Below are 144,179 nucleotides of genomic sequence, written 5' to 3' on the forward strand. Positions count from 1 at the left end.
ATTAAGTCAAATCTCTTCTAAGTGATTACTTTCTTGTGCTTACAAAACTTTAAAAGAAACGATCTGGATCGAAATGGTAGATCATTTGCACTGCATCGTTGAACTTTGTTGGAACTTGTCAAGTTGAGGTAGGCCTACTCTTAGTCTTCTTCTCAGTTTACGTAGTGTACAGCATCAGAATCAATCTGGGCGGAAGAAGGGTGCTGCGCAATCACAGACTACCAAACCGAACAGTTTTGCAAGTTGCAAAGAAAAATTATAATCCGAATTGGTAGGCTACCGTCTTGCGGTCATGTTGCCACCATGACTGACAAAGTGGGAATCCCTCAATGACGTCTAACAAGATGGCTGTTACCATAAATATTGGTCAATGGCGTTTAATTGTCGTTCTTTAGCTGTCCTCTTGTCTCAGCGTGTACTGTTGGTGTACAGCGAGCGGCACTGAAAATGTGTGTTTTCGCCGTGAATACCGAGGGGATGTTTTATCGATGATGAAAATAACGCTGTATCTTTTTTATAAATAGCTTTTTAGGTATTTTGTTTTGGTTCTTAGCGATCCAGTAGCATCTGAGCGTTAACTCTTCTGCATGATTCCATTCTGTAATAGCTGCATGTCTGTTCTAATTGTTGTCTTGAAGAGTAGAGACAGTTAGATGTGTGGGGTAGCTTGGGAAGAAAACCTCACCTTAAATCAGTTAGTTTTCTACAGAAGAACAGTGATGTTCCACTGTCTCTCAGGGGTAGTCACATAGTGGGCAGGCAGCAGACTGCTATACTCCAATTCGGTTGAGATGTTGATTGAGGCGCACATGTTGTGTTCTAAGTTGGAAGATTATGGATTGATCTCCCCTCCTCAACTCATTGATTGGATCTTTGACCAGGGGTATATTTTTGTGGCCATACATGGCTTCTTTCCTGTCATACCTGTGGCCCATTCGTTCATCCAGTCTTCCTTGAGGTTTGACTTGATCATTGCTTTCTATTCTAGGTATAAAGTGTTAAGACACATGAATGATCTGGGGTTCGAAAGGGAGTAATAATATAAGGTCAATTTCCGAATGTTTTGCTCTCAAATTGTTTTTTTTACCAGCACACTGGTATTCAAAACTGTCAAACAAGCTTATTTTTTATCAGTTAGTATCATTTTATATACAAAATTAAGCTCATTTGAAAGATTTTGTATAGAAAAATGGAAGTCTTGTTTCCTGACTATCCTTTCGGGCACCTCATGTCTAAGTGGGTCAATTTGTTCTAATTTCATTAGACGAACATCTAGAGCTACCAACTTTTGGCGTGTTTTGAATGAGACGTATGCCTCGATTACGGACCAACGCAGGCGGTTCTAGAAGTAGGCCACAAACACATACAAACTCTAGCAGACTGACGCACAAACACTTGAGATGTGGGAATACGAGACCTGGTCATCACACGAATGATGCTTGGCGTGTGTGCACTGAGTCAGGGCCAGACTGACACGAGACCGGAACGAAGGCGAGGTGCCGAAATAGGCTTATTGGGGAACATAAACCCGGATCCCGCCGGACCAGAGTTAATATTCAGATTGATAATGATGTGAAGATAGTGAGACTGATAAGTAGTGATAGATGTATAGATTCTCTAGCCTTTCACTAGCCTACACAGAACTTACAGTCTGCTGATGCACTGCTTTTGTGGGCTGAACTTCTGTATTTTTGGCTACAGAACACAACATGACCACAATGAATAATGTATTGACTCCGTATTGCAGATCAATTGTTTTCAAGCTTTACTGCTTTTAATTGCAAAAGATCAAGTTATGATTAAGATCATGATAATGAATTAATACACTTTTAACCCTTAAACCTCCCCTACAAAGAAGAGGTTGTAAGTATAGTTGTGTGGCTGTGTTGTGCAGTGTCATGTCTTTACTTTCCTTGACCACTTTCCCCTGCTTGATGACATTTTTATTTTTGGTTTACTTTGGTTGCCCCAAAGGTTGGCAAATTATTAGGTCATGAATTTCTTCATGCATGACACGAGTATGGCCATTTTGCTTTATTGAGTGGTTTTGGTTTTTTTAGAATACATTTTCATTGCTTTTGATTTGTAAACTTTTTTTTTTCCAGTGGAGGAGATTCAATTTTTTTGACAAGGAGCCTGTGAAGGATCCTTCTACTGATCAAATTTTTGATCAGCTCAAGGTAGGTCTGTTTGTCAGTTGTTGCAATTTTCAGCAACTTGAATAGTGTATGTCCCAAGTAGCACTTTCAATCAGTTGACTTACAAACTACATGCATCATATTTCAAACCTGTTGTCATAAAATGAAATTGTAAAAATTGCAGTTTTGTTTCTTTTAAGCAATCATTTTTCCTCCAGTTTAGCAATTTTTATTGAAATTTTATTTTTTGGCTAAGCACCTTCTATGTTCATATGAAAATACATTTCCATATAGATTTTACTGAAAAACCTTGTTTAAAAGACACAAAGTATGTAATTTTCAGTTTTTAAGGACTCTTAAGCTTTTGAAGTTACCAAACTTTGGAGGCCATTTTCTCATTAATTTAGCCACTGAAACCAGGCTACCCCACCTTCTTCAATCGCAAATATCTCAACTTCTATTTGAGCTAGATGGATTATTTTTTTTACTGAAAGCAAGGGTAATGAATAAGCTTTCAGATAATATCAATAACTCCTCTTGCTCGAAATTTAACGAGCGCCTGATTCCACCACACCATAACACATATATGTTTCCAAATGGCTGCAGAAAAGAAAGTGAATATTTTTTATTTTTGACAGGATGTCAACGTTTCTGCTTGCACCAGTGGTCGTGGGCAGCTGGTGGTGGCAGACTTTGAGGGCAACCTGTACTTCATCAACAGGCAGATGGAGCTCACTTCATTCAGGGCGTATGAAATAAGAGTGACTCATTTACTTCAAATGAAACAGCACAGCATCATTATAACAATTGGGGTAAGCACATTCTACGCATAGATAATGTAATAGGCCTTTGTGATGTTGCAAGTAAAGCATTGTGCTTTGCATTTTTCTCCCACCATGTAATATGTAATATGGAAATTCAGCCTTTATATAATGTGCTTGATTGTTTTTTTATGTAATACATAATCCCCCCCCCGAATCTCGCAATATTCAACAAAATAGGTTCTTGCAGACTTCACCAGAAGCCCGGTGACTTTGCTGACTGTGTTGTTCAAATGGTCCTTCCTCTTGAATTCCTGATGATCTCTTTATGTCCTTTTTATGTGACTCTCACTATTAACATCTCTAATCTCTGGCACTTGTTTTATGACCTACTTGTTTTGAAAGTGCTGTAAAACGCTTACTAAAACTAAAACTGAGCTACAAAGACTTGTATCTCAAAATGTCTTTCCCTCCTTTGTGTCCATCAACAGGAGGATGAACAGGGCATCAATCCTCTGATCAAAGTATGGAATCTTGAGAAGGTAAGTTCAGTTCATGTAGCTGTACATAGTATCGTCATTCTTAATGATGTACAAAGCGGTGGTAGGTTTTTTTTCCTTTTATTTGATCAAGAAATTTGATTTGAATAAATACGACAGCACTTAAAACTAACTTACCATCCATCTCACCATAAGCTTATAAAAAATAGAGTCAAATCTGTCCAAGATGACCTTCCATTGTCAAGGAGAAACGGGAAATGTTAGACAGGTGGGCCTCTCAGGTAGAATCATTATAAATATATATATAAAAACGCAAGGGAACAAGTGACAAGGGGGAAATAGTTATTTATACAGGTGTTTGTCTTGGATGGGTGAACATTACAACAGGTTTGAATGTATGTTGAAGGTAAAGGTTAACTTTCTTTGCTTTGCTGAGGAAAATGTATATAATATGATAAAAGAAGTAGTTGTGAATATGTACTTTCTGTCTTCGAGAAGTATGATAACCACCAATGCGAATTTACAAATAATATTTACAGATGGAAAGGGGGATTCCAGCTTGCACCAGATTGACTAGAGCCATTCCTGGAAACAAGCCGACACCGGTAAATATGTTTTGCTATTGAACTGAGTAGATGTTCTTGGATTATTTTGCCTTTTGTAATTTCAGTGAATATTTTTAAACTAATGAGTTTTACTGGCTTTGTAGTTCGTTATTATTTCACACAGTATTAAATTAAGTTTATGTTTCTGCTTCAGATTTGAAACATTTTAGCTTATTTGAAAGTGCTAAGTTGTATCATTGCTCCAGTGTGTAAGAACATTCTAGTATTGCGGTTGTTTGTTGTTTTTTTCGGTCCTAGGCCACTTGATGGTCTATCACGATATTGCAGTGTACGGAAAGTCCCGGCTGACTGACCAAGGCCTGCGCCAAGTTGATTTATATGGTCATTCTCACACCCTGATGTATTACTTTCAAGAAAACAGGGGAAGCGGGAGACACTGCGGACAAACCAACTACAAGTTTCTGGACCGATGGCAGTTCCAAGCTTGTATGAACAAGAAGAAAAATATTTAAATTTGTAGATTGTAGCAGACTGGTAGTAGACCGTCAAGTGGAACAGTCATCAGAATCAGACTGGTCTGATGGTTGCCATCAAGTACAACAGAAACATAAGGATCATCTAGTATCCATGATGACTGTGGATCTAGTGGACCAACACCATATTTTCCATCTGAAAAATTCAGTCCCTTCACCACGAAGAAAGAATAAAAAGAGATGAAAACAGCTATTCTAGCTAAACAGTAGACAAGTTTGTTTAGCTGTATAGACTGTCAGATGATTATTTTATCTTTCCTTAGTTTTCAGTTTGGTAAAAGTTTTACGGCGCTTGCAACTGCAATCTTTCTTTAGTATTCAGATAGTTCCACCACTTATCATTTTCAACGTCTTGAATTTGTTGTCAAAAGTACTTTGGTTATGTGTTCTTTATTTACTGGTTTCCTTTATCGTACCATTGCCATAATTGTTTTAAATTGGGTTGTGGTTGAATTTTACATTATGTTCCTTTTTTTACTAGATTTTGTATTTTCAAATGTCTTTACAAGAAAGTTTAAACACCTTAAGAAAAGGGTGTACAATTTGACATCTGCTGAATAAAAAGACTTGAATTTTATCTACTTTTCACTTGAAAGATTGAACCCGTGCACAATTTGATGATGATGTACAGATTTTTCTGCTTTCACCATTATGCGTGTGTCTGTCATAATCTTTACACCATTTACTTGATGGTACTATAATTTGAACTGTAAATGTGCTATATTTTGATGGTACTTGTTAAGCCAAGACTGTGTTCCTCAGGTCTCCTGCTTTACTGTCCATGAAAATTTGAACTTCCTGGCTGTTGGATTTGAAAATGGAGTAGTGCTGCTGTTTAAAGGGGATGTGACCAGGGACAGGTAATGACGAAAAACAATGGACTCCCAGTGAACTAAGTTTTTGTTTTTCTGTTTGTGCATGGTCAGTGCTTCTACATTGTAAGAGTATTTGTCTTTAAATACAAAACATGTATTGGTGAGCCTGAACCATAGCCCAAAATTTGTAGGCAAGCTTAATGTAAATCTGTAAAAGATTATTTGTTTTATACTTTTCAGTATTTTTTTTTCTTTACTGTTGGCTTACTTCTTCTCCGCTGTGGAAAATTATCATTACTGTGGACATTGTTTGGCTCTGGCAATCTCAGTTGCAGTCTGCTGTTGATGATGTCTTTGTGATAATACATGTTAAGTTGTTATTTTGTGAAGGGGGGGGGTTGCTGCCAGTTTAGAATTAGTTCTGCTTGATACATCCTTCTTTACTGTCTCATGTTATTTGTGTCTGTCTTGTTTTTTTTGTTTTTTCTGCGACAATGACCATTATAGTGTCGTGCTTCTCAATTTCATATATACTTTTTTGCATAGCCCTGCAGCCTCATTACTACTTTGTCATTGTCCATAACCATTATTAACTGTTTAGTAGGATGATTACACTGCAAGTAAGACAGTTAATCTTGTGAGATGTCTAGTAAATCTGCTCTGCAAAATGTTCTTGAAATGAGATCACTGTGTTTGCTCCACAGGCACAGCAAACCACGGACTGTGTATGAAGGAACAAAACGTGTGACAGGACTTGCCTTCAAGACTCAGGGTAAAGATGTGTTCCTGTTTGTTGTGACAGACAACTCAACCTTGTCTATCAACCTGACAGCCAAGGATCAGCAGGTAAAAACTCATATGTCAATATGTACTCGTATGAGTGAGAAAGTGTGTGAAGAAAGTCAGGGGAGATTTTGAAAATGTTCTTTTAAGTGCTACATATATAAATGAATATTTTCATAAATTCTTTACTCTCCCAGAATAGCTTGGTTGATGGGCTCTTTCATGTGTTTGGCATCTTCTTCTTCTTTTCACAACCACTTTTATGCTGGCTTATTATTGGCAGAGCATGGTTGTTAGTGTACCACCTCAGCATAAACTGCAACAGCTTGCTGTTTTTAACCCTGAACAGACTGAGTAGCCGTCACTGTCTTTGTTTGCTTCAGCTCATTAACTCAAGGAAACCAAAGTGCCTTTTGCTAATGTTTCTTTCTGTTTGTCTCAAATTCTTTTGTTTGCCTTGCTTTATCTCGCCATTAGTTGATCCATACTTAGTGTAGCTGACAATTGTTTTTATGCTATCTGCTCAGTCTACCTCTTCTCTCAGTTTCACCATTGTCTTTATCTCTTTCCCTGAGAAATGTGAGCACCATTGTACTGGCTTGCCGTATGTTTCGACTTGACAGCTCATTGACTATTGTTGTGTCTGTAAAAACAAACAGACAGGACTTGATGGTATTGCTTTCCTATCTCTTTTTTTCTCAAAGGCTGAGCTGGAGAACAAAGGGGCCACCCCTGGGACTATTGTGATGAGTGATGCCAGTCAGGACAATCAGCTGGTTATTGGCAGGCAAGATGTGAGTTCATTCAGCTTTTTTAGTTCGGTTACAATAGGAACTTTTGTTCTGAACATGTCGCGGTATTTATGTAAACAGGAAAGAACTAATGGTGCCCCAAAGTGCTTGCTTATTTGAGCAGTCGTTTCTCTTGACACAACCCCTGACCAATAAGGCCCTGCTTGATTCCAAACAAAAGTATGTTTTTCTCTTTGCTGCTATACCAAACATATCCTAAACTTTTTTGTATTTCAGGCTGTGTATTTCTATCAACCTGATGGACGTGGACCATGCTTAGCCTTTGAAGGGATAAAGCTACAGCTGCATTGGTTCAGAGGCTACTTGATTATCGTTGGGAAAGAAAGCAAAACTTTACCCAGGGCTCCAGTGTTGTAAGTTGTCCACTCTAATGTTAACATTGAAGTGTTTAGCTTCATTATTAATTACTCTGTTCTGTTTTTAAAGATTAATGGGAATTTTAATTGCATTGTAACCGATTCCTTTGTAATACAGTACAGAGTGAGTGGTTGACATCATGTATGGTTTTTTTTAAACACCTGTTGTTTATAGATATTCTTGCTGTAATTCATGTCTTGGTCTTGGTGCTCTCATGGCATGCTGTCTTTCAAGAAAAGACCATCAAGCAGTTGCTATTTTAGTTAATATAGGAAAAGACTGTCTTTGACCCTCATCTTTTCTGTTAAGAAACAAATAAGACTGCATTGCAGTGATACTGATTTTTAATGGGAGTTTCATTTCATCTTGTTGCTCAAATGTCAGCCACCCATAAACAGGTGCTCAAAGTTTGACTGCTCTCTTCAACATAATGGATCTATGTCTTTATATCTGTGAAACATAAAGTGAAAAACTTGTTCACCTGATCTGAGTAAATGGGTTTCAGATGCTTGCATCCTCTGCCAAACATTTACATTTCTGTACTGAGATATCAATAGCTCAGTGTAAAATTCTGAAGAGATCCGATATTGACTCTATGATTCTTGTTATCCTCAGAGGTCCACATGGTATGGAAATGAACACAGTGACTGTTTATGACATTCAGAACAAGTTTATTGCGTATTCTGCTCCTTATCCAGAGGTCATTGATGTCATGTGTGAATCAGGGTCCATCTTCATTTTCACAGGAGACAGAAAGGTGCCTTATTTAATCTTTTTAAAATGCTTTTTCCTTTATTACGATCTACATGACGCCTGCAAGGCACTTTGCAGTAAGAGTGAGATATAAGCACATTTCTTTTGAAACAATGGAAACATTGCTTTTTCGTTTGGTTGTGTTACATGTTACATGGGAAAGATTGCAGTGAATCTGCTGAAAAGTGAAAGTGGGGAATAGAAAAGATGTACTGAAATAGTGAGTGCTTCGGCTGAGTGAGTACTCTCTACCACTACCACTGTTTGAAGTGTTCCTCCTTTAATAAAGTGACTGTTTTGTCTTGAAGAATAAGTCGCGAGAAATTTGTTTCATCATTTAGAGTGCCCTTTGCTGTACGAATGGTAAGTTTTAGAATATTATTCTCATGACATGTGAAGAAAGACAGGATTTATTTTTTTGACTTTTTAAATTGAAGGTATTACAATTTTTTCCCCCTCTTTTATAGTTTTATCAACTGCAAGAGAAGGACACACAGAGCAAACTGGAAATGTTGTTCAAGAAAAACAACTATGCCTTAGCTATAAGGTAAGAAAACTTTATCGTTGAGTTTTGCAAAGAATTTCCTTTCTTATTCTGAGTTATGTGCTAACCTTCGTGATGAAACCATGTTTATGCTACTTGTCAATGTATCTTTTCATATATCTCTAAATTATCTGTATTTTTATTATTTTCCCAAAGTTGAATTCAGGATCAAATGTTGGTTATTGAAATGTCTTATTCCAGCAGCGTTTTTAACGTGGTACGCTTATTTAATATTCATCAAATTTCAGGTCTTGTTGTCCATTTATTTGTCCTGTTAGTTTTTGCTATCCCAGATTTTTTAGCTCCTTTTCTGGTCAATAAAAGACATGTTTTTTAAAGGCTGTACGGGGGGCTCTCGTGGCCTAGAGGTTAAGGTGTTCACCTCTCATTCAGAGGTCCCAGGTTCAAGTCCGAGTAGTAACTAAAAAATTTTCTTTTCTAAAATTGTCTCCTTTCACCACCTTTCCTGCTCTCTAGCTATGTTCTGTCGTCTGTTTTCGTCTCCTCTTTCTGCCCCCCACCCCCTCACCTCCTTTGCCCCCTACTCTGGGCTCCTGACTCTTTCTGCAGCCTTTCTACTGCTACTCCTTGACTCCTTACTGCTGTCTTTCTGCCACACCCCTGATCTTCTGGTAAGAAAGGTCTACACCTAGCAAAAAATCTCAGAGATCCCGTGTGCAAGTTGAGTTGCCAACGTTAAAGATCCCTTGGTGGTCTTTAATCGTTGAGAGTAGGCTTCAGCCGCCACCAGGCAAAAATCCAAATTTCCTACCGACTGAAAATGTTTAATGTGTCCTGCACACTCGTATGACCTTATGCTGTTGCGAGTGCCGTAAAACTCCTTCCAAATATATAAAAAAAGGGGGGGGGGGCATACACAATTCTGCATTTTAGGGACTGTCTAACTGTTAAGGGATGCCACTGGCAAATCCTTCATCTTTATCATTCATTAGCTGTTTCTGTCTGAGTTCCTTTCATCTTTTTTTCCTTATCATTGCTCTAAATGGCTGTTGTAGAGGTGATATACTTCACTTTAACTGAAACAGAAAACGAAGTTAACTATTTTAACTGTTTCTTCTTTTGTGTAGCCTTGCCAAAAGCCAGCAGTTGGACCAGGACGGTTTAATCGACATTTTCACTCAGTACGGTGACCACCTCTATAGCAAAGGGGATCATGATGGGGCTATTGACCAATACATCAAAACCATCGGAAAACTTGAAGCCTCCTACGTCATTCGCAAGGTTTGTGAATATTTTGTTGCAAAATGTAGTTCTCTCCGAGGTCAAAATTATAGTGGAGAACCCTTATGCTTACTCTTCTTTTTTCTTGGAGACTAATCTCAGGACTGTCTTCTATTTAAAATGTGCATGATTTTGTTTGGAATCATTTTTTTTATCTGTTTTTGTTTTCACCTGTTTTTCATTTTTCATTTTAGGTTCTTTGCTGTGGTGGGCACTACCTGTATATCTTTTAAACATCATCATCCTTTTTTGCTTCTGGGCTTGAGAGAATGGTTAGAGAGCAGCATCCCTTTTCTTTCCTTCTGTTGTTTCTGGCTTACTGATTTTATGGATTAGTTCTTTAATACCTTATTTTTTTACAACAGCTGGCAAAAAATCAACTTCTCTCTCTGTAATGAGATTGTTATATATCTTTATGAGTTTTGAAAGTTCTTCTAATGGTGGGGGGGGGGGGGGGGAGGTTTGTTTCAAGGGAAACTTGATGTAAAAGATTTTTTTTGATTAAAGGGGAATCTCGGAACTTTCCCACTCTGTGTCTTAAATCATTAATAAAGGATATTGTTGGATATTTCCTAACCATGTTTTTAGACAAAATTTTCATCCTTGACGTTCTCAGCAAGTTTCAACAACAAAGTAACTTTCTGTCTTTACCCTTTTCATGTTGCCAATGTTTCTGATTAATCCAGACTGGTGTGCCATTTTGTTTGCGTCTCTAGTTTTTAGACGCCCAGCGTATACACAACCTGACCAAGTACCTCCAAGCCTTGCACAAATCACAAACTGCCACGGAGGAGCACACTACTCTATTGCTCAACTGTTACACTAAACTGAAGGATGTCTCCAAGTTGGATGAGTTTATCATGGTAAGCTGTACCCACATGTCTGCCGTAAGCTGACAAAATACCTTTTTTAGAATTCCCAGCAGTTTTGAGATAAAGAGGCTTTTATCAACGTAACCATTTAAAAAAGGCGTTCCTCTGAGATGTCAGCGTTGGGCAGCTTTTTGGCCAAGAAAATGAACCCTGTTGGAGCAATCTTTTCAAGGGGGCCTTTTTTCTTGCATGTTTTAGCAGATGCAGGAACCAGTATCACTGTTTGCTGATGTCGTGATACTGGAATTAGTCATTGGGTTATTTAGTGTGTCATGATTGTCATTCCAACAGTAAGAATAATTTTTTATGAAGTATACACACAAGACAGGAGCTTAATACTGTAAAGTCTGAAAATGTGGGTTTGTGTTGTTTCACAAGAATATTTTGTATAAAACTTGTACACAGCAGCAGCTTGATTCTGATAGACCTTTTTCAGACTTCTTTGCTTAGTTCAGGCTCTAAGTAGTCTTGGCTTCTTTCCAATTCCTGTGACATGTTGAATGTTTTGTTTTATGACATTTCAGACAAAAGACAGAGAGGTAGACTTTGATGTGGAAACGGCCATCAACGTTTGCCGTCAGTCCGGTTACTCTGAGCATGCTCTGTCCTTGGCAGAGAAGCACAAGAAACACGAGAGCTACCTCAAGATCCAGCTGGAGGACATCAAAGACTATCAGCGAGCCCTCGAGTATATTGGAAAGCTTGACTTCGAGGCTGTAAGTGTCTGTTACAAAAGGGGAATATTTTTGGATTTAAACATCTTTGAGTAATAGTAAAGAATAAAAGTTATTCATTAGTAGATTTGTGTCTTCAAAAAAATGTAGTCTTTGTTTTTTGCAGTATGCACAAATGTTAATTTGTATTCAGTTTGTTGAGATAAGGCAGATAATCTTCTGTACTTTTCTTTGTAGTTCACCTATTGTTATTGCAAAAGGGGAATCCTGAAAGTTTTCAAGACTGGTTTAAATCAAAGTCATGCATATTGTTCAAAGATATAGTTTTGTCAAATTGTTTACATATGAATCTCCATCATAGTGTGTAACTTTTTTCAAAGGACAGCATAAACAGTGGTGTCTAAAGACTTTCGACAAGACTTTTGATTTGATAGATCTGTTGGCAGATGAGCTCTTTCAACAAGCTCCGTATTAGGTGCCTTAATCATAAATTTTTAATTATGACCTCCTATAATAGCTAAATGTCTAACTTATTGCACATCCTTGCTCTGCTTTTTTAAAAATTGTAATATTGGGCTTGACTCAGAATGACTTAAAATTGCTGTCTTTGCCATATTTTATCCAGAAATCTGTTGGTAATGTGCTTTGGAAATATTGTCCAACAGTGCATTAAGCTACACATCTTTAGATACTGTGTTGCTTCTCTACTTTTTAAATGACTTATTCATGTTTCAGGTAAAAAAAAATTTGAGATTGCTGCACTATTCTGTTATAGGTTAGAACAAAAAAAGTCATCTTTATAATCATGTCCGAGAGATGTCTTTCTTTTAAAAACTTGAAGTTTTCAAGCAGATTTTTCTTACGTTTTGTTCTTTAGTAAAAGTTTAATGGACTTTTTTTGTGTGTTTGATACGTTCAGGCTGAAAGCAATTTAAAGCAGTATGGCAAAATCCTGATGAGTCAGGTCCCACAGCAAACCACAGAACTGCTCAAGAGACTTTGTACAGACTACAAACCAACTGACAGTAAGTTCATTCATTTAGAATTCCTCTGCTGGGTGAGGGTTTGCTTATTTCACACTCCTTATGCATTCTAATTGCATATACACTAATATATATATTCATTATATTTGGTTAGTTCCATGCCTATAACGAATTTAGTATATACCTGTACAACCATGTCTCAGTTTTTAAAGCAGTTTTGTATAACATGAGATAATAATTTTTGAGGTAATAGTGTGACCTCCAGCTACAACTTTTTGCTTCTCATCCCGAAATTAGTCATCATCTTGTCCAGTACAAAGGAACAAATTGAAATAATGTTCACCCTTTACATCCTGACATCTTGCCAACATGCACATTACATAGGCTATTGAACTGATAACTGCATAATCAATATATAATTTCTAAATCTCATAGATGCACCTTACATACTTCGAATTGTATTTTTGATTTAGCATGGAACTGCCCAGATACAAGTTAATCTTTTCTTGGTTTTTCTTTTTCTTATATTCATATAATGGTGTGTGGTATTGCCTTTGCATAACAAATGAGTCTTTCAGCCTTGTCTTCCATAACATTGTGTGGACCTGAATTAACTCTTTGAAGACGCATCAACAGGGGAACCTACCGTTGTCCCAGTGTTAGCAGATAATCCGCTGATGATTTTAAACGTGTTTATTTGCTAAACTAGTGGTCTAAGGTGGACAACCCCTATATATGTATAAAGCTCTTCCAAAGCCCTATAGTTTGGTTGATTACTTTTATTTGCTTTCGAAATAGGATTGCTTTGCATGGTGTTTGCTTTAGGCCCATTGTTGCGCACGAAATGTTGCAGATTCTAGCCAAAATGGCATACCCATGTGGGAACCCCATTGCAGACACTGTGACTACCACGAGGAGACCGTTGAACATCTTTTCCTTCACTGCCCGAACCTGGCAGTTCTTGGACATAGGCTTCTACACACACCTACAGACTTACAAAGCCTGCTCTGCTCTGGCATTGACCAGATGACAAGGACATGTAGTTACTTGAGGGAGGTATTGCTCTGCCAAGAGCTAAATGCTCGCAGCTAAAGGGATTTGAAAACAAACAACAACAACATCCAAAATTGCGAGCTCCTGGCGGCATGGTTAGATGCGGAGTGAAGAAGCTTTGGAGTTGTTTATGAATGATGGCAGGGATGAGGAGTTAGATTTAAAGTTACAAGAATAAAGTTCAGATAATAATGATGATGAATCTGTTCCATGGGTTGGTAGATCTATGACATACTGGACCCCTTAGTCTCATTTAATCAATTTTTTTTCTTTTAAGGACAAGACTGGTAATGTGAATGTATAATTGATTGGTATCGAAGAAAAATAGAGAAATTTTAATTTTAGTGGTGTAAATGTCATTTTTGTACTGTTGATTGGAAAAAAATAGTGACCTGGTAAAAAAGGGCAAAAAAGGTGTGTCACAAGGTATCGACAGACAACTAAAACTCTTTCAGGTAGGTTCAGCAAGCTCTCTCTACCAGTGAAAGACAAAGAGGGAAAGACTATTTTCAACCCAGAGGGGCAACTTAACCGATGGAGAGAACACTTTGATCAACTCTTGAACAGACCACCTCCCGAAAACCAACCAGAAATTCTTCCAGCCAGAAATGACCTCCCAATAGTTACTGAACCACCTTCAAGAGAGGAAATCGCAGCAGCTATAAAAGCACTGAAGTCCCACAAGGCAGCTGGTTCCGACCATATACCACCGGAAGCCCTTAAGGCACATGAGGATACGTTGGTGGAAATTCTCTATGCTCTATTTGAAAAGGTTTGGCAAAAGGAGGAAATACCATCAGACTGGAAGGAAGGCCACCTAGTCAAGCTGCCAAAGAAAGGAGACCTCAGCAATTGTAACAACTACAGAGGCATTACACTCCTGTCCATATCTGGGAAAGTCTTTAACAGGATACTCCTGGAGAGAATCAAGCTGGCAACAGATGAGAAGCTCTGAGGAAACCAGGCAGGATTCCACAAAAACCGATCATGTGTGGACCAGATAGCTACCCTGCGCATTATTGTTGAGCAATCGCTTGAATGGAATTCACCACTCATGGTCAACTTCATTTATTATGAAAAGGCGTTTGACAGCATGGACAGGGAAACTCTGTGGAAACTCATGCGGCATTTTGGAATACCTGACAAAATCGTCAATCTTGTGAAGTCCACCTATAATGGAACAAACTGCAGAGTCTTCCACGAAGGACAACTCTCAGAACCATTCCAGGTACAGACAGGAGTACGACAAGGGTGCTTGGTCTCACCTTTTTTATTCATTCTGGCAATTGACTGGGTCATGAAAGAAGCCACCAGAGGCAAGTGTAATGGAATACAGTGGATCCCTTGGCAGCAGCTGGACAACTTGGACTTCACTAATGACCTTGCACTGCTCTCTCACACTCATGCTCAGATGCAAGAAAAGACCAAGGAACTCAACAGCCTATCAAGGAGTGTTGGCCTACGTATACATCCAGGCAAGTCAAAAGTAGTGAAGCTAGAAAAAGTTTCAAGCCCTGTCGTGACAGTGGAAGACACTCCCCTGGAAGAAGTGGACTCCTTTACCTACCTTGGAAGTGTCATCGATAGTAAAGGTGGACCCGAGGCAGATGTTAAAGCAAGAACCGCCTAGGCAAGGTCAGCATTCAATCAGTTATCATGTCTGGAACATGTAACGACGCTTAAACATTAAAGATGTATCTTATCTTATCTTATTAGTTATCTAGTTTTAAAGTGCCCAACAATTCAAACATTTTCACAGGTAGCATGCAGGGTTGTACTGGGGAGGGCTGTACTTTTAGGAAGTCTAGGGGGGCTTCCCCCAGCTAAAGTGGATTCATTGTATTGTGATGACTCCACTCACCCCAGGACGGTGAGTCGTCCAACAGGTCAATCCACAAGCCGTGGTACTTATAATTTTCGATAAGCAATCCGGTTGAAAACCATCCGTGAGATAAAAGTATACTAAACAGGGTATGTCCAACAACAATCAATGTAAGTGCACACATATTAAGAAAAGACTAAACATACAGATGCAAACACTTAAGAACACAACCCCTCTATTCAAGCAAAATTTGTATCTCTTTCTGTTCCCTCCTACCAACTTGTCTTGGCTCAGTAGGTTAGATACTAATACTAACAAAATCACCACATTAGTATGAGACTTCATGCAAACTTTCGGAACCTTTGGTGACACGGTAAAGATGACTCCACTAGGGAGCGATACAGAGGGTGCCCACCTCGTGACTCGAAAGAGCTGAGGAATGTAGGACTAACATGATCTAAACAAACTACTAACCAGTTGATGTAACCATCTCCAGTTGGGGCTATGGCAACACTTAGACTAGTAACTTACTAAAATAACCCTATAAGAGTGATGAAACCTATTTTGTTTTACTTATTTACTCATGTATTTATTTATATGTAAAACAATTTCCTGTGTGTTTACTTTAAGACTAACAGCTAAGTCCAAAACTCAAAATGCTGCACAGTTGATTGTTATTACTAAACACAAAAGCGCCAGATGATAGAATTGGGCGGGGTACAAACAACAAAAAAAGTCTGGAAGGCAAGCAACATCTCACTGCGCCCCAAGATTCGACTCTTTAACTCCTACGTCAAGTCTGTGCTCCTCTATGGCTGCGAAACTTGGAAGACAACAAAGACTGTACTGAATAAAGTCCAGACTTTCATAAACAGATGTATGAGGAGTATTCTAAGAATTAAGTGGCAGGATAGAATAAGAAATGGAGAGCTGTGGGAAAGGACAAGACGAAAGGACGTAAAAGTAGAAATAGGACTAAGAAAGTGGCGATGGATGGGACACACCTTAAGAAAGCCCAGCGGAAACATCACAAGACAATCACTACAGTGGAACCCATGAGGAGCACGAGGCAGGGATAGGCCACGGGAAACATGGAGGAGATGCGTGGAAAGGGACATGAGAGAGAAGAAGCTCACTTGGAACGAGCTTGGAAGGGTGGCCTAGGACAGAGATAAATGGAAGGAGCTTGCAGGTGGCCTATACCCTGCCAGGGGTGAAAGGCATTGATGATTGATGATGACAGGGACTCGAGAAAGGAAAAGTGGGTGCGTCTTCAAAGAGTTAATTAGAAAATACTAATAGTGTTTCTCATACTTACATACTTTTTTTTTTCGCGATATTTAACTCCATTTAAGCTTCAGATGTTTCTTTCTCTTTTGCCACTTACTTCTAGTTTCTTTCTCCGTTGCCACTTGTATCAATACATTGGCAGCCTTGGCACAGCTATTTTCTTGCTTGCCCAAGTCCCACAAATAAATGGTTGGGCAAATTCAAGTGGGCTCTAAATTTTCCATATCCTTCCTGGAATATTTTTCTCACAGCACTCTGACCTGACTGGTTACCTTGTGCTCCATCGCAAAAATGACGGGAGCTCATGCACAACTGGACACCAAACATCTCCATTTTTCATTTGTTGAACTTTCTCTTTTTGTTTTCAGAGCCTTTGATTGACCAAAGTAGTCTTGATGGTAAGATTCTGCCCCCTTTAACAAAAAGTGTTTGAAAAAAAATAAATTATGTGAATAATTATGGCGTAGTTGATTTTTCAGTTCTTCTTAGTTCACAAATCTCTTTGCTGGCCTTTTCACTTTTGTTCAACCAGTTTCATATGCTTAATATAAATTTGATGGAATTATGTTGTACTCAGTCTTTTCCGAATGTGTTATCATTTGTATATTATTATATGTCTTTTGATTTTGTGTACACCTTTTTTTGTGTGTGTGTTGACTATAAACATGCTCTGGATTTTAATTCTTGTATGAAACCAGTAAAATGCTTTCATCTTTACTGTTTAAAAAATATGTATTATTTAAATGCAAACATTAATGAGCAGTAAGATGATGTAGTTTTGGCATGCCAGTGCCCTAGAACAGAAAGACAGCAATATTAATTAGCTGATGTTGTTTTTATGAAACTTTAAAGACTCCACATAAGTGCACAAAGAATTGAGGTTGGACAAACTCCCATCAATGACTACAGTTTACCATTATGTAGACATGAAACAGAGCAATAAATTATGCATAAATGTGTCAGGGATTAGTAAGAGTAGATCTCAAAGTTCCACACTCCCGCTCAGTGTTGTTTTTGTTTTTATTAATCTTCATTTATGATAGTGGGAGCTTTTGTGTTTTTGGTTGTTGTCATGGCTGTTTTTAACCTCACAGTAAACCTCATGAATTGGTGTTTCTGCATGAACTATTTCAGGAGTGCTCCCTCTATTTGCATCAATTTTACTTGACTCTAGTGAGTACAGGCTTTGAGATTTTGGAAAAAAAAGAAGGTTCAAGTTCAATCAACAATGACGATGCATTCTGCTTTCTCACAGAAACATTATGTGAATTTACATGCGTGAAAAGGGAAGAATTATGCCAGTGTCTTCATATCAGAATGATCTTTTAAAAATTAGAAGAGTGATATTTATCATCAAATATGATTCATTCAAGTACAAATTAGCTATTGTGTCTTCAGAGAACAATTGTTCTGCTCACTAGAAATTGTTCCTATGCCTGCAAACATTAAAACTTTTCTTTTTTTGCTTTGAAAGCATAAACACTGGTAGTGGGATAGAATACCAGTCTTGGTACTTAAAGCAACAATTTTATTACACAAACTAAACCAAACTAAAAGTTTGCCTTTTTAAAACTAGAGAATTATGAAACTGATGCTTTACATATTTTCAGTACACTGTATTGACCGTAATGGAGCTTAATATTTACTTTCCACGCATGTGCAGATGGCTTGAATATGTTCAGATTTATTTTAGTTTTTCTTTTTCACCCCAGCATACACATTCAGTTCATATTTTATTATTAGCTCAATCCAATTATTTTTTTTGCTGCGAAATACTGCATTTGTTTTTTGTTTTTTTCAGTTGCTTGCCTTTCTTTTTATTTGCTAGGGTGAATTAATTGTTTTTACCCATTCTATATATGTGAATACATACTTCAAACAGTCCCTTGGATTTTACTTATTGTGTCCTTTTTCATTTGCAAGAAAGTCATAGCAATTCCCCTGATTTGGATGTCATGTATCTTTATTCTTTATTTGACAATGGGTTGTTTTGTAGAAGTGGTACATTCTGAAGGTTCTGTTTATTGTTATCTATGTAAGATACAGTAGGGTTGGATGTTCGAGTTTTGTAGTATTATGTATCAGGGGAGTCACTTCATTTCTTACTCTCCCATGCTCCCTCTATTAAATGCAGTAATTATATGTAATAGTTCCGGAATACTGAAAATGAATAGCCAGGTACCTATAACTATGTTTACTTACTTCATATCTTTTTTTAAAAAGTTGACTTTTGGTTTTCAAAATTTTAAGATTTTTCCTAAGCATTATATAATTTCAGTATGGTTGCCAGTGAAATTTAAAAGACAAACATTTTTTTATGGAGGGTACTGCATAGGCACTATTTTGGGAAAGTGTTTCGAAGATGTCTTGAACTGGATTTGATGATAGATGGTCATTTGGGTTTTTTTGTCCTTTTGATTGGGCAGAAAGCTGGGTTTATTTCAGGCAGGAGTTGGAAACAGATCTCTGGGGGTGTGTTGCGACTCAGTTGGAACACTGACAAATTTGGACCACCCTACCCTATAGCTTGTGGGAATATTTGTCTGATGCTTATATGTAGAATGAAATAAAAACGTTTGTATGAAAATTACATTTTTCTTAGAATAGTAAAGCCTGTTATATTGACTTAATCCACAAAATGCAATACTGCATGCTGATTTTTTAATCCTATTGAGCTACTTAGATGAAATGTCTGATTTTGGTATGAATACTATAGGAACCTATTATCTGAAAGTGCAAAGTGGGGAAAGGGATGTGTAAAAAACTCCATGCATATATATATATATGAATCTTTGTTTATCATTCTAAGCAACTGTCTATATTCCTCAAGCTTATGAATTTTAAACAATGTACAATTCTTTCACTTAAGAAAATGATCGTTCAATAGATATCAAGAATAATGTAAAGAGTTTTGTTTTGTTAGCCGTATGTTAAAGGTCATTAATACATTCATTCATTTGACTATTCCTGGATCATTTTCTGCTTATGAGTCTTTTTGCAATGGCTTATGGAGGGGGCTGTTTTGATTTTTAATGGGTTCACATTCATTGATGTGGAGAACCAGGAATTAATTCATAAAGATAAGGCATAGTCTTTAAAGGGATTTCTTGTCAAATGAATGCTAGAGGGCAGTGTAAAGCTTTTATTAAAAATGCCTATTCTCTCAAATTACTTTTTCAGGCGGCATTGGCAGAATCCAGAAAGCAAATGCTGAAGAGTTCATTCACATTTTTGTGAACAACTCTGCAAGACTGACAGAATTCTTGGAACATATGATTGAGGTGGGTTATACAAGTGGAAGTAAATGTAATTTATCATGGAAATCCCTTTTTACCATGTTCCAACCTTAACATGTTTTAGGTGAATTGATGATTGTGCACAAAAATTCACCATATTAACACTTTTTTATAGTCTGGTAAGCTTAGGTTAGTTTACAAAGGAAGACTGGCTTTTGTGTCTTAAGTCTTAAGCATTTGCTCGTGCTGCTTTCTCCTGATTTAGTGAAGACAAGGTATTGTTAATATAGTGTCGAAAAAGCAATGCTAATTCCGCACAGAAAATACACTGCTAATACAATGGATAGGAAAAGTGCGCCCTGGCATTCGAACCTGTTGAAATGTGTTTGATTATTTGTTGTTATTTTCTGTTTACTACTGATGTCATTTTATTTCCAGGTGCAGCCAAACTCATCCAACTTGGTGTACAACACGCTGCTGGAGCTCTACCTCCATGATATGGTTCATGAGAAAGGGATTTCGGTGAGTGTGCTTATCTACCACCTATATAATACTTTAGGATCTGGAAAGGAAGGGAAAAGAAATAAAGGGACATGTGTTTTATTTATGTTCTTATTATGCACAAGAGCCCTGCTTTTGCTTGACATTCTGTTGTGAAAAGGAGCTTTCATTAACACCTCGAGCCCTCAAAGTGACAGGGTTCCAACTCCTTATATACTGCACATTACAGACACAAATGTCATGCACACTGTATGAAAGGTCGAGACAATCTGACCTGTATTTTTTCAGTTTTACGCTTTAACGAGTAAGGTGGTAAAAAGTACTTTAGCTAAAAGAATGGGAATCTTTGAGTTCTGTTTTCTCAAAGCTATGTGTCGTGTAGGCTAGTTACAACCCTGTCATTCTATAGGCATGACCTACTTATGCATATATAGGAATGTTTTGGAGAAATCCTGAAATTGAAACACAGGGGCTTGTACTGATGTGTACCTATGAGATATTTTCTTTGTTTCAAAGGCTCGTGTGGAAAGAGAGAGAAAGACCTTGGAGCTGCTGAAAAACCCTGATGTAAGTAGCGTAAAATCTATGACCTATACATTTTGGTTCTTTTGCCAGTTTGTAATCATCATGAAGCTAAGATGATCACTTTCTTCAACAGAAGAGTTAAATCCAAACTGCAACTGAATTATTGACTATTCCGTTTTGCTAGCTCTGTATTTGGATTGACTTCAATTTTATTACTAATCCGAGGTAAACTTATTCAGATTTTCTGAGCATTGAAACATTTCGATTTGGATTTTTTAAATTTCTTAAGAAGAAATCTAAGTGTTGGTGAAGATAACTTTGCTCATGTCTTTGGAGCATTCCCCTCCATAAATAACTACCTCACTTTGTTTGCAGGGTCTACTTATAAATTTGGTAAAGTTTAGAGGCTATATGTTGGTGAAGAATTCTTCCAACTATATTGTCATATATTATGCTCTAAAAAATAATTAGTTGTGATCATAAATGCTCTCGTTCGATTTTCAGGCCAACTATGACATAGACCAAGCCCTCATTCTTTGTCAAATGAACAACTTCAAAGCTGGAATCTTGTTCCTCTACGAAAAGGCACATTTGTGAGTAATGTTCTGATTGCTTTTCCTCTGTCAATGTCATTTCATCAAACTTATGCTTACTCTCTGTGTCGGTACTTGACTCATAAGCAGGGTCTCTAATTCCTTACTATCCCTCTATTTCTGTCTGTCGTAATTTGAAACAGTACTAAGGCATTGCTGTCAACTATGCAGGGGCTTTTTGTTTCAGTATCTCTCTACAATGATATTCGTCAGTCAACCAAAACAGTTTCTATTGCTTGAAAAAAATGAGACCATAAACTTTCCCTCTAAAAGTAACAATGCTTTTTTTTCAATTATACTTTGAGTGTGCCTTTTTTTAAAGGAAACGGTCATTATAGATCATGTGCATACAGTACAGATGTAAAACACAAAAAAAGAAATGAAACATGACTGCTGACACTACTATGCTTTATGTTGGTCTTTTTATTTTCTGTGACTGCTTGTCATTTTTTTCTGAAGTTTCAATATAGATCTGTCTTATCTGTACAGTAGGAGGGGGGTTCAATAAGTGTTTGGTCTGGGTATGAAGGAATCAGGGTACAGTAATGAAATTTCGCCAGCCTTTAGATAATTTTTTTTAAAAGCACCATGGTAATTTTCGGGAAAATCCGACAATAATAAGGCACTAGTCAGCGTGTTAAATGAAACCATGCACAAAAACATTTGCTTTTTCTTTGCTGAAGCTGTGCCATGAAGCCTGTTGAATATCGCTCATTTATCAAGTTTTTACACTTGCAAGGAAAATCCTCTTCAGACATTTTTCAGGAAATGGTCCAAGTTTATGATGACAAATCTGGATTCCTGTCAGTGATGGGTGAAGATAGTAAAGGGCGCCCATCTTTTTTGGCAACTGAAGAGAATGTATCCATAATGAAGAAACTGGTTTTACAAGACCGACGTATAACTGTTAAACGGCTCTCAAGTGAAACGGGAATCAGTGTAGGGTCCTTTGAAATGATTCTCCATGACTGTCATTGCATGAATAAGGTGTCTGCGCGGTGGGTACCCCGCCCTTTGACAAGTGAGCAACAGAAGCAGAGGGTTGAGTCCTGCAAAACTCTCCTTCGAATTAAGTCCAATGACACAAATTTCTTTAAAAACATCGTGACTATGGATGAAACATGGATTTATCATTTTGATCCAGAACAAAAAATGTCCTCCATGCAATGTCCTTCTTCTCCCTCACCAAAGAAGGCAAAGGTAACACCGTCAAGTGGAAAGGTCATGCTGTCGTGTTTCTGGGATTGTGAAGGAAAATGGAAAAACAGTCACAGGGGACTACTATTCAGGTTTGCAGATTAAAATTGCTGTCTACATGACAATGCCCCTGCACACAGGGCAAATAAACAGTCCAGACAGCAGAACAGTGCGGCTTTGAAATCTTGCCACACCCAGCTTATTCACCAGACCTAGCCCCTTCAGACTTTTTTCAGTTTCCTAATCTAAAAAAATCACTGACTGAAAGGACGTCATTTCCATGACAATGAGGACGCCATTGAAGCTGTGGAAGATTAGTTAGGGGCGCATTCTGGGTCATTTTTTCTCAAGGACTTTTGAAGGTCAAAGAGAAGTGGCAAAAATGTGTTACTCTGCATGGTGAGAAATGAAAGTATGTGTGCCAAGTTACAAAGCTCTATCTTTATTTCTTCATATTTAGACCAAAGACTTCTTGAACCCCGCTCGTATGTCCGTTTGAGTTTGCATGTATGCACCTGTTATATTCAAATTAGTAAATTCCTATCAGGAAAGACAATTGTTTTGATGATCTGTGTAAGGCACTTTAGGCCCACCTGATGGCCAGTGGGCAGAACAAGTGTTTTGTTGTTGTTGTTGTTGTTGCTGTTGTTGTTGTTCATGTTCTTTGTATGTATTGTTACCTGTCATGTTTATCCTTTATTACTCTCTGTTGGCTCTCCTGTTGGTCTGTGTCTTTGTTACTACAGTTTCATTCTTTTTCTTTTTCAACATTAAGGTGGACAAAAGTACTTGCTTGTTACTGTTTGACTCCTTTGTAGACTCAATATAGTCTTTCAACCACACCCCTGATCTTCTGATAGGAAAGATCTACACCTGGCCTTCTCGGACAAGGGTGAAAAATCTCGGAGGGCCCGTGTGCAAGTTGCACACGTTAAAGATCCCTTGGTGGTCTAAAATCGATAAGAGTAGGCTTCGGCCGCCACCCGGGCAAAATTCAAAATTTCCTACCAACTGAAAATATTAGGTGTGTCCAGCGCGCTCATAATATGACCGTATGCAGTTGCGAGCGCCGTAAAACACTTTACAAAAACAAACAAACAAAGACTCAATATAAGTCTTTTCTGAAGCAGACTTTTTGGTCTCCTGTGGGAAGACTAGGTTGAGAGGCAGTATTCTAGGCAGGAAAATAATATAAATTGGACCATACTTGGATGCGCATCTTGAAAATTGTAAATTGCGATACAAGTTTGTAATCTACTGTGCCGTCGTGTCCCGCGAAAGACAGCCGACTGTAAGTCAAAGTTTCACATGTTTTATATCAAGTCAAGCATTTGTTCCTGGATGGGTCATTGTGTGTGGTCACGTTCATTTCTTTTTTGCGTCACTGTTTAATATTGTTTTTAGTTTTTTGACAGTTTTTGATATTCCATAACTACTGTGTTCCATACAGGTATCAGCAGATTCTCCGTTATCACATGGAGCACAGGGAATATGTGCATGTTATTGAGGCATGCAAAAAATTTGGGTAAGTAGGAAACTGGGAATGTGAACAGCTTTCCAGGGTAGGTAAAAAATGTTTGTGCTTCAATCTGCTAGTTTTGTATGCCCCTTTTTCTTCTTGTTGATGTTACTGTAGTCGTCCTCTTCTGGATCCTGAGAAAATATTGCTTTGTTGTGCCAGCCCTTTTATTGTTTCATTTTAATTCTTGAGGTTTGAAAATATCTAGAAAGGCTATATTGTGGTGCTTGTTTTGGATGCCTTCAAATAATTGGGGGGGTTTTTAAGTACAGAAGTATACCCGACATTTGCAGCAGTTAATGAGTCTCAAATTTAAACTTGTTGTATTTACTTATTTTGACAGAAGTTACTAATTGTCTTATGCTATGTGCTTTATTATTGCAACGAAAGATCTGAGTTGCTGAATTTCGCGCGCTCATATGACCTTATGCAGTTGCAAGCACCGTAAAACTCCTACAAAAAAAACAATGAGTTGCTGAATTGAGACGACAAACGTTTGTGATAGTGATGGAAAATTGTTGAGACTGTAGAGCATTGTTATAAACTGGTCCAAATTGATCGGACTCTTCTTCATTTTTCCTTTACAAAAGTCCTTCTAAACAAGGGCTGAAATATGAGATATACTGTTTCTTATCTCTTTTAACTTTTTCAGCCAACAGGATCCCCAACTGTGGGTGCAGGCTTTGTCTTACTTCGCAAGCAAAGAGGAGAACTGCAAGTCACAGCTCATGGAAACCTTGTCTCGTATCCTTTTTCCTGGTCTAGATAGTACCGTTACCTATCAGTGAATTATATCAGTATTAAAAAAGCACTAGATACTTTCAAATAATTATGCTGACATGGAAAATTATTGTGTATCTGTGTCTGAGGCAGAGTGGCTTTGTGTTTTGACCTGACTCTACTTGTTTGGTGAGTGAGACACAGTTTTCTCTTTGAATGACTGATTCTTTGTCTCTTCAGGTATTAGTGGTGGCCCCACATTCTGTTGTGACAAAGTTTTTAGTCTTAGCATGGTCATTTTAAATGTGGATAATAATCATTGTTTTACTATAAATTTAAGATTATTAGATTATGATTTTTAAAAATCCCAATGATGTTTTGCAGAGAGTAAAAATGTACAGATTTATTGTAGTGTTGAGTAATAAGGCAAATTTTTAACTATTTAGGGAAGATTGTAAAATGAGCAGGGTGTTAGTGAGTGCCATAGTAAGTCTTTGATATTATTTTTTTTGTTGTTGTTTCTTTCGTTCTGTCTTTCTTTTACTTATCACAAAATGACTATCATCACGTTAATGTACTTCACTTGAGTCCAGCTGTAAAATGAAGGACTGCAGTGAGTTTTTATAAAACATGACAGGCTCAAATCAAAGAGCTTTCTATTTTCACTGTGCCAACATAATTTTCCTTGATGAAAAAAAAATAGATATTGACAAGAAAAACCTGCTTCCGCCGCTAATGGTCATTCAGATTTTGGCTCACAATTCTACTGCAACGTTGTCAGTTGTCAAGGTAATGACCAGTGCTGTACTTTTTATGAACGGTCGTACTTGCCTTCGTCCATTTGGTTCCCCACAGCGTGGCACCGTTTGAGAAGAGGCTGTGCGGGAGGGGAGTCTGCTGACAGTGGTACTGTCTTAACTGGCACATTTCAGTTTGCGCAGAAATACTAAAATTGGCTTTGTTATGGAGTTCCCTGCAGTGCCTGTTTAGCCATATCAGATTTCCAATTTTGCTCTTCAGACTGTTTGTACTTAACACATTACAGTAATTACACCCTAAGGGTGTGGACGAGAAGTCCATTGTTAGATCCTAAGCAAGGGGAAGGAACCCACCTCCGGTGAATACAAGCCTTTAAAAACACATTTTAAAAATACTAAATGAATTCCGAAATTCCTGAAAAAATTGACGTTAAAACGAAAAATTAATGTAGTTTCAGAAAAATATAACTTATGTATGCGCAAACTGTTGGAAATGTTCTAACTTTAGTTCAATCGGGGTGTCCGACCCATCACTCTCACTCTCAGCCTCGCGGTCAGGCCCAAGATCTAAATTCTAGATTTTCTACATTTGATCAATCTGAATCACCCCAAACTCTTGCTACAACGTTTTCATCAAAATATGAGTCATCTGATTTGTCATAAGCTTGTTTTTGCTGAAATCCATCCTTATTTCCTTTTTCGAACTCAATTGTGTCGCCCGAAAAATTTCGTTTCAGTATCAAACGAAAGAAGAAACTTTTTGCAATAACTATGCAAATCAGAATCTCGGCGCCAGAGTCTCGTCAAGGCGAGACTTCGTTTCTAAAGATGCTAGGTCGGCGCGGGCAGTTCCGCGCGAGTCAGGGTGGAGCGCATAAGGGAATTCTCGGGCGAGTTTGGGTGTAATCTGTTAAACATTATTTTCTTGAGTGTCTCCGATTTCCTTCCCCCCCCCCCCCCCCCCCCCCCGAAAAAAAATAAAAAAATACATAGTTACAGATGTAGTTGGGAAGAAAATAGGGGTGGGTCTGGCTCGTTTAAAGAAGATTCTCATTGCAAGGGGGGTTGATGAATTCTCATTTGAGAAAAAAAATCACCGGGGGAACATTCCAATTATTTGCATTAAAAAAAAGCGGAGCTTTTTTTTTAAAAGATTTGGTTGGGGGGGGCCATTTCCCCGCGGTCCAGGGGGGGGCCCATAGGGGATTTTTGGGGGGGGTTGGGGGTTATTTTTTTAAACTTTTTTTTCTGGGGGTTCCCCGTTTTCCTCCCCCCCCCCCCCCCCCCCCCCCGAATAAGATTAAATAAGTACATAGTTACAGATGTAGTTGGGAAGTAGATAGTGTTGGGTCTGGCTCGTTTAAAGAAGTTTCTCATTGCAATGGTGTTTGATGAATTCTCATTTGAGTAAGAAAATCACAGTGTGAACATTCAGATTATTTGCATTAGAAAAAAGGGCAAATGTCTTTGAAAGGTTTCAAAATTGCCATCACAGTATTTGTTCTTCTACATGCTCAGAAAGATAATTTGGAAAAAAGTATTTACTGTCTATGTCATATAGTTGTTATTCACACAAAAAAATCACAGGTCCCCCCCCCCCCCCCCCCCCTCCCAGCTATGACACATGCATGATTGATGGGTAAAGTAGTTTTGATGCAATATACATTTAGGTAACCAAATTCTTTAATCCCTCAAAAATAGTTTACTGCAGGGTAGAGGTTGTATGTTTATGAAACTTCTTTTTCTCTATTCTTAAGGACTACATTGTCAGAAGACTTCAGATGGAGAACGATCAAATAGCAGAGGACGAGCGACTCATCAAACAGTATCGAGAGGACACTGAGAAAAAACGCAGCAAGATTGAAGAGCTGAAAACTTCGTAAGAGGATTTTTATGTCCGTGTCATTACTGTTTCAATGTTTCTTTATTCACATTTACCTCATCCTCTACTTTGCAGAGCATCATAAATATGGCTCTATACTCTATGTATTGTGTTGCACAGACCGGATGGAAGAAAATATTTGGTAATCACATTATAAAGTTTGATTTCAGTTTGTGTTTTAAGAGACCTCTTCATATAAACTAATGTATGTATGTTTGTTTCTCATATTTTTCTATGTTAGAAGTTATTAACTGAGCTAACTTTAGTGTTTGCTTTTTTTCCACAGTGCAAAAGTCTTTCAAGCATCAAAGTGCAATATTTGTAGCCATTCACTGGAGCTTCCATCAGTTCATTTCCTGTGTGAACCACATTCATACCATCAACAGTAAGTATCTAGGGCCATCTTCCGTAATGACCTGACTAGCTCTGATATAATAACAGTGAATTTCACTTCCCTAGTATACCTACTTCACTTAAGAGCATAAGTAGATTTGTCAGGTCATGTTGCTTTATTAAAAGATCTTTATATTGTGATTATGGCATTTGTTACCCCCCTCGTCAAAATACCTCTTTTTTAATTTTTAGTAAAAATAAGTGTCAAATCTGGTGCTCAAACAGAGAGTCTGTCAAGAGTGAATGAGCTGAATATCTTTTTAATTTGTCCTGTTGTCGATAAATGTAATCAATCCTTAGAGTTCCCTGTTGCCTGCTCCTACTCACCAGTCGTAAACATTGAGCCTATTTGATATAAACTTCTGTGATCAATATATTGAAGAACAGTATCAGCGTAAATAGTTAGTATGATTTTTTTTCCTCTGTTGTCCATTCTTTATTTCTATCTCTGTCCTTACTTTATTTCTGTCTGTATGAAGATATACATGCACATAATTAGTATGATTTTTTTCCCTCTGTTGTCTATACTTTATTTCTATCTCTGTCCTTACTTTATTTCTGTCTGTATGAAGATATAAATATCTTCTTGTGATTCTCTTAACAGTTGTTTTGAAAGCTATGCAGAGAATGACTTGGAATGTCCAGTCTGTGCACCAGAGAACAGGTTAGTACCAATATAACCATAGCACATTCTGCTTAGTGTCTTTGTGTAAGCTTTTCTGTCTTTATCTGAACATTTCTTTAATCTGTTTTTTTTTTAAGTTTTAGTAAGAGTTTTACAGCTTTTGCAATACAATTAAGTTATATAAGCACCAGAGTTTAAAGGTGTTACAAGAGAGTAACATAACAAAGAATAGGAGGAGGAGAGATAAGGACGATACATGTTTGATAGAAAAGAAGGAGCAAATCACTCCACAGCACCCTCAAACCATACACCTTTAATCTGTCACGTCTTACTGACTGTCAGTGTCTTTATCAAGTTTAGAAAAACAGTTTTGTTGTTCCATTTTTGGGTTTTTTTAAGTTTTAGGGACACATAATGAGTTTTCTGACGGAGTGTTCATGCATGCACATACACTTCAGATGCACACATGCAGGCACATATACACATGAGCATGCACACACTCTCACACACACACACACACACGCACTTGCACTCATACACACGCACATGCTCATACACACACATGTATATTTATATATATTATATACTTTTGTATTTTTATCAATTTATTGGCTGCCTCAAAATCTGATTTTGTAAGATTTTTGTTGTATTTGCTCATTTACTATTGTACTTTGTAATCTGATTCATAAGATTTGGTATTTGAGTCTGATGATAATAAATAAGTATGCTTTAAGATTTCATTCTTTTTTCTTTTTCCACCCTCAGGAAAATTATGGACATTATCAGAGCACAAGAACAATCAAAGGATATCCATGAATTTTTCCATAACCAGGTAAACAAGAAAATGGATTTTAAAAAAAAACTAAAGTAGCTAGAAGCATTTTCTTTTAAACATTTTTTAAAATAAATGATTTTCATGGCCATTCTTACTTTTTGAAAACATTTTTAAAGTTTTACACTGTATTTCATATTTGCCGTTCAAGCACATTCTTTGAACCTGACAAACAGGTCAATGAATTTTGTTGTTTTCTAGAATATGAAAACTGTTGTAAGGACCAGCTATCTAGGCTGTTGGCATTATTTCATGAGTGTTAAAAAGTCTTGTCTGTGCCATGTCTTTATTCTGTTGAGTCAAATTTATTGTGCAATTTAAATTTTAATCCTCAGTTCTATGAGCACATTCCTGTGACCCTGTTTTTAAGAGACTGTAAGGGAGAGCTCTATTAACTTTTGTATGCATGCTTTATGCAGAGTTTGAAATGATGGCTACCATTTTGTTTGGTCTTTCCTCTTCAGCTTGAAAGAGCCCCTGATGGTTTTTCTGTTGTAGCTGACTATTTTGGAAGAGGTGTCTTCAATAAGGTGAACTGAATTATGCGTTGGTAATCATCAACAGTCTGTTCAAGTGTTCTGAGCCCAGAAAGAAAAATTATTTATATTTCTTGAGCACACGCTACCTATAGCACAGATTAAGAAACTGAATAAGAATTATTTTTTAAATTTTGGGCTTAGTACATCTGAACAGCTGGATGACAAATATTTTCTTTCTTTCGGGAATGAACTAATATGTTTATTCAGTTTCAGGTTTAAGCTGAAAAATTAATTCTATACAACCCAAAATTTTTTTTGCAAAAAATAGGTCTTATTATAAAGTCTTACTCTAAATATATGTTGATAACGAAAGAAACTGGTTCATTTACAGGACGCAGTAAATAGTAACTGTAAGCTGTGACACAGTTATCACACACATAAGATGGGGCAGGGGAGTGGGGTGTTATTAGGGCTTGAAACCTGGAATTTTTTCCAGATTTCACCCTGTTTGATGATCCTTTTGCACTGAACTGCAATCTTTGTTATAGTTTTGTAGTCTTGGCTGATGTGGTCTTCTACTTCTTTTTGTGCGCTACTGTAGAAATGTCCTTTGTCAAGTTCCTTGTTGAATGTGGCCATCATTGTCCTGATTTGCTATTTGGTGGCTTTTATGGACAAGCGATTAACCCAGATTTCGGGGGTTGCCAGAAATCTTTACCTACACCAAAAGTGGGCATTGCCCTACCTATAGGAGAAGTTTGGTTTCATTGGTGTGTATATTAATTTGTTTGGTTATAGAGAAAACTCTCCTTGTCTTTTAAAGAAACTGAACGAGGGGCAAAAACTTTACCTTCGATTTTCTCAAAAGGGCATTTTTCGGGATAGCCCCCTTGTGCTTAGAAGCGACCCTTTACTACAAATTGTCTCCCATCCTTAGGTGACCCTCATCACCGACCAGGGAGGAAAGCCCAGCAGCTCCACGACCAGGTGAAGGGAGAACACCCTGTAGTGTAGAACACAAGCTCACCGAAACGTCTCTGCCAAAAGTCTGGAGGTCAACCAAGTGCACATTTCCCAAATTCTGAGTCTAAGTAACGTTCCTGACTGTATTTTCTTTTTCTATGTAAGGCTGTTTATCACACTACACCTCCCGCCCTGCCCACCCCACCCCCTCAATCCCGTTTTGTATGTGATGTGAGCAATTGCGTTTTGTTTACAGCCCTGTATTTTTGAAGATAGTGCAATATCTAGATAGATCTCTTCGCGGACTGACCTGTGGCAGAGCAGGACTGGGCTTGTGTTTCTTCAAAAGAAATTTTGATTCATGTACAGAGAAAATTCTTTCTATATTTGTGGTGGCAAAGAATGCTTGAGATTATCAGCATTCCTTGATATAAGTGGATGTTATTACGCTCACTCTCATTTGAGTATAACCAATGATCATACATAACAAGATGGTCCACTCCTCTCTTTGAGCCAATTAAAAAGGTGTCCTCAAAATTCGGTGGCGCCCTCTTCACAAATGCGCACCTTTTGCGAACAGTTTTACCCTACTTGTGTGAAAAAAAATCGAAGTGAAAACTAACAAGTTTTTGAATAAATAAGAATTCAAATTTTGGAAGAACGCTATTTTAAAATGGTTACGCTGACAAAAAACCAGAAGAGGCAACTGTTTTCTTCGTTTAATTTGACTTTAGAATGAGAGGCGAGAGGTCATTAAAATTTTTTAAAAACCTAAAACTCCACACTGAACGAACCCGAACAGCTGAGGAGCAGCAGTCGATCTGCCCAGCAAGGAGGTGCTATTCCTATTCTTCTTCTGGAGAAATGAAAGAGAGCTTCAAAACAGACTGCAGCGCCATCTGAAGCAATGAGCGGACTTCTGACGGACACTTTTTTGGCTGAGTGGACCAACTTGTTATGTACGATCTTTGGTATTACTCATCTTGTTCCACTATGTTTGGGCTTTTTTTACATTATAATTTCTAATATGTTTTCAAAATGTATGTTTTCTTCAATAGATTAAAAAGTGGAATTTTGAAAGAAATGGGAGGAGGTTTAGAATTTTGACATTTAAAAAAATGTTGCTGTAATTATGTAAGTGCAAACTTGAGGTGCTATTGGAATGCAAAGTCATAGGGACTCATGCTGCACTGCATTTATTATCAGCAAGTTCAGGATCTTGACTATCTTCAAACTGTATACAAATGGTATGTTGACATGCTTCGTCATACTTGATTGAACGTTTCCTGTTTTTTAGACTGGGGCAAAAATGAAATGTCAAGCTTAATTTTTTAATTGACCATGTTGTATTATGTGAAATACCTTCACCTCACCTCTTAAAAGTAGCTATTGATTAAACTAGAAAGATGGTGATATACTATCTGTGTCTCCTACAAGTATGGTTAAGGGACACTGTGATCCTCCTCTCCTTCCTGATGAGCCACCAGGTACATGATTTGTGTGTTGTACATGAAGGTGCTGTGACTGCCGCACTGTGTGGGAGTATAAGGGTCAATCAAATTCACCTGTCGTGAGAAGTACAAAACAGGGTAGAGATACTTCCCTGGTGCTACTATAGAGGGGATAGTGTGTTCAGCATATTACTCCTACATTTATTTATATATAAAAAAGGGGTGTTTATCAGGTGTGGAATATTTATGTAAATGTCGATGATGTCCGACTCTAACTGTATATGTGCATGAACGTCGATTTTCAGAAAAGTGGAAAAAAAACATAGTTTCTTTTTTATTAACAACCAAAATTGCTCACAATTTTTAGTTAAGTTTAAAAAAAAAAAAATTCTATATATTATCACAAGTTGTAATTGTGGTTGTAAATGACATGATTTGAGACCAAAAAAAAGCATTTGGCCTAATTGTACGGATACACAGTTAGAGTCGGACACTGACGAGATAGTAATATTGATATTTAATGTTTTGACCCTGTGAACGCGAGTGGCACCCTGAGGGTGATAGTGCTCCGTGCAGGGGTTAGGCAGCCACAGGGCGCCAGGTGCTGGTGCTTGGATGCCACAGGGGGCCAGGGTTCAGAGGGTTAATGACATTCAAACATTCACACAATGTCTGGCAAATGACAGTATCTCTAAATATAAATGCAATATCTCTGAGAAGGAATCAAGGAAAGTTTTTATTTTATTTTAACCAATTTCCTATGTTATTGCTTGTGAAGAATTACCATTTAACTAACATAAACAGTAGGCCTACTTTTGAAAATATGTGCACCTGTATAAATTAGTTTCAAATACTTACATTGTCAAAGGGGGACTTGACCAAAATTTCAAAGTCTCTGGGAAGGTACTGTCTTTTTTTTTTAGTCGTAGCATGCACCACGCGGGTCATAGGCTCAAATCATGCATTATCCTGTAGTTACTGTAACAAGAATGTGACTAGTAAATTTTGAGATGTCCAAAATGACTTATTAGAACCACGTGTAATTAATAAAAACAAAACCGTGTGATATGTTATTGAGTCTTAGTTTAAGCACTGTCTTGTAATTGTTGGATTCTCAAAAGAGATTGTGATTACTCTGGTGGGTTGGGTTTTTTTTTCATAGAATTTGCTGCTTTGAATGCTGTAATCGTTCTTGTGATTTTAAATAGTCAGGCTTGTCTTAAGAGTACTGTGATGTCAGGTCATAGAAGAGGATTTGATTTTTATTATAACTATGATCAAAGCATTCCACAGTCATGAGAAATAAACTCTGTATGTCAAGCTTGGCTCATTGTTTCTTTTCTGGAGATGTTGATTCCTTGAATTGTTTGAGTTGATGAAAGGGGTGGATGTCGTGTATGTATCTGTCATATATATACATTTAAACCTGAGTAAGACAGCCATGCATTATCGACGAGAAAAGTGGTCAATGAGACAGGTGGCCGTCTTATGCAGGACTGATCAAAATGAAGAAAACATCATTTCCTTCTGAGGTCTCAACTGAAGGTTTATCAAGGCTTAAGACTTATTACGAAGGCTTAAGACTTATTATTATTATTAAGATTGCCGTAAGGCTAATTAAAATGTTGAGGGGGGGGGGGGTTCTTTTGTAAGGGGGAAGGGGATGGAAGGTTTTTGTGGAATTTTTCACTGTTAGTTCAATTTTCTTCTAATTATGATAACATGCAAGGTTGAAATTAAAAACTAAATGTGTCTGACAAAGGAGACCGACTGCCATCGTAAAAGAAATGGTTCGCCTCCACTCAGCGAATGAGCGACACTTTTGTCACAAGTTCATGTTGACGTCTATTGTTACTGACGACAGGGTAAACAAAGCGACTGCTCACTTATGATTAGTGTACGAGTTGTGGGCGGGGCTTAAAGTGCCTCCCCCACCAGCAGCTGAAAATCGATTGTTACCGACGGGTCATCATGGGTAAATTAAATAGTAGGAGCTCATTCATAAGAGAGACTAACAATAACGACAGAAGAATGGATTGGGACGGCTTGCCCACAGTGTCGGTACTGTCAGTGACCAATATGTAATTTTTGACAAAGCGTCGGACAATGAGAGATTTGTGCGGCTATCTTAGACCGTTTTTGGGGGTATTAGTTGATAGAATATAGTGGCTGTGGCAGGCAGATAATCGTTTAACAGTGTAATTATATAGAAAAAACACTATAGGGAAATGGCAAGTGGCCGTTTGTATTATACACGTGGCCGTCTCGGCAGGTTCACTGTATTTGTTATGAAAGTGATTGGCAGAAGATAATGTTAACTAACTAATGGTGTACCTGCTTTAAAGAGCAGACTTTCCTGGTTTAGCTTCCATTCCAAGATATTTCCAATTTAATAGGCTCTGATCCATGGTTGAATTTGAAATTCTGCTTATAGATTACTTCATGTGTAAGAAGGATTGTAGTTCTGTTCTCAGGACTCTTTGTCAAGTGTCTTTTGACTGGAGTTTTGCTTTTGCTTCTGAACTTTTTTCTTCTTCTCTTTCCATTTGTGTCTGTGACAGCTGAGACTTAGAGCGGCAAAATAAGTAATGTACACATATATATGCACACTTTATATTTACCTGCACTTGACAAGATAGATTTTGTGTTCAGCATTCATTTGGTAATTTGGTACGGTATGTTTTGGGTTTCAATGCCCCTTTAAAACACTGTGGTTGTTTAATAATTAATAGGGAGGGAATGAGGAGTTTGATAGGATTAAGCCATGAGCAGAAAGCCTCGAACACTCCTGGACAATTACAAAAAAAAGATAAGGGCAGTGCTAAACTGCATTCACAAGCCGTAGCTTAGCAATACCAGTGTGTCAACTGTCTCATGATGCAGGACTGCAAGACATAAGAGTAACAATCTTGAAAATCTGCAGTTTTCAAAAGACATCCTTACAACTTGACAGTAGTCATCTTACACCTGTGGTTGTTGCAAAGTCATGACAGCTTAAAAAGATGTAGAAAAATCTAGTAGGAGCTAAGAACTATCTAACCACAAGGACAGTAAATGAAACAATGAGGGTAACCACTACCATACACACATATGTATAACCAAGCTTTATTTATTCAGCTGTTACACGGTAAGAAAACAATCCAAAATAATTTATACAAGTATAATCAAACAACCATAGCAGTAGACTGAAATTTCCAGCCAAAACTGAGATGTTTACACAACACCATGCCAGACGCAACCTTTCTCAGGGAGGACTAGAAAGTGATAAATGTTCCGGTAAAACGAATATCATATTCAGCGAGCAGTTTGTTATACACTGTTCCAAGAACGATGTATAGGTTACCTACGCCTACATGTAAGTTGGAGCCATTTTAAACAAAGAGCCGATAAACAACAGAAGAGAATAACATGAGCCATAGAACTACACAATGTGTAATAACACATGTAATAAATTGGTTCAGTGCAAATCCACAGATAATACGTGTGTGTGTGTCTGAAGAAAGGCACGAAAAGTCAGATTTTAACATTTTTGGGGGGATTAGGGAGTTTTGTAATTTAAAAAATACAATGTTGAGTAGGCCTACAATGTTTTTGGCTGTATTTTTTTAAATATTGCATGTTTTGTGAGGTAGGGTATTACAAATATGATTTCAAGAAGAAGGGCTACACAGTACACTGTCAAAACAGCAAAGGGTAAGGATGTGTAATTAGTGCGGTTAGTTTGCAGATGTAGATATTCATGTGCATAGTGAAGGGAAAATTCATTGAATATTTTGGAACAAAATGTTCGATTCTACTGCACTGATAGTTCAGAGCTGGGAATAGAAGAAGACAAACCTCAAGCACCAATTTTTAAAGTCTGGTTTTAATATCTATTTAAATTTTTTTATAGAAAACCCTACCATCAAAGTAATTCCTGAGATACTTAGAAGTCAGGTAAAGTAAAATCCTTTCAAATTATGATTGAATTTTTACTTAATCAGTAGTAAGCCTGTAGTTCGAAACGATATGGGTCAACTTTCTCAAGCCACACACACATATAATATTTTAATTCAAAAGTTTGCACAATAAAAATTTTTTTTTTAAAGAAATCCAAACAAATGCCATGGATATTTTCAGTTTCCTGCAGAGGAGTTGCATGGCATTGGGTTTACATCACAACTCAAACTATTTTTACTAGTATTTGAAAATAACTATTTCAATCACTTTGAGCTTCAATTTATCCGCACCAAATACTCAAACATGACCATTTACTCAAAACAAAGTACAAAAATGGCATAGAAACTTATGGAAAATCCTTTTATCTTAAATTAATATCCAGAGGCCTATGAACTGCATTGGAAAATGTGAAAGGAACAGTTCAGCCACATACAACCCAATGGCCAGACATTTTGTGGTACATAAGTTACTAAATCTTGGACATTCACTTCAGTGGAGTCCGCTTAAAAAGAAATCTGTCAGACTGCCAGATTTTTTTTTGTTTAGCCACATTTTTGGCTTAGATAGGACACCGAAATAGATGGGAAAAAATGGGGATTTTATTTTCTTCAGTTTACTGCTGTTTTTGGATTAATAGTGTTTGAATTAAGAAGACTCTCCTGTACTTGATATTCCAGATGTTCACAGAACTGAGACCTCCGAAAAATCATAAAAACCTGAGTAGCACTATCCAAAAATCCAACAAAATAAAGAGGGAACAAGTAGAGGATTATTCTGGCATACTATTGCAATATAACTGATCATGTATTCATGTATGGTCAGATACATCACAAATGAAAGCAGAAGTGGCAGCATTTCAAAAAGACTTGCTCATAGAATAAAATACCAACTAACATTGTCATCTTCACCGAATCTGTCTGCCTTACAAACAATGGAAAACAGTGAAGCTGACAGCAAGGAAGACATCCACAGTCATAGCAGTTGACAGAACACTCGTCCTTTGCTGTCAGGCTTGCACTTCATTGGATATAAGGACAAATAGACATACCATGCAAAAAGAAAGCACACAGTTGTGCAAAAAAGCAGCTCTTACTCACACTCAGTTCAGCTAGCCAGAATCATTCACTTAAGTGACCAAAAAAATCTGTAAATAAATCTAGAGAGGAATGACTGAATATTGGGGCATGGCCAACTTTAAGGAGGTATGTTATGAACAGGACAAACCCCGAGCACAACATAACATCCTCAAACAGCACTACAATTTTCTATCTTTGATCCATCATGAGTACCCCAAAATCCAACCACCAGGTCTGATATGTGATCACCCTCATGAAACAGTCCACTATCTGTTCTTCCAACCTATAGGAGATGTAAATCAGTCACTTCTTACTCTCACTCAGCCCTTACCAAAACAAACACCCTATAATACAATAGATAGCAGCTTTACCAAGACTTCTATCATCTACAAGATGACAATTTCCCTATGACTGCTAAAATAACAAAACAAAAGCTACCTACTAGCCACCACATGGTATGAGCTCCGGTTCTTACCTTGTCTTTGTGAGTAAATAAAGGTTACGAATTCACTAGCCCAGAGTTGAGCAGTTCATTTACAACAATTAAAACAATAACTTATCAAACAATCAGACTTTTTAAATTCTGGACCAGAGACACTTATGGCTACTGAACAGGTTCCCATTTCAAATGACTGGGTACCTAGCTTATTTCAGACAATTTCAATCAACTTGTATAATTCACGGATCTGCTCATAAATAACTAATGCATGAACAGAATTCTGATTTTAGTAATGATGCTGCTTGTCGTACTCCCGTTGTTCAAGATATCAGCAAAAATCTTGATTTTCTCACGACTGTGATTTCCGACTCCTCAACTTCAAGTAGCTAGGAACCAAACAGCTAGACCAAACTAATACTGCTTTCACATCTTTATAGGGCTTGAACATTTCTTTAACTCCTTATCTCCGGGAAGCCGCTCCCAGTGTCAGTGCACATTCCTTTACGATGACTTTGACATCAAATTACTTTTCGGCGCCTCTTTTACCGGGAGTTCATTCATAAGATGAAGAACTATCAAAATAGGTTCACTTGTTTTGATTTGATGACCCATTTAGTGACATTTTTGTCATTTTCAGATTTAGTACCAAAAAAGGCCCCAGCATAGTGGGTTTATCCCCCTCAGAGATAAAGAGTTAATTTGATCATTTGAAATGTCAAAAAACGACATGTGCTTCATTTTGTCCCATTGCGACATATGTTGACAGACCTTTACTCATAACTCATATCACTATTTTTAAAATGATTATTTTTAAGTAAGCCTGTATAAATTTATACTGAACTAAAAAGAAAAAAACCCTTAGAAATAAACAATGCCCATTCAATAAACAAAGGAACATATGTATAGTATAAAGTTACATAATTCTTTCACTTAACCGATACTTTTCAAAAACAAAATGTATAAAAAAATTGACACTTGAAGGACATGGATGAACCGTGAAAGTCAGCTTAGTCAGGTGATTTTTACAATTTTCAGCTATACCACAGAGTGTTTTTGACAAGAGAAAATTATTCCAAACAAATCTCTTGTCATTTCCTGCTTCCTGTAAAAGCATGCTTTCACAAATAAAATGATTTTCTGATCAAAGCCTTACAACAGGTAAACAAAACATGCTGACAATGTCATTAAACACAAGCTGAGTAATTCCAAAGGGTACTCAAGAGTCTAACGGGCCATAAAATTAAATCCTGTTGACAATGAATTAATCAAAATGCAATGACAATGATTATACTAGCACACTAAGAATCCGAAATAATTTCATAATGTTCACCTTCTGCTAGAATCCTGACTCCAATTCTAAGATGATATTGCACAGAAACATCCCTATTTACAAATAACGTTCCTTCCCCTGATCAAAACAATGCACATATCTGAAAATCTACGGGTATCACCTCCATAAATTACTGGTGCTGCATGTAATCTGAATATCTTAAAAAATCCAGACCCACACAAATGTATTTTACTTTACAATATTGGTCCACCAGGAATTTTGCTAGATTGCGTCCGCTTTAAAGTTACTATTACATCTGTAGAAAAAAGGAGTGTTTTCAAAGGACAAATATTTTCTCACTCTATATTGAGAGTTTTCTGCAAAACTGGCCAGGAATAAATCAATATATACAAATTATTGGCAATACTAACAATATTTAATATCGACTTATGACTTTCCCCAAATAAAAACAGTCAGTGACACACTGCATAACTTTACACACACTTTCATAACTCACCCTACACTCTGAGTGAGAGACTAGATCATCAAAATTTCACCGAGATCATAACATCGAAAGTCACAAATTAATAATACCAAACAGTGTAGGCACCATTTTCAAAGCATCATTTTGCACAATCAAGGAAGACGTAGTGGAGGTGAGAGTTTGAATTTCTTCTTCCAGCTTTACTTGAAACTCCTGAATTGAGAAAAGGAAGAATAAGTTATCGACACTTCGCAATGATAAAAAAAACATACTTTTATAATGTAAAACTTTGATCTGTGATTTTACAGACATAGTCTCTCTGTGACACATGAACCATATTCTGAGATGTTCAAGACAGAGATCTAAACAACAGTTTTTAAAATCAGGGAACAAGGCCCTGTCATCTTGACATACACAAGGAAAGAATGGCTCTTGTCGGAGTTACATTATGCTACTCTGCCATAAGCTGACAAAACGCCTTTTTTCCTTTTTGATACCAGATTTTTTTACTTGCTAAATCGAAAGCCTGATCATTTACCCTACTTATGAGAGAAAAATTAAAGTGAAACTGCGACTAGTTTTTGAATAAGTTAGAATTCAAATTTCCGAAGAACAATTTTTTATAATAGTTACGTTGACAAAAAGGAAAAAGCCTCTTTACCTCGAAACTGCTGTGAATTTTAAAAAAGGCGTTTTGTCAGCGTACGACAGTATTGTAGTTTAATGATATAAACTTCATAATATGCAAGGCAGATATCAGCACCCAGGAGAGCAATGTCAGGAGATCTAGACTGCCAACACTCTCTGGCATACCAACAGCAGTGCCGCATCACTGACAGGTTAGCCCTATTCATTCACCATATCAAAACTAAGAATTTTAAACAACCTCAGAGACGATAGAAAAAAAGAGACGAAAAGTACACAAAAACATACAAAAAGCAAATTTGAATCTCACTACTTACTTGTAAAGTTTGAATCTCTTTGCACATGGCAACATTATCTTGCAATGACTTGTTCAAACATTTTTTGAGCACTGAGATTTCTTGTTCCCTCTCTGAAAAAAAAAGTACAACAAGTAGCCATCAGTTCAGCTGTGGTCTATACAATACTCTACAAAGTGATACAAAATGGGAAAAAAGAAATCTACCAAGAAACAGAAAAAGGCATAAAAAAATGAAAAATATCATAAACTTTATGACTCTTTATCATCTAGAATTTGGAAAGATTTTCTGAGCATGTGAAAAGTAAACTGCTTAGAATTAGGAATTAGCTAACCCCTTTGTTGCCAGGGGGCTATGAACTCCTTCTGATAGCACTGATTTTCAGCTAAGCTCGTTAATCAGGACAGCAGTCTCACATCTCAGAGTTGTGAACTCGCTGTCTAGATTGAGCTCACTTGTGACATATATTTGGACGCCGGGTCTTTGATGGTATCACTTTCCTCATTCCTTATAATCCCCATAATTTTTTTAAACTTGCAAATCTAAGACATAAGGTGAAATTTGCTTCAATTTTTAACCATTTAGGTGTTTACTATTTGCCACAGCACAAGTTCGACCACAATAATACACCTGTGTTAATCACTCCCTTGCAAGCCTTGCAGTAAATTAATACTTGCAAATTTGCTACCGATGTGCACATTTTCTTATATTCGAATAAGACCCACAGTGCTTGTAGCTAAATCTTTGTAAGAGGAATTAGAACCTGATGATTAGTGGGATGTACATATAAAGTCAAACAGGCAACCAGGCACAGCAAAGTTTGCCAACTTCCATGACACCCATGGTATGGCACAAAGCTAAAAATTTCACATTTTCTTGTCGTACTAGATACATCATAAGGCAATGCAGGGGTTAAGAATTAGGCCTAACAAAAATATTTACATTTTTGTAACAGTGACTCCCCCGATTCCTTCCCACATTCACATAACCTTCTCCATGTGTGCAGCCCTCGAAATAAGGAAAAGATGAATGTTCAAATTTTGAGAGCACATTTTTAACATGTTAACATGTGTCTCCTCTTTTTTATCTTTTTTTTTTGTTGAGAATGGTCTATTGGGACCAGACTGTAATTCGAAAGAAAATGTATTCAAAGACACATGAATATAACTCTCAACCATAGGAATTAGCTCACCATAATTCTTCTGGATAAATTCCATCATGAAACCATGGATATCCACTGGTCCGGAGCTGGTACTTGCAAAGCTGCCGTCATTACTATTGCTGGTCTGTAGCGCAGGGTGGAACTCGTCCTGAGTCTCCTCGGACACGACCAGAGCCCCGTCCATCATGGCCTGTTCCTCTTGCTGCTGCCTCAGGATTTCTTTCTCAACAGCACCTGTTTGTGGAAGTTGAATAAATGAGCTTTCAAGGGTAAGTATTATAAAAGCAAATGAGACTTTGGCAGGGAATGAAACAAAACAGCAACACTGCAGGACATGGTGGCTGCATCATTGTAGCACACAGAGGCATGTTTGAGCAGACACAAGTCCTACGTCGACAAAGCAGTGAAGGGGTTTACAGAAAAAATGATGAATTAAAATATATCGAATTCTCTGCTCTTCAGAAGTTAAGTCAAGGACTTTTCTGTCAAAGCAAAAAAAAAAAGAAAATGTGTAAAGCAGTACCGTAAGGTGAATCAAAAGAAGAAGAGAAATGAACTAAGTACCCTATTTCTTGTTATAACTGATATGGTTAAATAATACAAAAGAATAGTATACCTGTTACTGCTTGCAGATGGGTCCTTCCATACATGTGTTCCCGTTTATTGTGCAAGGAACTGAAGTACACATCACAGACTTTACAATGAAGCTCATCCGAGTTATCCTTTGGACAAGACAAAAATTATTTCCATTAATAAATTCCTCAGAAATTTATTTTGCAAATACAGCTTTAAGATCTCCCTAAACTGAAAAACAAAAGAAAACATTAAAAAGTGAATTTTGTTCAAGTCCTCCCCTCTTCTCCTTTCATTATGGTTCCCTCTGAACTCCTTCATAGAAACAAAAGAATCACTCAGTACAGTTGCTGAAAGGGCACTAGTTACCACATGCTCATCATTTTATCACATAATACATCTTTCAAGTACACTGCTATATCTTAAGCTTTGTTTCCATTCTTTATTCTGTGTACAACCTCTTGTTATTCTTTGTACAACCTCATGTATCAGAAACTTGAAAAAAAACCGCATACCATGTCTATGTTCACTTTACCTTAAAAAAGATATGTGTCAAATGTTTCGTAACAATGCCTCTTTGCTGGACACTACTAGACAAAATAGGCAAAAAAGAAAACCAATCTTTTTCTTGCTGAAAAATGTACAAAAGGTTTTTTTAAAGTCAAAATTATAAAATTTACTCAAGGTCTGGCACAATAAATTACTCTTGTCAAAAAAGGTCTGTTTTGTAACTCCACCGAGCGGGCTCCAGTTGGGCAAAAACCCTCATTAATAAACTGTGCCGCATCTCTGCAGCACAAGAATCAATTCCATTAATCAATATTCATACTTTTGACCAGTTGACATAGTTATTTTCTACAGTGAAAACCATATATAACAGGCCCGGTAATAACAGGGATCCGGTAATAACAGGGATTTTTTAAATCCGATTTTTCCTACTCTTTGTCTCTATTAAAAGTTATCGGCAATAACAGGGCCTCATCAGAGCCCAACCGGTTATAGCAGGGACAAAGGCTCGTTAACAATGTGGAGAGAGAGAGAGAGAGAGAGAGAGAGAGAGAGAGAGAGAGAGAGAGAGAGAGAGAGAGAGAGAGAGAGAGAGTAAGGCAGTGATGGAGCAAGGCCATGCAAGCCATGCCACTGCAAGCACAGGCAGCGTGTGAAGCGAGAGAGGGCTGCGGTGTGCTGCAGACCTCGATCTAGCCCTATACCTAGCAACACAAACGAGTAATGTGTCTACTGCCACCAACGAGGTCAAGCGCAAGAGAAAATGCCTTTCAAATTGACAAAAAATACGAAGTAATCCAGGCTGTTGACAAAAAGCAAGCTCCACTGGCAAAGATTTGTCGTTAGTTCGACACTCCACAAGGGTCGATTGACACCGTTATCAAGGATAGAGAGAAGATAGTGGCAGCATACTCCAATGGAAAGTTTGCTCCGGATCGAAAGAAGATGAGACTACCCGATGCAAATGCTGTGGACCAAGCTCTTCTGAAGTGGTTTAAGGAGGCAAGGAGAAAGTTGGTGCCAAAACCCCTGTTCGTGGGTACTTGTGGCAAAGGAAACTACTACCCGTGAATAAGTACAGCTGGTTTAGTCCACAAATGCTTACTTTCCTTGCATTTCTGATTTAACAGGGATCGGATATAACAGGACATTTTCTCTACTCCCACCATCCCTGTTATATCAGGTTTCCACTGTATTTTGAAAGCAAACATTGTTGCAGTCAAAAGAAAACTAAGTAATGGTAGCGCTAATTTCTTTCATTCACCCTGTAAAACATAGTCAATGAGAGTAAAGCATTTTTCAGTGACTTTGTGATGCATGATATAATTTGAAAAGTTTCCTTTACACTATGCTTTTTTTTAACATACGCGTTTTTACGACCCAATCAAAACAATTTAGATCATTTAGGGGGTAGGCTCCCAACCTTGCGCGTCTGGGCCAACCCGGATTGAGAGGGATGCAACATCCCAGCAGACAGCCCAAGATACTCGATAAAGATTTTTCACTACTCAAGAATCTAACTTGGGTCTCCTGCTTGCAACAGCGGAGCCCCTGTTTGCTACACCAGACCTCCGTACACAGCGCTCAGTCAATAGAATAGCATGAATTCCTTCGCAAAAAAAAAACCCAGCTTAAGTCAACAAATTGTGATAAAACAGGTGTTTACCTCATCATCCACACATGATAAAATGTCAGCATTCTCTTGGTCACTTGGTACACTGCCTGTACACAAAAATGGAAGTAAGTTGTAGACAGGTTGGCAGACAAGACATCAAAAAGGTCTAAAACAAACTGAATATGACTCGGGGTGAGGGGGGGGGGGAATCAATACTTAAGGAATAGACAATTACATTTAGGCAAGAAAGAGAATTAGTCTCAGCTATGATCTTCTATGTCTAAAAAGATTAATATCTAAATTAGACATTTATTTTTAAAGCAAAACATAAACTTCTTAAACAGCAGTTATTCCGCTTATTGATTAACTAAATCTATGAAAAAGTTTGATGACTTACATACAAATCATCTACAAAAGAAATCTGAAGACTTTTAAGTGATTGTATAACTGACTGACATTTAGATGACAAAAAACGTTAGTTTTCATACTTTTCTTGAATATTTAGTTTTACCACTACAAACAAGCCCTCGATTTATCATAATAATTAAAAACACTTGACAATCGATAATACAACTCACCACCATTCTGCAGCAAGATCTTTTTACGTATTGTTTCTTGATAAGTGTCCGAAGACTTGAATGCCTTAAGTTCCTCTCTGTATCTTTTCTTGTCTGCCTCAGCAGCTGCCAGGTATTTCTGAACAGAAGCAAACATTTGTGTAATTTTAGATATTATCTCATCCTCTTAAAAACAGTAACACCTTTACACCAAAGGGAATCAAAATATCAGTATAAAAGTCACACGTAACTCACATTTGGTAAAATTACTCTGAAATTCAAATCAGGTATTTGACAATACAACAAAACTTTCCAGTCACTACATTTCTTTCAACACACAGCTCTTTACTGACTTCATTTTGTAAGTGTAAAAGCAAAAGTGTAAATTCTTAAACAATTTTTTTATTAATAATAATACCATGCATTTTTGGTCCATGGCACTCTAGAATATGTGTTGCTTACAAAACATGATCAAATATTACCTCCTTGACATCTGGTGCCAGAGAGCTCCATTCCTGCCCAAGTATCTTTGTCACCTCTGGAAAGCTGATTTCAGGATGATTTTCCTTGATTTCTCTCCGCCGATCCATGGCATACAACACATACCTACAAGCCGGAAAGTTGGTCAAAAACAGGGTCAGTTTTTGCTCTGTGTTAATTAAACACTTTTCAAATTCAAATAAAAAGCAGGGATTCAATGTAGCCAAATAGCAGAATATTCATTTCACATACATTTCTTTTTTTTTTACGGCGCTTGCAACTGCACAAGGTCATATGAGCGTGCGGGACACATCAAACATTTTCAGTAGGTAGGATGTTTTGAATTTTGCCCGAGTGGTGGCCAAAGCCTACTCTTTTCGATTTTGGACCACCAAGGGATCTTTAACGTGCGCAACTTGCACATGGGACCTCCGAGGTTTTTCTCCCTTGTCTAAGGAGGCTAGAGGCAGACCTTTCCTACCAGAAGATCAGGGGTGTGGCTGAAAGACAGCAGTAAGAAGGAGCCAAGGAGAACCGGTGGAAAGGCTGCAGAAAGAGTCAGAAGGCCAGAGGAGGGGCAAAGGAGGTGAGGGGGTGGGGGCAGAAAATGGAGAAGAAAGCAAACAACAGACCATTGCTTGAGAGCAGGAAAGGGGGTGAAAGGAGACAATTTAGAGAAGTAAAATTTCCGTCGCTATCTGGATTCGAACCCACGACCCATGTAATGAGAGGCGAACCTTAACCTCTAGGCCACATTTTTTAATTCAGAAAAGTCTTGTAAAGCTGTAAAACATACATTACCAGTAATTAAAGCTACAAGAGGGAGGGAGGGAGACAGACAGACAGACAGACAGACAGACAGACAGACAGACAGACAGACAGACAGACAGACAGACAGACAGACAGACAGACGGACAAATTGTTAAGGAAACAGACTAGGATATCATACATGTAACATTAACTGACAATTTATGGCACATCTCACTGAGCTCATGTGAAGAAAAAGGGTTTAGCCATCAGGAAGCCTCTTGGAGACTCACACATACTTGACTCACAGACGAACTTTAATTCATTTTTAAAACTAGTTTCAGATTATAGGGAGAGATACGCTCTATAGATACACTCATCCAAACAGAAAAAAAACCCACTTTCAGTTACGAAATAACGTGCAATCTGGACAGATATTTAATTTCCTTAAAGTTCAGTGTGTTCACCAATTTTTGTTTGCTCTCCTATTGCTGAACAAAGCTTCAAAATCTTTGACAAATTCAACCATGCCATCGTTGTTCTCAGCTACTAGAAAGAAAAGTAGATGAACTATAGCTGAACTGAAAATGTTCTACAGCAAGTAAGAGGAAATAATCAGGACAATTGCATTGCATCCCATTAATAAACAGACCAGTAAGGTAAACAAAAACACGACATACCCAGTGAGTGGGGCTCTGGGTCCCATAACAACAGGCTCTTTTTTCCGTTTTTTACCTTTTGGCCAGCCACCTTTTCGTTTCTGAAAGGAGGAAGGAGCAAAAAGTCAAAAAAATATAGATATAACAAAAGTAAACAACAACAAAAAGAACTATTGGAAGAGTTTATGATGTATTTGACAAATAAAAAGTTACACTGTAAGATGTCCTTGTAAGTTTAATCACTTAGAAGATTTATTTGTTTATTTTAAAAGACCATAAAAAACCACCTGAGGGACCCATACAAAGAAGTTTCAATAAAATGAATCCAATCCCGAAAAATAGAAACACCTCAACGACAGTAAGAATAAGGCCATATGTGGTCAGCCCTTTTATACCACAGTCAAAGCTGGATATCTACTAAAGACAGTGAAAATAGTTGGTGAAATTGGGTGCTTGTAAAAATAATGAAATCTAAGAAACAGGTCATTTCCTGCTACTAGAGGAATTTTTATCAATTTTTCTTTTTTTTTGTCTTAACACCTTTAATGTCCATCTAGAAACACATTTCTGTGTGGATTTTTTACTGAAAAATGTTGACCAAAAGCACACAAAATCTACATTTGCAGTTTCCAAGGACATTACAGCCTTGGAACTCACCAAACTTTGATGGCCATTTTCTCGCTAGTTAACTTCTGAAACCAGGCAAGCCCCATATCCTGCAATCACAAATATCTTCACTTCTATTCAAGATCAATGGTTATTTTTTTCATCGTAAGCCAGATAAATTTTTAAAATTTGAAACGATACCAATAACTCCATATGCCCAAAAATTGACAAGCCCCAGAATCCACCGCGACATGATACTAAAGGCAAGGCAACTAAAATGTGGTTGCTTTGGTGACTTTAGATATTCATGGAAGGAAAAGAAATCAAACAGGTGGTGCTGAAAAAAGCCAGAGAGGGACAGTCACTATTGATACTAATTACGAAGAGACAAATGCTGTTCTTCGGACACTTGACTTGACATAAAGGCCTTACATACTTTCCTCTTACATAAAAAATAGAAGTACTAGGTAGACCAAGAATAACTTGGATAATTTGAACAGAAGGATGACGAGTAAAGACCACGATAGTATTGTTGGTTTATTTTGGAGCATCCAAACAGAGGAATGAGAAGTGAATCATAAAAGCAGATGTCTGTTTCAGCACCCGAAGAAGGAGGAGGAGGAGGAGGAGGAGGAGGAGGCGGAGGAGGATGAGGATCATCTCCATCATATTTCAAATTCTTAACTTTATGAATAAAGTTACAATGTCAAAAAAGGGAAAAAGGAATCAGTCCTGTGGTTCTTGCCTCTGATCCATGGCTGCATTAAGCAAACACTAAAATGAAGAGAGAGTCGGTGAGCACAACTCCAGCAGCAAGTAGCTAGTACATTTTATGAGATGTGGCAGAGCATCTTTAGGTGAAAATAACATACTGTTGTGCAGACTTCTGTGGTTTCATCAGTCAGAGGCATCTGTGGATCTGCAATCACACTAGACATGTCGGTCTGTAGTTGTGTTCCAACATCTGCATCACTGTGGAGTCTTTCTTGAATCCCACTGCTGTCATCCTACAGTAAAATACAAATGTGCAATTTGATGCATTTTGTATCGTCTGCCTATTATGCATGTCCTGTCAATGTCCTTTGAAAGCTAATTTTGATTTTGTTATAAAAAAAAAATTTTTACTGTCCAAATTGAAGTGGACTGTTAAAAATTTTGAAAAAAGACCCATTTCCGCTGTACATAGTTGTTGTTATCGATTCAGTTCCACTATAGTCATACATCATGAACTGCAACTGTATTTCATAGTTTGCATGGTCCTTCAAATAATTTGAAAGAAACCCAATTTCAATGTTTAATTTGAAAAATCATAATGTCATAACTGAGGTCATTTCTCCTCACTATTTTTCTTTTAATGCATAGGCTTCTAACCTGTAAATGAGAAGTCAATCCAACAGAGTCATCCTGCAGTGCACCTTTCATGTCCATGTCATTGTAACCTGATGCAGTGTCCACATCAACAGTGCTATCACAAGCACTGAATAATGACACTGAAACAAGAGTGGAGAAAGATCAATGATTTCATTAGAATATCTAGGACCCAATGTATTATTTTTGTATGTGGTCTGCGGTATTGCATGTTCTAAACAACTTGTGCGTGTTTGTCACTTTCCTGTAGACAGCCACAACAACTGAAAGATGTTCAAATGAAGAAGACAGAAATAAATAGATGATCAGGAAATGTTTGCCACTCGACATCTAGTGTGGGAAAAAAAAGAGGACATGAAGGAAGAAAACAGGGCTCAAAACTATAAATATCTACTCCAGCACCGTTTTGTGATTGTATTTAAAATCCAGAACTACATATTGTGCACTTCAAAGCACATTTCATTTCATAAAACAAACGGACCTTGAACCATGCTGAAAAAGCAACTTCGAAGAGAAAGTACAGTCGAACCTGCCCCGACAGCCATCTCTATAAGACGGCCACCTGTACAAACGGCCACTTTCCATTTCCCCCCTAGCGTTTTTTCTATATAATTTAACTGTGTAAAATGGGCACCTGTCTAATGCGGCCGGGGCCACCATATTCTAACACACAACCCCTATAACACCAAACAATAACTCCTGTCTTAGATGGCCACCTTAGTGACTCCATTACGTTTTGTTATAAATTATGCGTTGGCCCCTGGCGTTGTTGGCGAGCTGTCACAATCCAATAACCTGTCGTTGTTGTTAGGTAGTCCCTCCAACTGATCATGTTGCGTAGGCCCCTCCCACTGTTGACCAATAGGTACCAATTTACAGGTTTGACTGTAGTTTTTCTTTTAAGATTGGTTACTGGAATGTTCTGAAAATGTAACATTTTCTGAAATGACATGACAACTAAACGATTACCAGATTCTAATATAATTACATTTGTATGTTTGCTTGGATTTGAACCAACCTTCTACACATGTTTGAGCCATCATGTATAAATTTATCTTATACCCCAAGGCAACGATGGTACAGAATTCATTCCGCTGCTGTAGGATCACACTCGCAAGGAGCTCTACTAGCAACTTAAAAAATACTCTAGCATCAAGTATAAATATTCCTCACCTGGTATACATGAAAGCAACTGCCGCGAATTTCCATCATGAGGGGAATTTTCGTCATTGTACGCTAAACTCCCAATATTATCAGACACTGTTAACATCAATCTGTTTATAAGAAATATATACATGAATAAAGAATATAGAACAAACATTAAAGTAGGGGGTGATTTTTAAAAAACTGTAAAACTTTTTTTCTAAATATCTCGCACAAAATTTGTATTACAATGGTGTAATTCGGAACAGATATAATTCATTCAAAAGGAATTTGTTTGACATAAAATTTACAAAGAATAAATTTATTTTCGAAAACTGAAATCAAAGAAAACTTTGACATCAAAGAATTCCTTAAGGACACTTTAACCCTGGAAGCGCGCAGGCCCTGTATAAAGGGCATGAGCCGGGCTACCCGGGAAGCGCACAGGCCCTATATATAGGGCTGACCTACTTCAATTGGGAAGCGCGCAGGCCCCTATATAAAGGGCACAGACGCTGACCTTTTTCAAAGGAAAATTTCAGTATTCCTTACATGGAAAATGACGTAGTAAATTACAGGCCAAAGTTATAAATAGTGGAGGGCATAGACGCTGACCTTTTTCAATGGAAAATTTCAGTATTCCTTATATGGAAAATGACGTAGTAAATTACAGGCCAAAGTTATAAATAGTGGAGAGTCTCTTGGCCGAGATATCGATCGATAAAGTGACGCGGTCCAGCTGAGGGACTACACGCTATGTGTTATCACTTGTTTCGCCATGCTGAAGTACTAATTGTTGAGTTTATCGTGTTTTGCGCTTTGTTTGTATTTATTTGATCGCTTATCATTTTAGAATGGCTCATTCTATCAGCTTTAAGAAAAGATATGGTTTTATATGCCTTTTATCATCTGTTGAGCCGTAAATGGTCATTTTTCAGTAGCAGATATACATCTCGGGTATCTCAGCTGATATCCCCCTGCCAAACCCCCATGTTTACAACTGATCGGCCATGGCGGCAGGGCATTTTTGGCGGGTTACTTCCAGTGAAACGCTGAGCACTTCTAGGGTGAACATTATTTCAGTACCTTGTGCGAAACTTACGAAATGAATTAATGGTGAGGAAATGTTCAATACAAAAAGCTCTCTGATCTTTACTGATCTTAACTGTGATCTCAGCAGGCAAAGGAAACAAGAAAAACTATCTGAAAACTTCTGTTCACCTGTTAGACAGCTGTAGTTTGCCATATGATGCAATCGTTGGGATTTTTAGAGGTAAGCCAAAAGCAAACTAGTATGTCAAGCTACAAAAATGGGGACATAGCTGAAAATGGGTTGTTTTTTAACGCGTTATGTAGAGCAAAATTATTCGTTGGATTTATCAAAAATGAATATAAGGCAAATTCCTTTAGACTTCCAAATGTTGTGTACAAATTTGAGATGCAAAACTTTAGTGTGGAGGAAAATTTATTTTTTTTTAAGTTGTACAGTGTTTCTTTGGATCACCCTGTATTTTTATGAACACAAAATAACAAGTTCTAGGAGGAACAAAATTTTGAGTTTCCAGTATGGATTAATTTTCACTGAGAAAACATGATGTTCTAGCAAAGTAAAAATTTGTATCAACAGTATCAGTAAAGAAAATGAGAACAGTTTCACTAACTTTTGAGCAACATTATGCTTGCCTAAACAAGCTCGAAGAGCAAGACATTCTGAAAAGAGTACTAAAATTTGCCAACCTAATGGAATGTACTGATCTTTAATAATAACAAAACATATTGTATTGACATCTTTTGAAACTTGTTGATTATGAAATAGTGACCCTCTGTCAAAGCTTTCTGGACACAAGGCAGCTAGGTCTAGAAGAAATACATTTTGCATTTCAGAATAGAAGTATGAAAGGATAGAAAGAGAGTGGAGAATGATGAGGCACACATTATTACCCTCTTGGTGTCTCCATAAGAATAGCATTCTCTGGAATGAAAGATGAATTCAGCGTTATCTCTCCATCCTTTCCAATGGCTGACGCAGTGATATCAGTAGTGAGAGCAGGCACAGCAATTACTGGCTGGCCACAATCCTCAGAGGGTAGGGTTCCTATGATGCCATCAGCAGCTCCATTTACACCATCAGCAGTCAGGACATGAAGTCCCACAACATCTGACGATTCCTCTTCATTGTGGTTCGTCAAAGACAGACCAGCTGAGGCCACGGTAAGCAAGTCATTGTCCATAATAATGCAGCGGTCCTGCAAATGTAAAGAATTATTTGAAAATTACTCTGAAAACAAATCAAAGGATTCATAGATTAAAAAGAAAGTTCACACAATTTTCACTCACAAAAGTAGGGAAAACATGTATTGAATATCAAAATTATAATTGGAGAATATTATTGTCTCTGCAATGAACAACGTTTTATAGCGACGTTTTCAGATGGATTGGAAAACCGCACACTCACAAATACCACCCAAGACTAGGACTTAAGGGGAGACGTACACTCCCGGAAAAATTTTCTAAATGAATGACTTTTATTCACTTTCGTGTAATTGTGCAAAAAGTTCATAGGTAAATAGGATGTACTAAGGGTGAATTTGTTGATTTTTTCTGAAAAATGGGTCTCTGTGGTAGCCATCTTGGATTTTCAAACCAGTTTCTTTGTTGTTTTTTTGTTGTTGTTTTTTGGTAAGTGTTTTACGGCGCTCGCAACTGCATAAGGTCATATGAGCGCGCAGGACACACCAAATACTTTTCGTTGGTAGGAAATTTTGAATTTTGCCCTGGTGGCGGCCGAAGCCTACTCTTATCGATTTTAGACCACCAAGGGATCTTTAACGAGCGCAACTTGCACACGGGTCCTCCGAGTTTTTCCGCCCTTGTCCAAGAAGACTAGGTGTAGATCTTTCCTACCAGAAGATCAGGGGTGTGGCAGAAAGACAGCTGTAAGAAGGAGTCAAGGAGTAGCAGTAGAAAGGCTGTGTCCTTAAAATGGCTGTATCTCACCCAATCAGGCCCTGCTGCACTATCCTTCGTTCCGCTTATTACCTGCTTCACTTCCTGTATTGTGGCACCCTCTCCATACAGCACCTCTAGCACAGCAGTTTTCATAATTGCCTGGATGTTAGCATTCTCTTCCTTGTTGCCTTGGTGAGTCTGCTTGACGTATCTCTCAAGAAAAGCTCAGCCTTTTGCTTCATCTGTCTCCAGTAGCCTATCGTTCTCATCTTTAACAGACAGAGCCAACATCAGTCTTTGTCTTTAATCCCTTCATTTTCTTGCACCATTTCCAGAACCTGTGAAGTGCGTTCTCTGATGACACGTCGGTCACATACTGCTCCCACCGTTCCCATTTGGCCTCATTTGCACTTTCCCTGAAAAGCTCCCGGTCTCTTTTCATCCGCTCTCTGGGAGTATTCTTCTCCTCGTCTGTTACCTTGTCTGACTTCCTCGCCCTATGTCATGCTCTTGTTTACCTTCTCTTCTGAAGCCGCAGCTCTTCAAGTACAGGATTCCAATAAGGCGGCTGAACAAAGTTGGATTTAGTTGCGCATGATGTCCAAGCCTTTCTCCTTATTTTTTGCAGCACAGTAGAGCCTCTAACTTTTCCATATCCGATTGTTTTTTTCATCTTGCATTTTTCATCCTTTCCCTTGTGGCAATTTATCTTTAGGCCCCGCGTCCACTGCGCTTTTTTGTCACTTGCAGGCCAAGCTCACAAGCAAATGAGCTTGTTTTTGTCAGTCACTGACTGCCTTTGCCTGACTACGCAATTTTCCTGCATGCACGCTTTTTCGTCAGTCGTACAGGGGACTAAGAATGCCTCGATTCGACTCATTTTGGAAGGAAATTTGCATCTGTAAGTACATTTTTGCTTCTTCATTGTACTTTACATGATCAATAAAGTTGTATCTCATGATAATATGTTGTACAATAGCAGATTTGTGCTGAAAAGCAGCCCAAAAAAATGAAATTAAAGCACTTGACCTAGATCTAGATCATTTCGTTCCCGGGAGAGCTAAAAATAGGCCAGGTTAGACCTAGCTAGGGACGTGTCTAGATCTAGATCTACGTTCTCTAATGTTTAGTGCTTCCAATTTTCTGCCAATTTTTAGTTTTCTCCACACATTATCTGCCGGTCCACTAGATCTAGGGCTAGAGTCCAGATCTACATCTCAATATATTATGTTGCTTTGCCTTTCCTGAAACAGTGCTGTATATGAAGCTTAATTTACCCTTCTCTGATGAAAGTTCTGATGGCCGAGTGAACAGCGTGTCTGCATTTGAAGGCAAACATTATTTTGTGAGCGTGGGTTCGAACCCCAGTCCCAGCTTTTTTATTTATTTTTTCTTCGTCTCATTGTCCCAACTTACCAACAATTTTTCCCGTAATTATAATTTATTGCTTTTTAGTTTTTTAAAGTGGTAAATAAATAAATAAATCGCTTGTGCTGTCTGTTGTTCTCGTAATCATAACACACTGGGCTAAAAATAGGTTTAGCTGGTCTGACGTCGGGGGATGCGGATCTTTTTGAGTCGCTTCTACACAATGCAAAAACTTCATACATTAGCCTGGCCTGGAAATGATCTTATTTTGGTGGACGCGTAGACTTATGGAACAAGGCAGATGATCGCTTCCATGGTCTGACAGAGTCTACCATTTTGCAAGGACCTCCGAACCTGCTGTAATCAATGCCAAATCTATGTCGGAATCATCCTCTCCATTGCGCTGTGCGATCCTTGTTGTTTGTGTTCTGTTGGGGATGGAAAAGCTGCTCCTTATCAACGCCTTCTCCAGCACCTTTCCTTGAATGTTATCTTGTACATTTCCCCATGTCACACTCCTGGCGTTGAAGTCCCCAACGATCATCACCCTTTCACTCCGTTGGCAGAGCTCCTCCAGGAAGTCCCAACCTTTCTCTATCTTGGCACTGTTATTGCCCACATAGATGTTGACAAGTGCCCATTTCCTTTTCATCACCTCACACTCCATAATTTGGACCTCCTTGTCCTCCCTGTTGAACTGCTTGGCATCAATCAGTCTGTGTGTAACATCCTGTTTGACTCATATTAGTTGTCCATGATGGGTCTCACTATATATATATACATCCAAAATTGCCAGGATCTGTGTAAGTGGAGCAGGAAGAATCGTAACCTTTGCAGATGATGTGATGGTCTACGGATAAGGTCGTGATAGGCTAGCGGTCAGGCGGATGCTACAGGACGGGCTGAGCAAGGTCGCAGATTGGTGTGAGGAATACAATGTGGCCATCAATCCAGACAAAGCACCAGTCATCTGGTGCTCACTCAACAACCGTATTGTGAAAGATCCTACCCCTCCAATTGTGTTTGACCACTTTCTCATAGACAGAGAGCATGAGTTGAAGTACCTGGGAATCACTCTGGACAGGACACTTTCTTTCCCAAAACATATTGACAATATTGCTGTCAGGGCTCAGAGTGGCATTAATGTAGTGAAGACCTTGGTTTCAGTGGGAATTCAATAGAGAGTTCTTTTTCTCCTAATGAAGCTGGTTGTTTTGTCAGTTATAGACTATGGCCTGGGCATCCTCTCCCTGTCCAAGACTCAGATAGACAGGTTGGAGAGAGTACAGAATGCAGCTATGAGGGCAGACTTGGGTTGCACAAAGGACACCCATGTTGTCAGTTTGAGATACATCCTAGACCTGGCCAGCATCAGAGTGAGGCATAAAACGTTGCACAGGCAAAGTTGTACTTGAATGTTTTGGGAGACCTGAGGCACCTTTTGCATGATAACCTAAGCAGCATCAAAGGAAATAGGATCAAACGGGGCAGCTCATGAATGGCAAAAGCTGAAGACTCTTTGAGGAAAGTTTGTGGCATCGATGAAATATGCAGTGGAAAGGACTGGTTTGAACTGAGTCCCGATTGCAGAGAAGCCTGGCCAACGTTCACATCACTATGGGTCGTGAAAGATGGGAATGTGCTGCTGTCATGAACGACAATGACATAGGACAGTTAATTGAGGAGCACTTTAAGCCAGAGGACCCAGTGATATCTACATGGATGGGTCAGTCAGGAGGGGTGAGAGGAGTGGCTGGGGTTTTGTGGTGTACAGAGGGAACAAACGGGTTCATAGCATGTCAGGGGCCGTAGAAAGAACAACTTCAAGCATGAAAATGGAGATTGAGACCGTAACAAGAGCGCTTGGCTGGCTTCAAAATACAAGACCAAGATCTACCCATCTCATTATTGTCACTGACTCCAAGAGCATCTTGTGAAGTGTTGAGAAAGGGCTGCTCTTCGAAGTGAATGGATGAACCCAGTTCAACACTCATCACTTAGAGCCATCACATGGATATTCTGTTCTGGGCACTCTGGAGTGAAGGGCAATGAGGAGGCTGATAGGGTGGCAGGCAGTGCCATGGTTGATGGTAAGGTGAAATTTGACAAAGGAGAAGCGTTGAAGACCCTGGAGGAAAAGTTGCGGGATGAAGAAGACAGGGAGACAGCAGAACACCATGCAATCACCAGGATACAGGAAATGGAGACGGAGAGGGAAGAAGGAAGAAAGGAACAATTATCTGGAAAGGAAAGACGTCGCCATAATCAAACAGCCATTGGAACAACTAGTATGGATACCTTGCAGACTTTGGTGCTGAGAGGAATTGAGCCCTTTTGGACCAGTCCGGTGTGCAATGACGTTGTTGCCAAGGACAGGTAAAACAGGTAAAACATGAAGCTACAACAGGTACCTAGCACACCTCTGTGATTGGCCCAAATATCATCATCATCATCCAGTGCCAGATCTGCGACAGACATCGGCGATCATGGTTCTTCATTCATTCCTGTTACCCATTTGTTTAGGTTCCCTAAGTAGATTGTTCTGGGCCTACCTCTCCCTCGTTTGCCTTCAATTTTGTCAGTGAGAGCTAGATGTTCAAGACCCTTATTCAGGTGTCCCAAAAAACTGCATTTGTCGTTTCCTAATTGTTTTTTAAAACTGAGCGTCTCACGTGGGCTTCATAAAGCACTACCTCATTTGATTTTTTTTTCTTCCACGATACTCTTGGCAGTCTCCTAAGAAACCACATTTTTATTGCTTCTATTTTATTTTCACTGTCTTTAGTGATTGTCTTGCATTCACAGCCATAGAAAGGTTGACCATTCAGAACTTTCATTTTGGTGGTCATTGAGATGTTTCTATTTTTCAGGATTGGCCTCATTTTATTGAAACTAGCCTTAGTCATTGTAATTCTCCATTTTATTTCTGTGGAACATTTGGCATTAGATGTTATCGTATTTATCCTAGATATTTAAACTGTTGAACTTGTTTGATTTTTTCGCTTTTGCTAATGAGATTGCAACTAGGATTTGCTGCTTTTTGGGATATTACCATTCATTCTGTTTTCTTTACATTCAACAATAATCCTTTACGTTCACTTTCTGTTACAACATTATCTAGAAGCAATTGAAGAGCCTGCTATTAAAACTGTGTCATCTGCGTACCTGATGTTATTAATATTTTTTCGATTTACTTTAAGACCAGGACATTCTTCTATGTTTCTAAGGATTGTTTCACTGTACATGTTAAGAGGTCTGGTGACATTATAACACATCCTTGCTTCACTCCTCGCCTAATCTGCTTATATTCACTGTATTCTCCATTAATTGGTTCAGCAGCATTTTGGTCCCAGTACAATTTCTGATAATTCTTAGATCTGTTCATTCTATGTCTAGCTTTTCCAGTAATTTAAATAGCTCATCATGTCTAACTTAATCAAACGCCTTTGAATAATCTATGAAGCATAAATACAGATCTTTCTGTGCTTCGATACATCTTTCCATTAACATTGTTAAGATGAATATAGCATTTCTGGTGCCTTTGTCAGGAACAAAGCCAAATTGCGTTTTATATCTCTGATCTTACACTTTTTCCCATTCTTCCCATTATTATTACTCGCAGCAATAGTTTTGTAAAATGACTCATTATAAGGCTAATTGTTCTATGCATATATTCACACTCAGTGGCACCTGGTGTTTTATGTAAAGTTTCTTTTAGTCAGAACACAACGTTTTATGTTCCTTGTGTAGGTTGTACTGTATCGTAAAGCGCTCAGAGCCTGTGTGCTTTAATCGGGGTTGAGTGCTATATGTCATTTATTATTATTAAAGCTATAAAAACTGACTTCATCATATATCTTCTGGGATCTCATTGCTGTCATAAATAGCATTTAGGAACTTTGTTGTTGTTTCAGTTCCTAGTTCTCCAAGCGCGACATTCACTTCAACTGGAATATTATCAGGCCTTGCGGCTTTTCCTTGTTTCATTTTCCTAATGGCAGCTTGTACTTCTGCTTTCAGTATTGGTGGTCCATTTATTTCATATATAGATGATGTATTTCCGCCATCTATTTATGTCGTCTTCCGGTGTTTCCTCCCAAAATTCTCTTGGGTTTCCCTCGCCAGTAACTGTTGATTAAAATTTGCCGCGTTTGGTTTTTTGGGTATTAATTTGTGTTATCTTTTATAAACAATCTCAGCAATTCTCGTTCCGTAAATTTACCTCCTTCTCAAAGTTGTACACACAAACACACAAAGCGCGTGTGCTCACACACACACAAACAGCCCAAGCAGTCGGCGATGAAACCTAGTAACACAGCCCATCGCGCCCTTAGCGGGAAAAAGCGGGCCCGCCAAGGTGAGATCTAGTCAACTGGCGAGGGAAGCCTTGGAAGATGATAAAAATAGAAGGCAGACATACGTTCACCTATATTTGGGACAACCACAGAGGTGCGCTAGGTGCTCACCGTAGCTTTATGTGTGGTTAGCCACTTGGCTGACAAGTGGTTTGGCCCAAAATTTGGGGGTGCAAGCTAACCCAGTTGTTGAGAGAGAGAGAGAGAGAGAGAGAGAGAGAGGGGAGGAGAGAGAGGGGTGACTGCTCGGTTGAAATAATTATGACATTGTTCTTTTCTTCCAATTGTCTTATTCATTCCTCCAACTCCAAAACAGAGGAAAACGAGCGTTCATCGAAGACATCCCCAATCTTCATTTAGATCTAGATCTAGATCTAGATCTAGGCCTCGAAACTAGATCTTATATGAGCAATTGCCAAAACGTGAGACTCTCTTGAGACTCAGTGGTGCAAAAAAAATTTTCTTACCAATTTGACTCTCTTTTCTGTCAGTCACAGATTGACATTTAGTGCTCATATTCCTAGAGTATCAGAGCAAGGAGACGTACGGTTTTGGAGATATGGGTCTATTGGTTTGGCAACTACTGTATTTCTTGTATGTTACAGTGATGACAAAAACAGATACGCAGCAAGGCAAATAATGGACTTTAAATTCCATTTGTTTAGTAAACAAAGACTTCGTACACTATGAACTCCATTCATAATGGTAATATGAATGACAAGCTTTGTAACAATGACGCAGTGCACAGAACATGTCATCATTGTTATGTACAAGAAAGGATACACATTAGACATTATCATTAACAACACATCACAATAGTGAAAGGCTGTACAAATACAGTTATCAAAGCCTCAGTACCAGAAAAACACATGTGTAAAACAATTTTTAAACTAATATGAGGCAAAAGCACAAAATCAATTGAGCTGACCTGTACATAACAGTGATGACAAACATGACTTGTACATATAACAATGATGACACAATGTACAGGAAAAGACAAAAGTCTTGTCTCCAGAGAAAAAAGCGCACTTTAAGAATAAAAAAACCCAGGAGAGGTTTCTTTTGCTTTGAAACAGATACCAGGTCATATCAAAGACAGTAGACAATCACAATTACGTTGCTACTTATGACAAAGAGTACTCGTACATAACAGTGATGACAAAACATACTGGGAAAAGGTAAAATCATGCCTACAAAGAACAAATTTGCACTCTATGAGATACACAGATCAATAAAGGCGTATTTTGTTTCTAAATGAATCTTGCATGTATGAAATATATGTTGAAAACTTAGTGATATTAGCAATTATACAAAATATTACTTGTACATAACAATGATGACACAATGACACAATGTATTGGAAAAAGGCATATCATGCCAACAAAGAACAAATGTGTATTTTTGAGTTAGACAGATAAACAAGGACATTTCATGTTTGTCTATTTGTTTGAGTAAAAAGAGCACACATGACTTAAATAATGTTTGCTCTTAGGACAAAGTAATTTCTAGTACGTCGGTCAGTCTTGTACGGCTGCATGACGACACCCCAAACGTCATCACTAAGCACAAAAGCTAAATCTATAACCACAGAAATGATCCATCTCTCGAAGTTTGTTCACACATCACACTCTTGTTCCAGGAATCCAATGTAAACACCACAATTTCACTAAAATATTCAATAGGGTAGCCTAAAAACACGCAAAACAGTCCAGTACGTCACATTCAACGCAAGATTCTTGTGCGTAACCGGAGGGTGACGGCAATGACTACTTTCGTTTTTCTCTTTACCCCGTTGCTCCAGCTGTTCTGGGGAAGCGGGTAAGGGGAAGTCACTCAAGAAAACAATTATATCCGGGCACTGTTGATGATCCGTTCAAAACAAAAGTATGCTAAAATTCGGACTTCCGTTACGTCGCAAAGTGACGCCATTAACAGCGAATGTTAAACAGCCGACCGAAATCGTAGATCTAGGAACCCGATGTTCCTTTCACGCATCGCGGCTTTTGAACTATTGAATAAACGACGAAAAGCAAAAAGATTTAACCAGCTGTGGTGATTCTACTGAAAAATAATGGTGTTTTCTGAAACACCTAGTCCGTGACGACACCCCTGACGCACAAGTGATCCGAATTATTCGTTTATTTGCAAACAAATAAACCGATTTCTTCAGCAAGTGTACCTTTCTCGATCACAAATAGCATAGAATCAAAGCACAGGTTAAAAAAAAACACCCAAAAATACTAAATTTTTGACGTTCTTGGAAGTTTGCATTGGTGTGCTCAAAATGACACTCGAGGAATCACTAAAAAACGAACATTTTGGGCACAAAATTTACAAACTCAAGATTATAAAGCTGACATAGGGTCTGAAACTGATAATGCAGTTTCTACATCCTATATTTGACATGTGTATAAGTTTTGGAGGAATAAATACTATTGCATCACATTTTATGCACACTATTGTGAGATGTGTGTGTTTTTCCCCACGTTTTGGCAATATGGCTCATATAATATACTAGACTATAGATGATTTCTGTCTGTCTAGATCTAGGCCAAGGCCATAGATCTAGAATAACCTAAGTCTACTCTGAGCCAAGAGAGGGCGCTGAAACTTTCCGAAATCACAAAAGATTTCCCCTACCGGGTCTGTATAGATCTAAATCTAGATCTACTTCATCGTGACTTTGTTCCCGGTTACCGGGTCTGTTTTCACTCCCAATTCCCAAACCCCCAAAATCACACTAGATCTATAGTCTATACAATCTTAACATATGCTTACAAAGCTGATGAAAAACATTTTGCCTGAACACTGAAATCTACATTTCATGCTTAGCAACAAACGCTATCCTGGCATGATCTGTTCGTTATTTTATGTACACTACACTGCCGACACTGCATTTGGGCTTGGCTGCATACCTGACTCATGTGAATGAGAACTTGCTGCAAGGTCCAGTTTCAAGAAGAGATAACAAAAGCAAATTTTCCTATAGTAAAAAACGGGAGCCAGACTGTGTCTTCATGGAGTGCAGAGCATCATGCTTCAAATCCAGGACTGTGACAACAAAAGTAAAAAGAGATTTTGTGTACAGATTAGGAGGCCGACGCCCATGTCAAGAATACTTCCTGCCCTTTTTCTTTCATTGTTGATAGTTGATAATCGCATTCTTTTCGAACTCTTCCACGAAAAGATCAAAACTTTTCGCTTCGGCTTCGCAGTTTTCGCTCAAATATTAATTTTAAGCGTAAACATTAGATCAACATCGTCGAATTTTTTATATTTCAACAAAATGCTTTTTTTTACATTTATCGTATTTGTCACTTTGTGAGGGCAGTAATTGTGGTAGCTGTGATAGTATTTGGGATGAGGTGATAGTAATATAAGATTATGTGTATGTGTGTGTGTGTGTATGTGTGTGTGTGTGTGTGTGTGTGTGTGTGTGTGTGTGTGTGTGTGCGCGTGCGTGTGTAAAAAGAGTTCTATATTAGGCAAAAAAACTTTGGTTAGAAAGAGAAGATCACAGAATTCTACACTAAGTGTAGAATTCTGTGGAGGAGATGCAGTTTTCTATGGTAGGCCAACTGCGCAACTCTGTCAGTTTAGATGTGTAGTTTCTCTGGATTCTCTTGACTCCCCCATTCATTCTTAGCCTGACAGACCTCTTCCTCTACTATTATATCATTTGTATTTTAATGCAATAGCGCATTTCCAATGCTGCAGATGCCTCAAAAGAATACAAGAGTAAAAGTGATAAAGCACCTGCATGAGTGGATTTGTCTGTACCAAAGACTTATTTGTAAGATTATTATAGTCTCCTTGGTCTAGACAGACACATCAATAATAAGAATAGTTGGTTGAATTTTAAAAAATTAATATAATGGATGAAAAAAAAGTGTCAAAACAATTAACAAAATTAGTAAAAACCAACAAACAATTGGTTAAATGAACCAATGAATAGAACTTTGTTTGTTTGGGGTTTTTTGTTATCGTTTTTGTTTGTTTGTTGTTGTTTTTTTAAGTATGAGGCATTTCGCATCAATAAATTATATCAAAGTGAAGTATCGTTCTGTCGTCGTAATAGTTGTAACAAAGATAGTATCTTTGGTTGTAATTAGTAGGGTCAACTTTCCAGGCTATTCCAGAGTGATTTAAATCTAGATATATAGTACTGAACAAAAATTTGATATCTTGTTTTCTTTGGTTAAAATATATTTTGAAAATTATAAAAGACACATTAGTATTAGGGTTGAAAGAAAACGTAGCAAACAAAAAGTTTAGACTAAAATGACCGACCTAACCTAGCAAGGCTAGCTTCTTCTGGTCTTTGGCTTTTCTAAAAAATCCGGTTTGTTTTGTAAGTCCAAGACAGTCCAACTTTTGAGATCACAAATTTAGCCAAGTTTTCAACGAAGGAAGTGGGGAAGAAGTAGAAGAGAAATGAAACACTGAAAGACTTTGAGGAAAGCATAACAATGACAATCAGCAGCATGGGTTCAATGTGAAGCAAATATTGGCTTTCCAGACGGAAGCCTTAAAGTGCTTTTTAGACTCAAGTGCATGAAACTCACATAGAGTAGAAGAGCGAATGTAATGTAAAGGCGTAGATTTGTCGATTTATTGAGAAGCTGCGATTTCCTTAGCTGGCCAGAAATTTCAGTCAACAAGGGTTAGCTCCCTTCCAATTTTACTTCGCGATTCTTTGGTCCACTGCTTCTTAGGCCTATGTGAGGTGAACATTGAGAGTGATCAAGAAGACAGCGTTTTAATTTGTGTCAAGGTATTTGTCTTTTATATGGTTTCAGCCATATATACTTTAATATGTGTACTTTTACAGAGGTTTTGCAGATGCTAGATCTAGTTATTGAAAATATCTATCTATTGAGTATTGTCTAGATCTACCACCACACCACAGTGGACCACACTTCTAGAAGTCACAACACTACACAGCAGTAGCAGTAAAGTAACACACACAGTTTTAAACAGTGTGACTGAGAGAGAAGTGCACTTCAGACAGTTCTGGAGTAGATCTAGTGGGTTTCTGATGATTGACATCTTTTACATGAATTTGACTTTTATTTGTGACAATTTTTATACAAAATTGGATTGCAAAGAGAGGTTTGTTGGCAATTTTGGGCGTCATATTATATGTGGACCTACTCACTAAAACTAAACGAAGTGGCTAAGCCGTACTTAAATAGGTTTGGCCCTATCGACTCAAGCCTGTTTAGTACAGTTCTCGCAAGATCTACTCCTCCCCTCTTCTCTCTCTCTGTCTCTTTCTGAATACTGTCTATCGGTGTGGACGATCAAATTGACCAAAACAAAGTTAAAAAATGATGTTAAGACACAAAAGTAAATTAATTTGGTTGTCTACAAAGATGCTACAACGGCTATTTAACTTTTCGAATCGAGCCGAACTACGCGGGTCGCCATTTTGTTTTGTTCTCTCTCTTTCTCTCTCTCACTCTCTCTCTCTCCACTGCCCACACAGACAAAATTGTACGCTTTTAGTAGGCTACAAGTACAGTTGTAATGGAACGTTTGTTCACAGCACAGATTTCTACAATTTTTCTGTTATCACAGTGTAGAATTCTGTCGTTTAGGGTGAACGCAAAATTTGTTGGCCTAGATCTAGGCTATAAAGATGAACGCGCACCGGTTGAGAATAGCCAAAAGACTCGCCTGCACTATACTCACCCCGGGTGAGAATAGAGGTGGCCTTAGTACACAAGTCTCATTAGATCTAGATCTAGTACTTATTGAAAACTTATTCAATTCAGGTTCAAATCATGCAAGTCAGTAAGGCACCTTTTGGTTTTGTCTGAAATACAAATACTTTAGGCATTGCAAACTAAAAATTTCATTTACTATTCAGCCATCAATATTAAGTACGGCTAGCCTGACAGTCTAGCCGTCCTTAAGTACGGCTAGCCTGGCTGTCTACACGTACTAAGTACGGCTAGACTGCCAGTCTAGCCGTACTTAACTTAGGCCCTATTAACATTAGAAAACAGGAGGTTTAAAATATATGCACTGTCATTAAGGTACCTGGTTTCGTCTCAAATGCAAATACCTTAGGTACTGCACACTAAAAACGTATATTTACAATTCAGTAGGCCTATTTTTTGTAAATGGTCAGTCTAGCCATCATATCAAGAATAAGTACGGCTAGACTGCCAGTCTAGCCGTACTTAAGTACGGCTAGCCTCTTCCAAAACTAAATTTCATTTTGACTCTGCATCTCCAGGAGAGCTCTTTCAGAGTCCCCCATATAAAATATAATAAATCCTGATTTTAATTATATTTAATAATCAAGAATATGTTTCATTTAAAAGTACTGTGCATATTGTATCCATGATGCCCTCCACCTCCAGCCTACAGCCCAATAATATGTGCTTTACAGCTAGCTATTGAATCTATTGTTATTAGGGAGTATAGACCCGGTAACCGGGAACAAAATCACAAAGTATACAGACCCGGTAGAGGAACTCTTTTGTGATTTAGGAAAGTTTCAGCGCCCTCTTGGCTCAGGGAAGACACCTAGCCTAGGTTCTTCTAGATCTATGGCCTAGGTCTAGATCTAGACAGACAGACATTTAAATCATTGATCTAGTTTCGAGGTTAGTGTAGAGCTAGATCTAAATGAAGATTGCGGATTTCTCTTCGATGAACGATCGTTTTTCCTCCGTTTTTGGAGTTGGAGGAAACACAATTTGCAGAAAAGAACAATCAGTGTCATAATTTCAATTGAGCAGTCACCCCCCCCCCTCCTCTCTCTCTCTCTCTCTCTCTCTCTCTCTCTCTCTCTCTCTCTCTCTCTCTCTCTCTCCTCTCTCTCTGTGTCGATCGCATTCTCTTTTTCTTTGTTTGTCTCTGTCTTTCTTTCTCCCCACCTATTTCCCACTCTATCTTTCTCTCGTTCCCTCCTGTCAACAGGGGCATGTCATATATATATATATACATTTTGCTAGCACTTCCCCCTGCTCTCTCTCTCTCTCTCTCTCATCTCTCTCTCTCTCTCTCTCTCTCTCTCTTTCTCTCTCTCTCTCTCTCCCTCTCTCTCTCTCTCTCTCTCTCTCTCTCTCACTCACACACACACACACGCTGAAACTTTCCGACATCACAAAAAAGTTCCCCTACCGGGTCTGTATACTTCGTGACTTTGTTCCCGGTTACCGGGTCTGTATACACCCCAGGCCCCAGGAGAGCCTTGATCTCTTAGAAGCATTGTCAGCTTCCTGGAAAGCATACACACAGTGCAAGCTCCGAATGACATGTGTGTGTTAAAAACTGGAACAGACTAGATCTTTCACTGTTTATAACCAGGTGCCCATTTCCACGTGGGTGAAGTGAGGAAAATTTGTTCAAAGCACCTTTCCCAAGAACATGTCAAAATGTTGGGCCCCTGGCTGTGTTAGGATTCAAACTCATGACCTTACTTACTACCTTACAGTTTCGAATCCGAGAGCCTAACGACTTCAACTTGTCATCACTTGACCACCGACGCCATGTAGTACCGCCTAATGATTCTATAGCAGACTCATTATTCCCAAAATGATAATTCAAAATGTATTCTTGAATTGTAGACCCTAAGTATTTATGTTGTGTGATTCATAAAATGAATAAAAACACATCAAATTACCGGGCCCTGTGACCTTTGAAGATCACATGAGACTGACTTGTAAACTCTGTTAATGTGACACGCACCTCTTGGCTTTGTTTATTTGAATGTGGCCGGTCGGAGGCGTCATTCTAAATAGTATTTACGGTCCTCTCTTAATAATGTTAGATTTTGTCAGGGTGAACTTCTTATCGGAGGATATTTCTAGACCTTTGTTGTTTTGGGGGGGGGTTCCTTCTTTGGTCATGGCATGTTGATTTGTGACTTTTTTTTCACGTATTAATACAGACTATTCGCACTCGAGTCTGATTAAACAAAATTATATTCTGACTCTGAATTTGACTAATTTGAGTCCCGCGTGACGTCACTTCCGACCCTTGTTTCTCCTAAATATTTCCAGTATTTATGAAACTTTTTTCGATATTTATTATAATGATAACAATCGAGACATGAGCTTTAGATCTAATATCCAGTTACTAAATCTATCTAAACTGGCCCTCCCTGCATCATTAGTATGAACAGAACCACCAGGTTGAGTATTGACCTTGCCGGGGGGGGGGCAAAGTTAATTATGTCGACCAATGAGATTAAGCATAGTGATCACGCACTCTCAGCTTGCTGGGGGAAGAGGTGTTAGGAAGAGGCCACGGCTGTCGATTTTGTGCGATGTGAATTTTTTTTTTAAATCACCCAAAAATAGTAACAAAATATAACATGTGGAAAAACGAACGGTGGTAGAAGTAATCATGATGCTGCTGACTGGTAGTGGTGCCTGGGGCCAGTTACAGTGTATGTAGACCCTGAGTTGTTGGTTACCGTGTACATAGACACTGCCATTGGGCAATGAGAGTGCAGCCTTTTGACTTTTGACACAGACACAGTACAGTCCTAGTTGGTATTTCTAGTTCTAATTCTGGTTTTACGTAAAATCCCCCGACTACAGTACGTAGTCTAAACAGCCGTATGCACTGCTCACCGTCGAACGCTCCGTATCCCGGACTCTAGCATGGAGATCATCAGGAGAGAATGTGTCGCTGTTTCGGGCTCTTCCTCTCTACAGCTTTTCTGACGCACCGAGCCCCCTCACCGATGTGAGGTCTCCATGTTAGTTCGACTGTTTTCCTCTGCTGCCAACTTTAGGATTCATTCCAGCTTGAGTCCTCTCGCTTCAACCAGATCCAATGACTGGCTTTCTCTGCTGTCTCCTGAAGGGAGTTTGTGAGTTCGTTGCTTTTCTTTGCAGTAAGTCCTGCCACTCTCATCCACTTACGGGCGCTTGTTGCTACAAAACCTCTGCATCCTACCTCTACCGGAAAATGGGTTGCCTTCCATCCTGCCTCCTCACATTGTTCGACGAGTGCCTCGTAACGGTTTTCTTTCCGCTCATGAGCGGCATAGATATTGTCCTCGTGGGGCACCGTGAGCTCTACCAAGTGTACCTCTTTGTCTTTTTCCTCCCATAACACAATGTCTGGCTTTTTCGTAGTTGGAATGGGGAAGAATCTCTCAAAGCCTTTTAAGTCAGCAGCTACTTCCCATGTGCCTCCGCTCTGGTCTTTCATGGCTTCGTTCGCTTTCTTTCTTTTGGCAACCTTGCTTCCTTGCGGAACGAACGCAATCTTGGTGGGTCCATGCTTCTGTATCTTGGGGGCATATTTTCCTTCTTCCACCTGTTGTGTCGCCATTTTCGTGAGCACTTTCAACACCTCGTTGTGCCTCCAGGTGTATCTGTTAAGAGCTAGGTTGCAGTTTGACAAAATATGCTTCATGGTTCCTAGCTTACCGCATCTACACTTGTTGTCCTCCTGTACCTTCCATCTGACAAGGTTCACCGGTGAAGGCAGAACATCATACGTAGACCGGAGAAGAAAGCTCAGCCTTGATGTATTCCACTTCCAGATGTCACTCCACCCGACTTTTCTTTCCACTACATGCTCTTCCCATCTGGTCATTTGTCCTTGCTGGCTACACTGGATGAGATGAATTTCTCGCCTCTCTGCCTCCATCTTTTGCATATGTCTTGTTGCAGCTTTTCTTCTGTCTCGCTGAGACATTTTCCTGAAAGGTCTAAAGTGGCCATTACCTAGCCCTAATCTGTCAGGTTGCGCTGGACCGACAATGTCCCCATGCTCCAATGCAGAGATGATCTCGTTAGCTGCAACTTCTGCCTTCCACTTTCTGGCTGTTTTGACATCTGGAGGTTTTCCACTGATCTCCTTATCCCTTGATTCTCTCAACATCAAAACGGTTCTAATCTTGCCTGCTTTGTAGATCTCCACGATTGACGTGAGAGGTAGTTGAAGCGCACCTCTATGTCTGTACAGGGATGATGTGTTAATGGTACGGGGTAGCCCCAGCCACTTCCTGATGTAGCTGTTACACTTTCTTTCGATCATCTCAACTCTTGACAAAGCAACTTCATACATTGTCAGTGGCCACGCCAATCGAGGGTAGAGGGCAAACTGTAGACACCATATCTTGTGCTTTCCTGGAAGCTTTGTCTGGTCAATTGCTTTCAGCCCATTTTCAGCCTGCATCATGATTTCCACGCCTTGACTCCTATCAGACAGAGTTCCTGAGTACCACCGACCCAAACTTTTCACGGGTTGTTCTTTTACTGTGGGCATTTGCTCCCCTGCAATTGTGAACTTCAGTTGCTTCTGTTTTCCTTTGTTAATAGTCAGGCTTCTAGACTTTTTAGCTTTAAACTTCATCCTGGCCCAGGTGATAAGCTTATCAAGCCGATTCAACACACTTTGCATTGTGTCTCCATCTCTTGTCAGTAGGGTCACATCATCCATAAAGGCTTTCTTTGGTGATCTCACCTTTGCTTCTTCTTCACAGCATTCTGCAGATCTCAGTAGCATCTCCATTACCAGGATGAACCAGATGACCGATATAGAGCAGCCAGCTGCAATCCCAATCTCTAGTCGGTGCCATTCCGTTGTGAAATTTGCGGTTGAGAATCGCATCTGGAAGTTACTATAGTATTCTCTCATAATGTTTTGCACCTCTTGTGGGACGTAGAAAAAATCCATTGCCTTCATCAGCAATTTATGGGGAACAGACCCGTAGGCATTCGCCAGATCCAACCACACTACGTTTAAACTTTCCTTGTTTTTCTTGGCCTCTTGGATTGTGTCCCAAATGGTGAAAGCATGCTCGATGCAGCCTGGGATCCCTGGTACCCCGGCTTTCTGTACCGTTTCATCCACATAGCCGTTACTTTGCAAATATGCTACAGTCCTCTTTGCAAGTATTCCCATAAAGATCTTGCACGTCACGTTGATGATTGAAATAGGTCTGAACTGTCCTATCTCCTTTGCATTCTGTTCTTTGGGTAGATACACGCCCTCCGCTCTGCACCAATCTTTGACGATTTCTTTGTCTTTCCAAAGGCCTCTTAGCATCTCAAAGAGGGTGTGTCTCAGCGTGTCGCAATACTTGAACACCTTATAAGACACGCCATCTCCTCCAGGTGCACTTTTTGCTCTTGCTTTTTTTACGAACTCATCTACTTCTTTCTCTCTAATTGGTCCCAGGTAATATTTGACGACGGGGGCAGCTGGACGCTTCAGGCCTCTCATATAAGGAAGCGGTTCTTCTCTTCTTGAATCGCTGTACGTCTGCTTAACATAAGCATCGAGTTCCTCTTTCGTACATTCCAATTTACCACTCCGTGCCTCTGTGAACAGTTTTTTGGCTGCTTCATAAGGATTCTTCAGAAATTGTTCACGTTCCCTTTTTCTCTCTTTTCTCCTGGTACACCTTCTTTCGTGCCTCTGTAGGTCTCTGCTTTTTTTCTTAAGATCTTCAAACAAGATTCTTAGGCCTTCTATCTCTTCTGGTGGTGCGTACTTTTTCTGCTTTTGCAAGTCTCGTTTCTGTTTTCTTAGCTGTGCAAGTACTCTCTGCCTTCTACTCAATCCACTTTTCTTCTCCGTCTTTTTCTTTCCTTCACAAATACCAAACTCTTTTATTGCCGAGTCATAGATAATGGTCGCAAACGCACTCAATATTTCTTTAGCATCCCCTCTGTTAGAACTCTTTTTGACTTCTTTCAATTTCTTCTGGACTTCTTCTTCTAACGTCTTGTATTTTGCCTTCTCGTTAGCAGCAGGCCACAGTATTCTGGGTTTCCGTAACCCTGGTTCCGTTTGCTGTTCCATCTCTTGCTGAGACAGGGTGAAAGGAGAGTCGACTGAAGCACTAATCGCTCCGCTGTGGTTTTCATCCTGGGATGATTTGCTTCGTGTCTTACAATCTGACGATCTGCACTGTCTTCTCTTCTTTAAACAGACTTTTCCCTGGTGCACTCTCAGCCCTCGCCAGGTATCGAACTTTCTGTAGCACTGCTCGCACATAAAGCTGTTCTCTTGATTCTCTTTCTGCATTGTCCTTTTAACGCTTAGGTCATTGTCCATTGAATCCGTCCTTGTGGATCCATCCTCTACTCCCCCCTCTCGGTGGATCCCGGGGCTGTCTTTTCTATTGGTTGACGTAACTTATATTTACAGTGACCTGGGTAGTTAGCCCCTGCCACCGTCGGTCTTTCCCGACGTCCTCGGTCTTTCCCGATGTCCACCCGTCGGTTATATTAAGTTACCTTCTTACGCTCACATTGAGCTCACATAGAAGCTCTGAATTATGAACAAGACTTTTTTTTTCTGACTCGAGTCCGAATAGATAAAAAGTCTGATCGGACTGTAAGTTCTAACCTTATTTAACCACTCCCCTCTTTTTTTGAACCATACTTTTTATGTGCTTGACAGTTTCTCTCCTCTCGTACTCTCTCATTAACTCACTCTGTCCCCTCTTCCCTCCCTCCCTCTCCCTATCTCTCTCTCTCTCTCTCTCTCTCTCTCTCTCTCTCTCTCTCTCTCTCTCTCTTCCTCCTTTTCGCTCCCTCCGCCCCCCTCTCTCTCTTCTTTAGTCTCCTTCTCCTCTTCTCTTTCTCATCATAATTATTTCTGCTCTCTGGTGTTCCTACCTTTCTTTCATGACTTGTTATGCACCTGCTCCAGGGCTGCCTATTTCTACCAATTTTTCCAGTAGTTACTGTTTAGACCTGTTCCACCACCATGCTGTTAAAGTTGGGTACAGGGGGCTCTCGTGGCCTAGAGGTTAAGGTGTTGGCCTCTCATTCAAAGGTCCCAGGTTCGAATCCGGGTAGCGACCGAAAAATTTTCTTCTCTAAAATTGTTTCCTTTCACCTCCTTTCCTACTCTCTAGCAATGTTCTGTTGTCTGCTTTCATTTCCACTTTCTGCCCCCACCCCCTCACCTCCTTTGCCCCCTCCTCTGGGCTCCTGACTCTTCCTGCAGCCTTTCTACTGCTGCTCCTTGGCTCCTCCTTACTGCTGTCTTTCTGCCACACCCCTGATCTTCTGGTAGGAAAGATCTACACCTAGCCTTCTCGGACAAGGGCGAAAAATCTCGGAGGGCCCATGTGCAAGTTGCGCACGTTAAAGATCCCTTGGTGGTCTAAAATCGATAAGAGTAGTCTTCGGCCGCCACCCGGGCAAAATTCAAAATTTCCTACCAACTGAAAATATTAGGTGTGTCCCGCGCGCTCATATGACCTTATGCAGTTGCGAGCGCCGTAAAACACTTTACAAAAACAAACAAAGTTGGGTACTAAATTGACGATGGGCACTGAGATTTTTTTTAAAGATTAAAACAATTGGTACTTTCTCTTTCATTTGTCCCCACCAGCTGTAGGGTTTTTTCGTTGACCTCTTTTACACCTGCCAGGTTGACTCGTAGTTTTGGCTCACATTCTCATTCAATACCAACAATCATAATCAAATATAAAGTGGCAGAGCAGGGGTCTTATGACAGAGTGACTGCCAAGTTTATATATTTTTGTCTCCTACTTTTGCCTTTCTCTTTCCCATTACAATTCTGACCATACTCTTGTGTTCCTGCCTTCATTGACTTGTTATATAATGCCTGCTCTTGGGCTGCCTATTTCTACCGATTTTTCCAGTAGTTACTGATTTTGAACCTGTTCTACCGCCATACTGATAAAGGTGCATAAACTACCATTTACCAGTGCCCGTAGAGATTTTTTTTAAAAAGATTTTGAAAATTGGCCCATTTTGTTCCATGTGTCCCCACTGGTCAATGTGTCTTTTCGTTGATTTCTTTTAGGTCTCTGCAGTGGTAGCTCATAATTTTGGTTCGTATTCATTCAATACCATAATACAGAAACAAATACAAAGAGGTAGAGCTGGGTCTTTATGACATGTTTGTGTCCTGTGACATAATCTTACAAAATGTGAGTATCGCACGTGTCAGGGACTGGTGGTCCTCAGGTGCACCAAAAACCATTCACACTTGCTTGACTTCTGGTGTATTCTGTGTGTTGAAGCATCTTTTGACACATATTAATGGTCAAGGTCAAGACTTTGGTGATCTGTAAGAAGAAAAAACATATTTTTTGGTGCACTTTCAACTCCTTGACATGTTACTGGTGGATGATAGCTGGTTCCTACTAAGGGGATCGTGTTGCAGCTGCAGTGCACACTACAAATGCACTTGAAGACCCCTACCTTTGTTTTGTCAAATTCAAATGACCTGGAAATCTGGAAGTTAAAGCAGAGATTAGTGTACAGATCATATCCCACGCTGGACGGCATGGTTGTAGGCATAGTTAAATTCAAATAGTGATAAATGACATAGTTGATGGAGGACCAAGGTGTGTGGCATCATACATCTCTTTCTCAACAAGAACAGATATTGATTGGAAACACGTTTATTTCAGACATAGAGGAAAAGTGACGGCAGAAAGAGGGAGTCGAAAATATTTGATTCAGTTTTTATAGAATTCTTGATGGTTCTACTTTCTTTGAAGTTCTCTGCTGTTTTGGAAATCATGTCTCTTACTCTTATGATGCCCTACCCCTGCCCTCATTCATAGAATTCACCTAATTCCCACCCTATACCATAGTTCTGAGCCCTAAATCAAACCTCCTCCTATTTTTTAAAAACTGGCATGTAATGCTTCTTTTTATACTTCCACAGTGTGATGTATATTGGATAGCCTTTTGTGATGGAGTCTCTTGGATCCAAAGAGAAAACATTTTCTCGTCTATTGCATCTCAGTCCTATTGATGTGAAGGATGAACTGGATGAGGTATTTATATTTCTTGAATGTGATGAATTGAGATCTTTTGATTTTGTTATATAATTGAAGTTGTTATGAGACTGAGATAATTTTGATGTATACATGTTTACGTATTTTGAGAGATAAAGAGACAGTTTGTGCTTGTGTGTGTGTGAGTGTCAATATATGGTGTGACCAGCAGTATGACAAGGCTGCCCACCATCACAAATTTGGCAGAATCGTTTTTTGGGGGATTAAATTTTTTATTTTTTTTTATTTTACAAAAATACAATTGTAATACCGCTGATTCTGACTTTTTGAAAAATTTTGGTTACCCCAACTTACTGCCAACATTCCTGGTGTATAAGGGGGGAAAAAATAGAACTACCAGCTGTCTAACTACAGTATTAACCTCCTCTTTGCATTGAGCCGTTGTTGTAGTCACTCAGTGCCATTTTGCCCTTAGAATATTATTAGACTTTAGTAGTGCCAAAGCCAGGAGCTAGACATACATTGGACTGAGAATGTGTTAGAAAATTCCTGCCCTTTTGTATCATCACGCCTTTATTTATGTTATATTTATATTATACTGGACTACATCCCCTGTCCTTGACACTTCATTGAAGAAGATTTTCCATGACCATATTACGAATTTTTAAGCCAGTTTACTAATTTTGTATCAGTTGATTTCTAAAATATGAGCTGGTGGGTGGGCAGCCCTGACATGATGGTATACCATCAGTGTTTTGCGACCTTAGGTTGCATTGTTACTGAGTATATTATGTATATAAAAATGCAAGGTTAAGAAGTATAATGAAGTAAATATATTTTCCGACACTTTTTGTTGAAAACAACCTTCTTTCCTGACCACTCTCATGAATATGAACATGGCTGTTTCGATAGTTTCAAAAGTTATGATGAATATATAATCGAAATTGTCCAAGACGATCGGAGGAGAGAAGTTGTTTTAGACAGGTGGATGTCTCGGAAAGTGCCTTGTACATGTGGCCATTAGAGCAGGTTCGACTGTACTTTTCACTTGATTTAAAAGGGTCCAATTTATTTTTTCATGGTGCAGCTTAACCTGTTTGAACGGCTACCTTTATAAAACAATCACCTCTGTACAAACAGATATTTCCCATTTCCTCCCTTGTTTGTTTTTTACAATATAATGACATTGTGTAAAACAGACAATTTTCTCCTAAACAAAAGGTGACTGTCTTAAATAATTTTGACTAGTTGAAGTGGTTTTGAGTCCATTGTGTGTCCATTGCACATAAATTACAATTTCACTTTTCTTCTCTCTTCTATTTTGAGTATATATGTTTGACTTGTTGCATTTCAGAAACTTGAAAGATGTTACAGTGTGATTTTGGGTCTCATGACAAGTACTGACCGAGAAAACAGTGAGGCTCTGTATGCTCATGTAAGTAGTTCTCTATCTGTAATTGACATGAACAAACTCTTTAGATATTTTTTATTTGTAGAGTTGTGGTCCCCAACAAATCATTTGCTGTGAAGGAGTTCTAAAATGTTTTATTGTGGACTTTTTGTGAAAAAGTTTTAAATTGGATAGCGCGCTCATATGATCTTATGCAGTTGCGAGCACCATAAAACCCCATATTAAACTAACTAGGATAGAACGAGTTATAAGAAATTGTACTAAATACTTACTTGACTACTTGATTCCAGAACTGGGGTCTGCAGAGATGGCCATAACTCCTCACCCCTTTTCAGCAGAGTCCATCTTCAGATATTCATACTGATGGTCTCCATCGGTTACTGATTGCTGATTCATCCACCAGAGTCGCGGAGGTTGCTGAACAATTTGTACTTAATGACATAGATTTGCTTAAAGCAAAATAGCACTTTTTGAGTTGAAAGATGAAAAATTAAAATCTTCAAGAAATTGCTTTTTTGCTAGGGTATACTACTCAACTTTGAAAAATGTTTAATTGGATATGCTTATCTCGGGCAAGGTCTTAAACTGTCTCCGATTTGCTGGATATTGTTCATATGAGCATGTTGCTTTGAAAGCTTGGAGAATATTTTCTTACTTTTGAAAAGACATGTCTCTGCAGTCATCATCCATTTATTGTTGCATGTATTGCAGGTAACGAGCGCTTTAAGTACGTAGTTATGTTGTTTTGAATAATTCACTTTTCAGGTTGCGAAAGGTAACCAACAGCATGATGAGGTTCAGATGGGACTTCTGTACGCGATCTTGGCTGAACCAAAAATGCAAGTCAAGGTTAGTACTGGAGATCTCACTGTGTTCTTCGTTTTAAAATTGATAATGTTGTTATTTAAGAAAGTAAATAAATGTATTTGTCTTTATGTATCCCGAAAAGGCTCACACAACTACACATTAGCTCCCTTGACTGGGCAGTTCTTTCCATTTTACCATTTCAGTCCCAAAAAGACATAGCATTGATGCTTGTTAGGCACATACCACTATTGGGTATTGGTCACAAAGAAAGTGATCTTCTCTACCTCTGCCAGCTGTGCCACATATACCTGAGACCTGCTTGTGGATCTCAGCCTTCCTCTCTTCCTCCTCCCCGGGGTGCTTCATCTTAAGCCTTGTCTTGTCACACTGTGGACTGGCTTCCTAAGTGTGTGCTAAATCTACGGCCATCTTCTTTTATTGATCTTCCTGTTTGTTTCTCCTCTACTATTCAGCAAGTTAAACACTAAACATCTCCACAAAAAATTGTCACTTGTGATTTTTGTTGCATATAAAGAAATTGGATTACAGAGCAATATTCAAAGATTCCATTTTTGACATTGTTTCTATTTAAAATGGCATTATCTTTTGGTATTCGGGAATTAAGTTCACTAAAGGTGCTCTCTAGTAAACACCACTCTTTGGATTTTCACAAAACTCTACATGCAGCATTCTGGAGAGATAATAATAAATCATAATTCTCCAAGATCCATTGTTGTGCAACCATTCGCGTATAGTCAGGGTAAAGACTTATTGAACGCCCCTTAAATTGGATATGCTTTGAATGATGGAGAAAAATGGGGAGAGGTAGTTGTGTGAGGTTATTTCTTATGTGTGGGTGGTTTGCTCCTTTGTCCTTACGTCTCCTCTTTTTTTTCTTTTTACATGTTACTGTTTAGTGACACCTTTAGTCTTGGGCACTAATATAACCTTATTGTCTTTCAAGTGTCGTTAAACTCTTATAGTGGGTGGTTGGCAGGTGCTTTGGTGTGGTTTGCTCCTTCTTTCCTATCAAACATCTCTCCTCTTTTTTTGTGTATGTTCTCTCTTGTAGCACATCTATTCTTCAGCACTCATTTGACCTTATTGTGTTGCAAGTGCTGTAAAACTCACTTTTTTGAAACTCTTATAAAACTGAAGCAAATCTAATAATTGCATTCTTTGGAATGATTTTCCTGCTGCTGTAATCCCTCTTCCGTTTTCTCTTCCAGAGTTTTCGAGAGCTGAATCTTGTTGCAAGGGATGGTCTCACATGCCTGCTCACAAAGATCAACCAAATTGTGTATGAAAAATGGCTCAAGTTGTTAGACTCAACAAAGGCTCAGGTAATAACAGATTTTTTTATTTTATGAGACAGCTTTACACTGAATTATTTTAGTTAAGAAATGGAAATATTATTTATTGTGAATGTTTTTTCTCTACTCCTTCCTTAGTTTTCATCCCTTTGACATGAAACTTTCAGGAAACATAGATGGCAAGCAATGTAACAGAGAGATATTTGAAAAAAAAAAAAACACTTTTCCATTGGCAAGTGATTATGCAACTTAAATTTAGAAAAAGTTTTTTATACTTTGGGAAAGTTCTCTCTTTTATTTTTTTATTTTGCACTTATTGAAAAAAAACTTGATGTTACTCTGATAGAGTCTGGTTCAGGTATACTCTCACCAAATTTGGTCAGTAAATGAGAAAGCCTTAGGGATTTGAAACTCTTTGTTTATTTTCAAGATGGCAGCCGTTTCCATAGCCACCGCTGTAGCTATGCCAAAATAAAATTGCGTATCAAGAGATTTGACTATGTCTAACTTATATATATCTGTCCTTAGATTTGATCTCAGGCAACAAACATAGAAAATAGTCCTCAAGGGTAGCTCCTCCCGTTAAGAAAAAATATAATTGTATAATGATATTATTAGAAACAAGCTCTGCTTGATGTTAAATACTTGTACCAAGGTAATGTTCCTCCGACAGAATGAAGTGGAGGTTTATGATCGCCCACGCCAGTTGGCAAGGAAGGCACCGGATGATAATGAATGTTCCTCTCTTTTTTTTTTTCCTTACTTGTCAATGTGCTGCCTGGTTTTTGGCCAAATACATGAAATTGACCCTGAATCTACATAAATAGGAATTGGAGGTAGGCTGACCTGAATTTGGCAGACTTTTTAATTTATGCTACATGTATAGTCAATTGTCAAGAATTTGATATGCTGTTAGGATATCAGCAGTCATGTCATGCCCTTTTTGTTACAGTGTAGCTCAATGTTTTACATAATTCTTTCAGATGTTGTGGTTGTGTCGAGAACTTGTCAAAATGAATGCCCAAGGTGCTGACAGTGTGTGCTTAGGGATCTTGAGACAGATTGTGGGTGAGTTTATTCTCAAAGAAATGACTTCAATTTTAGTTCATAATAGTAATAATAATGATAATTGCATTTATATAGTATAGCGCATATATATCCAAGCTCTACAGCATGCTCTTTGCACTTTGCAACTTTTAGTACAACTTTACAAATATTACTTAACATTTGATGTGATTTTGTTTTTAATGTATTTTTCCATCCTGGAATACATGTTGGGCCTGTGAGGATTGATGAGGTTGGAGAAAACAAGTCTTCTTAGCTAAACTGTTTGCACTCTCTGTTTTTGATGTTTGTCTGCTTGACCTATTTGTTTTCCTTCTCAGCGGGCTCTCGTGGCCTAGAGGTTAGGGTGTTGGCCTCTCATTCAAAGGTCCCGGGTTCGAATCCGGGTAGTAACGAAAACATTTTCTTCTCTAAAATTGTCTCCTTTCACCTCCTTTCCCTCTCTCTAGCAATGTTGTATCGTCTGCTTTCGTCTCCCCTTTCTGCCCCCACCCCGTCACCTCCTTTACCCCCTCCTCTGGGCTCCTGGCTCTTTCTGCTACTCCTTGGCTCCTTCCTACTGCTGTCTTTCTGCCACACCCCTGATCTTCTGGTAGGAAAGATCTACATCTAGCCTTCTCGGACAAGGGCGAAAAATCTCGGAGGGCCCCTGTTCAAGTTGCGTACGTTAAAGATCCCTTGGTGGTCTAAAATCGATAAGAGTAGGCTTCGGCCACCATCCAGGCAAAATTCAAAATTTCCTACCTACTGAAAATATTAGGTGTGACCTTTTGCAGTTGCGAGTGCCATAAAACACTTACCAATTTCCTTCTCTTTCTCATTATTAGGAGATGCTATAGCCAACCTGTGTTTTGTGACATCATGGGTTGGAAAAGTGAAGGAAATGAAGCTCTTTTGATGTTATTTTAACTGTGTTTTCCAGCTGTACTTACACGTAATTTTGGCTCGAGTGTTTAACATGACAGGTTTGCTGTCTAGCTATTGTTTCGTACCTTAAAATTTTTCATCCTTTTTATTTTTAGGTGGAGATATATCTCAAAAGAATATCTGGTTGGCAGAGAGTATGCTTGATTTGTTTCTGGAAAACAAGTGAGTATCATGACATATATAATTAGAATGCAGCCAGAGAGAAAAAATGTTGAAAGTCATTCAAATTTGAAAGCTTTATTGAGTAGTTTTGTTGGGTTGGGGGGGGGGGGGGGGGGGGTTATCAGTTTTAAATGAGAACATGTATTAATTTATTATTTTTTTGTATTCCTTATTGTAATTCATTTATTTCCAAGATTCCAAATCAGTGCTGACAGTGACATTCTTAGATCGATTTTGTATCATTTTCAAGGATATTGACTGTTGATGATGTTTCCACCTTATTTGTGGATGATTGATGGGGTTCTTTTACTTTTTAATGTTCATTTCTTAGCTAAACTTTTTATTTTGTTAACTCGTTGAAGACGCAAGGTTTTAGGGCTGTGTTTTCCCTGGATATGATATGCAGGATTTTGCTACATTTTTAAAAAATCACCCAACAATAACCGTTGCATATTTTGCTGTATAATTTTATAGAAAGCAAGATAATCATGCCCATGAATAAAAAATGTCTACATATTTACAGAAACTGAAAAAGACAGTGTGTACTGATACATTGAAAATAGTGTGTAAATGCGAAAAAAAACAATCAACTCATCATTTTCAAAATCACCTAGATCCATCTCCTTTTCCTCCACATTCATCGTAGGTCTAGGCCTATCCTCCACCTCTCCTTTTGTTTCAGAGGCTCTGCTGACATCAGGTGTTGCCACGCCCCTCTCCTCACCTTCACCCTCGCTTTCGCTATCAATATCTTCTGCAACTGGAACGTATTCTTCATCACTACTACCTTCATGCAAAGTCTCTTCCTCCCTCTCTTCACTTTCTTGATTTGGAGCTCCATCATCAGCGGAACCTTCTTCCATCACCATTTTAATAGCCTCTTGAAAGCTGAACGAATCTCGTCTTCTCGAAGCCTTTTTTTTTAAAAACAGGAAGTAGGTCAAATAGGGCATTATGCTAATGAGGGTCAAATGACCTCCCAAACCTGTGTTCTGGTCAAAAGGATGGTACAAAGTGGTTCAGCTTTATTATAACAGTACTTTCCCTTCAATTGCTCTTATGAAAAAGGAGGAAAAAATCTGTTTCATCCGCCGGGCCTATTCGGCACATCCTCAACGTAGTTTAATACTGCCGGGCCCGGCACGTCTCCAGTGTGTTAAAAGTGCATATAAAACCATGTCCTATGGGAAATCCAGAGTTTCGGAAAGCAGTAAAAAAAATATGTTTTCTGTTAGTAGCTTGTGGTGCTGTGTAAAGACTCAATTTTGATACTGTGTTTAAATTTTTTTATTTCAGGGAAAAATTGGAAGCACAAAACTGATTATTAAGAACATCATCGTTTACTTTGTTTGAATGTTAAAATTTCATCTAGTGTATTTAAGTATTGCTCCCTATTGTACAAAGTGATGTTTTATTCAATTTTGACATATTTGTTTTTTGTCTCTTTGACAGACCATTCCTTGCAAAAAATGTCTCCTTGGTGCCGACAGTTGTATACACATATCTCAGGATCATTGTTGATCATGGCAACCCCACTTTGGCAAGGCTGAGACAAAAAGAAGTTGAACTATGTGCAAGCTTGTTGCACAGTGATGTAGGTGTTGCTTCAGTGAACAGTGATGATTTTTGAGTGGTTTGACCATTGACTTAATCATCTGTTATCAACTTTCAGGCTCTTCCCTCAGTTGTTTACAGTACCTACTTTGAAAGCTGAATGGTTATCCATAGTTGCTACATTCTGTGATAATTTGAATGTGCTCTCAGGTGCTGTCTTTTAGTTTTGTGCCAGTACAGTCTGTAAACAATTTGTTTAAAAAGATGTATATGTTCATGAAATATAGCTTTTTTGTTTAAAAATCAGCTATGTGCTTTATGAGCCAATGTTTGTTTACCTTTTTTTCTTTGTCAATAGTTCTGTTGCTCATCTTCGTGGAAATCATGAATGTTTACTGTTTTATTTGTTAATGTCATTCACTTTGTTTGTGCCAGAACTTATTTGAAAAAAGCTGTAAAGGCCTCACAGCATATTGATTTACAAATGCTCTCCCATCACCGTCTGAGCGATGATATTTGCGTTTTAGAATGTTGAATTTCTTTTGCATGCTAGTGAATAAAGGATTCTTTTTTTGTTTGTGAATACTTTTAGTGGCAAGAATGCATGAAGATAGGGAGAGACCTGGTCAGACTTCTTCAGAATGTTGCAAGAATACCTGAGTTTGAAGCACTTTGGAAAGCCATCCATCTCAACCCCACATCTTTGTCACCAAATTTCACGGGTTCGTACTTACTTTTCAAGGTGATATTAATTATGATTTAAACCATATATAGATAATGCAGGACGTCCTGGGCAAGTGGTTAAATTACAGTAACCTCGTCCTACGGTGAGACAACTGAGGTTTAGCTATACAAATTATACTTCCAATTTTGCATGGTGGAACTGCTTTTTTTCTCAGTCACAATCTAATCAAGTACCATTTCGACTGCCTTATCTAAGTAAATACTTTTGCTTTTAACAAAACATTTCACTAGGGTCGTATATTTTTTCTGAAGGGAGGTGTGTGCATAATGGAGTTCTTGTATGTGTTCTATCTGACCTCCACACTTGATCTTTGCTGACTCTTTGAATTTTCTTGACGTGCTACTTCATTCCGAGCTCCCTTGTCATGTCTACATAACGTGATGAACAGGCCCATGTTTACTGCAATGATCCATACTTTTATGTGTCTGACTGGTGTCTTGACAGCTTCTGTGGCAATATGGTTTTGAAATAGGAATGATGTGAGAAGGAGGAGTTTAATTTGATTAATTGTTCATGTTCCTGTTGTTATATGTAATCATTTACTCTTTCAGGTGTTTCCCAGCTGCTTCAGAGTCGAACAAAAACGAAATTCCTCGTGGGAAGGCTCACGCCTGACATGGAGAATAAGCTCATATTCTTGATAACCAAGGTTCGAACTTATATGTCACGTTTTTCATATTTTTCTATTAAGAAAGGAAGATGAGTTATTAAATCTTACATATTTGTGTTGTAAGTGCAACTGAAAATATCACTGTTTTTTGTTCATAATTGTCAGGGATATTTCGTCCGATGTTCAGTGTCTTTCATTCTGTAATTTCATATTGAAAGATTGTTTGCTTGTCATGTGGTAGTTTTTGGAAGAGTGTCATCCTGCACTGTACATATTTCTTATTTGTTTGGTTTCTTTTGTGTGCTGTTGACCATAATTGCTTCGCTTTTTTCTTCTCATACTTTTTGTGAAACTAAGTAGAATATGCTATTATCTATGTTTCTGTATTATTATAGATTTGTGATGTTTTAGGGTTTGTTTTTTTTCTTTTCAGGTCAGGTTTGGAAATCAAAAAAGATATCAAGACTGGTTTCAGAGACAGGTAAAGAATTTCACGATGAAGCGATTTAGACTTAATTTTATTTATTGCACATAATATGATTAAGTTCGACTTGAACACACTGGAGCTCTGAGGGGTTCATTCTTGCACTGGTAATGTGTGTTGTGGGGGGGGGGGGTGTTATAGGAAGAAAGGTATGGGTCAAGATCTGGTACAGACTGCCATTGTCATGTCGAAGAAAAATGTAGATGAATGGCAGTTTCAATTATATTTTGAATAACAAAGCTCTTACTTGTACAGCCGTTTTTTTGTTCTCTAGGACATGCAGCCCTTTTCCACACTGTGCAGCATTTATTAGATTATTTAGAGCCTTCTTTTGTACTGGAAAGGAGATGCTACAACGGAGACTATTGTTAGTACGAGTTAACATAATTCAGAATGCAATGATTGTGAATGTGAGTCATGGTGTGAAAATGTTTGTGATCTTTGAATGGGCCTTCAGATTTTGAATACAGCATTTTGTTGGAATCTTTTTTCAGTATTTGTCCACCCCAGAAAGTCAGTCTCTCCGCTGTGATCTGATTCGCTATATCTGTGCAGCATTCCATCCATCCAATGAGCTCCTATGTTCTGATATTATCCCTCGATGGGCTGTCATCGGTTGGCTGCTGACTACTTGTACTGTAAGTAATGACTCTACACAGGACTTGTAATTGCCTGCATAAGTTGTTAGATATGAGGCTAAACTTAAATTCTTGCTAGTTGTATTCGTCCAGACCTCGATGCTTAAAATACTTTAGTAACTCCTTTTCTTAACCCTCCTTCCCCTCGCACAAAGGAAAAAAAAAAAACAGTACATATAATCAAGGCCTTTATGTACTTTACAGGTCGAAAGTATGTTTTACCTGTGCTGTCCTTTTTTTTGTCTCTTGCGCTTTGACTGTGGCATAATATAGTGCATTATTGTTATTAAAGTTATAAAGGAATTGTGTCTTGGGGTTTATGGAAATTATGTTTTATTTCAACTAATTGTACCTTTGTTGATACATGTGCAAGGGCTTTTGATTTCTTGATGATGTTAAATTGTAGTGTCCTTGCAGTTTCCTAATTAAATACTCTTATTTTATTACATTTAAGTGTTATACTTGGCATCAAGTTTTGTAAAGACTTTTTCTCTATGCTTCCACAGTCCAATGTAGCTGCCTCTGATGCAAAGCTGGCACTGTTTTATGACTGGCTTTTCTTTGACCCTGAGAAGGAGATCATGAATATTGGTGTGTTGAGTAGTTGTCCTCACTGTGTGTGGGAACCCTCCCCTCCCCCCAAAAAATTGCATTTTGTTTGTGAATTGTAAAAATAAGTTCAATTTACTTGTGATTTTATTTTAATTCTGTGAGGAATATCAAACAAATTGATCTTGTCGGGTTGCATAAAAGTAATTTTAAAAATGGTGTATTTTTTATTGACATATTTTGCTTGTGGTTTGTGCCTCAACTTTTATCTAGCAAAAGGTCATGTGTTTTTGTTACTTTTGCCTCTGCCTCACCCACTGAATGCATTTTTATTGGGCATGACTATAAAAATGTTTGGGTTTGGGAACCTCAGTGGGTCTCTCGAACTTACGCAAAATATGCCTCCTGACTTGAGTGAACCTGAAATCCATTATTTAGATTCCTGCACATGAATTCCCTATGTATAGAGGATTCTGCCAAGAAATTATTATAGTCAGCAGCTTCAAAGATGGCAAATAAACTCTGTGATACCCAAAGTTCTCTTGTCTTTTGGATTTCACATGCCTAACTGGAACCTGAAACAAATTACATGTACTTCCCTAATCCCTTCTGTGCATTTTGTTTTCATTACATACTTTTTTCTGTGCACTTTATTTTCATTATATTTTGTATTTATGGACTGCCTGGATTTTTTTCCTCTGTAGAGCCTGCTGTCCTTGTGATGTTCCACTCCATGAGACCTCATCCTGCCATTACAGCAACTTTGTTAGATTTCATGTGCAGAGTAAGTAGGAGGGCTGTCATAGCCTAGAGGTTAAGGTCCCTGGTTTGAATCCGGGTAGCAAAGGAAAATTTTTCTTCTCTAAAATTGTCTCCTTTCAACTCCTTTCCTGCTCTGTAGCAATGTTCTGTCGTCTGCTTTGGTCTCCTCTTTCCGCCCCCGCCCCTTCACCCTTTTGCCCCCTCGTCTGGGCTCCTGACTCTTTCTGCAGCCTTTCTACTACTTCTCATTGGCTCCTTCTTACTGCTGTCTTTCAGCCACATCCCTGATCTTCTGGTAGGAAAGATCTACATCTAGCCTTCTTGGACAAGGGCGGAAAATCTCGGAGGTGGTGTGTGCAAGTTGCGCACATTAAAGATCCTTTAGTGGTCTAAAATCAATAAGAGTAGGCTTCAGCCGCCACCCTGAAAAAAAAATTCAATATTTCGTACCAAATGCATATGTTTATTGTGTCCTGTGCGCTCATATGACCTTATGCAGTTGCGAGTGCCGTAAAACACTTTCCAGAAAAAAAGTAAGTAGCTTGAAGAGGGTTCTCAGGTCTTCGGAATATTTGATGTTTTACTTTTTTGTGATTTAGGCAGTCTTTTGTTCATAAGCACTTGCTCGTAGTCATGACCTGAAGAAGATATGACAAGAATGTCACAGTAGTGTCTGCTTAAGATCCCATCGCTTACAGCCCGGTTTGCATAAGATCAAGCTGTTTTAAGAAAGATCACACTCTGAAAGTCTACAACGCAGGTCGTCCCAAAAGATGGACCAAGAGTGAAATTTTCCGATTATTGAAATGCCCATTATGTCACAGATCAGCCACTCTCATGAACGTGATCACATGTGCGTTGTATATTTCGTTGAAACGTTACAATATTTGCCCCTTACAGGATCACGCTGAGGTGTGAACTCGCATCCGCATAAATTGTTTTCCCGAACCATCGCACTAGCATCCGAGTTCTCCACCTAAGCTTACATCACACACTGGATGAGTTAGGCCTATAAATTCGCTCCAGGTGGGATTACATCGGTCTGAGAACTCTTTCCTTACCATTGATGCAGTTGTCTCTACTCCTGAATTTGCGAGAGAGACTGAATTTTAATTGATGTGGTCACAATGTAATGTTGCGTATCGACAGAGGCGGGGGTACTTTGTCAGAGATGAAAAGCTGTAAATTTCAGACAGATAAGGGGGATGAGCAGCTGGAAAAGCGTAGATCTTGAGACTCACGACAGAATAATAAGTGAAAATGGCATGTCTTGTGCCACTGTGATTGGTCATCATGGCTGACCACTCCTTGCTCGCCATAAGTCACAAACCCATCCAGTAGATATGTCAGTTCTTTTTAGAGTAAAGGGAAACTATTTTACCAGTTGTGGACCGAAACATGGATCATAACAGATTCTTTCCTTGGTGCATCCTGGAAGGACTCATAAAATTTGTTACCTTGAAGTACTTCCTCTTGAAGGGCAAGGTCATATAGAGCTGTTTCACTCAGACATTCTCAATTATTTACAAATTGTGTAACCACGGGAATTAACCTCGTGCTACTGAGTGATTTCTGAAAAAGATGAGTTTTGAAAGTGTGTGAAGAAGCATGTAATCAGCAATACAGAAATGATTGCCTCACAAGCGACACTTGTTTCTGTTTCTTGAGCATATGCATGAAAAAAAATTTATTTTTCATTCTTTCTACAGATAATGAACAATTTCAGTGTGACTCACTCTGCCCAGATACGAAACAGCATTTTTACAGCCTTACGCACCATCCTGGAGAAAAGAGTGTTGCCGTAAGAATTTCTGGGTTTCAATTCCCTTGGTCTAGAAATGTTGATTTATTACCATAATGTACTCCCATGTGTCTGCTCCTTCTACTTGCTTTAGTGTCACGGAAGATGCTCTTCACAACTCTGGATTAATTAATGAATCATCTTTGAGTGTGTGCGTTGGTGAGAGAAAGTTTTCGCAAGCTTGTTTGTTTTCTATGGTTTGTTTGGGGGGGGGGAGGGGGGTGTCGAAAAATGCTGTGAGTTTTTGGGAGTGTCCTTTGCCTCACCTTTTCTTAACGGAATGTTGCAATAGTCCTGTTAATATTTAGCTGTGTGTTGAAGAGGATAGACAGGAACGTATTTCCTTTGAATGGGATTGTATGTATTTGTGATACACTATGACTATGAGATATATTTCACTGTCACGAGACATTTTTTGTTTTCTCCTTCAGTTCATTGTCTCCATTGTTTGACAACCCAAAGTTGGACAAAGAGCTCAGGAATTTGTTACGAGAAAATTTTTCAGAGTTTTGCAGTCAAGAAGGTAAGAAATATTCTGTACAGGTAAAAAAAAAAATTTTCAAGCAGTGAAGAGGCCCACTTGTAATTTTCATCATCTTAAAATTAATATTAATTTAAACTATAGTTTTTGACTATCAGGAGTTTTTAAAGAGCACAATTGTAATGATATTTGTTTTCTCCATTTGATGGGTGGTCTTGTGCTGAAATGCACCTTAAATCTAAGATAGGCATCACTAATGTGGGGATTGGGGGAACAAAATCATATTTTCTTTCATATCCCATTTGCAGTCATGAAACAAGTATTTCTGTTCATAATGTACTATCTGTGGTCAAAAAAGCTATACTTGGCATTATTTCTATGGTTTAATTAACAGTGGTGGTTTCTTTACTCGGAATACCATTTTTAATGGCCTGCTCATTGAGGTCAAATTTACCCTTTTGAAGCAAGTAATTGAGTTAAGTGTTAATATGTTTTTTCTTTTCAGTGAAAGATGTGGCATCGATAAAGAGTGAGCTGGACATGGACACTGGAAACAACCACATAGGGGAGAACAATCTGTCAGATGCTTGCTTCAGTGATGATGAGGAGGACACTGTCCCAATGGGTATAATAATGATGATAATAGACTGCACTGATATAATGCTTTACCCTGTAAAATTATAAGCACAGAGTACTTTACATCGATGGCATTATTAATGAGAGTAAAACCTCCATGTATGAATTAATTATATACGGACAACAGTGAAAACAAGACACTGCTAACTCTTAACTCAAAGATCTTAATTTCATTCTTGGGGCTCTGAATTTCTTTTTGTCTGTGAATGACCATTATTGACGTGTTTCAGTATCTCTGTACAATCAGCCTTCTAAAAGTAAATCTACTTGAAAATTATTGACTTTCCATCAAATTCTGCACTTCGTTTGGAAACCATGAAAACAATAGCAAATTAAAGAAAAACAAGTTTTATTTTAAAAATGGAAATAACAAAATATCTGTCATATTGCAAGTGGCCCAAAACAACAGTGCAAGACTAGTATTGAAGACAAAGAAGAAAGATCTTGCTCTAAAGAATGTTAAAAGCTCAGCACTAGCTTCCAGGGGAAAAAGAATCAAATATAAAGTTCCTACCATCTGTCATAAATGCCTTAACAATAATGCTCCATCATATCTGTCTGCACTTTTGATACTTTGTGTTTAAACCCGTGAAAATGATTTTTATTCTAATGTGCCTGTATTCTTCCAGCTCGTTCTACTTGTTTGCATTAACAAAATTTTGTTCACATCTTGAAGCAAATCAAGCAATGATTTTACTCGTCATATTTCTTGTCTTTACAAAATTCATATAATATTTCAGGCAAAATGAAAGAGGAGGTTGGGTTCAGGCCCATTAAGGAATCTGCTGCATATGTGGCTGTTGATATCACAGAGCATCTAAACCAGTTGAGTGGTCAGATCCATGATCTCACATCAGAACTGCAAGGAGAAAGGTTGGTATATTTTAATTTTTGTTCTATGCTTTTGCATGTTCGCACCAACATGTCAAAGCGGCATCTGTTATGTAATGATAAAGGGTTTCACCGTGGCACACAGAAGATGTGATTTCAATTCTCGAGTAGAGAGAATTTTTATCAAGCATCTCCATCTGTCTGCTGGGACATTGTATCCCTTTCATCCCAATCAAAGCCCGTCTCCTGAATGATCTTAACCCCTTGACTGTGTTGTAGACATATCTCAATGTATTGATATTCCGCCACCCAGTCGGCTTTAAACATATCTTATACAACACTAAAAACCCATGGTTTGTTTTGTTGATGTTTCAGTTTTGAATAAAGAGAGTGACATCCCTCAAATGCTTATCGTTTTAGCTATGAGATCATAATATATCTATATGTGAGACAGCATGGTGAAACGAGGCGCTCGTCAATAAAATTAAAGTGAAGAAACTGGCATTTTTCTGTAGGTTTGTGTGAATTTGTATCGAATTTTTTTTTTTTCGCTCAACTCTTTTCATACCCATTAAAGAACACATTTCTGTGTGGATTTTACTATTTTAAAAAAACGTTGATTAAAAGCACAAAAAATTTAAATTTTCAGTTTCCACAGACCCTCAAGCTAAGGAAATAACTCATCTTTGGCACCCATTTTCTCGCTAATTTTACCTCTGAAACCAGGTGACCCCCACCTCCTTCGTTCGCAAATATCTCGACTTCTATTTAAGATAAATGGATATTTTTTCACCCAAAGCAAGACAAATGAACAAGCTTTAAGATGATACCAATAACTCTACATGCCCAGAACTTGACAAGAGCCTGATTCCTCCGCATTGTGACACAATGAGTGGAAGTGCGGGTGTTATAACCAATAAAAGAAACTGAGGTGTGTTATTTTACTTATCCACATCGTGGGAGACAGTCAGAGCAGACATGTTAAATGAGAACGTTTGTTCACTCTCAGTACTTTCAAATTGTTTTCCACCCCGCAGAGCAGTGCCACTGACTGAAGTGTCTTTAGGCCATTCCCAAAGGGGGGACTTTTCTCGTTTTAATGCACTGTAGAATTGTAAATGGGCTGGTCCCACAATGTCATGCTCATAACCATAACTATGCCTGACCTACAACAGGGAACTGCTGCTTTTTCTTTCCTAATCCTTACTATCATCCTTTTCCTCTACTTCTTTTGTATGTTTGTCACACTCTTGTCTTCTGCTATTTCCGGAGTGCCTTTTTAGACTTTGTGCTGTTGAAGCTAGAGAGGTGAGCAAAGTAAGCCTGATTCCCTGTAAGGACTTCTCTGTTGACATCCACCCCTTGGCACTGATGTAATCTTATGCAGTTGCAAGCGCCCTAAAACCTCTACTAAAACTTTTTTTAAATTGTTTTCATCGTTATGGTTTTTTCTACCTGGTCTTGTCAGTCGGCAAAGCCATCTCTTCATTTCTCTTTCTATTGATATATATATAGTTTGAAGGAAGGCATGAGCTTTGTGACCGCTAAAACAAAACGAAGTGTGTTATCTTACTTACACTCATCCTAGGAGGCGTGGCCAACATGTTAAATCGGAGCGCAAATTTAGTCTTTGCACTTTTAAGTTGTTTACATCATTATGGCCTGTTCTACGCAGGGTTTGTCAATGGATGAATTCATCTCTTCATTTCTCTTTCTATTGATATATTGTTTTATTGACCTGTTTCTTAATAAACGAACAAATATCAATTAAAAATTATGACCTGTCATATCTTGAGCAAGGTGGAATTTTCCTTAACTTAGCATATGGTGTGCATAAATGGTTTGCCATCAAAGCATTAATTGTGTCGATGTGGGTGTAAAACTTCTACAATAACATCGTAACTTTGTCAAAAGAAGGTCTTGAACAATAGAAATGACTACCTTAAATACACTAATACTGTACTGTAACATAGCTTCATAGGTAGCTCTATGACCCTGTCTAGGCTTTGGGGTGGGGGGGTAAAAAAGTTCAAATTGTGCCCGAACCAAATAATGGAATTCATGGTATATTAGAAGAGGATATTTAATGGATCTTGAAAATCCCATTGGAAGGTTTGCCTATCATCTCTTTTAGTCTGGAGCACAGCTGTTTGGGACAATTTTTGTGCTAACAATGAAATGTCAATTTTCTTACAGTAATCAAGAGATGCAGTGTGACCTTACTGATCAGCTGATGCAGAGAGTCATCCAAGAGGTCAGGGACTGACTGTGTTGTTTGTTTGTAAATTTGACTTGAAAGTTGCCCCAGAAAAAGAAAAAAAGGAGATTAAAAACTTCCCAAGTTTGTACGGTGTGAACATGAAGCATTACTAGTGGAACAATTAAACTCATCATAGTACTTTTGAAATGGTGAAGAAAATGAAATACGCCATATATTTTGCCCATATTTCCAAGATGGCCACCATTTCTGCTAAAGTTTCCCCGCAACTTTGGGATTACTATTTTAGAGTATGTGTTACTTACCTATCGCAAACTTTTTCCTATATTTCTTCCAAAAACGGATTACTAGTGTCGACTCTCCTTTAAAACCTTTTATTCAAGGGTTTCTGTATGAGATTCACATTATCAGCTTCACAGGAAGATATTTGTGAAAGGCAATTGATTTTGAAAGTTCAGTACATGCAAGTAGCTGCTCAATGATTTTTTTAAAAATTGAAGATGTAGAAATTGCTTAGAACATGCTGAAAGATGGCAGATTTGTGTTTTGCATGTAGTAATACTAGATGCGAGAACTTTGTTTAGGTATTAATCATGAAATCAACTCTGCTTTGCTTTACAGAAGCAAAATGTCTAGAAGATATCCTCATACTTTTCATTGTAATATTAACAAGGAGACATGTTGAAATCTATGCTTTTCTCAGTGTCTGACATTTTCTTGAGAAAGCTGTATTTCTACTAGTTCATTCACTGTTCGGTATTTATCGAGTGAGGTGTTGAAAAGAATTTGTTTTAGGTTCTGATTGGAAATTTTTTTGAAGTATTGAACATGATTTTGTTTTGCTCTTTGCAGGAGGATTTTGACCAAGACACAACTTCTACTCTGGCGATTTGCCTATGCCAGATACTTAGTCCACAGTTCAACAGTAGACTGTTCCCAGAGGAAGTGGATGAGGAGTGAGTTGCACTTCATGAAGAAGCATAACGCCTGTTATGCTGAATAAAAGATTTTATATGTTGTGCTGAATAAGAAATTTGATATGGGTTCATGGCGGGTGCTCTGGTGTGGTATGCTTCTTCTTTCCTATCAAACATCTATCATCCTTATCTACCCTTCTTCTTTTTTGTTTGTTACTCTCTTGTATCACCTCTAATCTTCTGGTGCTCATATGACCGTATGCAGTTGCGAGTGCCATAAAACCTTTCTAAAACTACCACACACAAAAAATTTATATATATTGTTAACTTTGAGCAAAGTTTCCTTACCATCCATCTTTTACCAATCTAGCCTTGTGCCTGTTGTCACTATTTTTGATATAATTTTTTGCATTCAAGTGCTTTCATTCATAAAACTTTTCCTTTGACAAGACATTCATCATTTCTATTTCTATATTTTCCATGCATGTGTTGAGGACTTTTATGCAATATGTTTTTGAGACTTTGAAATACATTGAACTATAGCTATTATTAAAATTATAGTTTTGTAACAGGGAAAGGTCAGGGAAATATAGCTTTTTTGAGAACATCCGAGCAAAGGAATGAATGGAGAACCATGATCGCCGATGTCTGTCGCAGATCTGGCACTGGATGATGATGAGTGTGTCTGTGTTTGTGTTTGTTTTACTCAGTATGCAACTGATTGTACATGATCTGCTCTCACCAGTGATTTTTTATTTTGCTCCTCCCCTAGGTCAATAGAGGATTCAATAGGGTCACCACTGTTTGTAATATTCAGGTAAATGTTTCTTGTCTTTTATTTGTGGTTAATATCATTTGATATGAAAACCAAAACTGTATTATAGCTTCTTAAGGTTTGAATTATTTTATTCCGAAATAAGGAATAAATGTGCAACAACTGATATTTACCTTTTTTACTGACGGATGGTTTATAATTAATGTTTGTTGACCTCTTTTACAATGACAGAAAGCTGTCGCAATTCTTTTGCCCTTTTTAATCTTTTGATCCATTTAAGATCTGGTGTCATACTTTGTTGACATGCTTACACCATGATGTACTGGAGGTTTTCAATGTGTGCTCCTGTCATTCTTTTCACTATACCGAGCCACCCCATGAGTGGTTAGAAGCAAAGATCGTGCATAACAAGATTGTTCACTCTGCCAAAAAAGTGTCCGTGGAAGTCCGCTCATTGATTCAGATGGCGCTACAGTCTTTGTTTTAAAGCTCTCTTTCGTTTCTCTAGAAGAAGAATAGGAATAGCACCCCCTTGCGTACGCAGATCAACTGCTGTTCATCAGCTGTTTGGATTCGTTCTGTGCGGAGTTTTAGGGTTTTTTATTCTAATGACCTCTCGCCGCTCATTCTAAAGTCAAATTAAACTAAGAAAACAGTCGCCACCGGAAGAGGTTTTTTATCAGCGTAGCCATTTTAAAAAAGCGTTCTTCCTGAATTTTAATTTTAATTTATTCAAAAACTTGTTAGTTTCACTTTTATTTTTTCTCACAAGTAAGGTAACTGTTCACAAAGGGTGCACTCTTTCGAAGAGGTCGCCACGGGATTTTGAGGACGCTTTTGTAATTGGCTCAAAGAGAGGAATGAACTATATTTATTACAGGATACCACCTGTGTACCCCTGATTCTAACCATCCCATTGTGGCCTCTGTCTGTTTGCTTCTTCAAAGGTCTAAATGATCATTACTGTTTCAATGTGCCTCTCTGTAAATGAAAGGACCAAGACATTTGGGAAAGAGGATGTTCAAACCAGCCTTTGTTCTCAATAGATTTCTCAGCCAGATGTCAGAAGAAGACCCCCGGCGCCAACCCTTGTTGCAGTTGTTAGCTGAGATGTACATGAAGCAACCACGTGTGGGCTATATGATGTTGTATTTCCTCAAAGTCAGGTAATTAATTCCTGAGATAGTAAACAAGAGTTTCTCTTAGAAAAAACAGCATAACAACTGACACCACATTCCCCCAAAATGTTATATCTGGCTTTTATTCTAGTAAGGTGAAAATGAACATACAAAAGTCCAGTTCCTACATAATTTATCTGTCGCTTTGGCTTTATGGTGGTCGCCAGTAGTAAAAGCCTGTCATTACGGCCTTAAGCTCAGTTGTGGCTCCAACTTAACCTTTCTCTGTTTTTCGGTGGACAGGATGTGTGATACTTTTGAATTTCAATAGCCTCATCTTGCTTCTTGTATATGCAGTAGTCTGTGTATAGATATAGATTCCTTACCTGTATTTCTTGTATCTTTTATCTATCCAATAACCCATTGCTTGCATTGTCAGTGTGTTTTGAAATGAACTGACAGAAGTTAATGTGTCTCAAAAGTACCATTTTTATTGACAGGCGTAATCAGCATCAAGGTTGATACAGAATTTGTGTAAGGTGTTGACTCGCATTGATCATAATACAGATTTTCACAATGGGAAATGAAATAAGTTTTTAAATAAAAAGTGACAAAATGTGCCATGCTTTGCCAAGTTTAATTCTCTTGCACTTGTTGATTGCTCATGGATCAGTGCATTAGTTATTTGTGTCCTGTTACTTGTTTTCAGCAAAGGGAGTGATGAAAAAATGGGTACCTACAAAGACTTCTGTCAAAATGTTGATGGGAAAGATTTGAAGTCGTGTCTGACCAGTGATCTCAAGGTATTATTTGTGTTGTCATTAGAGTTGGCTGTTGTGTAGTGTTGTGTCATTTATAAAGCTGTCGTTTTGGCAAAATGTGATGTCATGTATACACTTGTTTTAATTGATTCGTCCGTTTGGTCTTTCTCTATTGTAATGAGTTTGTTGTCCTGAAGGATTTTCTGAACATTAACGAAAGTGTTCGGGAGACACATTCATAGTTATTGATGGGATGTGGGGTTTTGCTGCTGTTTTCTTCTTTCTTTTTTTTTACATGTAATTCTTTCTATGTTGGTAATATCTCGTATCTCGTACTCTATTTTAGTAGCTTTACAGATTTTATTAGGCTTTTTTTTTTCAATCATTACAATGTACTTTAAAACAGGACATGCAGAGACTATTTTGTTGTTGTCTATGTTTACTTTGGTAAATGGGAAAGTCTTATTATTTTTACACGTAACCTATGGAGCACTTTTCCATGAGATTTGGAGATGTTTTATTGGTGGTTTCAGCTGTGCCAGGTGGACGATGTGAGATTATTCACGTTTCTGATTCCAGACGTCTACACACATGTAAGTAGCACTTTTCTTCTTTCTGTATTTCAATTTTTGATGGAATCCTGTCAAACATTTGTGTTTTGGGGGGTTTTTTGTGCAGCTGCTTGGTATTTACTACTTGTCTCTATGTAAGAGAGCAGTCCTTTGCACTGTGCTACATTTCTGTGTTTGTATTTTGATTCTGCTCTGAAATAATCAAATTTGACTCTTTTGAATTGTTGAACTCATGCCTACCTCTGGTTGTTTTAATAAGAATTTAGTACTCCGGTCTTATTGATTTCGTTGCCAGCTGTTCCGATGTACTCAGCCCAAAATTTATATTTAAAACATTTTATATATTTGCAGTTTCTTATCTGTGGTATCAGGTGCTTGTGCTCATGAAATATTTTGTCCAATTTCAATCCCTAAGTATTAAAAGAAGGAAGTAAAGTTACACAAAGTAGATACAAATTTTTAAAGAATGAAATGGTTTTTCCTCTCTTGTGAAAAATTTTGCTTTATGGGCTTAGAAAACTGAACAGCTTGCAGACTTATGTATTTGTTGTCATGAGATTGATGTAAAATTATGACTTTTTCAGTTTCCAAGCATTGCATCTGGGGACGCCACTATCCTGAACTTGATTGTCTCAAGTATTGATGGCACACAGGTAAAGACATATTTGTTCAAAATTGTACTTTTCTCTCAAAATACTTGGTTTCATCCTAATAACAAAAAATGTATGCATATGTGGTTGTATATATATAAAATACTAATAAAAATGTCATGTGGACAAATAACATTCTCCTTTTAAAGTGTACTTGAGGGCCTTTTCATTATCCTCTTGTTTTGCCTTTTTATGTTAAATCTTTTCTGACATTTTTATTTTAATGACACTGTATTGAGGTTGCTTCCTCTTGTCTTTTTGTATTTCAGCTGCAAGACCTGATTTGTCAGATTCTACAAGGCCACCTGATGATGTTCAAAAACAAAGAGACATTTTTGTCAGTGTTGAGTAAGTCCATTTTTGCAACTTTGGACACTGGTTGATAATACTCTACTTTAGTATGTTACTCTACATTTCTCAAGCTTCTGGAACTGTGCTCATATGTGCTCCTCACACCCATTTATGGAGAGCACAAATCTAAGCTTTTTCAAGTTATACGTTTGAAGTGTGAAGTTTCAAGGGGGGCTCTCATGGCCTAGAGGTTAAAGTGTTCTCCTCTCATTCAAAGGTCGCGAGTTCGAATCCGGGTAGGGGCGGAAAAATTTTCTTCTCTAAAAATTGTCTACTTTCACCTCCTTTCGTGCTCTCTAGCAATGCATTGTCGTCTGCTTTCGTTTCTTCTTTCCGCCCCCATCCCCTCACTCCTTTGCCCCCTCCTCTGGGCTCTTGACTCTTTCTGCAGCCTTTCAGCTGCTACTATTTGGCTCCTTCCTACTGCTGTCTTTCTGCCACACCCCTGATCTTCTGGTAGGAAAGATCTACCCCTAGCCTTCTCGGACAAGGGCAAAAAATCTCGGAGGTCCCGTGTGCAAATTGCGCATGTTAAAGATCCCTTGGTGGTCTACAATTGATAAGAGTAGGCTTCGGCCGCCACGCAAGCAAAATTCAAAATTTCCTACCAACTGAAAATGTTTAATGTGTCCCGCATGCTCAAATGGCCTTATGCAGTTGTGAGTGCCGTAAAACACTTGCAGTAAAAAAAATAATTAATTAAAAGCAAAAAGTTTCCAGGACTGAGCAATGATGGGAAATTCCCCTCAACGGTGGCCTGTTATTCCCATATGAAACTGTCCAACATGCGCTCTTCTATTAACCCGACCCATCAGGCCTTTGGCCACAATTTTTTCCTCCCACACCCAGCTTAAACGACTCCTTTTACTGTTGGGGATTCCAATATCACATACCAGAAAACTTATGTTTATTATATCAACTTTAACTGTGACCTTTTACTGTTGAAGATATCTCTTCTTTCATTTTTTCTTTTGACAGGAGGGATATATAATATGTCTGAGTTGATTTGTGTGCATTTTCTTTATCCTTCCTTTGTGTGTGCAGATGCCAGCTTAGAGTGGGAGACGATTGAGCAGTACTTCCTGTGGCAGTTGGTCATGGCTCACAACATCCCTGTAGAACACATCCTCCCCATCTTGCCAAAGCTAGAATTTACTGGTAAGTTTGCTCTGATGAGGCTGCTGGTGGTGAACTTTAGATGAGACTGTTGTGCTTTTATGATGAAAAATTATTTTTCCCCCCTTTTTTTAAATAGTAAAATTGATCCTCAGTGTTTTCATGGTTTGTTGCTAGTGAAAAGTACCCATACCAAGTGTCAAATCCATTGTTGTCTGTAAGAGTAAATCCTCAATGAAGAGCTGGTACTATACCTTTTTGGGGTACTTTTGGCTTGCACCTCAACTACAGGAAAAGGGCATTTACTTTAACAATCAAGATAGTACTGGACCAAAAAAAAGATCACATTCTTCGGTTCCACATTCTGCACAAGAAAGCTTTTCAATTGATTGCACAATTTGATCTCTGGTATTGACCGTTTTGTTTAGTTTGACTGCAAAATTATTTTTTATGTGCGTTTTTTTTAACATACATGTTAAGGAAAGCATTAGCTTCCAACAATGTGGGAAATAACAATTTTTACAATGATTAGACAGAGTACAAACCAGTAGTCCATGTTCTTTTTTTTCCTCCTTTCCTTACAGCCAATGCAGAGGCCCTTACAAGCTTGATGGTTCTCCTCAAACAAGTCAGGTGAGTAAGGTTAACGCATCCTTTGTGTGCTAAAGGGTCTCCAGGTAGGATGCTTGCTACTTATGTCAAAAGTGGCAGGGTGGAGGGGGGTTGATAAGATTTTATTTCATCCCTTCATCTTAGAATTGAAAGAAGAGGGCACTCAGTCCATTCAGAAAGGGACAAACACTTTGATGGTCACTTGTGCATACTGGATACATTAAAGTTGGAATGAATCATTTTATGTATATAAGAGTACTTTTACAAAAAGTGAGTGTGGCTGCACGAATGACAAAGAACAATATTTTTGTTGGAAAGGGTATATATTATGTTTTAGTTACTCATTCTCTGGATTGAAGATGCTGCCAGGGGAACAGTGAGAAAGTGGGATTATGAATTGACATTATAATTGTCAGTGTAGCATGAAAATAGATTAGAAAGGGTTTATCAAGAACTTTTACATACATGTTTGCTTATTATGTGTCCCCCAAGCCGTATATTTTTACTACTTTTCAATATGGTACCCCGAAGAATACTGTTTAGAAATTGCTTTTCCGTCACAGGTTTTGTTTGATATATAAGGTTCATTGGGTGTGTTAATGCAGGTAAAAGTTTATTATTTGTTAATCATTTCGAATTTTTAAAAAATAGAAGTTGTTTGATTTGAAGGATAAGGATAATTTCTTTGAGCACTGCAGCTTTGAGAAATAATTATAGTGAAACACTGAAAGTGTATATTTTTCGTTGAAATCTATATGTAAGAATTGTATTATGTCAGTTCTGTAACCACCATTCTGACTGAATTAATATGAGTACAGTTAGGGATGTGCATTTCTCTCTCTCTCTCTCTCTCTCTCTCTCTCTCTCTCTCTCTCTCTCTCTCTCTCTCTCTCTCTCTCTCTCTCTCTCTCTCTCCCTCTCCCTCTCCCTCTCCCTCTCCCTCCCTCCCTCCCTCCCTCCCTCTCTCTCTCTCTCTCTCTCTCCCTCTCTCTCTCTCTCTCTCTCTCTCTCTCTCTCTCTCTCTCTCTCTCTCTCTCTCTCTCTCTCTCTCTCATGGGTATCTACTGAAACAAAAAGAATAAGACGAGAGGAAAGACCTTCATTCATTGTTTATGTATTTATTTCAGTCCAAACTGGGACCTGTTGCGGCCAGTGCTGTCTCGGGAGTGCAAAAAGTCTGACTTCTTCACTGTCTCCATTCTGAAGTACTGGGCACAAGAGCATGAGGATCGCTTAGCAGAACTCATCAACTTTCAACTCACAAAGCTCAATGGAACACCAAAGAAAAGACAGAGGTATTGTTACCTTCATCTTTTTGTAGCCTCTTTACTTATTTATTCCGTAAATTTAACCTGTCAGCATACACACTGTCTGTTTTGTCTATTCTGATAAGAGCACTGTCTCTGTAGTTGGTCAGTATGGCAGAGAGGAAGGGGTTTTTTCTGCGCTAAAACTGCACCTCCAGTCTGTGGGAGACGCATTGGACTAAACAAACCACTAACAAACTACGAGGTCTGTCTCAGAATAAAGTTTCCCTGTCATGCTGTCCTCACATATAATTATAAATCACCTTGTATTTGGTATCAACAGAAAGCTTATTCAAATACCTATTCAACGTAGCAACCACCAAGTTCAAGACATTTCTCCATTTGATGTACCCAGCGGTCAAAGACAGTGGTCAGTGATCATTTGTCCAAGGTCCCGGGTGCTTTTACTCAATTATGCATTGGACACACCTCTCTAACGCATAAGAACCTCCTATAGGGAGATGAAAAACCGTTTTGTGTTGGATGCGACACAGATTTTACCATTAGACACATTTCAACAGAATGTCTAGACTTCAGAGAGACCCGAGGGAAATATTTAAAATGCAAAAAATTGTAAGATCTGTTTTCCATCGTTCATCCCGACAGAATATGTGATTTTATAAAGGTCATTGGCCTTTACGGAAAATAGTAAATACAGTTATTTTGATTTTAAACAGGTTATCAGTTTTATATAGTTATTTTACCTCAAGTTTTTAACATTTTAAAATCTGATCGTTGGCCCGAACCAAGCTGTGCAATGAACTACTGTGAATGCAGCCAACTTATGTTTTGCGCACTCATATGACCTTAAGCAGTTGCGAGCGCCGTAAAACTCTTACTACTACTGCTACTACTCTTCCGCACTTATTTTTTACACCAGCTATCAAAAGAGTCAGTATCATTTTTTAAAGGCATTTTTAGCTTTGTGGGTTTTCTTTTCTTTTCTTTTTTAAAACAATTTTATTGATTTTATGGGACAGAATTCTCTGTAGACATACTTTTGGAAGAGAATACATGTTGACTGTGACACATCTGTATGTGTATTGTTTTAGAAAAAGAAATGTTTCAGACTGGTTAGAAAGTAATGCAGTTTTACAATAATGACGTTTTCTACATTGTTTGATTTCATTACCTTTCTGTGTTTCTGTCTGTCTTCCTTGCCATTTCCCTGCACTAAATGGTCATTATCATGCCTTTATTCTTCTTCTCTTAACTCAAATTCAACTAACCTCATTGTGTTGCAGAACTGGTGGTGGCATTAAGAAAGATCATCCAACAGTTGATCAGATCCTTGCTCACCTAGATCACATGCGACAAGTTTGTCGGAATATTTCATGTAAGTAAAATGTCAGCCTCTCGTGTAAAAGCACTTGGTTTGTCTCCGGATTATTCAGGCTTGACAAGTTGGAATCATGGATAATAACAACAGATTTCGTTTATGTGAAGTGTGTACTGTTTTTGTCATGTGCTTAGAGCTGTTTTCTTCCAGCTGTGTTATTTTCATTGATAAAGGGAAATAGATTGTGTGTGCAGAGTTCCATCTTCAACCGTTTCGAAGTTTTTTCTTTACTTTTCATTTCTCTAGAAATGAATTGATGTCTCAGAGACTGGAGAAAACATCAGCTTCATTTGTTATCTCAAGACCAATATTTAAATTTTCTTCCTTCTTTATGGTTTCATCTAACAGACCAAAACTGAATGTCTGCAGAGTTCATCTGCCATTGTTTTTGCTTTGTTTTAGGGTTGTTGTTGTTTTTTGGGATTTTTTGTTTGTTTGTTTGTTTTGTTTGCTGGTTGTTGGTTTTTTTGGGGGGAATGCTTGTCTTTGTAGCTCATAGATCCACTTTAATGTGGTACTCCTGACTTTGAAGTACTGATGGGAAGATCTTAATCTTCACTAAGTCTTGGGCTGTGTGATTTTAAAATAGGAGGACTTCTGTTCTTGCCACCAAGAATAGATCTCCAATACCCTTTGACTTTTTAACAGTTCACTATACATATGTGACCTCTCTCTTCCCTTCAACACTTTATTGTTTCTTATATCCTCCACCTTTGTTGTTACGGGTTTGTTTGATTACAGAACTTTGCTTTCATAACTTTTTGTTTCTCATTGCAGTTTTGAATCATGAAAATATCCAGCATGCTCTACAACAAGTGCAGATTACCGAGGCACAGAAAGCAAAGTGAGTCATGTTTGCTTTCCTTTCTATGTATTTTGTTTGCTTTTCATCATGCTTTACTATTGTACCACGTTACCACCATTGTCTTGGTCGAGGTTTTCTTTTCAAGGTGAACATAAGTAACAGTTGGAGTTGGTTGATTTCGGCTTGTAGAATTCTGTTCTTTTGAGAACTTGTACATTGTGATCACCTGTAAGAAGAACAAAACCGTCTCACACAAATTCTTCTTGTACACCAACTTGCAGCCCCTCCGGCAACAACTTTTTCCTTTCGCCCTTTGCCAAAACAACACTCTGTACTATATTGTTAGGGAGATAATTTTTCAAGGAATCTTCCATCTACAACATTGCACTGAGCTGAAAGGCACAAGCCCAACAACAAAATTAGTGAAAGGGTTTTGGTTTGTTTGTTTTTTGTCTTGTTTTAGTGGGTTGCTTGGATAGAGGTCTTTACTTTGAGGGACCTCTGTTTATTTCATATAAATGTCAAAGTTCTTTTCAATCAGATATTTGTCTTTTTCTCTTTCTTTGGTTAATGAAGCAGGTAGTTTATGAGGGCTTAACTTCTTGCCTTTGTTTATTATTATAGTCTGTTTCTGATGAACAGTCACAGTTGTTAGTTGACTTGCCAAATAAGCTATCTTTTGACATACAGTCAAAATTGTCCAAGACAAGCTACCTATTGTTAAGGGGACAAATGGTTGTCTTAGACCGGTGGACGCCTTGGACAGTGTCAATATGTTAAATACAAAAGGTGGGAAATGGTTATTTGTACACAGGGGATTGTCTTGGACAGGTGGCGGGTAGAGTAGGTTCGACTATACTTTAATATCTTGTAGAGTGCCATCAAGTTTTCACTTGACCTCCAGGTACAGTGACCTCCTGGCCCTGGCCGAGGACATCGATGACATGAAGATTGTGCGAGTGCTCCGTGGAAGGAAGGCCTCCAACGCCAGCGGGCTCAGCCCCAAGCACACAAAGAACAAAAAGTCTGCAGAGAGTGACAGCGGGGGCAGCGACTCTTCAGATGTGAGTACATTATGAGCAGAGATATATTTTTCAGGTGTTTTGTCTTCAGGTAACTTGTCTGCAGGGTTCTGTTTGTTGCTACAGTAGTCTACGTCTAAATGCACGGTGCTCGGGAGGGCTCCTTATCGTGTGTTTATACGGAGTGTGCGTTTACATGAACCTTTGCAAAGGGAGGAATGGACGCAGTCATTTCATTGCCTTGATATTTTAGTGACCTCCCTTTGGGGTGGGGGTCACTTTGGCCGATAATGTGACGACACGTGACTGTTTTGTTAAGAATTCTCCGGCTGAGGTTAGGAATACTAAAGGCGTTAAATGGGGTGGGATGGGGGGAGAGAGAAAGACAGACACAATGTAATGAATGCACTATAAAATGTCGGGAACAGATAGCCTAAGAGGAAACTGTTAGAGATAGTCATAGAGGCAACGGCTCAGCCCCATGGCTTCCCAAGCCATAAATTCATGGACAGCAACAAAATTATAGATCTCTACATTCAGAGAAACATTTCTCTTGTGATTCATTGAACAAGTACATTATAAGTCCTTCGAACACAGCTGATTAGGCTAACTTGACTAATCTTAACAATCCTATAGAGGCCTGCCTTGTGTTTTACGGCATTGATGCGTGTCGCGCATCAGGCCTAGGTCTAACTGAACATTACATGCAGTCACCCAAACACCAGTCAGAAACCTTCTCTCAAAGATGCATTCCCACAGTGACCGATCAAAAAACAGGTCAGTCTCCTTCCCCCCCTCCATTTCACCGACCAGCCATAGACCGGGACCTAAACCTGTGTGTCTGTGGAAAGTTGGGTGTGAAAACGCTGTCCATCGCTCTCTTTGTTGGCCATGAGGGGCAGTCTCACCAAATACTCGGTTTTCTAAGTTCGTCTCATGCAAGCTGTGCAGGTGTTAGTGAAAATTTCCCATTGTCAAGCTTTACCTGTCAGTGTGTTTCGCGGATCGGAGCGTGCATTTAGAGGGAGTAACCGTGCGTTTGTACGTCTAAAGCATTTGTACGTCTAAATAATATAGTTTTAAAAACAGGTCAGGTGACGAAAGCGTGTGCTTGAGCAGAGCGTGCTTTTGTATGGCTTACGTTCAGGCGGAGACTACTGTACTATTCTCTGTCTTCTCTTGCTTCTGGTTTTTTTACTTCTGGGGTCTGGTACGAGGATATTTGTGCCGGCCTCAGATTCAAGCCACATCAGAACTTTTTTTCCTCTTTCTTTCCCTTGACTACTCCAATCTTTTTAATTCATTGCAATAATGACATAGCAAATTGCAAAGTTGTGTCCTTTATAGAATTTTTAGAGGTACCACATGAACTTTTCAGACTGAATGTGAGAAATTATGTATTGCCGTATATATGAGCCTTTGCCATGAGGTGGGTACCTAAAATGCAGCACCGAGGGTTGATGATAGCAGTTTTTAATATTTCGTTTTTACTTGAATTTTTCTATTCATGTATATCTCCTCCTACTAAAACATGTATTTTTACAGACCTACAGATGACATGCTAAGCTATGTTACGCCACATTACATAACATCAAGTCAAATTCTTTCGGACATAACTATGATGACACATTTTTTAGAATTTGATCATACAAAATTATTTTAACAGTTGTCTTATTGCTTTAATTTTCAAACATAAGCATGAAGAGCATATAAAATGGTGACGATCACAGAAAAGAGAAATTCTGAATGCCTTTGTGTTTGCATTTGTGTTATCATAGTTATGTCCAAATGAAATGAAAAACTTTCCGTTTTCATATCTTAATTTCTTTTGTGAAAATTTGAGCAAACGATTCAGAAGGTTCAATTTGAATGTTAATGATGAAAAAATGCCACTTTATTTGCATTTTCCTATTAATCTCTGCAAAATATTAAATCTTTCGAACATAACCATGATGACACAAAATGAAAAATACCCTGAAAAGTAATTGATAGAATGTAAAATTATTTTGAAAGTTTTCTAATTGCTTTACTTTTCAAACATAACAATGAAGAGCATATAAAATCACAGAAAAAAGAAATTCTGAATGTCTTTGTGTTCGCAGTAGTGTCATCATAGTTATGTCGAAAAGAAATGAAAAATTTCCATTTTCATATTTTAATTCATTTTTTGACAATTTTGGCAAACAAAGATTCAGGAGATTCAGTTTGACTCATAAGGCATGCTAATGGTGAAAAAATGCCAACTAATTCATGTTTTACTATGCAAAATACCAAATATCTTTCGAACATAACCACGATGACACATAATGGATAAATGCTTGTCTTCATTTTTGAACATATCATCAATTTACATCAAATTTTTCCCTCTGGTTGACATCTAGCCAAGCACATGTGGTCGCATCTAGATCTACAACTACTTGACCATTAGAACACAGTGCAATGTTAATCATTACTTGGTTTAAATTTAATTAAATTTTTCAGACATAACAGCTTTTTTTAAACTTGACATGTTAAGAGTCAATGACGACTTCAATGGATTCGTCTCATCCATCGTTATTCTTCTCGCCGTCTTGCATCGCACAACAATACGCTTTGAATGGATTGACAGGAACAATGCACATTCCACAAGCCCTATTATTTCTCTTTCTGATTGGTTCTTTCGAGCATAACAAATGATGGCTGAGCATGAGGCGTCGCGGGGTTTCCGTTTACTGCAAAATTATGCGCAGTCACAGCTTCGGATTCAGTCAGGACCGAGAGTAAACATTGAACGATATTATGCTCATTCCAGGGCCCCAAAATGGCCAATAGAAATGAAGTCACGTGGAATCGAAGTTACCTTGCGAAAAGACTACGCGAGTTATGCTCAGAAATGAAAATCTAGACGGCTCACAAAGAAAAAATAGCGACAGATATCATTATTCCTGATATAGCACCACAAATAATGTAGTGATAGTAGTTAAAGTGTAGAAGGACGAGTTTCTCAGCAATTATTTCATTGTTGAACTTGATGACAGAAAAAATATGAACTCGACGCGTCACGTTTTGCATTCTAAAAATACATCGATTTCAGAACTAAAAATATTTGTAAGATTTCTTCTGATGGCCCAACTACTATTTCTCTGCTCCCGTAGCTGAAACATCATATTATTTATTAAGACCAACATATACAAATTTCAAAGCTGTAGTACCATTTTTATTGGAATAGGAAAGGATTTTGTATGGTATATGAAAAAAAAACCCTCCTATTGGCAAAGGCTCATATACAGATGAGAAATTTAGTCTGCACACTGCTTTGTCTTTCTGGCTCTTCTGATGCACATTGTACCGTTGTACTTCATTCATTTTGCTTTTATTTAGAAGATTTCTTTACTGCGGAACAGTTCTATATAAGGGAAAGATCTCTTATCCGCAATGATTTGACTCTAAGTCTAAGGTGCATCTGATTCCAATGCAAGCTCCTTTCTGGTATTTATTTTCAGGATGAAATCAAACCTCAGACAAAGAAAAGGAAGAAGATGGCGGCTGCAAATGTGGAAGAAGACAGCGACTGAATAATGCATACATATTTGAATCATTCGTAAATATCCATTGAGTCATTATCACATTTTACTTGTTACTTGTTTTATAAGTCAATATATTATGACCATTCATCTAGGACTTAATGGGCTTATCGCCTCTGTGTTTTCATCAAAGTCACATTTACATATTGTAAAAAGTTTTCATTCAGACACAACTGCAGCAGGTTTACTTCATCATGTACATGTATGTACCACTTTTCATTTGCCACCCCGAGATTTACATGCTATCATTCAGACCAGAATGTTTTTAAAATTGTTCATTGCACGGAGATGAAATGCATAAAAATGAAATGTCATGAAGCAAAACGTGTTTGATTTGTTTTCTTATATTCTTTAACTGTTATTTATAAATGAACTGATCTGTTCTTCGCAGACAGTACAGTAGTCTCCGCCTAAGATCCTGGTGCTTGGGAGGACGGAAAATGTGGGATCTTAGGCAAAGTGGGATCTTACCCGAATGGCCAGGGGGAAGAATCCACAGTAACTCATGGTCAGGTTCATAATCTGTACAATGATCTTCCCTTACTTTAAAATGAACTGACGTGACTCCAGGGCACTTAAAGTTCTTCTCAGAAGTTTGACTTAGTGGATGAGATCGGCTCGGGATGATCGCCCGACTCGTTGGCCTGAAAACAACACGTTTGTTTTTGAGGCAACAAGTCGGGCGCGATCGATTTGTGCCACGATAGCCGTTTTGCGCCATCAGTCTGTCGAGCAAACCGTCCCGACCTGACCTCCCCAATAGTCCTGTTTGGACTGAATCATCTTTTACTTCTTCTAAATCTAGCTAAATCTAGACTCTAGATCTAGATAGGTATAGAGTAAACTCAATCATAAACACGAACTTCTGATTACATAGCTTGCTTGGTTCCGTAGATAGATAGATCTAGTATAAAAATTTGTGAAAGACTTAAAATCTTACACCAGGAGGGTAGATCTAGACGGATCGATTCATCCAGAAAACCACTAAAGGGGTCGTTCAAATATAATCTTATGCCTGGAAAAGGCCTAAATATGGGGGGGGGGGGGGGGGGATGTCTTGACTCCTGTATAAGAAAGGGGGGTTCCTGAACCAATGTAATATTACACTTTTGTCAGGTGAAAAAATAAGTAGAAAAATAATTTATGATAACATAAATTTTTTTTAACGAAACATGACTTAAAAAAGAGTAAACTCTGCTATTCGCTTAGATGTTTTTCCTGAAAAGTTCCTCTTATACCATATTTAATTATTATGTCATGTGTGTATGCATGTTTTTCATGAATACTATTATGTAAAAGTAAAGCGCATAGACCAATGATTGTAAAACAGATTTGCGCAATATAAATGTCATATTATTTATAAGCGAATAAATATTAGTATTACGGGATTTGGTGGGGGGGGGGGGGGAGGAAAATGTAAGAAAGGTGTGGGAAGGGGGGGGGGGCAAAAAAACCCCAAAAAGGTGTAGGATTATATTTGAACAGCCCCAAAACCACGCTGGTCACACCTGCCCAACGTCAGCGGGAGTTTAAGTTTAAGGACCTGACACATGTACACTATGCAACTTCCATGCAGTTGGGTTGGGGTTTTTTTGGTACGGTAGACATTCACATTTAATTTTTGATTTTGAGCTAACAAAACTCACGTGGGTTACTTTGATTGCAATGAGAATACTACAATGTATTCCATTACTTCCATGACATTTTAGCTATACATGTCTTGCAACTTTTGTTGATTTTTCTTACAACTTTTTGCAACTTTTGCTATTTTCAAATGCAACTTTCTCTGAGGACAGATTTTAAAAAAAAAAATAAAATGAAAGGCAGGTTCACTGCCAGCAGATGATCCCTTTACGCAGCGGCGATCGGACTGTCCACGAGTATGGGCGACAGTCTGTCAAGGAAGTTAGAGCACAAAACTGAAAGACGAGAGCGATGGTCGGGAAAACGTAAGCGTCCTCGAGTTCATAGTTTGATGGAATGCAGTCTGACGCTTGCTTGTAGGCCCTCCATACCTTGTGTGTGATGTAAGATCAGGCGGACAGCTCAGGTGATTGGGGAAAGCAAGGCATTTATGAGTTCACTCCTTGGTGCGATCCCGTCTGGGGCGAACATTGTAAACGCTTACGGAGATGTGATTGCATTCATGAAATCGAGAGTGAATGATCCATGACGCAACGGACCGTACAATGATTGCACATTTTCGCTACTTGGTTGATGAGCTGAGCGCGCCCAGGTTCCTTTTTCTTTTTTCTTAATTCTTAATTAAATACAGGAGAAAAATAACCAAAAGTGGGATCTTAGCCGAATGTTGATCCTTCAGTGCGGGATCTTAGGGGTGACTATCATATAGTAAAAATTCTGTTTTTCCAAAACAGCAGGATCTTGGGCGAACCGGGACCATAAGCCGTGGGATATTAGGCGGAGACTACTGTATTGCCCGTGTTTTTCAAGCTTGTAAAGGGAAAATTACATGGGCGTAGGGATTGAAGTGTCTGCTTACAACTCATATATATGCAAGTTTGAACATGGGTTGATCCAGCTGAATGACGGTGGATTTTTGGTTTTCTATGAACACAATGATGCTTTGTCTGACTCAATGTGGAGGGCTGACTCGACCAACAACTCTCTGTTACAGAAATTTTGACAGGTGCGAAGTATTTGTACATGTTGAGCAAAGCCGTGTGCCACAACACAGCTTTCTCCCCCATAGGCACAATGGACACAGTTTACATAATATATTGTGACATCAGGCATGTTTTTCTTTTGTAACCCCCCCCTAAATTTTACTAGGTTGAACATGGACATTACAGGATCATGCAAGATTAAGAAATGGTTTTGTCATAAAGGGCATATGTCAGGTTCTATAAATACTGTGCTAATTAGCAAGTAATAAATGCTGTCGCTTCAAAATGATAGCAAGTAGTAAGTGGTTGGCGGGTGCTCTGGTGTGGCTTGTTCCTTCTTTCCTATCAAACATCTATCGTCCTTTTCTCTCCGCCTCCTTTCTTTGTATGTTGCTGTTACTCTCTAGTAAAAACTCTAATCTTCGGCAATTTTTATGTTGCAAGTGCAAGATCAGCTCTTACCAAAAAGTGATAGTCAGGAAACATGTTCATGTGGCAAATGAATAGAGTCAACCACTTGGTCTGCACCGCCAACTTATCCAACCATAAAATATATAGTTTATAGTTTCTACCTGCTCTACACTAATATCTTTCTCCCCGTCTTGTTCACCTGGAGCCTGTCGCTTAGAAAAATGAATGCATGTTGTAATGTGTGGGACCAGAAGTGAAAAGCTAAGACTATTATAATAGTATTCAAATGTATGTGGTCAAGTCAGAAAAAAGAGCATCTTGCCCTTGGGTTTGATTATGTTTACCACCACATGAACATAATTGTTGTACTCGTTTGTTGGAATACAGTACATGTAGACAGTTTGAACGAGTTGTTTTCTTCCTGTGATGGGAAGTTTTGACAAGATTAGACCCTTACACTTACAGTGAACCATATGTGTCACGACGCGGTGGAATCAGGCGCTCGTCAATTTTTGGGTATATGGAGTTATTGGTATGATCTTAAAGGTTTTTCATTTGCCTTGCTTTCGGTTTCTTAAAAAACCATTTAAATTTATCTTGAATAGAAGTCGAGATATTTGCGATTGAAAGATGTGGGGTCACCTGCTTTCAGAAGTAAAATTTGCGAGAAAATGGCCGCCCAAGTTTGGTGACTTCCATAGATTTAGAAACCTTGGAAACTGCATATTTACTTTTTTGTACCTTTTATCAATGTTTTCCATAAAATCCACACTTAAAAGTAAAAGTGTTTTTGAATGGATATGCAAGGTGTTGAGCCAAAAAGAAAAAAATTTAATGTCCAGACTGGCCAAAAAATGCCTGATTTCTTGGATTTAATTATTTTGACGAGCGCCTGATTTCACAACGATGTCTCACATATATGGTTTTTTTAGATTTCCATAAATTACCTGGTGCCATCTAGCATCCATTCCATATATGCATGTCAGTGTTTACATAAAAGAACTTCGCCACTCATAGTCAAAGGGTATGTGAAGCTACTAGTGCATTGTAAACCAAACCCACAAAGAAATAAAAATCTGGTTTTCACTGTTTCAGGAGGATATAGAAAAGTGATTGTCAGAGTAGTCAGACAAACAATTTTATCGAACTTGTGAATGTCTTTTCCATAATTGTGTTTCATGCGTTTTGTTAGGATTTTTCACATACTAGGATCAGGGTAGTGTCTTTCTAAACACAGCTTAGCGTGCTCCTTCAGCTGATCACCGCGCCCCTTTTTTTAAGCACTATTTGGGTACCATTGTGAGAGTTTGACCGTGGACTAATTGAGACATAACCAGCTTTTTATAGGTAGAACCCACAGGTACACAGTGATGTGTGGATTTGAGACTCAACAAATTCAGATGTACGCCATGCTCTTATTGATGACCAACGGATCAACTATAAATAATACTGATACCAGTAACCTGCCACAAACACACAAACACTTTGCACATACCCCAAGCTCAGCACATCTTGGATCCTAAAATGAAAAAGCTCCATTTTGCTATGTATATATATATATAGTGGAAACCTGATATAACAGGGACGGTGGGACCAAAGAAAAAGTCCTGTTAAATCAGAAATGCAGTGGAAGTAAGTATTTGTGGACTAATCCAGCTGTATTTAATCATGGGTAGTTTCCCTTGCCACAAGTACCCATGAACAGCACACTGAGTGGTCATGTGGTAGGCCAGTGAAAAGACACATTATGCGTGCGCGTAGCGAGGCTTGGGGCTAGATCGAAGTCTGCAGCACACCACAGCCCTCTCTCGCTTCATCCACTGCGTATGGTTGCAGTGGCGTGGCTTGTGTACTCTCTCTCTCTCCCTCCCTCCCTCCCTCCCTCTCTTTCTCTCTCTCTCCCTCCCTCCCTCTCTCTCTCTCTCTCTCTCTCTCTCCATTGTTAACAAGCCTTTGTCCCTGCTATATCCGATTGAGCTCCGATGGGGCCGTTATTGCCTATAATAACTTTTAGTAGAGACACAGAGTAGAAAAAAACGGGGACTTAAAAAATCCCTGTTACATGTATTACCGGTCCTGTTATATGCCGTTTCCACTGTATCATTCTTTGGATGTAGGTGGAACATTTGAACTCAGTCCTAAGACATAAAGATGGTAAGTTGTATAAAGGTCGGCAGCTGTGAACAAAACGGGACAACAAATGCAATAAAAGGAAAAGCAAATTTTATTTCTTAAAATCCACACTCAAACTTTGAATGCCATTCTTTTATTTTTTCCCACATCCTGGAGCCTTGACCTTGACTACAAAGATCAAGATTTGAAAGCACTTCAATCAATGAATTATTAAAGAATTAACAGATATACATTAAAAAAAAGGTAATGCAGTTTGATATGATACTTCTACACAGACCATAGTACATCCGATTCCTGATCTGTAGGTCTCTGCAGACCCTGTGGCTGTAGGGCAATGATGTGAATTCTCATGGAGGGAGGTGGGTTTGTTTGTTTTTTTACATTACCACCAATTTGTAACCTCTATTGATTCAAACGATACTAATAGTAGGCCTACTATAAAAGTTGTTGCTTAGAACTTGGCGAGATGGGTGAGCATTAAATACAACTGCAAACCTTTTCATGAGGTTAGATATTTTTTATATATATATATATATATATATATATATATACAATTTTTTTTCAAACGGCAGACTTATAAAAATTTTAATTACGAGCAGCAACAAGAAACCCGAGACTTTCAATGCAGAACACGTGTGCATCTGAAGAGCATGAAGTGTTGCCAGATATCTGCAACAAACACAAATAAATAAAAGGCATATTTCGTGTCAGTAAAGAGTTAGCTAGTACTAGTACTTGCAGATGTCTTGTTTAGGTAGGCCTACTTGGGTTTTTACCTCTTTCAGCCCTGGTCTGATTTTAAAGAGTTGAATCTTTTTGGCTGGCAATACTGACATGTCAAAGATAGAGGTTTTTTTAAAAATCTCCAATTTCAGAACAAACCAGTCGGCTTCAGATCTATGAAATCAAGTACGCTAACACTACTTTCACTAACAATGTAAAAGCAACATCAGCATTTTTCCAAATTTCTCATGGATCAATAAAGTTTTTCTCAAATTATTAGTATTAGTAGAAAGTCCCGAGTCTCTTGTTCTGGGAGACACAAGTACTTGCTTGTTTTCACAACAAAAACTGGCACATGACATTTCGGCAATAACTCAATTATAATTTATTGACGAGTAGACAAATAAAAATTACAAACACACAATGATGTGTAGGACCCACCACTGGAATATTCAATGCACACTACTACCAGTTTTTACTTAAACAGCCACCCAAAGTAGTTCAGCTACTGCCATACACTCACACAATCAGTCTGCATGGGGGGGGGAGGGGGGGTGTGAAACAATTTCAGACAAAAAGCACCAGTTCATAAGGCATCTACGTTTACATACTTTTTCCATTGCTTTTTGTCCATGGCAGTGCTATGTGATTAGTACTAAGAAAGCAGATTTTTCAATTATTTCAACGTAATACAGTCAAACCTCGTACCGCCAGCCCTGCTTACCGGTACCACCAGATTTTGCCAATGTTTGAAAATTCAACGCCCTATATAAACATAGTACAGTATAACATGGATAGGTCAAACACAGAGGACTCGAAATCACGCATCCGCCTAGGTAGCGTAAACACGGCCTCGCGGGCACTCATGGCCTTCCGACCGCGTGGTATCGGTGAAATCGGGGTAATTCCGATCGCTGTTTCTTTGCTCTTTCGCAATAAAACACCAAGCGCCGTACACCTTGTAAAAGTTCAGCTTTTCCTCGTTACAATGGTGTAAGTTGTTTTTATGTCCGATTAGTAGGAGCTGGAGAATCGCCGACGAAAGCGAAGCCCCTCGCGGTCGGAATGCGTGGTCGGCCGGTTGAAAAATTGACACGGGTGCATTCAAATGCTTCGTGGAACGAGGAATGATTAAATACCGTCTTTTCATTGGCGGAGAACTGTAGAGCTCTAAACGGGCTTTCCCGTGATATGTGTTTTGCCTTTGGCGTCTAAATAGAAAGCTTTTAAAAATACTGTCAAAATGTTTAAAGATCTCTTTTTACCCCTAATATGTAAAAATACCGGCTTAAAAAATAAATTTAATAAAAGATCAGCTTATTTCCTATTAGAATAAAGTAATCAGTTTGGAATTATTTTTCATCAATCCTTCCGCGAGACTCAGAAAGCATGTGACCCCGCACGCGAGGTACACTACAGTATAGAGCCGACTCGCTCGCCGCGGGGCCCGGTGCGGCGCCGGCCGGGTCAACGTTTGGTGTTTTTGTCGAAATAACGACAGATCTAGCTTACGATTATTATCGTTTATATTGCTGCTCATTTATATTATGTATGTGATTGTAAGCCTACTTGTGTGTGCATGTGCGTGCACGTGTGTGTGTGTTTGTGTGTGTGTGCGTGTGTGTGCGTGTACTCGTGGTGGAACACCAAACCAATGTGCCAGGATCTGGACAATAAAGATGTATCTTATCTTATCTTATCTTATCATCGTGTTTGAGGCAATAAAGTACTGATTTGTAATGATCTCAGTCTTGAAAAAAATTATGCTCCATATATTTGTTATAGTGATTGTACTCTGTTAATGTGGAGATGTTTAGTGCTCTTGGTACTTTTTTATTGTCTGTCAAACATGGGGTTGCAGCCAGTGACTGACTTTAACAAATTTGATCAAATTTTAAACAACTACCATTTTCTTAAAAATTGACCGAGAGGTTAACGAATGGTACCAAAATGCTCAGTGGATATAAGCCTTTCAAATGGAACTGATAAATTTGGCATAAAACTACTTTGAAAATTTAGTTTCTGGTACCTAATCCGCCAAACTGTGCCTGCAGTCCCATTTTTTTCTTCTTCTTTAGTTTTGTAAGATCTCCCTCTAACTACAGATCCATCGAACTACCGAGGCTGGTCCCAACGAATTCGAGCTATCCATGTTACACTGTACTTAGTACCTGTGCCTTCACACTGCCATCCGCTGTCTGTTTTGTAGGGAACTTACCAATTTGCCCCATTCTATCACCAGCAAACTGGCAACCTACCTACACAGTATATGTCACACAGCACCCATCATTGGCTGCTTGATAATCTCTTTCCCACACACGTCTCTGTGAGTTCAGCCTATTTCTAGCGGTTTTTTGCCGATTTATGAAAATACTATTATTTTTAATAAGCTTTGGAAAAAAAAAATTTCTTTAAAAACTTTTAATGAAATTTTAAAGTCGCCTGCAAAACCACCAAAAGAACTGCGCCACCTCTGCCTGTCGGCAAAAAAAATTGGCATCGCCAGATATCCGCCCTGGCACGCACCAGTGAGGTTTTTTGTATTGTGAGGAATCAGGCTCAAGTCTTAGTGAAAGGTCTGAGACGGTCCTGGTCCAAGCACTGATGAGTATCATGTAAAAAAAAAAAAAACACCAAAAAATTGTACATCTACAGGGTCTTTAACTCATTCGCTACGCCGAGCCGTGGAGGGCGGCGCGGCTCAAGTGCCGTCAGTACGTTAAGCCGCCCCCGGCGGCTCGAGAACCGACGTTCAATTTTAGCTTGGTTTCTATTCCAATCCACTTATCCATGTTAAAATAAAGGTCATAATATAATGTTGACTTCCGGGTCAAGCGTTTCCACCGAAAATCGGAAGTTTTGATTCAGTTTTGAAACATGATTTCGTAGTTTATTCGACTTTGTTTTATCGCGAAGCCCAAATTATATCCCAGAAACCAGTCTTAGTACTTTTACACAACAAAATGTATAATTATTTTGCTCACTAAAGAAGTGTAGGTCTCTTCTTTATAATATTGATACTATTGGACGCAAATTGCCGGTGCATTGTAATTGAGAAATCAATATTTTTGAGTGCTAGATCTAGGCCTAGATCTAAATAGTCAAAATGTCTTTTTCTCCCCAAAATCACTACTTTTGGGTGAAATATATCAAAAAGTACCACTCAAGACATGTATAGGTTTATTTCAAATGCAATTCTGAATAATTCCATATAAGTTACGCATATTTTTTTCTGTTTGTGATCCTTTTTCCAAAATTATTTAAAAAATTTTTTTTTTTCAATATCGGATGTTATGATCCAAATGTACAAATATTATGGAATGTATGTAAATAACTGCACATTTTTCAATATTTTCCTGTTCTATATACAGTTATGGTTATTTTGAGGTATCATTTGACTAGGTGCAAACATGTTTTTTTAGTTTCACCTGAGATTATTTTTTTTTTTTTTTTCCAATTTTATCCGCATCCAATCACAATTGTGTTGCATAATCGCCTCTTACAGGAACCAAAGTTGAAAAATACGAAAAATAAATAATGCAGGTGTATTCTACAAACCATACTGAAAATGTTGGTATATAATATGTTGATATTTATTTGAATTTATGGCCCCCAAGACCTGTGAACTGCGCACTAGTCATCATCTCATTTCGCCCTCCCGAAAAGAATTCGTCCACAAGCCGAAAATAATACGTAGCGAATGAGTTAAAATATATAGATTAGCTTATGATCTGGCAGATCTGAATTAACGTAAAGGGTAAAGGTCAACTGAAGCTGCACATGTAACTAGTTGCTACTCGTTTTTTCCCTGCGAATTGCAATCTCAGGAGCCAGATCGACTCACAGTTAGTTTGTCTCTGGTCTCTACCAGTCTGCCACGAATCAAGTTGGCAATCGGTGCTATCCTGTTATACCACCAGCCCTGATGTACCACGGACTTCATGCTTGTTCATAGGTAGGCCGTATCACGGGGTTTGACTGTAATTCACCATAGAGAGCATAACTTCAGTTCAACCAAAGCAAGATTTAAAGATATATACTTCATTAATCTTCCTTTTTGAAGAAAAGAACAATAATAATGACACGTTTGTAGCAATCTGTCCTGTAAACTACAACTACAATTTCAATACCTGGTTCATTTCTTCACGCATAATTAAACACATCTTTTTACTATAGGCCTAACTGCTATAAATGTCTTCGTCTCACTTGCATTTTCAACAAACCTTTAAATGAAAGAAAACCTTTGATTTAACTAATATTTCTAATTTTAAAAACTTTCACCAGAAACTATTAATGCAGGCCACCCTGACAGATCATTCAGAAGTTCTAGGAAGCACTTATCCACACATATAAGGGCTTTGAATTTAAAGCAGCTCTAAAAGGGAAGGGAACGGAGGAGAAAAAAGAGATGAACTTTACTCAATACGCAGAAAGTAAGAAGTTTTCCCCCTACTCTAACATTATTTTACAAAATACAAGTACCACAGTACTCAAAAAGTACTTGCAGAATCTTGTAAAAAGTATTTATCTAACACATAATCAAAACTTTAAATTAAAGGACACATGGGTGGTTGTTACAATGCCATTCAACAGTGGCACTTCATTTTAAACAGCATTTCCCTGAGGCAAAAATTGACTAAAATAATAGAGGCAATTATGCATCATCCTGGATCATTGATCAGCAATCATTGTCATGGGAAGAAAATCATATAAAAATTTGTCAATATTAATCTTAAATTAAAAAGAATACGGTAGTCTCCACTTAAGACCCCAAATTCCTAAAACCTGTTCACTTGAAATCACATTAAGCTTTTACCCCCCTAAAAAGTATCTCCTTAGATTCTGCTTTTGACTGATCAAAATTTTCTATAGAGAGAGAAAAACATGAGAGCCTCTGCACTGCTGAACCAACGTCTCTCAGATTCACAAAAGTTTCCACTTCACTAAATACTGTGACCCCACATTGCTGTGCCCCAATTGCCTTACCCAATGTGAAGCTCTGAAATTCACTTGGCACAGTGGTGTAACTTTTTACTCTGACAAATGCCTTAATAATGCCCACAGGTCAACTACCTCAATGCTGGAATGTTAGAGACTTTATGGGAGAACGTGGAGAAGGGAGGAAAGAAGAATAGCAGAAAATAATTTTGCCCTCGTTAAAGTGGTACCCCAAGTAGCTCTTTGTAATCCAGATGAGACTGAGACCATATTCACTTTACATCCTCCATTTTGATAATTCTTGAAAACTGGAACCTTTGAGGTGATAACTGTTGTGTAGATCTGTGATATAACAATTGATGCTGTCTTAATGTATCACAGTACAGCCAAGTCTACCCATTGGATTTATCTACATATTCTCTTCCTGTTCATCAACTGAAGAGAGGTTTGAGAGAGTGATGGACTTGGCGTTGGGGCAGTTGGTCTGGATCACACTGAGTGCGTACGGATGAACACGAGTGCAGTCTAAGTTCAAGAGCTGAAGGTATGGCACCTTGAGTTCTGCTATTCCTATGAAAACAAGATAAACAGTAATTTCAGTTTTTTTGTTTCCTTTTAAAGCTGTCATATAAAATGATTTTTACAAAGGAATAAGTAGAACTACATCATGTGGGGGGAAAAAGGGGGAGGGGCACTACAAATAAACACCAATCTCTAATCAACAGGACAGCTTCAATGGGTTTCACATATTCTTCTGTTAAAAAATGAAAGAAAACAAAAATCCACTTAGAAACTAAAATTGATGCTTTTAGACTATCAATCTAAGGGTGCCCCCCCACCCCCACCAAGGGTGCCCCCACCCCTTCCTTTCCACGCTGAGGTAATCCCATAAAGTGAATAAATTAACTTACTCTGTAACCTCCGCTGTTACCACCATTTAAACATTTTTTTTTGGCTAATACATGCAAAACGGTGAGTCCAAAGAGAATACATTATACTGAGATTTTACTGTCATCGATTTCAAAATTTTAACTGCATGAAAGAAATACACATTGTAATATTGTAATACAGAAATTATTTTACGGTAACCAAAAATAAAGTATATCAAATTAAAAAACTGCGAAGACTGATTGCAAAGACTGGTATCAACGACCAGGTGTTTAAAAAGTTTAAACTGTACTAAGCATAAGATTAAAATTAACTGTCAATGGACATTTGTACATACCTTTGTCACCAATGATAGTTCTGCTTAAATTCAACTTGGTAAGGTTTAAACATTTGTTCAGAATTCCTTGCTTCAGAAAGTCACCTGTCACACTGACCAGAAAGGACAAAAATTGACAGCATTATGATTTTGACAATTGGCAAATCCTGTCAATTGAAGTTATTCACAATTCTGAAATCTATCAACACTATTTTAATTTACTGAGGATAAAAAAGGAGTAATCTCAATCTTTTCAGCTCTACAGAGGGACTGTCACAGACAATCTTTCAAAATTTATCGTCTTTTTTAATCTACAATAACAATAAAATAGGTGGCACGCATGATAAGTTACTTTCCCTAACCATAAAATGAGTGAAGAACATTATATCATCAAAGCACTACCATAATAGAGTATGTCTAACTTAACCTGAATTCAAACTGAACTAACATGGCATTCATATACAATGACATTCCACCTATTCATAAAACTAGGTACCCCACACCCCCGCCTCTGCGCAGTTGAAAGCGTGTAGGAAGCTCGAAATTTGATCATTTTTAATCAATCATAATTCATCTCCTTTGACACCAATCTTCACCCCGTTTCAAACTAAGTCAGTCCAACTATTGTTTTTAGCTAAAAATCAAACTATTGTGAACGGCACGGAACGATATATTGTATAGTAAGCTATCTAAAAAGATCACCAAAATGCTCGGGAATGCGCTTTCCGCGTCCATTTTCATGCCGGTTGTTGACCAAGAAATATGGGGAGTTTTGGAACCTATTTTTAGAATGGAAATCTCAAAGTCTGACCAACGATTGGTCGAAAGCGGAAGCTTCTGCCCAATTTTATATTTTTGGAAAATAATCATCGTTTTGAAACGAAAATGGGCTCTGCCCGGGCGGGAGCTTCTGCCCAGTTTTGTATTTTTGATTAAAAAATCGTTTTAAGATTCTTTCCAATTAAAAAAAAGGAATTAGAATTAGGGAGTTTTTGTGTGTGTTAGTGTATCTGATCTGTCATTGTTGAATATTTACTTTATTAATAATTAATGCCTCATTTTATCACAGATTTGATTGCAGAAATGGATTCCTGGCCCAAAAACACATTCAAAAACAGAAAAAGAGTACAGTAGCCATTTGACATCATGTTCAAGAATGTCTGAAATACAGTAAAAGACATTCATACTATGAGACACGATGCAGTGGAATCAGGTGTCCGTCATATTTTTCGGCATATAGAGTTATTGGTATCATTTAATAGGTTGTTCATTTGCCTTGCTTTCCATGAAAAAATTATCCATTTATCTTGAATAGAAGTCAAGATATTTGCGATTGAAGGAGGTGGGGTCGGCTGGTTTCAGAGGTAAAATTAGCTAGAAAATGGCCGCCAAAGTTTGGTGACTTCCATAGCTTAAGAGTCTTTGGAAACTGCAAATTAAAATTTGTTGTGCTTTTAATCAACGTTTTTCCATAAAATCCACACATAAAGGTGTTTTTGAATAGCCATACAAGGTGTTGCACCAAAAAACAAAAATTTGACAAAAATTTCCAAGCTGCCCGAAAAATGCCGCCGATTTCTTTAATTATTTTGACAAGCGCTTGATTTCACCACGAGGCCTCACCTATTTTGATTTTAACAACAAAAAAGTCATTTACCTTGTACCAGACAAACTGAGTTCAGTCAAATTCTTGAAATCTGAGAAATTACAACAAAGTGAGAGTGATTAACAAGTAACATGAATTAAAAACTTTTTTTTGGAACAAAATGTAGATGAGAAAATTCAAGAACCACAGGCACAATATAATGTTTCCACAGAACCATACTACCTCCATTGGTGAGAAGAATATTTTCACAACAGTAGTCTTCACCTAGACGCATGCCACACAAAAGCACGCTCCGCTCAAACGCATGCTTTCATCACTTGACAGGTTTTTTTTACAAGTATACAATTTAGACGTAAAAACACGCGGTCAGTTCTTCTAAACGCATGCTTCGATTCGCGAAACACGCTGACAGGTAAAGCTTGACAGGGAAATTTTCACTGCAGCCTCCACAGCTTCAATTTAATAAGACAAGCCTAGACACCTAGACAACAGGACAGCCTACCTGTATTTAGCCAGACTGACCCTCACGCAGAACAAAGAGAGATAGAGTTTTCACGCCCAACTTTCCACGGACGCATACGTCTAGGACTGGTCAGGTGATATGATGGGCAGGGGAGGATGGACTGAAATGTCTTCTGATTGGTCACTCAAAATGAGTCTTTGAGAGTAGGTTTCTGAATGGTCTTTTAGTGTCAGCATTTGTAATGTTTAGTTAGATATATAACGCGCAACACACTTGAAAGCTGTAAAACACTAGATAGGCCTCTTATAAAAGTTTAGTAAAGTAATCAACTGTGCTCGAAGAACTTATAATGTACTTGTTCAACAAATCACAAGAAAAAAGTCTGATGTCATCCATGCATTTACCGAATTGCAATAGATGACTACAGTCGGGATTGGTCCCTTGGAATTGGAAAGCCGCATGGCTGAGAGCTTTTCCCTATATGACTAGATCAATCATGAACAGTTTTCTCTTATCTGCTCCCGACATTTTATAGTGCATATCAGTACAGTGAGTCCGTTTTTTGCACCTATTGACATGCCAAATGACTTGATGTTCCAGAAACAAAACAAGAAATACTTACTGGCCACAACACTTGCCCCAGCACCTGTGACCAGAGTACGGTCCAGAAACAATACCTCCAAATGTACAAGATCTGTCAAATACAAAAAGAGGTTGTGCAAAATAATTACAGTGGAAGTTCCTTATTAAAAGATACACTACTCATATTCCCATTCACCTCAATTATACATAAAAATTTTACATAATAGCTGTTGAGAAAATAATTATATAACACTTTGAACAATAAAATTACCTTTTAAGCGAGAACAAAGGTATGCTTCCTCAGAAATCTTCATGGAATACTTTTTCCATACGGGACCCCTGTAAGTAAGATCACAAAGACTCTTCTAGGGTCTCCCTAAATGAGCTATATGTGTCACGATGCAGTGGAATCAGGCGCTCGTCAATTTTGAGACATATGGAGTTATTGGTATCACCTTAACACATTACACCCTAAGGGCCTGGACGGGAAGTCCATTGTTAGATCCTAAGCAAGGGGAAAGAACCCACCTCCCGTGAATACAAGCCTTTAAAAAACACATTTTAAAAATACTAAACAGATTCCCCAAATCCTGAAAAAATAAAACTTAAGAAGAAAACTGAATGTGGTTTCAGAAAAATATAACTTAATGTATGCGCAAACTGTTGGAAATGTTTTAACTTTAATTCAATCGGGGTGTCCGACCCGTCACTCTCACTCTCAGCCTCGCGGTCGGGCCCTAGAATCTAGATCTAAATTCTAGATTTTCTCCGTCTAATCAATCGGAATCGCCCCAAACTCTTCCTACAACGTTTTCATCAAAATCTGAGCCATCTGATTTGTCACATGTTCGTTTTTGCTCAAATCCATCGTTATTTCCGTTTTCGAACTCGATTGTGTCGCTTTTCAACAAGTCGAGACACTTTCGAAGTGTCGGTAACGCGATCGCACTTCGATCAGCTCTAATACTAAAACTACTAGCCTGAAAAATTTCGTTTCGGTATTAAGCATGGGCGAAGTCAAGTCGAGATTCGGAATTCGACGAATTCGTGGGGTCTGAGTCGGAGATCGAACATTGGGCAGGAGGACGAGTCCGAACACGAATTCCCGAACTAGGGCAGCCAAGGGGAAAATAGATCACGAGGAGCGAAAACATATTTAATTTGTTTAAAACTGTGAATAATTTTACGTAAAACTGCACCCAAGAAACATTTTTGGACGCTCAAAATTTAGATTTACCAATAAATGAATAAAAATGCATAAGTATCATAAAACACGATGTCTGATATCTATTTCCCCTCGCTGTGTGCAGAAGGAAGCGGCGAGTTCGAATTGGACCGTCCCACGATTCCATCGACTCAATGAAAGTCACATGAGCCTTTTAGAACGCGCTGATTCGCTAGCAGTTACAAATCCCTTCTGCTGGTGGTTATGCCCTAAGAGGCCAAGGTCAACTTTACGCACTACGGTGACGGACGAGCATTGCATCTCTGGTTGGACCAATCACAATTGCAAGCCATCTTCACGTCAAATTCAAATCCCGTGATTATCCCAGCCTCCTTCTTTCTTTGGCTTTCACTGCGATCACACACATTTCACTGCTTTTCTTCTCTTCATTGTACTATCTACATGTATTTTCTTACGACCTGTCTGGCACTTACATTTACATTGTCACATTTCTTGTCTCTTTTGCATTACTCCATGTTTGTTTTCAACCTTGTATGTTTCATCTTGTCATAATAAATGTTGATTATGATATAGATCTAGATCTAGATCTATTACTGTTATTTTTTATAAACTTCTGTCTTGCTGACTGTTGCTTTGATTAATGCATGGTCTGACTTTAGAGTTCGAGACTGCTGGATTTTATGCTTTGATTTTTATTATGACCTGTTTGCATCCATTATCCTCGCACATGAAAGCGGCTGTACTGTCAACGAGGGGCAAATAACTTTCAAAACAAACTGGTGCCCTCCCCTGATGTCAATGAAAACATTGCCTGCCTCAATCCCGACCTCTGTGACCTCTTCCCTGCTCCTTCCCCCTCCCCCTCCCCGCCCCCTTTGTCTACACCGGTCCGTGGCGTCGGGATTTTCTACAGCGTGTTCGACTCGACGGCTGTAGGGAGAACGACTTGACTTGACTTGACTTGACACGAATCCCACCGAATTGACCTTGCCTCTCCTCAAATTTGATTGGCTGCTATCTTGACCTGAATTCGAATTCAGAGTCGAAGTCGACGAATTCGCGCCCAAAAATGTTCGGAGTCGAAAGTTCTCGGAGTCGGCCCACCCTTATTAGGTATCAAACGAAAGAAGAAACTTTTTGCTATACTATGCAAATCAAAATCCGGCCCCAAAGTCTCGTCAAGGCGAGACTTTCGTTTCTAAAGACGCTGGGCCGGCGCGGGCGGTTCCGGGCGAGTCAGGGTGGAGCGCGTAAGGGAATTCCCGGGCGATCCCGGGCGAGTTAGGGTGTAATGTGTTAAAGCTTGTCCACTTGCCCTGCTTTTGACGAAAAAAATATCCATTTATCTTGGATACAAGTCAAGATATTGGCGATTCAAGGAGACGGGGGTCGCCTGGTATCAGAGGTAAGAATTAGCGAGAAAATGGCCACCAAAGTTGAGTTACTTCCTTAGCTTGAGAGTCCAGGGAAGTTGAAAATTTACATCTTTTATGCCTTTAACTCTATCCGTACATTGTGTTTTACTGTCGTGTCAAAACGATGTGGGGAACTCTGTGTCACCACTTCCAAAGACGAAATTTACTCGTTAATCCGATCCGTACATTTTGCATAGCAGTCTGTCAAAAACATTTTTTGGGGGGAAAAAAATTAAAGTTTCAAAGAGATCTTCGTACTAGAAGTATTCTAAAATGTGAAGAATACAACCCCAGGGGTACAAAATGACCCCAGGGCGTACGGATAGGGTTAATCAACGTTTTTCAGTACAATCCACACAAAAATGTGTTCTTTAAGGGGCACGAAAGGTGTTGAGCCAAAAAACAAAAATTCAATAAAAATTCCCAAACCTGCAGAAAAATGCCAGTTTCTCGATTTTCATTATTTTGACGAGCACCTGATTTCACCATGTTGCCTCACAAATGTCCTTTTTCGCGAAAGCAAAGGTATGTTTCCTCAGAAATCTTCATGGAACACTAGTTTCCATAAAGAGCCCACTGTAAGTGAGATCACAAAGACTTTTCTTGGGTCTCCCTAAATGAGCAATATATTTCAAGAAAAATACACCCCTCACAGTCCTGGTTCAAACATGTCCGCTTGCATAAAGCAGGCAAACCCATAATACATCAAACCAAGAGACACAGATATGTTAAACACAAGAATATCTGCTCACAAAGAGATGATAACAACTTCTCACTATTCATCGTAAAACTTCATACTGTCCAGTACATAGTTTAACTTTATCAAAAATTTGTTAAAAAGACCTTAGTCACAACAACTGTAAGTGAATATGAAATATTTCTCTGCTTCATCAAAAGCAGACAATATACAAAAACAAAACCCTGGCACAGAAAGAAGGAACCTTACCTTTCAAATGTAGTACTCCTTCATCTGACACTTTGGTATTGGTGAGAAGTAATTTTTTCAGGCTGTGGGTACAAAATTGAAATTTTATTCAGATACAATGGTATCAATATAAGGTGCTTACTTATGCAAGTTTTCCCTTATCAAATTCTTTAGCGACTAAGCTTTGTTTAAAAAAAAGTAGAACAAGTATATCACTTGATCCTTAAGACAGAATTCCAAGTGCAGACATAATAATATAAGGCTCATCAAACACTAAAATCACATTGAAAAATAAAAGTGACAGGATTTCCCCTTTCTGTATTTGGACATGAAGCATTCTGTCTCACCTGATTATCTTACCAACATGCACCATTCCCTCATTGCTGATGTTAGTGTAATTTGTCAAGTCAAGGGTGCTAAGGTGAAATCCTGAAAAGAAAAATAAAGTAAGACAGGATTTTTTAAAAAGCAATAAATAATTGAAAGAACACACAGAATTCAAATACGACAACATTTCATTGACACAAATTTTAAACCTCTTGACACACTTGCATACTATCTCTACCCAAATTAAAAACATCTCACTCAGAAAGGCATTCCCCCCCCCCTCAAACCCATCACAACCACTTCCACAAACAGAGCAGTTAAGATGTCTCAAAACTATGTCCACTTCGAATTTGCTTCATCTCATTTCTGCAGATAGTATGAAAATCATCCTAAACTTTGTTAAACTTTAGCTATTTCAATATCCTTTACATAAATTGAAGGATATTTTTTCTTGCACTTCTCTAAAACAGCAACAATGAATAAAGATTTGTCAATATTGACATATTTCGGTTTCCTTTAGTTCACTCATGACAACGTAGATAGAAAAGACGTAGGTATATAAATGCAATCTATGGCCACTTTTTACACATCCCCACTATATTAATGCTGAAGTTATAATAAAAAGAAGACCACAAACTATTAGATTTCTTTCACTTGCCTTTTAATTTTGGATTCTAAAACATGAATCTACACTTTAGCGAATAAACAGAACACATTGTGTACAGAAAAGAGCAACAGACACTACACGAATTACTTTTCACAGGACTTCGTAGTTTTCTCTATTCCCGAGTTTGTGAGACAGACTGAACTTTAATTTATGAGATCACAACGTAATGGTGCACAACGACAAAGGCGAGTGAACTTGATCAGAGAAGGAAAGCTATAAATTTTCAGCAGGAAAAGGGGAGGGGCAACTGGATAAACGTAGTTGGATAATAAGTGAAAATGGCACGCTTCATGCCACTACGCACTGTGATAGGTCATCAAGGTTAACCACTCTTAGCTCGCCATATGTCATAAACCCATCCAGGAGGGACCGTCAATTCTTTTTAGAGTGGAGGGAGACCATTTTACAGATTATGAGCCTAAACATGGGTCACCGAGGATTCTTCCCTGGGTTCGTCGGTTAAGATCCTGGTTTGCCTAAGATCCCGCATTTTCCTTGCTCCCAAGCACCGGGATCTTAGGCGGAGACTACTGTATAACAAGTACTTAACATAAGAAACAGAATTACTTTGCAAATACAAAACTAAAGCACCAGATATAAAAAAAAGAAGCTTTTTATAAATTTTTTTAACATACCTGAAATATAAGACAAGCCAATATTGGAAGTTGAGCTTCGGGAGGGCAGGAGAAGTGAAGTCAGCTTCATGTCTGGAAATAGATACCGATATATTTTTTTTATGCAATGGATCAGAGTCATTACACTTTCAAGAAAGAATGGAAGTTGCAGCATACTAACCACAACCAGGTTCACAGCTACTACAAATTTGTCATATTGGAACAGGTTGTACTTGAGACTATGGGTAGCACTGGCTGAATCCACATACTGGAAGCTGACTGATGAGAGACATGTCAGTACAGCACAGCATCTGGTCTATGACCACAGATTACTTGCTTGAGGAATGCCTGGTACAGAACAGACCCAAAGCGGATGCATGGCCAGGGTCAGCCCCATTTAGAGACCGAACTTTCGTCAACTAGAAGGCTTTTGATGGGCCACTGTATTTGAGAGTATGTCTTGAAACACAATATGAAGAATGACTGAATGTCATATCAACTGAATCTTGTTCCAACGCTGTCTCCAAAATCTCAGTATTCCAGTCAGAAGAGATCAGATGCTAGGAGACATCATGATCATCACTGTGTCATAATGTCTGGGATTGTGAAACGTAGAAAGTGGCCAATGAAGCCTATAAAAATGAGTAGTAAACGATGGTAGGTACAAAAAAAAGTATGCACAACACACCACTGTGTGTAGGGATAAGCAAAGTACAGTTTGAGACACTGTTTTCTCCACCGGCACCAAACTCTCTCCCAACTCACTTTTTTATTTTTTTTTATTTTCAACATTATCAGTATACTTCATAACAAAATTTATAGACATTTCCTGTCCCTACTACTGACTTCTTGTTCTTTGTTCTGTCATCACCTCTAAGGCACTGCTTTATGGAGCATCTATGTGTTGACTTGCTCGTACAATACCAAATACCAAATCTACAGCAACAGATACTTTATCCAATTACGATATACTGACTTTTTTCATTTGCTGCTAACCAGTGTTCTTTAAAAATAGAAGGGCAAGGCCAGGAACCAGTTGAACAACCCAAACACACTTTTCCTATTTCCTTTTTTACCACATCTAAAGATGCATTTCTCTTCTTGAATTAACTCCTTGCCAGCTCTGTGGCCGTACCTGGTACGCCCTAACAATTCACTACCGTGTATGCAGTGGGCATATCTGGTACGCCTGAAAACTCCCTGTTTTGTTTCGTGCAAATATCTTCACTTTAACACAGTTTTGAATAACAAGAGTCACATCCCTGTATTCTCTGACCACTTTCTGATGCGATCATGCCTATTTTTAGGCTATCAGTCCCAGGATTCGAATGTAGTAGCTAAGACAAAGAGACATGGTGTGTAGTGTATTGTGCGCCAATGACGAAGTCAGTCTGCCTCTTTGAGGTTTTTGCATGCAGTCTACATTCACCACGCTGTTTCGCAAAGGTTGACTAGGTCTACAGATCAGGTTATTGCAGAAATTTATCGAGCTGCAGACAGTGATAACGAAGACTTCAATTCATCTGAAGAAAGTTTTTGTCATAGATCTAATCTCCGAGACGACAGGGATCTCGAATATGGAGACCGAATTTTTTAAAATCTCACTTTCACCAGCCAAATTCTTCTACAGAATAGTTATAATTATACCTAAAAATGAATAAAACCAATAGATTGTAAGTTCATTTCTCTTTTATCTGACATATACTTTGCTATATCTAACCCTTATAGTAAGTGAGCTATAGCCATTTAAAAAGCAGACTGTGTCATACACAGCCATTGTGGAAATTTCCTTAGCACACGAGGTGGATTTATGGTTAGCAGTCAAGGGGATAAAGCAGCAACAAACCTTTCAAATAATTGAGAGCTCTGTCTCCGTGCACATCCAAGGTCCCTGCTAAGCTAATGTTACACAGACGAGGGTGACGGGTGATGCATAAAATAGAATCTGTCACAATCTGTGTCTCGGACACATCCAAATTCTCCAGACTGACAATGCCTTCTACTCCAGACAAGCTTGATATCTGCAGGGATGAAAGTAGCATAAACTCCATTGAGATTCAAACTCAAAATACATTCAAACAGGTGATTCTTGGTGCTACCATGTACCGGTTGGCCCTCTGAAACTAATCCCCCTCACCCCTCCCCCATAAGTCCCTTGTCTAAGACAAAGACTGTTTCTGGCTCCCATGCAACTCCATCTTGAACAAATTCAACTGTACAAATGGATTTGAATAGAACTATTGCTTAATCTAATTTCTCTTCATAGCACAACAGTTACATGTCACTGGTCATGTGATACGACAACAAAACAGCACCAAGAGCTCTATATTCCTTACCTTGCTTTGCTTCAAAATGAGAGACTTGAGCATTTTAAAATCTGCAACAGAAAAAATGTAAGTTGATTATTGATGCAGACCAAAGATAAAAAAATACTTTTATTTTCATTATTACTACTTATTTTCCGCCTTTATCAGTTTCTGATCTTACTGTTTTTTTGTAACGAAAAGACCCTCTTTCAAAGTCAAGTTACACATTATTAGTAACAACCAACAAATTCAAATATGTAGCCTCTCACTTACCGACATGCTGGTTCTAAAGGATTCTATTAAAGAGGAAAGGGTCATTTGGATTTGTTCATATGATTAGAGTACAATAAATGCTTGCTATCCTGTCTTAAAAACCACTGCCCCCTTTTGTCCTCTGAAATGATAATAAAGGAGGTAAAGTGAAAAAAATGAGAACAAACAAGGTAAAGTTAATAAATGAGAATAAGGAAGGTGAAGTGAATCTAAATAAATCCAAAGCCATAAAACAAAATCTCACTTTGGAGAGAGGTAAAAATGTCATGTGTGACATTTGTCCTGCTGAGATCCAGATGTAACAAGTGGAGATTTTGTGCTGACTGTGAGAATTGTATGACACCAGCGTTAGTGACTCTTGTGCCATCAAGACTTAAAGTTTGCAAGGACCCCAGATCTGTTGATAAAAAATAATCCAGAATCATCATTATTACACTTAACATCACTACTATTAACTACTAAAGGACATCTTAACAATAAACATATTGTCTGTTACATATAATGAGTGGTAGACAAACTTACATAAGTGACTGAATTTATGTTGCTGGCTCAGGACTCTCTTGACCACCCACGACTTGTTCCAAAAGAAATGAGCAAGAGCTTTTAGAGAACTCACATATCTCTACATAATCCAGGTGAAATTTACATATGCCGGACAGTAGGTAATCACACAGATTATCTCCTTTGCTCAATCAAGCAGCAAAGTATGAAATGGAAAACAGATTTACGTCTCACAGAACACAAATAAGGATGTTCTTTGCCATTTTCAAAATTCGAATAAATGTTGAAATATTAGTCCAATCAAAACATTGCTAGACATTTCTGAAAATATCACTTGAAGAGTACTAGAAGACCCAACACCCCCCCCCCCCCCCTCCCCTTTCCTTTATAAAAAAACAACTTGCAAATCTTAACTTGCTCAGACAAAAAGAAACTGGTAACATTGCAAAAGACTTCTTTGAGGGAACAGTTCTAGGAAATAACTGACTTACTTTTCACAATAGCAAAACAGGCATCTGTGATTTGGCTGCACGAGCACAAGTTCAATACCTTGAGAGCCTTCATCCCTGAGATGAACATAGGAACAGGTAAAATAGGGATTGTACAATGAACTTCAAAAAAGACTATCTTAATAGGACAGCAAAAAACAAAAACAGTGATTGACCAGAAGTCTAAATTTATCTGAATGGACAAAAATAAAGATGAAAAGTATGCCTCCAGTATTTGAGTCAGACTACGACTTATGACAACAAGAAGCTCCACTAAAAGATTGGTCATTCCTTTCAAGTAAAAAAAAGTCCGGTCTTTCTTGAAAAACTATGATAATGAGCAGACTATGCATTTATACAAACTGCTCATAAAGCACTGGAACTACAAGTACATAGTTTTTACTAAGGCAATAAAAAAGCATCTCCAGCAAAAGCAAAAACAAACCCTGCTTTTTTTTTAAAGAACCTACAATTGGTCCACTTCAGGCTGTTTGGGAAACTTTCACACCACAGACAATAACTAGTTTTTATTGTGTTGTTCCTATTAGGAATCATGAAAAGCAAGAAAGCTGTAAGCTTTGACCTCAGCAAGCTGCATTTTGCTGATGTCGAAAGGTGCATCTTTGATAGAGCTTTGGGAGTGTGTAAAAATTGAAAATTTTCAAAACTTGGACTATAATGGATTGCTTGCGACAATGACAGAATCCCTGTCGACCATTATATAATAACAAAAAATCTAATTATCAAAACAGCAGTCCTACTGCTATTTAGTGCTCCAGAATAAAAAAGCAACAGTAGCTTCAGTATGATTAAAAAATAATATAAAGTTCACTCATTTCTGGCACATAATTACCTTTGATGCAATTAAGCCCCGTATCTGTGATCAGTGAGCAGGAATTGAGACTCAGGATGTGCAAATGAACAAATATCCTAAGAAGAAAAAAGAAAGAACAGCCAATATTACCTACAAAAATAAATAAGGTCTCTTGAAATGGGCAACAAGAATCATGGCACTCACATCCTTAGTGCTGTACACAATTAGTGTCTCCCAAAACCATGTAACATATCTTTTTACGACCCCACTAAAAATTGACCTCTTCAGACCCTCCTTTACCTTCCTATGGAGATATTTTCACCATACAGAAACAATTATTTTATCATAATCAGAATGAATAACCCATGTCTCCCACTAAAAACAATGACTGTATAAAACTGGCAACGGATTACTTTCAACACTAACAATACTTTGGGGGGAGGGGACTTTAAAAAGCATTGTATAGACAAACACAATGAAGATTACTGTTCAGAATCATATAGAACTTAAAACTCTATTACTCCCATTATTCTGACATGTAAAACAGACAGTGGCCTAAAGCCATAACCAGCAAAGCAAAGACGTTTAAATGACACTGCCTCTTTTAGAACTATAATTTTCTAACTATAACACATGCTAGTTATCATTTCCATTTTAATTGTTTTAAAATAAAGCAAACAAAATAATATATATCTAATGGAAAAAGAGAAAGATTACAACACTCAATGATTTTATAACAAAGAGACGCACCTAGCTGTATGAAGCAGCTCATTGGTTGTGTACGGGTAGTAATCCAAGTCCAACTTCAACAAGTAACTGGAATAAAAATGTTTCTTTTTAAAAACCAGCAAGGGTATGAGCAGTTTAAGTTAATAAATGTAACAAAGCTAAAACATGAGCATGAGCAACACGACCTTACAGAGACAAAGCTCACTTTACTGAACCATTTTATATGTAACTCAAATGCCATGAAGACAATCATTCGATGCTTTTGCAGAAACAATCTATGAATAAAAGACTAAAATTCTTTTGACATGTAAAGGCTACTGACTGACTCAGCACCATTTCCATAACTAAAGTACCAACAAATACAGGCGTTATTACCAACCACAATTAATTCAGATACTACTCATATACCTAAAAGAAAACTCAAAAGAGCATCAAACCATACAAAAAACATAAACTGTACTTGTAAGCATACATTCATTCAATGCCAAAAATACCTACAGAATGTATGAGATCATGAAACTATCTTAACAAATCTTGTAAGAGTCCACCAATTATTTACATACCTAGGAATGAGATGCATAATTTTTGGTTTAAGAAGTCTCTCTTTCTTCAAGTAAGCCAGAAAAGCTTGCAGTAAATGCTCAGGAAGTCCAGATACAGAAAAGATTGGTTGGCGTGGGTCTGTTAGTCGATGAGCAAGGAGATTCATGGCAGAATTTTGCAAGGTTGATACATTGTAGACCAGCTCTGAATGAGAACTAGACTCTTCTGCTGGGGCACGAGGGAGGGCAAATCTTTGGGCAGCGGCCTCAGCTAAAGATAGAAAAGAGTCAAAACTTGGACAAAAGTGGGGGGTTCTTAATTTCTAATAAGATCAAGAGCAAAAATATGTCAGCAAGCTCCTCCTCCCCTCACCTCAGCAATCTGCCATACAGATATGACTTGGATGATAAAGCATGTACAGTTATTGTTGAGACATTTCTCAACAATTTCATTGTATTCAATATCTTCATTATTTGTTCACAACAAAGAAATAGAAACAACCTGTTGGGTGTGAAATTATCAACTTTCGGGTCTCTTCCATGCTGCTTTGACAAAACAATTTTTAAAAATAAATAAATAAATAAATAAATAAACAAAGCCAAAGCCTTGATGGTCTCACCAACACAACCTATCAGCCATCTTGTCATGTGCTCATCTTCTTCTTCACTAGTTACTAATAATGTACAATCATTCTTTTAGAAAAAGGGAACTTTAAAATCCTATGAAAGAGACAAGATCATACATTCACACACTCAACAACAGTATTGTTTAAAACACAAGACACTGTACTGAACTCATTTATCAGGTTCCTGCTGAAATTAGTGATAGCATTTATACCTGCCATTTCAGAGGCCCTTCTGTTAAGGTGGTTGCCATGATCGCCAGGAACACCTTCAGGAACCAAACGATTTCCGAATCCTTCAAACGCACCACCTGGATTATGTCCTGAAATATCAAAATATTCATATTCATATTTCCACTGTAAGAAATGTTGCACAAATGGTTAATTTCATTAACTCCTCTCAGTGCGCCCAGCAGCTTCATAGCAGTCCATTATCAGATGTTATCCTCCCATCTCTCCTTCTGTCTGCCTCTCCTTCATTCTACTTGCAGTGCCTTGTAGAATGGTTTTAGCAAGGCCTGAAGAACGGGTGACATGGCCATACCATTTCAGCTTGCGTTGTTTGACCAATGATAGAGAGGTCTGAGTAAGATTCGATTACATTTCTTATTTGTCTTTTCGCATCCTCATTGGTGACATGGTCTCTGTATGAGATGTTAAGTAGTTTACAGAAGCATCTCATCTCAACAGCTCTTACTCTTTTCTCAACGTCTGCTGTCAGGGTCCAGGACTCACATATAGAAGTATTGATGCCACTGAGGAGTGCAAAAGCCTGACCTTTGAGCTTAGGGCAACGTTTCGGTTTCTCCAGATATGTTTGAGTCTAGCTAGCACCGCTGTGATCTGTGCTATTCTGGAGAGTATTTCGGGCTTTGCTTCTTCATCTGAAATAATTGTTACAATAACCAAAATAGCACAATCAAAAATCTTAAAAACTGAAACATACACACAAAGAGAACGTTGGTGTATTTCTACTTTGGCAGAAAATTGTAAATAATTTGGGGTACTACAGTAAACCTACCAAGCTTAAAATGTAAAACATAACTCGTACCTGGTCCTCCCATGAGGTGATTTCCCAAAATAGGATTATCCCCCAAACCTGGTATGTGTTCAAAAGGATTGTATCCACCAGCTCCATCTGTAAATACAGAAAAAATGAGACTTGCTTGTTAACACACATATGAAACATTATTTCAGCCACAGGGGGGCAGTCATTGCAAAAGTCGGAAAAGAAGATCAGAATCTAAAGAGTGATTTTACTCAGAATATTTGAGTACTCATCATTACACACCTCAAGTTCATTGCAAACTTAAGTTACTAAATTTGTGAATGGTTTTTAAATGATTATGCTATAAGGAAAGTAATGATCCCATAGACTATCATGAATTTTGCTTCCGTAAATTTTAGAAATCTGGCATGGAAAAATCCATTACATTTACAAACATTTGTTTCTGCTTTACTTCTGCTAAAGAGTTTGGGGTATTATGCACCGACTCCATATTATGGAAAAAAAATGAAAGAGCCCATCCTTGGAAGGAGGAAAAGTGAATGAACACAGAAAAATGACGCACATTTTCATTTAGCACCCAAAACCACGGATGTGAACGGATCTGCACGCAACTAGCAACAGCATAGGTCATAAGTAGACTTGAACAGTAGAGGGTTAGTACTTTTGACACAGCTGGAGCCTCATGTGTTCAAATAATGAAGAAGAATTATAAAGAATAGGGATGCTGTATGAGAATATGATACCCCTAATTTATCATACTTGCTGTATTGTTTTTTTAATATTTCTTTACCCTTAGATCCAGACCTGCCTAGTTTGAATTTCCAAATTCTGTAATTGGTGCTTAATTTTCTGTAATCTGAAAGAAAAATCTGTAATGAAGCAGTGAGAAAAACTATGGGTACACTTACTCGAGCTAGCCGCTGAATTCGCTAGATCTAGATCTGCTCACAAAAACAATTAATCCAATCACCAAACAACTAACAATACACACTGAGATCTAGACTAGATCTAGACCCAAAACTGAAAAATAACCAAGGAAAAGTCACAAGGAATGAAGTCAAGCGTCCAGAGTGCCGAATGAACAGTATGAGCTGGACCTAGGCTAATGACAATGCACAAGATCCAGATCGTGACGAAATTGATAACAGTTCTACTCAATACCGCGCATGCACAGACGAGGCCGTAATTTGTGCTCTCACAAAGAAAAGTTAGCCTTGGCCTTATCAGGCATTGAGAACTGTTCGATTTTTGTTTCATTCATAAAATTATAATCGCTATTTTTTTCTCAAAATCTGTAATCTGCCGACAATTTCTGTACTCCCGTAATCGGACCTGGTTTTCCGTAATGATTACGGGATATTCGTAATACTAAGCAGGTCTGTGGATCTTAATTAAGCATGGAATATGAGCATGTGAAATCACAATTTATTGATCGGCTAATAATATAACATACGTTGTTCAACCATGTCCTCCCCAACCACCTCCTCTCCTCCCTCAACACGATTTCCACGCCCCCAATTATGGCCATCGTCCTCCACCTCCATTGCTTCATCATCTGCCTCCTGCTGCTCTCGTTCTGCTTGATCCAAAGCCATCATCACAGCAGGAGGCTGAGCCACTTCTTCCGCTGAACACAGGAAATGGGCAGAATAAAAAGAAGATGTACATATAAAAGAAACAAAATTTGAATGTGTTGAAACTCTGCATTTAGATGGCAGAGATCCAAAAACACACTTTAAAAAAATGAAACAGCACAGGTATTGAAAATGCAAGCGGGTTCAAAGAAACTTCAATCCCACAATTGTTTTGAATTGATAATCCAGATAATTACTTACAGAATTATTAACACATAGGTATTTAAAGTACGAAAATATAGCAGAACTCTGCATTTTGATATCATGACTTTTCGTGTCAGCAGTATACTAAAAATTAGAAATTAAAGTATTTTCCATTTATTGATCCCCTTAGAAAATTTGTTTTACAATGGCGTACATAAATACAAAATTACATTAATCAATACCAAAATTAATAAAATACAACAATCAACGAAATATGATGGACAAGACATCTTCTAAACAACCAAAAAGAACACAAAGGATCAAACTCACGTGATGCTTGATTCACATCCCTCTTCTTCAACACTAAAGAACCAGACGGAACCAAACCCAATTCCTTCAGACTCTGGCCCATTTCAGGTTTAGAAAATTCCCGTCTGGGGAAAGGCTGCAAAGAAACAGGAAATTTTGTAAAGAGAACTGGTGCACAAAATTTTAGTTTCCTTTCTGCAGGAATAGCGGGTACTCTCAAAATGTGAGATAAGCAAGGTTCTTAACTTCCTGACAGGTACTTTAAAGAATGATCCTATACAATATATCCAATTTAGAATAAAATGAAATACTGGAACCATTCAGCTATACACACAAACATACACACTCACAGACACACATCACCCAGAGGCCACTATACCCTGATTGGTTAACCTCAATACGATTACCACACCCAAGTTTTCCTTGCTGTTATAACAATTTTCATACATAAGAAAAAGTCAAATATGACCAAAATGTTGAGTCAAATCAATTTTGTTGAAACACTTTCCTCTCTCTTTTTTGGGGGGGAGTGGAGGGGCAACCACTGCATACCACAGATACTTCTAGAACAGGAAAAAGTCTCATTTTTGTAACTGTAAGGAAAGTCAAAAATCACATATTCACACTTTCATTCCTCAATCCCCACAAAAGTCTACAAACCATGAAAAATTACCTGAATAAAACCTGAATAAGCATTCATTGCAGTCTTGATTTTGCTGTAGACACTATCCCACACAGTGTTCAGGGAGGTAGAGGCTGGATAAGTCTGTCGGAACATCTGACCAGAAGGAAGCCTGACCTGTAATTCGTAAAAGATTTTCCAAACATGACAAAGCACACAAATCTTTTTCTTAAGGAGTCACCAGACAGACCTGAGACCTCAGGGATAGAGAACAGATTTTTCCATCAGAAGCAAAATCTTTAATTTTACAGATAGGGCTGTTTTTTCACATAGGATCTGAGAAACAGAAAACCTGAAAATAATTAAAGGTAATAAATCTGAGTACTGACCAACTCGCGATATTAACACTAAATAATCAAATGCAAAAAGTGTAAGTGAAAAAAAAATTAATTCAATTTTTTAAATGCAAATCTAAAGCAATGATCACCTGTATATTGGCTGTATCAGATACATTCTCTGTCCCCTGTTTAGCTGCCAATTCATCCTTTGGCTGTTCAGTAGGCCCTGCAGTGGCACCACTGAGAGCTCCCCCAGCTTGAGATTTTGTTACCTTTTGTTTCTCTCTGTCCTCTTGAATCTCTTTCAGAATTCTCTCCCGTTCCTTGATAGGGAAAAAATACTCAGTCTGAATGTAATGCATACATAGAGAGTGGTCTGCTTAAACCGAACACGGTTAGTCCAAAAACAGTAGTAAACTGAAATAAAATAAAATCATCCACTTTTTCCGTTCTATACGAGGCAACCTTTCTAAACAAAACATTTGGCTAAACCAAAGAAAATCCAGGGGTCCTGCAGATTTCAGTTTAAGCAGAATCCACTGTATTTAAGTTTAAAGTATATCAGTTTGTTTGTTTTTTAAAGTTATTAATTTAGAGTAATGAGTCGATCTAAAAGCATCACTGGCTAATTGAGCTAAACCAAAATGTTCCTTTCTTGCGACTTCTCAATTTCAACAAGTTACCAGTGACAGACAGAGTAAATTCTACATTCTCATCCATTGAAAGAAAAACACCCAAAATGTGGTCACATCTTATCATGCTTTCATGAATATTTGTATTTAAGTCACTGATAGCAATAATTATCTACCTTTTTCTTTTTTAGCTTTTCCTCAGCTACTTTTCTTCGGGCTTCCTGTCTCTCTTTCTCTTCAAAGTCCTGCTTAATCTGCTGCTGCTTTTCAGAAAGATGAGATCTGCTGACTATAGGGTCATCTTCCTGATCAAGACCCATAGCAAAAGAGGAGGACGACTGGCTCACTTCTGACGAGCCTACAAAAGTATCAGTGTTTCCTGGGACAAATGGGTTACTCTGGTTGCTCAACGGGAGGCCTGTGTTCCGACCCTGAAAGTAAATCAAGTAAAAAACAATTAAAAAGAGTTTCAAGTTGTTGAGAGTTAAACTGTAATCTTCCAAATATAATTATTGTTATTTTCTTTTTGGAAGAGGAAAACGGGAGGGGGGGGGGGGTGGTGGTGTCTTGGAATTAAACTTTTTTCCACTTTATAATCTAACATTCTTCCTTGTTCATTTTAATGTGCCCTCCTACAAAATCTCAACCAAGCTCACAGTTTTACAGCAGGGGCATTTGTGCTTGTTGGCACATGGTTGCGAAGTTTGAGCATGTCTTGCCAGTCATCTCAGAAAGTGAGCTTATACTGAATGTCCCCTAATGACTTATGAGGAATAGCTGGGCCTTCACATCCACCGATTTTCTTCCTGGTCACATCATTAAGTATTCTTACACTGATGAGTATTTGCTGAGGAAAGTGTAGTCAAAAGATTTGACTCTGTATGTCCGAGGGCTTCAAATCTGACAAACCATTCTGAAGGTGTTAACATAATGAGAACTATTACTAAATATTTCTCTGTTATTTTCAGACATTTTTTCTGTTTTTGAGTGTGAAAGAGGTGTTCCAATTTCCATAAAGCACATAGCTTCTGATAACAGTCAGGCAACTGGAATGCCAGTGCGTCAAGTAAAGGCCAGTGCTTCCACCAGTTGAAGCTGAAAAGTAAGGAAAATTCTGCGGGGGAGCCTGTTTGAAGAGATTGCCTGCAAACCACATTACATTTATTTTTTCACCAACATTTTGTCTTGTTTGATTTCTTCACCAAGATCTACATAATATATTTCCATTGATGGTAATGTTTAAAAGTAGGTTTCCCTTCCATTGCTACTATAATTCAATTAATTTGTCATAGCACCATTGATAGAAGGCAAACCTGGGAATAATGAATAGATATATACCTTCACAATACAGTTACCCGGCGTATACCCTTATTTTCCTTAAATTTCATGCCTGAATGTCGCATGTCACAACCTCGGAACACCACTTCAAATTATTCTTGACTTTAGTAGTTTTGGGACGGTTTTAGTATACATTTCTTTCATCGCGGCCCTTGTCGCATTCCCGTGCCGTAGAATCTTCGTATTGATCATTTCTCGAGGTCTAGACAAATTTGTAAAAAAGTTTCTTTCTGACAGTAATTTTCTGTCTAAGATCACAAGTCAATTTACTTGATCAACGCGCAGATTTTCCAGCCGCGGCAACAATCCGAAGATAGACAGACTGAATGAGTGAATGATAGAAAGGAGGAAATTGGCACAAAAAGTTCGCCAGATTTTGATCAATCCACAGGTAAAAATGTAATGCCGACCAACCCGCAATGAATGCATGGGGCATAGTGGAATAATGGCCAATTGCAGGAAAAGCGCAATCTGGCAGGTTTCTATAACATTAACTTATTGCCGAGAGAATTACTGTAAACATCCGTAACTTGTACTAGTACTAGAAGATACGAAGGCGAGTATTGATCTTTTGCTACGGAATTTCGGGAGTCCTACGCAGTCCCAGCTTTTTACGGAGGGAGTTGATAATGATGGAGGAACAAGTACGGAACTGGCAGAAAGTACGGATTTCCATAAAAATACGAAAGAGAGGAAGCACTGAAAGGCACAATAAGAAGAATATTTTAAATGTCTCCAGGGTGCAAACTTTTGTGTATGATAGATCTGGCCATCATGCCACATGACTGTGTTGTGGTCATAAATCTAAGTTGTCTAGGAGAGGATAGCTATAAATACAACATTTAGGACTTGAATTTCAACAAAAAATTTCTGAAGCACACGCTATCAATACCGCAGTTTAAAAAACTGTAATTTAAAAATGCTTTAAAATTGTGGGTTTAGTACATCTGAATAGTTGGCCCATGATAGATATCTTTTGTTTTCAGAGAGATCTCAACAAAATGAAAGCAAATGTGACAGAAAAAAACAAATGCACGGTTGAGTGTTGTTTGGGTGTGTTAAGTCATACAAAGTGTGCGTTCCAGTCCTCCAGTCTATGAGTGTGTAAGCAGAAAGAGGAGGGCTAATAACAAATAAATCCAGCTCGAATGAATGATACTTTTGTCATTTAATGATACATTCATGATCATGCGAATAGAGAAAGTTCATACTGTCCTAAATCTCATAAGCGTCAGAAACCTTATATCAAGATCACACATGGACCACCTTAAAAACCTCAGACTAGTGGCATTCAATCTATTTCAAATATATACTTAGTTATAATCAGACCACAGTAAGTGCGAGCGGCCATCACTAACTTTTTTTTTAACATAGCATATTGCTATATTTCGTCTTAATTTAACAGAAAACTGGTTTAGCGGCAAGCTAAAAAGTACAATTAACTTTGCTGGCTACAGTCTCTACCAACATCTGGTTTCAAAACAAAAAAGTACTGACTTGAGTCAAATTCAGTGACGGGGCTGGTCTCGCATTGACATTTCCAGGTTTCCCAGCCAAGATCCTGTGGAGTGAAAAGCATTGATTTTCTATTGCAAGATTAGAAGTCAGAGTTTTTAAACTTCTTTTTTCTATTTTGTACACATTGTGGACTGGGGTGTCTTTGTGTCATGGCATACTTTGTACACATAATATAGATCTAACTGCTGTCTTGCAAATCATAAGTAAATGCTAGTTACCAAAAACATAATGAAAAGTTTGGTTAACATAATCAAGAAGCCATAAGAAGTAATTGCAGAAAAATAATATCAAATCGGAAGTAATGGGTAATGGCGGTGAGAATTGCACTCTATTTCCTACTTTTAGAGTCAATAATGAACCCCATGGGTTTAGCTCACTGAAGTGAGAACACTAGAGCATTCAGATATATGATCTTACCTTGACATTAACCTGAATACAGCAAATATTTTGTTCTTTTTATAAAGTTGTGACATTATTTGCACTTTTTCTGTGAATAACTGAGCACAATTGTCTGTTGTCCATGAAAGAGAAAATCTTTTGATCTTTAAAGATGTTGTAAGTGTCAGAAGACAAGAGACAAGAAAGTTCTGGGGACAATCTCAGGATTACATTTTTTTTCAGAAACGTAAGGATTCTAAAAGATGCAGCAAAGAACCACGATCCAACAAAATTCTCTTTAAAAAAATTGTTTCTCCAAACCACTCACTGTAATAAAAAGAAGATAAACACCTGCTATAGTAGCAGCTTACCAATCAATTGCTGCTTGCACAGTGAGTTTGCCATTTGTTACTGCCTCTTGACAGTCTTGAAATTCAAATCCCATCGACAGCATCGTAGCAATGATATCATCGAGGCCAATGCTCTGCAACAAATTAAGATGATAACTATAGGTCAGGTTAAACTTCACCCAAAAACTATTGTCAAAGTTTTCATTTGCTATGAAAAAAAATATATTTTTAAAAAACCAGAATTTTAAACAAATACAAGTGAACCTCCTCTGACAGCCATCAGTCTGAGACAATCACCTGTACAGATGACCGCTTCCACTTTGTATTTCTTCTTACCATAACTATAATGGTACTGTTCAAGATCTCCACACTGTCATCAGTAGTGAAGCAGTTAGACACCTCACGGCTGCAAGCAGGAGACTTAAGTTCAATTCCTGCGTGGGGAGAAATTTTTATTAAATATCTCTGTCTTTCCACTAGAATACTGTATCCTTCTCAGCCCAAGTTGGCCCTAACAGGCAGGGTCGCAAATCTACCTCTATAATAATCGAAATTGTAAGAATGAGGGGACATAAAAATGTCTACATTAAAGATTTTAAAATCAAAATGTCAACCTATCTAAGACAATCACTTTTCTCCTCGACAAGGAGAGGCTATCTACGTTTTGGACAAAATCGACTGTACTCACCAAAAGTATATATATGTATACATGAATGTGAATCGTAACTTTCACATTACTCATTCAGTGCTATTGACAAGAATTCTCACACGGCTAGTTTCTGTCCATGTGGGTTTGATGACTCCTATTCTCACAAAACCCCTATAGTCCCTTTGCAAAACTAAGAGTTCAATAAAGAGTCTCTTTGTCTTTATATAATATAAAGTCACATGAGTAACGGGAAAGCAATGAGATATGCTTAGGGTTCTTTTATAATGTCATTTTGACAAATAACATGTAATATTTTTGCTTTTGGGTGAGTGTTTCTTTGTAAGTTGGAGTTTAGCTATTTGCAAAGGCGTCCAGAAGTCAGAAGTGGAAAACCAACAATCCTACTGCCAAAACTATGTTCCTGATCTGGATCCAACGGTTTTTATTGGATATTGATCAAGGGTATGTTCAAATATCTGGTTCATCAAGTTGCAATGCTGACAGTGGCTTTAACTTTGGTGGCAACAGGGAGACGGCACTTGCAACACAATACGGTCATATAGGTGCCGAAGATTAGAGGTGTTACAAGACAGTAACAAATACAAAAAAAGGAGAGGAGATAGATTTAGGTTTCTTTAGTAGAGATCTTACGGCGCTCACAACTGCATAAGGCTAGCCTCTTCCAAATTTATCAAATTTATGATTTAACGCAAAATACAACTTGAACTTGAAAGCAAGATCAGATGATCATTTACCCATAGTGGGCCATAGTAGTAAGTACTAGTAGGCCCAGAGCTGTTAAAGTACTTTTTAAAAAGTACTTAAGTACAAATTTAAGTACAATCTAAAAAGTACAGTATAAAAGTACTTTCCTGTAAAATCTACTTGAATACAAGTACTTTTTTAAAAAGTACTTGAATATGAGTACATTTTAAGTACTTTCTGCTAATATGCTAAAGCACTTCAGTGCTTATAATGCAAAACATCATATTGAAGAACATATCCAGTATATTTGACAAATTAGGCTATTTATTACTAAAAATGTCAACAGTATTCCAAGCGTTTGAATACAATGTACGCACTGGACCTAGGGGGAAATGGTCCGTAAAATTGAAAAAAAAAACACAAAAAACAGATGCAACTAGTGGGAAAGTGATATTATAAATAGAACTTGTTAGAGCAAGACAATGTGATCAAATGTAAGTCAGTCCAAGAGGTCGGAAAGTTCTACAGTTGTAGGAAAAGTATCCAAATTGGAATTTGTAGATACAAAGTTGCTCTAAGAAAACATAAAATTGATGAAAATGGCCAGCATTGAAATGGAAAAGTGAATTGAATTCTTCATTAACAATTCCTCAAGGAATCAATGTAGCCTTAAGCAATAAAAACCACCCAAAAAAAAAGTTCAAAAGAAATTTAGGTAGCTTAAAACATTTTTGTTCTTAGATATATATACAATGAGAACACAGTTTCAGTTTCAATTGATTATAGAAAAAGCAGTAAAACAGATTTTGGTCACACTCCGTGGACAATGGCGCCCACGGCAAACCCTTAGAGTCTGGTAAGAGTAGTGTAACCAAAGATTCTCTACTACAGTAGTCTCCGCCTAAGATCCCAGTGCTCAGAAGCAAGGAAAATATATATATATGGGATCTTAGCCGACGAAGCCAAGGAAGAATCTACAGTGACCCATGAACTGACGTGACCTCTGGGTGGATTTATGACATACGGCGAGCAAAGAGTGGCCAACCTTGACGACCAATCACAGTGGCATGAGGCATGCCATATACATTGTATATACACTCACTAGCCTATCGTGAGTCTTGATATCTTTTCTACGTTTACCCAGTTGCCCCTCCCCTTTACCTGTCCAACAATTTTAGCTTTTCATCTCTGATTGAGTCCCCCCCCCCCAACCCCCACCTTTGTCGTTACGTACCATTACGTTGTGACCACACAAATTAAAATTCAGGCTGTCTCGCAAAGAGAAAAACTGCTTTCAATGGTCTGGCAAGTGTTCTCAGTTTGATGTGATCCCACCTGGAGCGAACTTGTAGGCCATACCCACCCAGCGAGTGATGTAAGTTTAGGTGGCGAGATGAGATGCGAGTGCGATGTGTGGGGAAAAAAACCGCATCGGTCAGTTCACACCTTGGGGTGATCCCGTCTCGAGCAAACATTGTACCGTTTCATGGAGTTTTACAATGCTTGTGATCACATTCACGAGAGTGGCTGATCTTTGACGCGACGGGCCGCTCTTTGATCTCAACTTTGTGCCCGCCCAGGTGTTTGTTCCGTAAATTATGATCAGGAATGCAGGCATTTACCCTGTCATTAAGCTTCAAAAGTACTCAAAATGTACTTTAAAAATACTCAAAAGTACTTTTATAAAAAGTATCGGAGTACAGTAAAAGTACTGGTTCTCAAAAATGTACTGGAGTACAGTAAAAGTACCAAAAATTGTAACGTACTAGTACTCTGTTACAACCAGCTCTGAGTAGGCCTCCCATAGTAATTTAATCTAGACAATCTTTTACGTGTGTATGAACTGGTCTGGACAACTTTGTGTTGCAAGTGCTGTAAAACATCGACAAAAACTTTTTTTAAACTCACTTCAGACGGGTCACACAACAGTTGCGTGACCCCTGCCACGACGCTCGCGACGGGTCTCACAAGCCCTGCCTGATCAACTTTGGAATTGTTTTTTTCGCTCTACAAATCACGCACGGATCGCGAGACCCGCCTCGTACCCTTGTTTGGCCAAGCCTGAGCTACTTAGACTTCGTTTCGTATCTCTGGGGTCGGTAGTTTTTAAGTTATTGAAGGTGAAGGACAGTGACCCCAACTGGGGTTGAACAGACCGGAACTCGCGCTTTGTTTTTTTCTATACAGCTGATAGTAATCTGACAGTTGCGTCGTAGTAACAGTCGAAGAAGTCGCATGAACAAGAATCACATAATTTCGCCGTTTTCTATACTTCTGTGCGTTTTACTAGTTCTAGTTAGTGTCTCAGAATATGTGTCTGATAGTTAGGATCCTGGATATGTACCCGAACACGGCCCGAGTCGTAGTTCTAGGGCTAGATCTAGCACTAGTACCGGTGTTGTTTTTCGCGCAACGAAATCACAACGTCGTGACGTAACATCTGTCTCATGTAATTCAGTGTATTGGTCTGAATCAATGCACAGACCAGCTTTTATATTTTCACCAAACACTCGCACATGTACACAAATCAAACCAGAACACTTTGAACTTTTATTTTTGTTGTTGTAGTGAATTTCATTCTACTTGTCACGTCTCTGGAAATTTTTCGGAAAATCAAATTCATGCCAATTTTTTAAAAATCATACAAATTAAAGTATTAGACTTAGACAACTTTAGTTTTTTGTATTAGATTAAGCTTGAATGTTACTTTACTGTGTCAAAAAATTATTACAATAGGGTAATTCTGAGAGTTGTGGTGATTTATTGAAATACCCCCAAAAACGCCAGTCTTCAACGCTTGTGACTGGTGAAAGGGCCCAGTTGCAAGTGAGTTAAGCCTTGCATCTCAACAAGGCAACAGGTAATTTAATGATTAGAAACACTGTGTACTTCTGTGTACGGTTGCGTTGCACGGATTCATATTGGACAGGCCACTTTTACACACACGCTGTGTAGTGTAGTACAAGTACTGCACATAGTGTAGGCTAATACAATGGAACTTTTGGATTCAACAAGAACTCGTATTCAACGAGATGAGATAGATTCCCTGTTTTTTTCTTCTTTAAAATCAATAAAAATAACCCGGATTCAACGAGCACTTAAATCAGCGAGCTCGGATTCAACAAGATCGCTTCCAGGGTGAACAGTCCCCGAAGACGTGGCTTTGCTCATTTTTCTCCCACAACCAACTTTATTAACGGAAACCATCCATTGCACCTGCATCATGAACCTTTATTCACTTAGCTGATTGCATGCGACCTATCAACGGCCTTTTTTCATACCAACCAAAAGTTGCCGTACGCTAGGCTCTACGCAGTAACACAACTTTTAAATTTTTAAGTAAACAATCGAGATGACACTAGGCGTGTGCATTTGAACGAATCTGTCTTTTTTTTACACAGCTTATAATCAGGTATTTCAGGCACTAC

At 38.3% G+C, this 144,179-nt stretch overlaps 5 protein-coding genes across 7 annotated transcripts in view; 2 read left to right on the plus strand and 3 right to left on the minus strand.

The window, feature by feature from the left end:
• LOC101847169 (vacuolar protein sorting-associated protein 11 homolog) overlaps positions 1-31,313 on the plus strand; it is a 33,526-nt gene extending 2,213 nt beyond the window's left edge. The window contains exons 2-30 of one of the 2 annotated variants that reach the window (XM_005091018.3): positions 2,106-2,180; positions 2,777-2,950; positions 3,391-3,441; positions 3,939-4,004; positions 5,261-5,358; positions 6,018-6,159; positions 6,801-6,890; positions 7,125-7,261; positions 7,881-8,022; positions 8,486-8,565; positions 9,651-9,804; positions 10,521-10,667; positions 11,201-11,392; positions 12,270-12,375; positions 16,867-16,896; positions 17,633-17,671; positions 19,679-19,779; positions 20,173-20,256; positions 20,752-20,802; positions 21,265-21,353; positions 24,001-24,075; positions 24,722-24,813; positions 25,493-25,578; positions 27,305-27,426; positions 27,716-27,814; positions 28,427-28,486; positions 29,213-29,279; positions 29,744-29,809; positions 30,696-31,313. In XM_005091018.3, coding sequence (XP_005091075.1) covers positions 2,106-2,180; positions 2,777-2,950; positions 3,391-3,441; positions 3,939-4,004; positions 5,261-5,358; positions 6,018-6,159; positions 6,801-6,890; positions 7,125-7,261; positions 7,881-8,022; positions 8,486-8,565; positions 9,651-9,804; positions 10,521-10,667; positions 11,201-11,392; positions 12,270-12,375; positions 16,867-16,896; positions 17,633-17,671; positions 19,679-19,779; positions 20,173-20,256; positions 20,752-20,802; positions 21,265-21,353; positions 24,001-24,075; positions 24,722-24,813; positions 25,493-25,578; positions 27,305-27,426; positions 27,716-27,814; positions 28,427-28,486; positions 29,213-29,279; positions 29,744-29,809; positions 30,696-30,749 — 2,769 coding nt within the window. In that variant the 3' untranslated portion in view covers positions 30,750-31,313. The remainder of the gene's footprint in view (positions 1-2,105; positions 2,181-2,776; positions 2,951-3,390; positions 3,442-3,938; positions 4,005-5,260; positions 5,359-6,017; positions 6,160-6,800; positions 6,891-7,124; positions 7,262-7,880; positions 8,023-8,485; positions 8,566-9,650; positions 9,805-10,520; positions 10,668-11,200; positions 11,393-12,269; positions 12,376-16,866; positions 16,897-17,632; positions 17,672-19,678; positions 19,780-20,172; positions 20,257-20,751; positions 20,803-21,264; positions 21,354-24,000; positions 24,076-24,721; positions 24,814-25,492; positions 25,579-27,304; positions 27,427-27,715; positions 27,815-28,426; positions 28,487-29,212; positions 29,280-29,743; positions 29,810-30,695) is intronic. The other variant, XM_005091019.3, reaches the window with a different exon arrangement.
• A 7,424-nt stretch (positions 31,314-38,737) lies between these two features.
• LOC101847702 (high mobility group protein 20A) lies at positions 38,738-61,542 on the minus strand. Its single transcript, XM_005091021.3, has 13 exons — positions 61,326-61,542; positions 51,680-51,984; positions 49,769-49,869; positions 48,599-48,717; positions 48,100-48,234; positions 46,643-46,722; positions 45,218-45,341; positions 44,757-44,874; positions 44,230-44,285; positions 42,100-42,205; positions 41,514-41,717; positions 40,343-40,434; positions 38,738-39,593 (listed from the first exon to the last, which is right to left on the minus strand). Exons 1-13 carry the CDS (start codon positions 61,332-61,334, stop codon positions 39,474-39,476), a joined length of 1,569 nt encoding a protein of 522 aa, XP_005091078.1. The 5' UTR covers positions 61,335-61,542; the 3' UTR covers positions 38,738-39,473.
• On the minus strand, positions 61,394-70,422 carry LOC106013506. Its single transcript, XM_013089424.1, has 2 exons — positions 68,289-70,422; positions 61,394-61,461 (listed from the first exon to the last, which is right to left on the minus strand). Exons 1-2 carry the CDS (start codon positions 70,420-70,422, stop codon positions 61,394-61,396), a joined length of 2,202 nt encoding a protein of 733 aa, XP_012944878.1.
• LOC101847930 (integrator complex subunit 3) lies at positions 62,793-105,352 on the plus strand. 2 transcript variants are annotated; one of them, XM_005091022.3, is made up of 33 exons: positions 62,793-63,184; positions 73,054-73,165; positions 74,481-74,561; positions 75,303-75,386; positions 76,574-76,687; positions 77,641-77,725; positions 78,745-78,811; positions 80,264-80,405; positions 80,958-81,087; positions 81,662-81,759; positions 82,154-82,201; positions 82,699-82,842; positions 83,349-83,433; positions 84,096-84,175; positions 85,863-85,954; positions 86,386-86,477; positions 86,941-87,060; positions 87,812-87,944; positions 90,099-90,156; positions 90,973-91,076; positions 91,783-91,854; positions 92,859-92,978; positions 93,640-93,733; positions 94,225-94,284; positions 94,848-94,916; positions 95,183-95,261; positions 96,309-96,422; positions 96,965-97,013; positions 98,120-98,287; positions 99,544-99,635; positions 100,416-100,482; positions 101,348-101,507; positions 104,948-105,352. In XM_005091022.3, exons 2-33 carry the CDS (start codon positions 73,082-73,084, stop codon positions 105,017-105,019), a joined length of 3,057 nt encoding a protein of 1,018 aa, XP_005091079.1. In that variant the 5' UTR covers positions 62,793-63,184; positions 73,054-73,081; the 3' UTR covers positions 105,020-105,352. The 2 variants fall into 2 exon arrangements, with proteins under 2 accessions (XP_005091079.1, XP_005091080.1); XM_005091023.3 differs by having other exon boundaries at positions 91,810-91,854.
• A 9,155-nt stretch (positions 105,353-114,507) lies between these two features.
• Positions 114,508-144,179, minus strand: part of LOC101862702 — a 31,252-nt gene continuing 1,580 nt past the window's right edge. The window contains exons 2-24 of the mRNA XM_013089079.2: positions 139,419-139,531; positions 138,649-138,712; positions 135,990-136,244; positions 135,331-135,504; positions 134,895-135,020; positions 134,243-134,357; positions 133,588-133,761; positions 132,177-132,263; positions 131,341-131,448; positions 130,524-130,773; positions 129,982-130,047; positions 129,271-129,347; positions 128,421-128,495; positions 127,673-127,825; positions 127,186-127,226; positions 126,696-126,870; positions 124,871-124,942; positions 123,589-123,670; positions 123,263-123,324; positions 119,756-119,827; positions 118,722-118,761; positions 117,086-117,177; positions 114,508-116,430 (exon numbers count right to left, since the gene is read on the minus strand). Of these exons, the coding sequence (XP_012944533.1) occupies positions 116,270-116,430; positions 117,086-117,177; positions 118,722-118,761; positions 119,756-119,827; positions 123,263-123,324; positions 123,589-123,670; positions 124,871-124,942; positions 126,696-126,870; positions 127,186-127,226; positions 127,673-127,825; positions 128,421-128,495; positions 129,271-129,347; positions 129,982-130,047; positions 130,524-130,773; positions 131,341-131,448; positions 132,177-132,263; positions 133,588-133,761; positions 134,243-134,357; positions 134,895-135,020; positions 135,331-135,504; positions 135,990-136,244; positions 138,649-138,712; positions 139,419-139,531 (2,634 nt within the window). The 3' untranslated portion in view covers positions 114,508-116,269. The remainder of the gene's footprint in view (positions 116,431-117,085; positions 117,178-118,721; positions 118,762-119,755; positions 119,828-123,262; positions 123,325-123,588; positions 123,671-124,870; positions 124,943-126,695; positions 126,871-127,185; positions 127,227-127,672; positions 127,826-128,420; positions 128,496-129,270; positions 129,348-129,981; positions 130,048-130,523; positions 130,774-131,340; positions 131,449-132,176; positions 132,264-133,587; positions 133,762-134,242; positions 134,358-134,894; positions 135,021-135,330; positions 135,505-135,989; positions 136,245-138,648; positions 138,713-139,418; positions 139,532-144,179) is intronic.

This window comes from Aplysia californica, unplaced genomic scaffold, assembly GCF_000002075.1.
Source record: "Aplysia californica isolate F4 #8 unplaced genomic scaffold, AplCal3.0 scaffold00025, whole genome shotgun sequence".
Classification (NCBI taxonomy): Eukaryota; Metazoa; Mollusca; class Gastropoda; order Aplysiida; family Aplysiidae; genus Aplysia; species Aplysia californica.

What these genes read in the sequence shown, in the direction of transcription:
- LOC101847702 (XM_005091021.3), bottom strand. An exon ending in GATTGACTTCTCATTTACAG is followed by an intron (nt 48,235 to 48,598) that starts GTTAGAAGCCTA and finishes ATTTTACTGTAG; the next exon opens with GATGACAGCAGTGGGATTCA. An exon ending in CCCAGAGCCCCACTCACTGG is followed by an intron (nt 45,342 to 46,642) that starts GTATGTCGTGTT and finishes TCCGGCTTGTAG; the next exon opens with GTATGTGTTGTATGCCATGG.
- LOC106013506 (XM_013089424.1), bottom strand. Translation starts at nt 70,422, where the DNA reads ATGCAGAAAGAGAATCAAGAGAACAGCTTTATGTGCGAGCAGTGCTAC. An exon ending in CGTGGAGATCTACAAAGCAG is followed by an intron (nt 61,462 to 68,288) that starts GCAAGATTAGAA and finishes TTGTTGTCACAG; the next exon opens with TCCTGGATTTGAAGCATGAT.
- LOC101847930 (XM_005091022.3), top strand. Translation starts at nt 73,082, where the DNA reads ATGGAGTCTCTTGGATCCAAAGAGAAAACATTTTCTCGTCTATTGCAT. An exon ending in TCATATTCTTGATAACCAAG is followed by an intron (nt 81,760 to 82,153) that starts GTTCGAACTTAT and finishes TTTTCTTTTCAG; the next exon opens with GTCAGGTTTGGAAATCAAAA. An exon ending in CTGGAGAAAAGAGTGTTGCC is followed by an intron (nt 85,955 to 86,385) that starts GTAAGAATTTCT and finishes TTTCTCCTTCAG; the next exon opens with TTCATTGTCTCCATTGTTTG.